The 130416-nt window shown below is 39.5% G+C and overlaps 2 protein-coding genes across 9 annotated transcripts; both read right to left on the bottom strand.

Annotated features, from left to right (window-relative positions):
• Nucleotides 1-597: 597 nt before the first annotated feature.
• On the bottom strand, nt 598-80711 carry LRRC28 (leucine rich repeat containing 28). 8 transcript variants are annotated; one of them, XM_074880037.1, is made up of 11 exons: nt 67376-80711; nt 64830-65140; nt 52513-52741; nt 47943-47983; nt 45280-45317; nt 44395-44532; nt 21675-21881; nt 15169-15271; nt 11391-11566; nt 7984-8143; nt 598-5090 (listed from the first exon to the last, which is right to left on the bottom strand). In XM_074880037.1, exons 2-11 carry the CDS (start codon nt 64919-64921, stop codon nt 5018-5020), a joined length of 1257 nt encoding a protein of 418 aa, XP_074736138.1. In that variant the 5' UTR covers nt 64922-65140; nt 67376-80711; the 3' UTR covers nt 598-5017. The 8 variants fall into 8 exon arrangements, with proteins under 8 accessions (XP_074736138.1, XP_074736140.1, XP_074736142.1 ...); XM_074880039.1 differs by lacking the exons at nt 64830-65140; nt 67376-80711 and adding exons at nt 54109-54169; nt 55505-55606; XM_074880041.1 differs by lacking the exons at nt 64830-65140; nt 67376-80711 and adding exons at nt 54494-54590; nt 55505-55606.
• A 132-nt stretch (nt 80712-80843) lies between these two features.
• SYNM (synemin) lies at nt 80844-103593 on the bottom strand. Its single transcript, XM_074880036.1, has 4 exons — nt 102688-103593; nt 96453-96577; nt 89785-89858; nt 80844-88306 (listed from the first exon to the last, which is right to left on the bottom strand). Exons 1-4 carry the CDS (start codon nt 103471-103473, stop codon nt 84492-84494), a joined length of 4800 nt encoding a protein of 1599 aa, XP_074736137.1. The 5' UTR covers nt 103474-103593; the 3' UTR covers nt 80844-84491.
• Nucleotides 103594-130416: the final 26823 nt, after the last annotated feature.

Raw genomic sequence — 130416 nt, forward strand, 5'->3', positions numbered from 1 at the left:
ACCTAGGTCTCAATTAAGAATGGATATGCTAGTATTCACCCAATACATATACAGTCATTCAGACAGCATCCAACTCAAAGAACTCAGATACAGAGCAGCAGCTCTGACTGAAGCAAAACGCTGCACAGCAAGGAGTGAAATAACTGGAAAAACAGATGCTTAATTTCTACTTATTTTTGGCAACCTTGTTCCTGTGGTATCTGTTAGATGAGGGGAAAAAAGCTGCTGAATGCTGCTGAGTAAATAATACAGACACATCTATGGACTAGCAGGGTGGCACTTAATACAGCCCTATTGAAAGTTATTTTTCTCTTGGTCAATCCATAGAATGGTCTAAAGTAATGTTTCCATATGGATTTTGTTTCTGTTATGCAAGATCAGGTGAACTACATTGTCTGAGACAAAGGGATTAAGTGAATTGGTGTTTTGGACTTGGTAGTGGTTTAAGAGGTGTCTTCACCCCATCTATGCAGCCTTGGGACAAGAGACCTATTAGTTAATTACTATGAAAATGAACTGAAATGTAAATTGAATGCTACATCCTAAACATACCTTAATAGGCCTAGGAACAAAAAGGTTAACTTTAATGGACTGTAATTCTATCCAAAAATATAGTTTATTAACAAGCACATACAATAAATTGCACCACTAACTTTAAATAAAACATCTAGCAAGCTCACCTTCACACTAAGTGACATTTGGTTAATACAGAGCAAAAAAGCAATACACATATGCTTTCAACAGACATAGAACGAACTCAGTTGCAATCCAAGTTCAAGTTGTAATCCAAAGAAGGGCACATAAAAGCAAAAGCAATGAAGACTTGACATGAATCTTGCCGTTTCTTTCCACCAGACCTTTGGTCTCTTACAAAATAGGTCTGTAATACAAAAAGTAATAAAAATTCTGGATTCAATTTACTCAGCCTCTTCCATCACAAGTTAACTACAACATTCTGCAACAATGTGAGTAGTATTAAGAGGGAGATAAGAGGCAAAGATAGTTACGTCTTGGAATTATGTAAGTTCAGCTGCAGATAGGCTGTCTAGCAGCAGGCATGGACTTCAGTGTCATTGTCCCAGTTTTTACAAGAAATACAAAGACGATAAAACACATTCTTCTCTCTCATCAATTAAAACTTGATCCATCCTCCACTGCCATCAAGGTAAAAGCTCTTCAGTTATCAGTGATACTCTGATGGGGTCGGAGTGGCCTTCAAAAAAAGTCATCCTCTCTAGTGAAAGGTTTGTCACTCTCCAGTCTTCAGCTTGGCTGTGATGTCAGTAAAACCTGACACGCTGTCACCACATGGGTGTTAGAACAGTCTCATCCTCCCTTCATGCCAGAAAAAGGGATTCAGCAGAATTCGATATATAAGAATTGAAGCCAGCTTGGCAATAAACAGCTCTACTCTCCTCAGTGTAAGATCTTAACCTCACCGCAATGAAGTAAATAGAAGGTTTGTAACAAACTTCAATAAGAGCCCAAGAGAAGCATCAGGCCAAAACAGAAAAATACACACTTCTTGATATTAGACCTTGTTCTTCACACAGGAAAGGACATTTGTATTTCTGATCCTCTGGGGGAGTAACAGGAAGGTTCCCAAGAACAGTGCTCCAAATGTAACAGTGTCCACAGTAAAACTGCTCAAGTAGTATTTTTAAACAAAGACAGATTCCTCTGTTTCCATTGTTGCACAACAAAAAGTTATCTCTATAAGCAGTAGGGTCCCATTTTTATTAACATGGTGCCTGTTACCACAACATAAATAAAAATTATGCTTGTGGTCCATCATCACATTAGGAGTTAATCTTTACTCAGAAAAGTTCTATAGCAGTATCAATGGGCTGAAGACTTAATTTTCTCTCACTCCTCTCCTGCACCCTTCTCTTTATAATGCTTAGAAAACCCCCCTCCCGAAACTTCTCCTGCTCCCACCATAAGCAAAGAGTTAAGATCTACTTTTATAACAAAAACCCCTTTAAAAATAGTAATTTTTTTCAACTGCTAGAACCAGATTTTTTGCAGTACAAGGAAAAATTTATCTCAGTGTGAACTAACCTGATGAACAAGAGCAAGCAATCAAACATTACCTAGACATAAACGCATTAAAGACAAGTGCAAGTACTGTGACACCTCGTATTGAAAAACAAGCGATGCACAGTTGCATCAGCAACAAGCTCCCTCTCCCCCTCTGCAACTTGCATAGCTGGCTCTCATGTTAGCTAGTTATGAAATACTCTTACAGTAGAACAACTTTAGAAAAATTTGGACAAGTGAGAATGGAGTTATTTTAATCTAGAACAGTATCGCCCAAAGATACAGATGAATACAAACGCCGTTCATATAAAAAAAGTTTAAAAATCAACGAAACATGAATTTAAGCCGCATTTTCAGTCTATATATTGGCTTTCCTCTTCTTTGTTTTATAAAAATAGGGTATGACATTTTAGCTTCAATTGTGTGTTTAAGTCATCGATTCACTGAACATTCCATTCTTGAAATACCATCTATTAAAATGTTAAGATTCATCCTGCTTATAGAACAAACTAGAATTTCTTCTGAACTGCACTTGTAGACAATAATAAGACTGATATGAACTCAATAAAAAATAATTAGATTATGGGAAGAAGAAAATAAAAAATAATTTAAAAAAAATCAGGCTCCACTCCTACTATCTGATTCCTAATAAAACAAACACCAATGCCTTTTAGCTGATCAAGACATTTAACTCCAAAATATATTTACAGACTGAATTCAGAAATAAACTGTGTTTTAAACTCTGTAAGTTGCTATAAAAGGAGAATAAACTTCCAACAAAACACCTTCAAAGACAGAGGAAGCCACAGTAAAAATAATACTGAAAATTCCTGATCATTGTACCAAAAAGTAATATTTCTAACACTACCATAGTTCTCTTATCATCCATTTAAAGAAGTGGATTCTGTACTACACAGGCACATTCTGATATAGATATAACTGAACATGGGCAATTTACATCTCCACTGTGTAGTACTGAAGGAAAAGAAAAAAAGCTGAAGATTCATTTTGCTGCTTCAGCAGTAAACCCCGCTGGGTGGGAAGGCCTGTTGGGGATACCAACATTGAAACAAATTAGTGAAATGACAGAGTCAGAAATCCAATAGTACAAAGGCTGCTTGGACATGGCTCTTTCCCCTACTGCAAAGCAGATTTAATAAATGGGATTTATTTTAGAAAGTTTCACAATTCTTAAACAGTAGATGATACTTGCATTCCTGAAGGATTAAGTTCTACATTTCTTAATGCTAATTCAACTCTCTAAAACCAACCCAATAAAACCAGCAAAGCTTTTACAAGTAACATGCACAACCTAAAAATTCCACCCTCAAAACTGCCTTTTTGGTACTCTTTTAAGCTCTTAAGATACTCCATTTATTGAAGAGATGCCAGGAAGCCTGCAGCGGGAACAAATGCTTCTTTGGCAAAAGGAAAACATTTTAATGCCTCCTCCCTTCAAAGTATGCACACCTCACCACAACATATGCTAATATACTACCAAATAACTCTCTTTATCTTGCAGTTTTTATAACAAACTGTTTCATTCATATCTATTTCAGCTTGTAACTACCTACTGCACAGAGTAGCACACTGTGCTGAATCAACAAGTATTTATACCTAAGAAATAGAAAGTAAAAAAAAGAACACATATTAAAAAAATGATATATTCAAAAAAAAGTCAAGAGGGGCTAATTTTGTATAAACTGTTTCAGTTTAAAATTAAAATTTTAAGTCATGCAGGCATTTGGGGCCTTTTTTCCATCCTTTGTCCTTTATTGAAAATGAACAAGATCTAACAAAAAAAGGATTCCCACAAATACGATAATGAGGGGAAATTCACACTAAATCTGCCATTAATATACAAAAACAAATGTTACACCCCTTCTGCGAAGATACCTATGTATGCATGTGTACCTGCACATGGAGATACACATATCTCCCCCTGGATTTCCAGCCTTCTCTGAGGCACACACTCCAATGACACACTTTCACAAATCAGCCAAATGCTGAATCTAGAAAAAGATGAAGACCAACCCTTTGCAGATCTACAAATCCGCAACTGTAAAAATATAATAAATATAAACATTTACTATCACATTACTAGTTTTTTTTTAAAGTGAAATTGATACTTAAAGTCATCTTTCTTCCTGAAGAACTCAAAGAAGCAAAAGGGGAAGTGTTTTTAAAAATAAAAAACTCAAGTGATGAAAATAAAGCAAACACACCCTCAAACATGCTGGAGCAAGACCACTTAGTGTAGGCATCAGTACCAGCCTTCTTTACTGAAACAGGATCTTTTAGTCTCCAGACGTATCCTAGTTACTCCAATTAAATCAATGTGGCTTCTAATGATACCAGAAAGAAAAAGATCTGCTTTTAATATGTGGATTTAAATACCACAGTTAACTGTCAAAGCCTCAATATACAACCGGGATAACTATGCTGTGGAAAATATTAAGATGAGAGGGAGAAAATAAAGCTAAATTCTAAGGGAAAGTCACTGGGATCTATCAAAGGTTTCTGTAGGCTTAGACCTATACACCTGAATCCAGAAATAGGGGTGAAGAGGATGGGGGGAGTAAGTGAAAACTCATTTGTCATAACTGAACCTTTCTTTTTTTTCCTGTTAGAGGAATGAAAACTGCCTCAAATGATGCAATGTGTCAACCTGAAGACAGCCACATTTGAAATATATTGGAAATCCTGAAGTCAGAGCTTGTGAATTTGTTTGGTTTGTATGCTGTCTTGGAGGAGAGAGAAGTTAATACTTTTAAAAGCTTGGTATTTACACTTCCGAAAAGTTTCTGCAGTTCATCCAAATTTGATAGGGCAGGATTTAAGTGCCTCTTAGCATTCCCGACTGGGCACTTCTGCTGCTTTGGCACACGCGCACACACACAGTATTCCAGTACCAATGGGATACGACGTCTAATGCAGCTTTAAACTGGCAGCACTCCTGAGTAGTTTTAAATGTTTATCAACTCAGTAGGTCAAAAGTCTGCAGACACTGGGTGGAGCAGCAGTATGCCACAAAACTAACAGTTGTCCTCCTAGGAAAAAAAAAAAAAGGGGGGGGGGGGGAGGAGGGGGAACAGTTGTCAGTAAAGATTGAAGCTCCTGGCCCCATTCCACAGCAGACAATATGCTGGTTTGTAAAATACAGGATTAGTCAATCTCAACACTTCAGAAAAAGAAGGTTCATTTGCTCTATATGAATGCCTGATACTAAGGCAGGGAAACACTGCAGGGGTTCTCAAAAACCTTCCTCGTTTCTTAGTCTTCGGTTTAAAGCAGCAGCATGTGGTTTTTCTTTCTGTGGAGGGTGTGGCTGAGTGTTATAGCCAGTAGGTTTAACAGCTGAAAGGAAAATAGCTGGGTAATTCTTTGCTTCAGCTTTGCTCATGTTTCTTAAATTACTGCTTGTAGGCATGAAATAACTGAAGTCCAGTGTCCTCCTTTGGTTCAGCCCAGTGAACAAACTGGGCCCAGACCTTCAGAAGGGACAACTGACAGGTAGTGCTGTCACACTGTGCCAGGTACTACAGCAGGGGTGGCAACATGAAAGCGTGATACTAGCCTCACTGTGACCCTCCTCCTGCCCCCACCCTGGCAGGGACCTAGATATCTGCTTTAAAAACGTTAAGATCGGTTTTCTACTAACCCAGAAATCACACTTTACCCAGTGCTCATGTCATCTGTGCTTTTTCAGATGCAGAACTCCAGTTCAACACTTAACTATCCTTTCCTATAAGAGGATACCGATTGCAGTACGGAAATCCAGACAGAAGTTACTGGCATGGATGTGGCATGTGCTAATCAGTGCTGTTCAAACATTCAGGATCCCTACCCTGTGTGTTTTCATGGTCACTATAAGCTGTTTAGAACAGAAACCCTGTCCTTCATGTCTTTCTAAACCAGCTATCACACCTCTACAATTCCACATAATCTTACCATGTCAAGTGCACAAGCTACAGAGATAAGGATGTCTGGCTACCCTCTTTAGATCTCATTTTCTGTGGATTTGCATCAAATGTCAGCTACTTAAGATTGTATTCACTGAGGCATTTTGCAGAACACTGTACATTTTTGTCTAAGGTAAGGAATGATAGCGATTTTTTAAACAAGTGAAAACCATGCAGAAATGTGTATTTTCAATTAATACATTTTAGAATGTTAATACAATGGTCTTCCAAAAGAGCCCTGAAGTATGTTTTTGTTGAGTTGCAACTTTAATAATTCCTAAAGGTGTCTACTGATATGTCTATCACCTTGTGACTAAGTTATAACACTTAGCAATTAATTAGAAAGTAGAGCACTCCACTCTAGTCCGAACTCTCTCATTGTTGGGATTATTTTGGAAAATTTAAGGATTTAGTAACCTGCAAATAGTTTTCCATCACTTTCTCAGAAAATTACACTGTTCAATGCATGAAAGATATTCTCTATAGCATGATTATAACATCTTATGCCACTCTGAATATTAAGACTGTAATGTGGAAGCAATTTATTTTATTCAACATGAAACCCATTGAATTTCAACGTACGATTGAAGCGTAACAGAATGGCAAGTTGAAGTATGCAATCTCTACAATCAAATCCTTCTAAGAAAGATGACTTTGCCAAAATAACATTTATGCAGCCTTCTGGCTGCTGTCCAGATTTGGCATACCTAAGTTGTTTTCATTTCATAAAATTGAATTGCTTACAAATCAGATACCTCTTATTCCACAAACTCACAGCAAAATAACCTGTGATACAGGTGTGGAAAATAAGTACTATCAACCGGAATCACCAATTAGTCTCTTCTTTTTTCTTCAAGGTCTTCCTATTCAGAAGCAGTTTCTTATTTTTACGGAAGATAACTACTGCAGGACAAGAACTGAGTGGCATTCTTGTGCATTATATATACCAACAAGTAATTTCAGAAACATTCCTTTTTAAAGCACCTTTCTTTTCTGCTCCCCACCTTTAGGCATATGCTTTCTAACTATCGGAATTCTCTAAAAAAAGAACCTGAACATCACATTGGCTTATTTAACTCCAAGTGACTTTTTGTTAAACCTTCTTTAGTAGGTTTCAAACAGTACCATACTTTTGTCCAAGTAGAATCAGTTGAAATTTCTCTAATGAGCCTTTTCCTTCGCCAAAAGTGGATTCGTTGATATTATGGTTCATGGTAGGCTACAGTATCTACTCACACTAATAGGGGTTAGGGAAAGAATCACTGCAGCGCCATCAGTGCTCACCTTAAAGATATTTTAAATCTTTATCTACATGAGGGCAATATTCCCTGAACCACATAACAGTTTTGAGTCCCTTCTATGACTGTACTGACCAGCAAGTCAGGAAGTCTGTGTAGACTTGTCTACTTGACTTGGGAATCCTGCAGAGTCACAACTGCTACAATAAAAATGGAAATATTTTTAAGATGTATTGCTACAAAATGTATGTTACAGTGCAGAACGCTTCCACAGCATATCTCAAGTTAATTAGTGTGGAAAGAAAAGCAAGAGTATTTTACCACAGAACTTTTTTCCATCTTTAATCCTACAGCACTTTTATTTGGTGATGGCAGTCTCCTGAAGTCAGGGTTGAGACCATCAGGGGAAGTAGTGGTGTTAGGTAGTCCTTCCCAAGGCACAGAAGTGCCATGCACGTGCTACGCTACCACAAACAAGTCAATCCCATCATATCGAAACCCTTCACTATCTTACAGCGGTCTGAAAGAGGCAAGTGTGGTAGCCCTTGTTAAACAGGCTAACAGCAGTATTCTGGTTGTCTTGTAAATAAAAGATTTGTCAGCTTTTACATGCAATTATAGGACAGGGGCTTTAGATCTGAAAGGCTGCTAAGTTTTAAAAAAAATTCCTTAAGAATATGCTTTGTTCCACAAGGTGTTTTTCTTCCCAAATGAAACCCCAGTGTAATTTCCTGTATAATTACCCTTGATGCAATCCTGCCATTGGAGTTTCCCTCAAGGGAAAGAGCTTTGGGTAGACAATGGTAAACATCGGCTGGCTGCAGCGGTGGCAGTGTCCCAAGGGACAGTGCAGCAATTCCAAGAGGCTTTTGGGTAGTGAGATTGGAGTCAGAAAGTTCAAATCTAAAGAAAAGAAACAAAAAAGGCTTGTAACAAAACAATTGCGTGATAAAGTCAAACACAAAAAGCATGATCCATAAACAATTCAGAAAACAAGCTGTCTCATATTAAGAGTTTGTCAAAAGAACAGCAAGGTAACATGAATTACCACAATTAGGGTGAAGCACATGGTGTTTTCCATAAGTAAGTTCAAAAAGTTCAAGTTAAATGTATAGGTTTAGCATCTGGGGGTATAAGATTAACTGAGCCCAAATACCCAGGTGAAAATATTATAGCTCAAGCAAATAATAAAACCCAGCAATATATCATAAAGCACTTTTAGACACAAAGGCGATCTAGACAGGCATTTACCAATTAATAACAATACAAAATTCTGAAAAGGATATTTTACTAAAATAGTTCATCAACCAATCCAGCAGGATAGCTAAGCTCACTAAAAAGCCCAAACTCCACCATCAGCAAAAAGGGATCTGAAATATTTAGAATTACTTGAAATACAATCCAGCCCAGCATAATTCTCAAAGGTCCAACCAAAGAGACCACTCTAAAAAGATCAATACATTCATAATCTCTTAAGTGTGCCCCCACAGTTTACAAGATGCCATCATTTTGACCAAAAAGACTCCAGGGTCATTTCATGGGAAAGAGCAATCATTTTCTCAGGCTTGGCCCAAGCAACATAGTGTTTTATAAATTAAAACCAACATGCTAATCTCCATCTAGAAACTGAGAGACAGCCAAGACAGGTGAATGACTTTAGGTGCTGAGTAATCAAGACAAGATGCACTACCTAATAAATCAGTTTTGCGATATCACACTAGTTTCGGCTTTCAAACACTGTAAGGTTTAACCCAATACACAATGTACCACAACAGCCTCAAATGAGGTGACAAGCATGACAAATAGCACATTTGCGTCAGAAAGAAAAGGTCACATTCTGTAGCCAAGCAAAGATTGAGGAAAAAGTAGTCCAGTTGCTTCTGTCTTACTTACCTAGCAGCCACCAAGTATTTAACAGCACCATTGAAACTGCACATTTCAGCAGTGATAGATCAAATCTGCTGCTTTAATCAGATGTGCCACCTGCTTCCCCAGCACACCATTATCTTCCACCTGTCTGAATTATGCATTACTCCTGCTTCACTGAAATGTGGGTGTCACCAGTGGTAATGCACATAGTCTTTAATAAGGTCACTCAGAATAAGATGCGTGTGTGTGTGTCTATGTATATATTAATATATAAAATATATATATATAAGCCAGCAATGTGTGCTCGCAGCCCAGAAAGCGTGGCCAGCAGGTTGAGGGAGGGGATTCTCCCCCTCTTCTCCGCTCTCGTGAGACCCCCCTGCAGTGCTGGGTCCAGCTCTGGAGGCCCCAACATCAGAAGGACACGGACCTGCTCAAGCAGGGCCAGAGGAGGCCACGAAGATGCTCAGGGGGCTGGAGCACCTCCCCGGTGAGGACAGGCTGAGAGAGTTGGGGGGGTTCAGCTGGAGAAGAGAAGGCTCCGGGGAGACCTTAGAGCAGCCTCCAAGGACTTAAAGAGGCTACAGGAAAGGTGGGGAGGGACTTGTCATCAGGGGGTTTAGTGATAGGAGAAAGGGTAACGGGTTTAAACTCAAAGAGGGTAGATTTAGATTAGATGTAAGGAAGAAATTCTTTACTGTGAGGGTGGTGAAGCACTAACACAGGTTGCCCAGAGAAGCTGTGGCTGCCCCCTCCCTGGAAGGCTTCAAGGCCAGGTTGGACGGGGCTTGGGGCAACCTGGGCTAGTGGAAGGTGTCCCTGCCTCTGGCAGGGGGGCTGGAACGAGACTTTCTAAAGAAAATCTCGTTCCAGCTAAACTAGACTAAACTAATCTTTAAGGTCCCTTCCCACCCAAACCATTCTATGATGATAAAAAGACTACGTAGTACAGTGTAGCAAACAAGTAGGCAAGATAGCTAAAAAAAGTTTCACCATCTTTTTCAGGTTCTGCACCTTGGCTGCAACTAGATATAATCCTCACAGCCTTGTATAAACTGTCTACAAATAATTTCTTAAACTGATTTTGCAATGCTATCTTGCTATTCCCAAACCAAACTTCACCAGCATCTTCAGGAACCACAGTCACACAGTTGTATTCCAGAAACTGTCTGGAAGTCACAACTGGGTGTGAAAAGTAGTGACTGATGATTTAAAAGATCTTGTACCTGATGTTCTCAAAGTCCTTTTCAAAGACTAGAATTTTGCAAACCAAAATGAAACAGCATTCATCATTGTGTAATTTTGGTGCAGCTGATAATCTGATACTAAACAAGTGAAGACCTCCCCTCTCCCCACCATATGCAGAAATATAAAAAAAAATACACAACTGCAAACTGGTCAATTAATATGTTCTCTATGTCAGTAAATACATTCTCCACAAAGCAGCGCTGTTTCTTATGAACACAGGTTATCCCACCTCCCAACACAAAGCTTCTTCCTTACAGCATGTTTGCTGCAGACCTCCTTGTACGCTTTTCCTGGCAAAGCAATAGTTCAGCAGTTATGATTTATTCCAGTGGCCACGGTACAAGTGACCCCTTATCATAAACTCTCTAATCTTTCCATTGTAACTCTCCACCCTTGTGCTTTCTACTTTCATCTCTAAAGCTGACAGATTCCCAGGACACCACGAATAGGGGGGAGTCAACATATCTAAATCTGACAAAATCTGAATCTGCAGGTTATCATCAGATATTGCTAACTCATGTGACTGCATGATGCATAACCAGATGAGCCAAGGGCCACTTTACAGCAAAGAGTCTGAATTGGGGCAGAACTAAACCAGCTCAGCTGTCACGCTGTACTGAAATGGCCAAGGGCTGCTAGCATTTCTTTTGCCTTATGTATAACAAGTCTGCCAGTTTAGGAGTGTGCTGCCTGGCAAGAAGCTGCATTGTTGGCTGATGCATCTAATCTTGCCTCAGGAACTGTATTTCTCATCTCCTATTTCCATTAAAGAGTTTCTCCTGCAAAAAGCATCCTTCTTTATATAGTCCTCAAGAAAGAAACTATTTGTAAACACCACTCAACCTTAGAAATAGTCTTTGGATCTCTGTTTTTTGATATCGGATGGTTTTGTTCTAATACAGCATTTTAAACATAATTTGATTAAATAAGTCTTAAAATATTAATCCTTGCCCAGCTCTTTGAAATGTTCCCATCACTGCCAGAAAAACACTTCCACTCTTTCTGTAATCCAAAGAACGCAGAAATTTCATACCTTTTAAAAACCTGTAGTAGGTGTTATAAAGGGTCCTCATGGCCAGTTCTTGCAAAGGCAGCACACGATCTGTTTCTGTCCCTATAGATTTCACCTCTGCTGGCAGGAACACAGTTAACTGGCCCGATGAAAAAGAAAGCAGTTTGACCTCTGAAACTTGAATCGGAGAACCACAACTAGAAGGACATAAGACATTTAAAAAGTGGTTAGAAAAAAGTAATAATAGTAACCTTATGCAAACCCCAGATGACCAACCCAAAGTATGCCCGATACTGCTCTTCAGTGCAGCACCATTCAAGGATTCCTTGCAGAGTGCAGTACATGTTGGGGTTGGATTAGGTGACCTTTAAAGGTCCTTTCCAACCCAAACTATTCTATGAATCTGTGTTGACACATATTTTCTATAGATTCTCACCTAGTCATGAGACATTGGGAGGTCTTTACTTATAAAATAATATTCAACAGCTGGAAAAATGAGAACACAATCCTAAGGAGGTTAACCAAGTGTACTACATGTCCCTTACTTTGCCAAAGTGTTAATCTCTTCTAGCCTCTGAATGCCATTATTACTAAATATTTTACATACCTAATAGTTGGCTTCCTCTGTCTTGGATGAACCAGTTGAGAATGGTAATGGATTTCTCAACTGTAATATGCAAGGTAAACAACCACCACCGAAAAATATCATTTAAGTGTCACTGGGTGATTCTGTACTATACCTTTCCCCATCCACAGAGTCCCCTTGGATGGTGCAGGGTGGGGAAAGGGAAAAATAAAAACAACAGCCTAAGCTGTAGTGGGAAGATACCCTAGTGAGCCTACTAGTCTTGGCCTTCCCAAATCACAATAAGGAAGGTTATTTGGATCCAATGAGAGAAACTTAGCTTGTAGTAAAAATAATAACTCTTTACATGAACCCTATTGCAATCTATCATACCGGAAACACACAGAGGAATATTCTACTAAGAGATTGGGGAAGTCAACAGGGTAATTGGAATTATGACAACTTAAATTTGAAGCCAAGAGCCACTTGTTAGGGCCAGTCCTAACAAATGGAACAGAAACACAAATTTGTCAGCCTTCCCAGATATTGGACCTAAAACTGAGGTAACTACACTCGACCTTATCAGATGTAAAAGAAATCTCATAGTACTTCTCTGATAACAAACAATCTCATCTTTTCTGATTAAAGGAAAAACAGCCCAGAGAAACAAGCAAAAAAGAGCAGCATCAAACAGCAAGTCAATAAGCTTCTTGTTAAATATTTAATACTTTCCTACAAACCATTAACGGGGTTAAAATATAATTGGGAATTCAGAGGTCCAGTATTCCAACAATCCATTCCTCAGCAATCCATGCCCAATGAGTTAGCTATCACAACAAATAAATCTATAATGTTGTATTTTCAAACTGATTAACCCCTTACCAACCTAGCCAGAAGACACACCCATAAACTCACTACAGTTTCTGCAGTGCAGAGCTGGGCCATTTGGTCTACTTTATACAAAGGGTGAGCCTATCAATGCCAGACCACAACACTGAAAAACAAAGTAGACAAGCAAAACAGAGCATCAAGAGGAATAATCTAAGAGATAGACACCCTTAAATCAGGATGGATTAGGGAATGAATCTCAGCCTACAAGTAATACGGGGCGCAAGAACAAAAAATTAAAAAAAAAAAAACACAAAATCCACTGAGGTTAAAAAGTGGAACAGAGGGATGGTCTAACTATCTGGAAAAAATGGAGTTGCAGAAGAACTCTGGCAAATAAATAACTGGGGGAAAAAAAGCTGTGACCACCTATTGGCTGCCTTAAGCAAGACTGACAGATACCTAGCTGCAGACTATGAAATCCAATCTGCAAAAAATAAGATCAAAATTTATTTTGAGTGCTGAGATCATCACCTCTTACATAAAAGACTTTTTCAGTCAGTCTGACTGCAGGATTCCCAGACAGAGATTCATTACTTACACAATGCAATTTATATTCTATTTTCAGAAATCTAGCTTTATGTTAGTAATAGCAGCGCATCAGATTTTATTCTCCAGTGGATGACCAGACAGAGTACTAAAGCCTGGATCTTCAACTCTTGCCTGACCCATGAAAGCCTTGCATTCGTTACTAATGCTTTCTTGGAAAGAACAGAGAAATTCTTCACATGACCATTATTACATGATTTTAACATCACTCAGCACTTTATCAAATAAAACCTTTGGTTTCTTAATAATATATGTAAGTGCTCTTCCCATGTTGAAACATTTCCTTAAAAATAATCTATGCTGTTTCGAGATGGTTTCACAACTACGACAAATATCTGTTTGGTACACAAGTACAAATATTTTTTTTATTAAAAATAATTTTTAAATTCTTTATTATTAAGGAAAAAAATTATCTTTTTTTTATTCCACAGAAGCATTACAAGAATTTCAGTACAATAGTTTCAACTTCTTTGGTCTCTTTTATACTAGATTTATATTAATCTCCATCAGAGATACTAGCAGTTAGTGTCACCAGTAGTGTGCATGTAACAGCAAAAAGAACTGGTAATATCTTCACAAAAGGTCAGTGCAAAGATAAACTGATTTTGACTGAGTCTAAAATAAGGACTTAAAACATTAGAAAATATAAAGACACAGTTGTTTAAAATCACCTGAAATAGACAGGACAGTTGGACCACACTTGCTGGAACATTTCCTGCACTATCACTAGTGTTTTGGGTCACAATCAATACAGTTTATTACCTTTAGGGTCAATTTAATGTCTGTCTTAGAATTTACAATCAGTTCTGAAAGAACAAAGGCTAAAAATTATTTCTCCTGAAAAAAAAATTAGTAGAAGCTTGAGACTGCACACAGTTCAGCAGAATTATAATCCAACTGCAAGTATTTAAATATCACACAACCAGCTGACATGGGAATATTAGAAAAACCTTAAAATGCCAAGACTCAGCATCTCACATACTGCTGTAGAGTGCAGGCTGTAAAGAGGAAATTTATATTTAATGCAAGATTTGCTGAGAGTGAGCATACCAGAAATTTATAATTAGATGGTAATGGGGACAATCCTCTTCTGATCAGTTTTACACCAGTAAGGCTCCATTCATCAGTGGTGCTGATCCTAATTTATGCTAGTGTCAGTGCAGAAAGAATTAAGCTAGTGTCCTAGACAGACCACTTTTTTCTCACATCCTAGCCACAAACATGAGACAGCCTAGGATATTTTTAAAATCCACATGTAAAAATATACCTGTCAATCCATAATTCCTAAAAAAAGTTACTTATTTTAGTTAGTAGGTACTGAGACCTACAAGAAGCTGATACATGTAAAATGAGTGAACGATCTGCACGTGACATTCCAAGATATGGCCCGTAACATACAGAAATGCGAGAACTTATGAACTACACAGATGCTGCCACACATTAAAAAATATCTTCTTCATTCTTTAATTCTGGAAATTCTGTGAAGCCTACATTTTTGCACAACCTTTAAATGCAGCTAGGATTCAGCTTCGGGCCTTACATTATCGTTATAAATTCCTTCAGAATAACTGCACTGTCTGTTATGGCTTAATACTAAAATATTGAAAGTCAGTAATTATCACAGAAGACTTATTACAAAAATAAAACAGAACTGGGAGCTGCAGTAACCCCTTCAAATTAACATCAGTTCTGAGTCCATCACACAAAAAAATAATCAGTTGTATCATACAGGAAGATATTTATGAGAATTTTTACAGGGAACGGGTGTGTAAGACATCTGAATTAATTCATACCTACCCACTGCAACCAATGACTTTATTATACAGATAAGATGGGAGGCCTTTCAGATGAATATTGTTATCCACATAAACATACTGTAGCTCCCGAGAACGACCTAAATCTGGGTTTAGAAAATAAGAAAAGTCAGGGGGAGAAGGGATGACATACTGACAATTATAAGAAAAAGCAATTCTCTTCAATTATAAATAAGCTAATCAGACTCAATGTAAGCAAACAAATTTGTACTTCTCAACTGTAAAATTTCAGCCAATGGTTTTATTATGGATGAACTGAAAAGCTGTTTAGAAAACAGCATTTAAAATTACTAAACCAAAACAACCCCTCCTTTCAGTAACCCTGAAAATCCCATTATAAATAATTAAATTTTAACATTGACAAACTCCAAAGTCAGTTTAAAGAAGCAAAGGGACAACTGATTTCAAGTTTTCAGTCCATACAAGTTCACAAGGTCAAACCTACTTTCAGTATCTGGCCTCATGTCACTGAAATCACAGCTTCACTATCTTTGGTAAAGCAGTAAAGACAAAGAAGAATGTGGTCTTTCCCACTCTTTCCCCAAGAAGAGATACTTGTGTGATTACATTAGCTATAACCAAATACAACCAGTAATCATTCAGAAACAAGTCTGTGCGATGTGGTAAATTACAGAACACAAGAAAATATACAAGCATTAAACTGCAGAATATTATACAACAAAAATTGTATTGATCATTTACTTGTAGCCACATCTGAAGGTGTGCTTCTTGCATTATTTCTGTTAAAATATTCATGGCTGGCAGTCAAAAGAAGCAAGTACAGCATGTTTAAGCGATACCTTTACAGACTAGAAATATATTAGCATATCTCCAGATAGGAGCACACAGGTATGGAATAACTTCATTCTGTTTAGAAAATTAAAGTGGGAAAATGGAGCAGAATTAAAAGGGAGAATTTAGGTTTCTAGGATGAATTCTTGAAAACAAGGATGTTGCTTATCAGCAAGATCTAGTCAGTGGTAAAACTGCTATCAAAAGAAGTTAAAAACATGCTAATGTGAGACATTTAAAAAGACAAATCAAAAGTGAACTAAAAGGAATAGTCTAAAAAAGTTTGAAACTGGCTAGGAAGCTGACATGCAGGATCATCTGGGCAGCCCATTTCATCTGTAGCTCCTATGCTGCTCAAGATACTGGGTTAGGAAAAGACATATGCATTTAATACAAAGCACAAACCAAGCAACCAATGTTTGAAAGCCTCTCTGCCTGCGAAGGGATAGATGTAACCCAGACAAATTGCATTCTGAAAAAATAAATTTAAAGAAATAATCTGTATGCCTCTCAACTTCTTAAACTTTTATGAGTATGTTATAAAACTAAGCAAGATAAACAGGCATTTGGCTGAATCAGCCACATTGCAAGATGATACTAATATCGACCGATTCTGACTTCCCATTTTTACCAACTGTCAATTACCTTGGTTGGCATAAAGATAAAGATAACCAGAGAAATTAGCACAGCTTCTGTCCCTTTTGTAATTGTGGCCAAGAACAGAATAAAAATTAAAGTTATTTCTATGATATTTCTATTCAGAAATTCTATTTGGAATAATGATCTCTTACCATTCCCTACTATGACAAGAGGTAATACAAGCCTTTTTTTATTATAGAATAGTTTTATTGTACACAAGAGCTCTGGACACCACTTAGTGCAGATAAAGCAAACGATATTTTGAGTGATCCCCCCCCAAACATTTGGCCATCTTAAAATATACTGAATGTCTTCAGCTGTCACCCACTTGAATGGCAGCTGTAAGCACCAGAAACCTTAAAAGCTCACACTAAGGAGGAGCTTCACAGAGTGTCAGATTATCAAATCTTTGATATAAAGAACAAATGATGATACCAACAGAAAAATGAATAGATTCCTTCTCTAAAATAAAAACGTTAACATAGAAAAACTGAGTTTTGTTTTTTTCCTTTTAACACAGGCTCTTGCCCTGCAACTGCCTATGGAGGTTTCAGGGACCATAATCTGGCCTTTGTTCAAACCTGACTCACTGGATATCAGGGGACACGTTCAACCATCACATGCTGCTTTGACCCTGTCCCAAAGCATTCTAGTTTACCGAGCTATCTGCTGCACCCATCAACTGTCCTGCCCCAAGAAGCAAGTACAAATATCTCTGCTGACTGATGGGCACTGCTGTGAGATGCTGCTGTGCATCGTTATGAGCTAACACCTCAAAAAGATGATTTATTTTGGCTCACTATTGCAGGGCTGAAAATAGTTTAGTAAAGTTCTGGGATATTTTTAGATGAAACAAAAACATTGTTATCCTACAATGAATAGAAGTATTGAGATACTGAGGCACTATAACACCATAAAATACTGTAAGACTGGAAAAGAATCATCCAATAAAGTTTAAAGCAGATAGCATGTGCATGGCACACCTAATGCTTCGAGAATATCGCCTCATGTTGCAGAAGCCAGTTATACTAAGAGCAGAAAACTATGGGTTGCTGGGGTAGCTTGAATGTGCTACTGTTTAACTTATTAATTTAGAGAATGGAAGAAAATTTTTAAAAGAGGCTCATCTCGCTCATTTCTACACAGATGTATGCAAATGGGCTGAAAATCAGGCAAGTCAAAAAAAGCCCTAAAGCTGTTCTTTTCATATGCATTGAGGGGGGAGTTAGGCTGCATCTCATCTCTTCCTTCCCTCTGTCTTTATCTTATGCTATGTTTAGATTCTAAGTTCTGAGTTGACTGCATTTCCTAGGTAATTAAAGCAAATTTTTGGATGTTAGACAAAATATCTCAGTAGGAAAATTTCAATTCCCAAAGCCAAATAGCCTGGAACTATAAATGTTCCTTTGATACAGTTTCTTTGCATTAAACAACCAAGCATCTTCCAGTCCCCAAAAGATTTTTTTTTTCCAATTTCAAATGCTATCCATAAAGTTTAAATTTAAATAAATCATCACTTTAAAAAGCTCTTTGTATCCCATCCACATTAATTTTTATGTCTTATATCAGTCAACAAATATTGTTAAAAGTTCTCTAAAAACATGCTTCTGAAGAACTTTGTAAAATAAGGAAGCTGTCCATCTATGAAAAGGCTAAAGCTACAAAGAAGGTTTTCATGTGGCTTTTGCAAGCACTGTACTGTGTCTAAAACATTTCCACTTTCCTCCTTCCAGGCTCCCAGATCAAAGACCTTTCTCCCAGAAATGACCAAATGCCATGAGTCCTGAACAAACCCCAATTCTACTTTTTTTCTTTTTCTCTCTTTTTCTTTTTTTTTTTCTTTTTTTTTTTTTTTTAACCTCAGGGCCCTGGCATATGCATTCCACATGGCTGAAGATGGAACAAAAGCTCTTGTGTGTCTGCACCGATGCTCTTTTAACCATACTGTGAGGGCAAGGACACAAAAGCATATACTGAGGTAGAATAAGACTTTTGTTTACTGTGAACTGATAATTACTAGACCCATTTTCTAAACAAAATGTGCACATAAACCCTCAATAAAGTGATATAACGCTGAATATTTGCTGTCATAACATCCCCTGTACTGCCAGTACACTTGAGAATTTATGCCCTATTTTAATTATATTTGTACTTTATTACATAAATCATTTTTGCAATGTCATCAGATTCAAATTTCTGCTTGCAATGGAATTTGTTTTCAGGCATTGGAGCATTTGCTAATGGTAAAATTTTAAAGATAGATTTCTGACAACGGATAATTTATATTGCAAGTAGATTGATATGAAATGATCAGTAGTTCCATCTGCCATTCACGAACAGAATTCATAAGACCATTTATTAGGGCAGCATGGAAGTTACCCTAACTATAATAGGATTGTCCAGGATGCAGTTTTCTGTTCAACTTAAACATACAATTTGGTTGGTTTTTGGTTTTGGTTTGTTTGTTGTTTTTTGGTTTTTTTTTTTTTAAATATATTTATTAGGAAGGCCCAAAGGGTCAGATCCACACAGTCTTGCTTCTTTGAATATAAACTGGAATATTCAACAGCTGAAAAATAATAACTTTTAAAAAATACTGGCATATCCAAGAATTAACTATGTTCTGCAGAACAAATGACATTATTGTTACCCATCTGCTTATGTACTAATTCTGAAAGTCAGAGAGTAGAATCAGGTATTTTATTGTATTTTGTAAAATTGATTAATAGTGTTACACATACTTCTAAGATGCATGTGCCCACAAACTTAAAAGAACGTACAAGACAGAAAACTATAGTATGTATCCAGCAGTGCTGTGCTACTGCTGGAACAAATCTGACACCTATCAATCTAGGAACAGGAAAATGCAGATTTCCATTACACTTAACAAGAGGGTCTACTGGCAGCTACAAGGGATGTACTTAGACGAGGAAGAATGGGTTCCTCACATAGTAGATGTCAACCACCATATGAAATAAAGTAAATCACACTTTAAAAAGCATTAGGTTCCAAATATGTTTCTTCTAAGATGGACATGTCTAATAAAAAAGAGAAAAAAACCCCACATTCTGTCAGGAGATGAATAAAAAGTCTGCTTTTCAACTCAACTCCCTAATTGAAAAATATTGTTTGACAATTCTTGCTTGAATATCACTTGTAGATATTTCTACAGTATCTTTCACTGTTATTTAACATCCTTAGAGTCATTAACTAGTAAAATGAAGTTGAATGTAAGAATACACACACAAAACATTAGCAAATGTGTGCAACTAGCAGAAATAATGCTACAATTATGCCTTAACTACAGTAATACTCAAGAAAAACATTTTCCCATACAATAGAAGATAGATTTAACCTTTTTGCTTTTCAATGCACTAACTCTCTCCTACTTTATTTTATCACATCTTGACCAATCTGAAGTCTTCTGATTCTTCAGAGGAAGGATTAAACATTTACATTTATACTGTGCTGCTTCTCCTCTGAACTCAAGGATTTATGATTCAGTTTCATATCCACAGATAGCAAATTATCTCCAAATGTTCACCAGTGAGTCACTATTAAGAACTACTGAACAAGGTCAATTGACAGTCTTTGATGTTTCCCGTTATTTTAAAAGTTCCTTTTGAATGTTTTGAATCTGAGTCTAAAAATAAAGAAAAAAGAAGGTGTGTCATTATATTAGAGATTTATTTCCTCCTTTTGAACTTAAAACATTTCAGGAGATCTATGGCTCATCCAGGTCATAGCTCACTCATAGATAAGCTACTAACATAAGAGTAGCAAAAATTTTTACCCTTTAATTTCACATCTCATCTCACTGAACAGCATCTTATTTTTGCAAAACTAAAAAGATTCAACTTCCTGTCTCATGAAATGGAGTTACAAATATTTGCCAAAGTAGGGGAAGTTACTTTGCTTGTTTTAGGTAGCACTGTGGAATCTGGATGATGTGTCCAGGAACTCGTTTTCTCATTTATATAATGACATATATTGGGATGTAACTAAACCCCTATGTCTAGAGACATTATTTGAATTTACTTTGCAGTAATATAAACTAAGGTGCTAAGAAAAATCAGAAAGATCATAAACTTCTTTAAAGACTAAATTGCTAGTACTGAAAAAATTAAGTTAAACCTATACAATGTAATTACTTTAGAAATTATCTCATTTTTAGCCACCTCAGTTTTCAGCTTCTTTTCAAAGTGATTATTATACCTTCATCTGTACCTAATTAACACCAAAATCTGATTGTATTCTAGAAAACCTATTAATGGCTATTCAAATGATATGACAGATCTGCATGTGTGTCTATATTTCAGTGGAGATTAGCCCGTGGCAGGACTAAAAAGTAACAAATGCAGGGAAGAGGACTTGCTTTTCACAGAATATACAGTCCACACTTACTGACAACACAGCTACTCCCCACAACAAACCAGCACACGCTGACTGCACCTCCTACTCTTGAAGACCTGCTTCAACACTTCCAAACTTCAAAAGGGTTGTGAGAAAGGCAGCTGAATTTCTTCTTGTGCTACTACCGTGGAAGTTTTGATGGATGCCTATACACAGCACAAACTAAACCTTCGCTAGATTATGCACTACTGACATTCCTAATGATGAAAAATAATTTATGTGGAGTTACTGGGATTCCATAGAAAGTTTTAAACCCTAGCTGAAAAATCTTAGTTAAATCATCAGATCCAGCAAACAGAAACAGATCACTACCCAGAGTGGTGGAACTCAGATTACATAGTACTATATTTAAACACAACATCATTTAAACTTTTTTCCCTCCTCAGTTAGCTAAAAATAAAGCAAATTTGATAGCTGACCTATTGCTTTAAAACAGACATGAAACTTCAAACCTGCCTTTTTTATTTTGTTTAGTAACGTATTTTCAAGAATATGATCACTGTGACAACTCCATTAACAGAGTTCGTAGGGACCACCAAAGAAAATCACTTGTTGCCTTTTTCTTTTTTTCTTTTCAAGACAGAAAGTTTGTTTTCCTGTCTCTTCTCTCACCCACCCCCCAGCCCAATGACAGTGGTGACTCACCAAGTGGCAAAAATGCGAGGCGGTTTCCAGCCATGGAGAGCTCATTGAGGCTTGGTAGCTGGCACAGGTGGCGGGGAACATACCACAGGTGGTTTCGGTCTGCAGTCAAGTACTGCAGCGAAAGGCACATATGCAGCCTTTCAGGTAACGTTATCAAACGATTGGTTGAAATGTCCAGCGTTTGCAGCTCCCTCAGGTCTCCAACCTCTACAATCCAAAGAGGGGGCATTGAGATTTATTAATATAACTGTATTCACAAACAAGACTACAAAAAAAAATCTCAAATCAAAACCAAAGGTCATCAGTTAGCTGTGCTGTTTTTCTCTTAAGATACTATTCTATCAATCAGTGTTCAGAACTGATACTAATAATCTCCATCATCTTCCTATTTCAAATCTTTTTGATGAGGAACAGTTATCAGTTAGGCAGCATGTTTAAATAGGAGATCTCTCAAGATAAAGCATTCCTGAATTGTGACAATTACTACCGTCAAAAATATCAAGCAGTTTCCTGGTCCTAAATCAGAACTAGAAAAAAGATACAAAACCAAAACACATTACAGAGCTTGCTGTTATTGAGGGTGTTCTGCATGACCCCACACTCATGCAAATTAAAATTCATATTTTTTTTGTTAAACATTTGAGGATGCAATGCTTATATCCACCTTAAGATTCTCTTGCAGTGAGACTTACAAATACATGCAAAGCACTTCTTGCTTAGTGACAGTCTTTCACCAAGCATGCTTAGGAACAACAGCTCTGTCTTCATAATACAATTCAGAAAACCTAGTTTAAATTAGAAAAGAAGTCTCTTAACCTGTAAATTATATTGTTATGTTACATTGTAGGAAGATATTACAGTAAGTTCTAACCTATATTTGCAATAATTACAGCTTCTAGAGATTTTCTTTTTTAACATTTTAAGAATTTTAAAAGTACATTTTGTGTTTTAAATAGTATTGTGTAATTTTTTTATGTAGGTAACAAATGAAGTTCATGAAAGTCTCCAGGACATAATCACACAAGGAGCCTTACTTGTGCAACAGAGTAATTTTCCTTGTGTCTGGCCTATGGGACCAGGATGCACTTCTCTAAGGACTGACTGACAAACATATTAAGCAGCTCTACAGGTTATCTCATTGTTTAGTTATTCTTTTATAGATACTCTAAAAATTGGATTAATCTAAAAATTGGATAATTCTATAAATTATTTTCTCCAAACATGGGGAAACTGTAAACAGTTTTGCTTTGTTTTTAAATAATTTGCAGCAGTAAAACCAACTCAAAGTGCTTGGTGCCCCTAATTCTTACTGCAGTTCTCAGCATCTTGCAGAACCAAATGTACTTTGCTCTTGGCTGAATGAAACCAGCTCTTGCATCTGATAGCTGCTAAAACAAGATTCACTAGAATTTTCTACACTGAAAACACCAGACAATCTACACAATCCACAATCTGCACGCTATCACCCAGATTTTTAAAAAAGATATAAATAGGGTAACACTGTTTAAGTTAAAGCTGAACAGAACCTGTTGTGCCCTTAAGCTCTCTCTGTAGCAGAAGCTAGAAAATTCACTATTCTCTGAGCTCTGAGGTAGCCCCTTGTATAGTACACCCAAAGAAGAAAACGAAATATTAAGTTAATTTCAAGGTGCTTTCTTCATAATCGGAAAAAGAAATGGCAAATCTGAAGTTGACCTTGGGAAAAACCTGCTATAAATGTTACTTTCAAGACTGAAAACATGAAAAGGAAAAAGGGAAGTTATAATTCAGTAATAGAGATTTTCACAAAAGTACTAATTAAAGTGTGTGTGCACATTTAAAAGGAGTTTCTGCCCACTGCAAACAATCCCAGCATTAACTACAATAAAGAATCAATAACATAGTATATGAATCCAAGATAGTGCTGACAGAAGCAGCTGCTATACACAGATGACCACATTCTTCAAACCTCTTAGTTTTGATGTCAACAGGAATCACAAGCTTTATTTAAGAAGTGGGTTTTTTTTTTTTTACTACAAGATTGAAAATGAATGGCAACAGCAAAGTAATCACTACTAAATAGCAAAAGACTATTGTGCAAAAGAACTGCAGTAGAACTCATTTTTAAAGCGTTTTATATTCATGACAAACAAAGCCATATGCTTGAAAACAGTGACAGGAAAAGAGCCACCTACATTCAGCCAAACCACTGACCACATGCAGTCAATAATAGGCCTAGCTATTTTCATGCACTAACCTTTTCTCTGCCACTAAAAACAGTTTTCTAATTCAGTTTAGGTCCAAAATCCCATAAATGTTACGGTTGGCAAAGCTGGCAGAGTTTCAAAGGCATTGCTAGAATGATATGTTTCAAATCTAAGAGGAAATAAAAGTATTCTCACTTTATCCTTCATCCAAAAAACACATACTTGCCCAAAACTTCATCCCCTCTACCTTAAATCTTGCAATGCATACCAGATGTAAACACCCACTTTCAACATACAGTGCCATATGTTACAGAAACACCCACCGACCCATGAAGTTAAAAAGTAAACCAAACAACGTAAAGTGCCATCAGATTAAAGATATAACCCCCAGACTCCCCACCATAGCACTGAAAGCTCATTTTGAAGAACATGCTCAGACATTTACTAATGACACTAAATTGGTTTCAATCTCATTAAAGCAAAGGAAAACAATAAAGAGGAATAACACAAAATATAAACAGTCCATTAATATGTTTTTCAAGCTTTTAGTTACTATTATCTGTGCTTTAAAAATCTTGCAGCATAAATCCTGAAGGATGCCTTGGCTAACACACACAGTGAAAGACTTACAAATCTCTCTTTTGCTAGCACCTCATCAAGCACTGAGACACATAGGAGAGGTGGACTTTAGAAATTTCAGGCAGACCCAGGAAAAAAAAAATCTATTCCCAAATAAAAAGAACTGACAGAGAAGGGACTTTTATTCAGAGATTCCCCCCCACCCCCAAGGGCAAGAAAAAGACAAGCATTATACATCACCGTTAAACCATACTGAGGAATTCCAATTACTTTTAAATGAAATTCATAAATACATAATTTAAAATTTATATTGGCTCTAGGATTAGCACTATCAAAATCAACATGGCAGAGCACTGAGCCCAATTTTGATATCAGAACCCAGAAAAAAGTCCTCAGTAGCTTTGCTAAACCTCTAACTCAGAAAGACCCGAGTCCAAACATGAAGTTCCCATCTGATTCTTTGGACCCCAGTGTTTCAGCCGTGTCCATCTGCACAGATTACTGCCTTCACATATAGCTGGGCAATTCTGTGGCTTGGCCATATGGTACAAATGTGTTCACAACGTAGTACACACAAAGTGGCCGACAGACTGTAAATCCACATACTACCTTACCTCACAGAAACTTAAACTCAGGCTTATACCCAGAGACCTGCCTACAGCCTTCTGAAGGTGGTTTCAGTGACACAGATGTACACATAAATACTTCAGACTGTATTCTAAAATAGCCAGTGCTTGAGTAATTAATTCATCTTTTTTATCCTTGATAATACGAAGATTCAGAAGTGATTACTGTGGCTCCAAAAAGCAGCCTTATCATTCATGGTAATAGCTTTCCCAACCACTTGGAGAAAGGGACAGCGAACTGTCATCATACACTTTTGTGTTCTCAAAGGAACAATTGTCAAATATGTTTGTCTCTCAACACAAGGAGAAAAGAAACATCAGCATACATTTTTTAAAAAAAGAAAGTGAAACCTTGAAAGAATTTCAGGAAATTTCCAAAATTATTGTCTTTTTAACAAAACTGATTGTATTTGTAGAAACATACCTAGCACGAGGAAAAAAGAAAAAAAATCTATTTCTGATCCAGGTGGTTTAAATGCCAGTTTTTAAAATTAAGTCCCACAGTTTTACATAAAGAAAAAAACACATCTGGAAGTAAGCAGCCTATACAACATACAATAATTGCCAAAGGCAGTTCAAACATCCTTAACCTTCTGGGGATACAGGCCTCACCAGCTGCATAACTCAAAAATAACTAAGAGTTTTCTTTACATTTCAAGAGCAATCCCACCTTTCTCTGTTGGGCCGTAACCCAAAATTTCATCCAAAGAGATATGAAACACATACAAAATTGGATTTGAGTGTATGGAAGGCATAGATTTACTTTAAATCAAACACTCTTTCTATTCAAGTAAAGGAAAAAAGGGGACAGGAAAGGGCTATAGACCTACCTGCATGAGAATGCACCTCAAAGCAGGATATTAAGAGAAAGCAGAGAACCTACAAGGAACGGAAAAAGGGACTGATGAGCAAGGAGAGCTGGCACTTAGAGGTCAGGCCACAGAAGTCAAATGAAAACTGCCAGGAGGCCAGGAAAATGGGAACTCACAGACAAATGAAAGGTTTCTCAACAAGAAATAAAGAGCAAGAAATTAAGAACTGGTATCAACAAGGGGTAGAAGTTAGGAGGACAGACCAAACACTAAATTAGCTTTCTGCATCATTTTTTCCTGTAAGAATAATGCTGTGTATGAGGACAGAGACAGAATACCTCATGGGAACAAGGACAAAGCACTGAAAATTACCACATCCATTACTAAAATGAAATGAGGCTGCTTAAAAAATTTCCATCCCAGAATACTGAAAAAATGAGTTATATATCAAAATTGCAAGCTCAGGCACGAGGATCCTCAATGAATAAGACATTTTCTGGGATAGCAGCCTAGGGTTGGAGAAGAAACGTAGAACCTGTGTTCAGAAAAGCCCTGTTACTGTGAACTCAGCACTCTTCAGTACCTTAGAACAACTGTTCCAAGGGACAAGAGCAACCAATAGTAACCAATGACTAGAATATAAATAGAAAGCAGAATAAAAACACAACCTGGATCTTTCCTAATGTAAATCATGTTATACTGGCTTATCTTTCTTTGATGAAATTTCCTGGTTAATGGTAGCACATGAGTATCACATCCCATGGCAAATTATTGGGAGGGAGAAAACATTACTAGCAGTGGTGTTCCTCAAGGGTCTACTTTATTTAGAATTTCCATTTTCTGCCTTGGTAAAAAAAAAAATACCAGGCTTTGGTTTGCTGTTGACACAGCATTTAAAGTACTGCTGATATGATAGAGAATGAAGTTACCACACAGGAAGAAGAGCAAGAACTTTTACAATTAAGTGATTGAAATGAAATACAACAGAAAATAAGCATGATAAGAAGGTGCTGCAAGTCAGGGCTCTGCTTGAAACAGGGAAGGAAGAGAAGGACTGGCTATACTGGTTCACCAGCTAAGGATAATGAGCCACCAGTGAAAATAACTAATGCAACTTCTATATATAGGCAGCACTGTATTAGGTGCAAAAAAGTATGTTAATATACCTTTGTATTGTAGGCAATAATTATGATCTTGCTATTATCATACAAACATCTACATTACCACCCTGCTACCAAAGAGATCTAACATGGAGGCAATCCTCTCTCTTGCAATGCCAGCAGCATGTCCCCATTTCAAGGCTGCAGCACTCCATCCTATAAATCTTTGCTATATACCACGGAGTAATGTTTTCCAACTTGTGGTACCCGGAGGGACATACTCTTACAAAGCCATACAGAATTAAGTGCTGCGATGGCTGGCTGTGATCGTGAAGCACTGGACTTCATGCACCCCAGCGATCCCCCTCTATCCTGGCCTCTAAAAAGAAAGTTGGTTGCTTCAGGAAAGGAACAGAAGGTGCTAAAAGTGGCTACCATACTTCATCCTTGAAATAGTGTTTTAATCAACTTCCATGAACCTGAGTACAAAATGTATTTTCCTATTAGACCTGTAAAACCATGCAATGGGTGAATAAAAGGTGTCTGAGGTCTTTCATACTTACAAAGCTTATTGCCCGTCCCATTAGAAGAAAAATGCAAGTCTCTATACATGCCTGTGAGTTTGAATTGTGATACTATTATCAGTTTAAAACTGTAATGGACAGGAAATATAAGTTTAAATCACTAAGAGCTTGATGGAAAAGATCTCCTTTAGATCTGCTCTGGGATGTCTCAGGAGGACTTAAATAGATTTTAAGATGGTTAAACCAAATTAAATAGCCTATTATATATTACATTACATTTACTGTCCTACCATGCAGCTCACATTTCATCGCCGATAAAAATTAAATTTTCTAGCACAAATTGGCACTTATGATAGACCTGTGCCATCTTCAAACAAGGAAGTTTGACCATAACTGAAAATTGGCATCATTAGATTTAAGGACAAAGAAAGGGGGAGGCAAATTGAATCACATTTACATTTTGACACTGCTGTATGCAGATCTGTACTGTATTGTTAGTGAGAGAGCTTGAAAAATGTTCTGTTTCTCAAGCCTAACAGACCTGAAAATTATTTTTTCCTTGTATTTTTCCCATGTAGGCCAATATTTGCTCGATATTTTAAGAAAAAAAAAGAAGAGGGACTGGAAGAGACATGACACTGCAGCAACTGTTTTATGAATAACCTGTTTTTCAGTAAGGTGCTGAATATGAGTTCAAACCCATAGAAATTGTATGGAAAAAAGCCTCTATCTTACCTGATCAAACTTGAATCTATTACTTTTAACCATACTTATGGTTGCATTTCACACACATATCCTGTCTGTAAAGAACAAAGAGAAAAGACATTTCTGGGGCAGGACTGTCTTTGTGAATGAACATAGTAATGTAAGTAACACCTCAAAGATGTTCCCAATTCTCAGTTTCACCTGCTTCAGCCATAAACTATATTGTCTTCTCCAAAACATTTAAGCAGCAGACAAAACCCAAAACCAAGTGGAAAATACATACTTCTACTAAACATACCCAAATAAAATCTTTCCTCAACCTTGCTAAATGTCACACACAAATTTAGTACCAAACCTTATTTATTTTGTACCATCATTCACAAGCAAAAGTAAGAAAAGTGGTTTTCTAAAGTCCAATCTTGCTAAACAGTAATTTTATCCAGCTAAAAGCAGCTGAAAACAGACATCAGGCATGAGGGTCTCATTAAGTCAAACTCTTCTAAAGGTCAGTGGTTCCCCATCTTTTACCACAATTAAGCTTAAATTAACTGGCAGCCTTCTGTATTCATGGGTCCAGCACTGTCTGCTTTCCTCAGCATCAGCACTGAAGCACCAGACAGAGCACAGATCCAGAGTGGTTATTAGGTCGTGCTCCGTATTTCCCCTCAATGCAGATTCGGAATTCCATTTTCTTCCATAATTTGATGGTCTCAATGAGAACAGTTAGAACAAATCAGATTATAAAAATACCAGAAATTAACATACATGAGAAAAATGGAAAAGATGGGTGAAAGGGCAAGAAAAAAATTGTTTATGCACAAAGGTAACTCAAGGCCATGAAGCATCAGGTTTGCTTCGGTTTTTCTGTTTGGGGGGTTTTTTTTGTTTGTTTTTTTTTGTTTGGTTTTTTTTCAGAAGACAACCTATCCTTTCATTTTGTTCTAGTGTAATCTGCCTACTACTTTGCTGCCCCACAGCAAGGTACTATTGCTACACAAATAAGTAATAGACATGAAATTAATATACTAGTATTAGTCTGTGGTTTTATTAGATGATATCCGAAATTTTGGATAGAGGAGCCAAAATGAAGTGTGAAGAGACAAAATAGTACTTTGTCAAGAATATGGCATGAAAAATTCTGCTAGCACCTTACAGAAGTCTCTTATTTAGGAAGTGATGTATTTTTGCTGTTGTCTTCCCTTTGAGGAACAGGTGTTTTCTGGGTGTTCCTGGGTGGTATGAACATAAACAAATGTGAATGAATAAAGCATGAGACCTGTTATGTTTCTCTTGTTTTGTTTATGTCTTACCATCTTTACTGCTACACATCATCTACAATTCACTGTGCACTAATATCACTACATGGAAAGTGTGGGGGAAAGCCTTCCAAAACAACTTTGTGCATAAAATAAAGAGCTAACAATTTGAACTCAAGATGCCAGCCAGCTAGAGATGGCTACTTAAGTACCCTGCTTTGATTAAGGACAAACAACCAGTAATTGCTTAAAATTAAGGCAAACAAAATGAGCATCCTAAGGAGAGATTAAGGACAGCTCAGGAAGCCACAGAGACAGGGCCAGTCCTGGCTATAAATTCTAGGACAGCTTTTTCCTTTCTTTTTCAAAGGTAAAGCCTCAGATCAACACAATGGACTGGTCTCTCTGATAAACATAGATTAGTAGCTCCTAACCTGTTACTCCACTAGTGTCTAAATAATCTAAGCAAAGACCTATCTGTTGTGACTGTTGCTATCAACTGTTTCCAACCAGCTGGAAACAGACACATCTTTCTTCCTTTTCTCGAGGTTAGTGGGTTGGTTTTATTTCTTCCTCGCCAAGAAGTAACTAAAGGCGTAACAAAAGCAATAGGTTCTGGTTAGATTTTTCATCTTTCAGTGGAAAAGTATTATGCTATATTAAGCCAAGCTATGCTCACTTATCTTACTATTGGGAGATACCAAAGAACCCTCTTCTCTGAAGGCAAACCATCTCCATATTAAAAAAATGCAACTACAAATTTGAGTGGGGTAAGGGAAATGAAAAGAATAAAAGGATGATCTTTAGTTTGGAACCAGGCTTACAGCAGTAGAGTCACCATATTTGTTTTTCAAAGGAATGCTAATGGATGGGATTGCCTTAACTGAAGCCCTATGAAAATAAGCTTTCTTCCAGGCCTCTGGAAGTTACTACAAATAGCAACAGTAAGTACAGGCGAGGACTAGCTAAACGTTCACAGGAATTACTCCCACTGTAATGAGGTGCATCTTTCTTAAATGTAAGCTATGGATTCAGATGCCCTTTACTAGCAGCAGTAACAGGAGCTTCTCTTGCTCCTCTTCACTTGCCCAGCTCATTTGTGCTGATCAGTGTCTGTGTGGCCACCCAGCAGACTGGCTAATTCACCGGTTGAGAAGGGCAGGCAGGAGCTACTATAATGATGTGGTTACTACTGAGGAAGTGGCATGGACCATCTACTAACAGTTTCTAAGATTATCATCAAAAAGAAGACATCTGACTTCCAACAACAGTAGCAATGTCCTGATTTTCAAAATGCTGAGAGCAACTGCAAACCTTATCTTAATCAGTGGAAGATACTGCTGTTTAGCATTTCAAATCAGCACAAAGCAGACAAGTAAGGCTTGCAATTAAATCCCAAACCCCCCACTCAGTAATTCCAAACTGCATTCCTTTAGCAACACAAATAAGTAGTCTCAGTTCATAAAGCTCTCAAACATTAAATAATTACCAACTGGAGTATACATGCAGTTGCTTGGTAGCAAAGCCTTCCATAAAGAATGACAATTTAATGCAGATTTGGACAATGCTAAGTTAAACACGGTCTTTATTTTAAATACCACTGCAATAAAATTAAGATAACTGAAATACAGGTATCAAACCCTGTGTGACATGAACCACAGGAAAGTTATTCTCAGATAAAACCTCCAGTTCTACACATTCTCTTTAAAAGCTTTTTCCATTTAGATTTAGTGTCAGTAAATGATGCATTTTATTTTGCCTCAATTTATTTAATAGACTAGCTGAGTAAAAACAAGGATGTCGATAACAAGTAGTATTTAAACTCTCTCACAATGGTATGTATAAAAGAAAATGATATTTGGCCAGCAAGGTCAAAATGAAAATCGATGCATTCTAAAATTCTTCTATTGCACAGCAGTAACAATTTGTATTTGTTGACTTTCAAAGCGACTGAATGACTTTGTTCTCCAGGCTTCCCTGAGCACTGGAGTCCTACTAGGAAATTGCATTTGCTTAATGCACAAGTAAAATCAACTACCCGTTAATATAGCTAATCACTGTACGTAAGTTAGAGAGCTTAGGGAAAGAAAAAAACAAGGGAACCAGACAGACAAAAGTACATTCATCGATAAACTCTTAAGTCTTTATCAAGTTAAGGGGAAAACTTTTAACACCCAGCCGTTAAAATTAGAAAAATTAAGCTTCAAGAGTTTATTTTTTCCTGTCACAATTGTTCATTTGGTGCAACAAAGAAGAAACTCAAAATTTCAAATTAGTAAGAGATTTTACATGAAAAAGGAGTAGCAAATTATTTTAGTTTAGTTAGCAGGTAATTTTCTTCTGAAAACTAAATACCTGAATAGGCTCTATGAACTAATAACTACTGAATTTCATTAACAAGTTTGCAGCCATGTGCTGTAGTAGCACATATACAGTGTTTAACTATTACCAACCTTGTTATGGTGGTGAAACAAACAGTGAACTGCAGTTTTCAGTATTTAATTTTACTTATTTTAAAACAATGTTGGTAAAGGCAGTAAGCATGGACATAATCCTCCTGAAAAGCTGATTTTGCTTGTATGCCTTACTTAGTCTTTGCTTAGGACCCTCCCGAAGTAAGTCAGTGCAGCAAAACAAAGCTAGAGCCCTTTGGCAGTACAGCATACCGAAATCAGTAAGGCATTTCTAATGTAAACCTGGACTTTGCAAAGCAGTTACTGCTACCATTTCCTTTTTCACACATCTACAAACTGATGAAAAGTTTCAGAGAAAAAACCCCACAGTTTAATATCTGTTCAAAGCTGAGGTTCTTTGAAACCCTGACTAAACGGTATTGAACAGATTGCCTGTATTAAAGAAGTTTTCATACTACAGAAGCACAAACACCATTTGTATATGAAACACATCTTTCTCAGCATATATCCAACTCTCCATCTCAGAGGTTTAGTCTCAGCCTTGTCAATACACATCTGTCTTCACCCATATGAACAGCTATTGGCAAATGTTTATGAGAGGGGCCCTTGGGGGCATCTTAAAACCCCCTTTTAAGTTCAGTTTTGCAAGAAAGACTTTTACAAGTATTTTAAAGAGCATCTGTTGTGAAGTTGGAGAAGTGAACTTCACATATATCACATGTGCTGTGAACCAGGCAATCAGTGAAGTTAGATCTTTACTATCAGAATCATCAGCAGAAGAATTCAGCTCTGACAGATGAGTTACAAACCACCTTCTTCTGAAATTCCTTTACTTAGGAAGCTACTCTGATATTAAACTCTGTATGATCACTCGAGTTTAGTTTAATTTCTCAGAATATGTTAACTTTCAGTAGTAAGTGATGATTTTTATAAGAACAGTCAAAGGGAAGAGACTTACTAGAAATTCCATATTCTTCCTCTCATAAAAACAGGCTAATACATGCATTGCGCAAGAAGGAGAATCCGCCTCATGACAGCCCCAAGCTATGTTGCTCTGAACGTGACTGTTGCCAGCCATAACATGGAAAAACCCTTGTATCAAATTCCAAAGAAGAGGCTTTGCTGTGCTCTCAGTAGAGGATTCAGCATGTTAAGGGAAGAAGTGCCAAAAGGAGGGGAATGACATCTTAAAAACAGTTACAGTAACTTACTACATTAAAATAAATTCATGGTTTTTTCGTATGTAAGAATAAAGTTGAAAAATCCTAAAGATTTCTTTTTGGGTTAGTTTTTTCTAAAAAAAAAAAAAACAAACAACACAAGAGCAAACAAAACACCCCCCATGATATCTTAACATAGATCCATGCATTCTATTGTAATAAACACAACAGTGGTTACCATTCATTTTCAACAGTACTGAAGACAGTTGTACAGTAAATCAGCCAGAGAAGCCATGAAGCATCATACCTTCTGAGTTATGAAGATTATCAGAGATGCTACCAACAATTTGGGGGGTGGGAGGGGATTTGCCAGAGCTATGCATGGAGTAATGATCTGTAGAGCTTTAGAGCCCATGCAGGTGATACATAAAATTAGAGCAACCAGGAATGTTAGTTTTTATTGTCTTTATGGACTTTCAGATACATTTATATAACTAACACCTTCAAGCACTCAGAGCAAGACTACAACACAGAATTACATACCTACAAAATTAAATTCCTGATAGCCTACTTTTCTATATCTTCGATTCAACTCCACAGGAATAAGACTGACCAAAAGCAACCAAAGACCCTTCACTTTGCCTTCCTCTCAGTCAATATACAGTCAATAAACTCACATAAAACAAACACCACAAATGGAGTCATTACTGAATTCAAACACAACTGTGGCCACTTCCAGAGTTATTTTTTTCTGTGGTATATAACTGTCACAATGAGTCCTCTCTATAAATCTCAAACCTAAGTTTTCAAACAATCAAAACATAAAACCCAAATAATTCTATTTGACCTTCATTATTTAGATCTGTGTGCCAGGTCTAATCAGTTCTCACAAGCACATTTCATTTCTTAAAACCAGACTGTAGAAATACATATTTCAAACTAAAAGGAACATAATGCATTGTTTTGATGCTACAGCCTGAAGCCCTTTATCTGAGTTTTATCAAAGTATACTCTATCACGGATCAAAACAGCAATGACAACCTAATGTTCTTTAAAGTTGTATATTGCTGCATAAACTTCCCACTTTTGTCTTGTGGCCTCCGGCTCAGCATGTCATTGGGAGTATATTCAAAGGTCAAGAGACTTTCTTTCAGAAGCCCCCTGTTCCCAAGTGGCAGCTCTAACGATTGCAGGAGTGGAGAGTACAGCAGGGTAGATTAATTCCATCAGGGCTCTGTTCTCACGTACCCTAGAAAATTCAGATTGCCATTTCTTCTGTCAGATGTTTGAAAGACTACTTTGTCTGTTACTGTATGAACTATTTTCATGTGGTAGCAGCATTTCTCCTGTTATTGATTTTATTATCATCGAAAGACTTCTTCTCACTCTAGTATTGAAATCAATATTTGATTTTCAATTTCTTTCGATTTAATATTTTGCATGCGCCATATGACTGGCTGACTTTTTAAAGCAAAGTTTGGAAGTCACTTGAACATGCAAGGCTTTTTTTAAAAATCTGTAATTTAACAATTTACTGAGAAATCTCAAATTGAGTTTACTAGAAAAATATGCAATTTTATGTTTAATGAACTGTGTTGAAATGAGTTGTACTTAAGACTTTCTTTAATAAAAAGGCATACGAACATGCAACATAACTATGATGCTTCTACAGTTATATTAAGATCTCCAACATCTCCAAAAAGTTTTAAAGCTTCAGATGAATGCTTGTCACGATTACTTAAAGCACTCTCAACATCTTTAAAATTCCTGTCCACCCCCACAGACAAGAGGAAAACCCCTGGAGAAACAACGCTTACAGTGACTTGAGAAATCAAGGACTGCCGAACAGAAGAATGAGGATTCAAGATGCAGTACCAAATCTCTTAACAATAGAGAATCCAGTTAAATCAGCTCCCATACTCTCAGGAATGTGCAAATCGTCCAAGTACCTCAACATTAGAAGCAGCACTCAAACTCCTTTATCTCCTGTCTAAAAGCCCTTGAGGGGGACAGCTACCAGGGGGAAAGCCCATGGCCCAGAGCTTAGAAAACATACGTGTTCCTGCAAAGATTTTGATTTTTCACAAGTGGAGTACTGCAAAGCCAGAAGCACAACAGGCTTGAGAGCACCACTGGTAATAATTAGGTTGGCTCCTCTCTGCTCCGTCCTGATTTCACCTACATCTTACCAGGTTTCTTTTCAGAGAAGGGATAGTGTGTGGGGGGGAAAGTAGGGCCAGATTCTGCAAGTCTGACGCATGGTAACTTTCACAAGGATCTCACGTGGAATAGTAGGGAACAAATGTGAACACTGGCCCATTCTCAGAAACTTATTTCAAAGCACTAAAACCATAGTTATCTGGGATTTTGGCAAAGAAAACCGAAATTGAAAAGAAAAAATTGGGCAACAGCAGGTCACAGGCAGCCTTGCATTGACATCTTACCCTCTAAAATCAGGTTCGTTCTATAATATAATAAAAAAGTATTTCAGTGATTATAACTCACATGGTGTCATTTGGAGAAATGTCTCTTTCCAGACATGTGATGCCACCATGTCTTTCACTAAGATTCTGCAGCCAGTAAGAACTGTCACATAAAAAGGGAACCTTTACAGGCCAATCTCTGCCCACATCATACAAAGAATCCAAATTAAATTAACATGGACTGAAATGCTGATGGACAGCACTCTACTCTCAGACATTCTCAGATCCATTCATAAACTCAGTAATTACATGAGCACACTATTCATGTTTTAACTACAGTCAAAACTCAACCAGGCAGAGATTTTTCAAATCAAAGCATCACCAAAAGCAAAGTAGGGAACTAAGAAAAAGTGTAATTGATACAAAAATCATTATCATCTTGCTAAAATACTTAAAAAAGGAGAAAAAAATTGAAATCAGTAAAGTTATGTTACGATTTTGAGTGACTTTTAAATATTGTAAACCTAACAGAAAGCTCAACATTTGGTTATTAGGCTTCTGTTTCAACAGGATTGTAGCCTTCAATTTATTGACATGAAACCTCAATGTCAGTTTCAGTTTGTCCCCGATAGGTAATGACCACAGAAGTTGCTTTAAGATTTATATTTTATAAAATTGCAGGTACTTGGGAATATGATGCACTAAGCCGTATCATAATTTCTTTTTTTTAACTAAAAACATGCTCATTAAAATAGCTTAATTTCCAAATACTTTTTCCACTGATTGTGCTAAATTAGAATAGCAAATTTTAAGATGGAATTTTCTAGTCCAATAAACCTAGTACACAAAGCAATATTTGAATATGTAATTTAAATGTTACAATGACAGACATTGATGGCTTCTTCCAACTGTTTTCTATTAGTTTTCAGATTAATGAATTACAACACATACATACTTAGCACATGCATTTTTGAGAACCTGCTGTGCAACACCATAATGAGGAATACCACAGGCCATTGTTGAAAGAGATAGTTTTGTTGGGTTTTTTTTGTTTTGTTTCTTAACGTCATTTCTGCTACAGTTACGGGAAATATTTCAGTTCCAGTATGCCCAACAGAAGCCTATCTGGAAGAAGTGTTGGAACAAAAGCATACATTAGAACAACATCTTAAGCTTAAAATATAGCTCTAGAATTTGTCTGACTATATGTTTATATTACTATTTTTGCAACCAGCATCCAGTAACATTAGGAACCTTCCATAGTATACTAAAAGATGTTGTATGATACTTACAAAGAGTTTTTTAAAAGCCCCTCAATGGGGGAGGGGAAGTGGAGAAAAAATAACTGTAAGAAGGGGCAAGCAGACAAAAAGAGAAGAGTGAGCAGCTCTGTATACACAGATGACTCATTCTGATCCACTATACAGGTGAGTGTATACAGGAGAAACTTCAGTTAATGAAAATTTCCAGGAATTTAATGGATTTTTTTTATTCTCTGTCTTCCCTTCCCATAAATTTAAAGCACTCAGAAGCACTAGCAGTCCTCCTGAGAATTTAACCCAAACCAAATGTTTGAGCAAGACAGACTGTTATAAAATCTCACTCAACCAACATCCTTTAATTAAATAGATACCACTGTGTTTGGACACGCATAAAAGCTAATCTATAAGGAATATCACTTGTACAATATACTACCCTGTGCTTTGGTCATCTCTATTTGGGTCACAAAGTCCAATGACAATCAGTGACCATCCACATTGCCATTTTGCTCCTAACTCTTCTGAGATCACTCCGCTATAATATATAAATATTTTATTTAAATATATAAAAAATTTCAGTCCTTACAGGCTGTCAGGACAGGACTGTATTAGAGTTTATACAACATGAAAACATGTAAAAATCTCTTCCTCCTAGAAATCCAAAGAATGTCTTAAAGATACTATCAGATATTTTTATTGTGCTTCTACATCAATACAGCATAAATCACTGAAGCATTACAAATCCTGATGTAAAAAAATGATACAGTAAAGCAAGCGTGGGTAAGTTTTGCATCGATAAAAAAAAAATTTGTTCTTGTTGAACTAAGAGCTAATGTAAAACTTAGGACACTGACTCTTAGTTTTATACAGTAAATTGAATCTAGAAATGAATTATTAAACAGAGCATATATTTTACAGATCTGTGCAAAGAAAAACCTGTTTTTAATGATTAGGCATCAACCTACTTCAAGGAAAGCAATGTATTACGATAATAATTAAAAGAGATTTTTATTTAAGACACCATGTTCCTTTAAATAGTCACATACTTACAGAGTGCAAAGCTCATGTAACCTAATCTATGTTTTCCTCAAATCCCCACAAGTGCATTTACTTAAAAACACCACACTCCTGGATGGGTGCCTGGCGTACCAAACCTGTCCCGTCGTGCATATTTTTATACATGTTACTAAATTAGGAAAGCAGAGTGGACTAAGGTTATGCCAACTCTAGAAAAAGCACAGGGTCTGCATCAGTTTGTGCCTTTGCTTTTAAACTCACAATCATTATAAAAAAAATTGAACTTTATTAAGTATCAAAGCAAGCTACGGTAATCAGAGACAGTAATAAAAGCAGAAGGGAAATATAAGAGGGAAATAAAGAAGCCAGACAAATTTAGTCCCTCCCATTTTGTAGGCTCTAAATCAAAATATGGAAAACAAGTTTAAAAAATGAGTTAGGCCTACATATTTTAATGCCAGGGCCTAAAATAAGAATAGAATTATTGGTATGCTGTACCCACGATCAGTGGAAATCTACTGTGAAAAGGAGGTAGGGAAGAAGTTGTGTTTATATGCCTTTAATTAAGATTTACTGAAATACCATATATTGAGCTCTATTCCAGATTACTAAATTGGGTATTCAACAAGTCTTTACCAGTGAAATACTGGTATGAATAGTAAATACAGATATTGTACTTTATAGCAACTTAAAAAAAGTGAGAAATGAATATGCAGTTTTTGTGTCTGTAAGTTTCTCTTGCCCCCAATTAGCAAAGCAAATTGCTAAGCAAAACAGACTTAGCAGTAATCAATTAACATTCCAAGGGTTACTTTATAAATAGGCAAAGCAGTAATCCACAGTTATCCTTTGATTTATGATTTTAATAACAATTGAACCTTTTTTGTCATTACCACTGAAGTTACCTACTCAGGAGAAAATAATCTACTATTTATCTGTAAGTTATATTTTTCAAATTTCATCTTCATGAACTCTTCCAGCCTTCTGGATGTGCAAGTTCTTTCAGTTTCAAAAACTCACTGATCTTACCGCTATTAATTTCCTATTAACTTAGAGGTTTATTCATTATGGAGAGATAATTATTAATTTCCTAATAACGGGTGGAAAGACTCAATCCTCCCCAATATTAAATATGATCAGCTTCAAAAAGGTGTGGTCTTAAATGGAATGGGAACACCCAAGTTCTATTTCTGGCTAACACTGACTCCTGCTGTGGCCTGGAGCAAATCAATTCTGTTAAAAACACTTTTTTCCATTCTGTAAAATGAGGATAACACTCCCTTATCAGCTTCACAGGATCTTTCTCAAACGCTTTGAAGAGCAAGTTTTGTAAGCCCACAAATGTATTTTAATGAGGCTTAAACTGACTATATTTCTAAAACATTTTGCCTTAAAAAGGAAAAGGATTTGAACAGAAATGAAATGAAGAGTCTATGTGCTATTAACTTCCCCTAAATATTGTTGCAGTTTGCACTTTAAAAACACCAAAGACAGATGAATACATTTTCCTTTGGATTCTAGCTAAATGAAGCAAAATGGCAACAAGTAGATGCAATACGCATCAGTCTCAAAGGCAACATGGAAATGTCAATTTGAAACGGAAGCCACACATTCCCTCATGTGGGGAAGAAAGGGCATTTGCTAAACCTGCCTTTGACTCTTGTAGAGAGATCTGTACTGCTTCAGAGAGATCTGCTTCAAGCAACAGCAACTGCTGGTGCTCCCTAGTCACCTGCACTTTCACTTTACAGATTAAAGAAATAGCATTGCACAGTTTACATGAAGTTTGGTATTATCTGACTGCATTTTATTTCCCCCCCGCCCCGATCAATGTGCTCAACTCTTGTTTTTTAAAGTTCCCTGACAACAAATACAAAGGGAAACTTGGTCTAGTCCATGTAAAGACAACCCCTGATTATTTTTTTTCCCTTCTTAAAGGGAACTTTGCCAAAAGATGGGCTGGGAACATAAACCATACCCTATTCTTTGTTTAATTACTTAGCTTTTGCTCTTGACTTGGCAAAACATTAAGCTTTTCATTTTAGTAAATCTATAATTAACTCCAGCATGTGCTGAATAAACATAACCTCATTTTTAATTAAATCTTAGAACAAGATGCTACAACTTGCCATTTCTAAGGAGAAATATCTCTCAAGTAATGCACAATAAAATCTAATCCTTGTCAAATACAAAACTTAAGTCCAACTTTGAGTATAACCCACCCTCTTTTAAGTCATCTGTTGTCCAAACGTGCATTCACTAACTACAAGACTAAAATGTAAACCTGAAAAGCCATCATGTCACATCAAAGGTTTCCAAGACTAAAGTGAAATCCAATCTAAATTGTAAGACAGCAAAACAGAGATAACCTTGGCTTTGGGACTCTGGAAGAATAATTTTTCTGGTATATCTCACTGGATTTTTTTTTTTTCCCCAAATGATGCAGTAATTCTTACACAAAGAGGAAATATATTTTCTCAAAAATGAAAGTTGAAATATGCATTATAAACATCAGAAACAAAGGGGAACTTTCTAATTAGTCATTCATAAGTGAGAAGATTCAGAAAACTTACTTCTGACAAGCCATTCATATAGGACTAACTCTAAAATTCTAATTTAAAATGAAACATCAATTCTCTGAATAAAGAGAAACCTCTAAAAAAACCCCCATGAAGTTAAGCTACTACGAAATGTAATGTCAACTTTAAGTCAAGCTTATACATGAACTAATGGAATAATATGAAATAATAACAATCTTATGTTTATGCTGCAACTCTAAGATTTTTTTCAATTAAGATCTCTGTCATTATGTATTTCCAAATGGCCCTCAAAAGAATTTAGATTATTTAAGTGCTACAGTTAAATAGTAGAAAGCTTCACAAAACTTTACCTCATGTTCAAGAATTACATATAACACAGCCAAATAAAAGAACCACGAAATTGTTAAAAGACAGAAGCTACAAGATTTACAGTTTGCCAAACAAAAAATGCTGTGCATTTCAATGAAAAAAGTGCTCAAGAGAACTTTATAATATTAAATCTCATCATCTTACTTATCTGCAACTCTTTTAATCAGCTCTCCTCTTGAAGACAGAGCCTCTTGGTTAGTGATTCTGATTACCATGGACTCTAGACACTGATGACTCTGCATTAGGCAGAAGCTGTTCCACTTATTAACCTTATCCAAAGTATATTCAAAACATGACTTCAAGAGAATTTCACGAAGCGTTTTCATCCAGCCATTTTGTATTATATTTCAGTTTCAACAAGCTTATTCTGGACAAATTTTTCCCTTCTCATCAAGTTCAGCTTAGTCATCTTTCAACAATTCTCAACAATTTAATGATGCGTGATAGAAGTCCCATTGTTTCAGTGGTAGTGTACAATTAAACAAAGTGCCTTGACAAAGTACATGATCCTACCCATGAGTGACACAGATTTGGTAGTGGTCCCTAAACACAAAGGTAGGATTATCATTTACACTACTACAAGAGTGCCACAGCATTGAAAGTGTTTTCTATTCTCCAAGGAACACAATTTCCATGCTTCACCTAATGCCCTTTTTCCCCTCATCAGTCCTGTATTGCCTGATTTCTTCAGGAAACTAAGGCTTATGTATTCATGCTGTCTGTATGTATTTTCATCATTCTCCCCCACCTCCTCCTTTAAAGTAACTTTTTAAAACTAGTAGGACAATCATGGCCAAACCTAAGAAGAGATGTCTTCATTATTAAATTCTCACAAGTTTTATGAAAACAGGTACTTAGAGACTAAAATCTTGTCCATCACATTGAAGATAAACCACAGCACAGCCTTAACCTTTATTAGAGTCTGAAGAATGTCTACAATCAGACTGAAGACAAATGTTTACAGGGCTTCATTAGACTACTTGTTTTAAAATCAGAGTTATGCTAGATTTCCATAAGGCAAATCTTAAATACTAAAGATGAACGTAAAGAGCACAACTGTGGAACAAAAACATTAAAAATGGATAATGAAGCAACATATGCTATTAACTGCATTGTTTCTTAATCACCATTAAAGAAGACACAACAGAGAATCATTCTCAAAATATAAAATGCAATGGAAAAGTGTGGGTGTTCAGACGCTTAATGGCAAACATTTACTATCCAACTGTTCTGCAGTTGTAATGAAAGAGATTTTTTAGCAATTGATTAAGGATATTACTAAGAGTATCCTCCTAGATATCCATGTAGTTTCAACAAAGCCTGAGGGTACTCAGGCACTCCCAGACACTGGGAAGGGAGAGACAGGAGGAATGACGGGGCAACAACTCTGAAGTAAGCTTTTTATGTGATGACATCATGCTGCAAGTTGGCCTATCTGGTTACACAAGGTGAGTATTGATCAGCTTTCTTAACTGAATCCTCTGTTGTGATACACTGTTCACTGCCATTTGTGTGATATGAGCAAGACTAAGTCTGGAAAAAATGATGGTCATGAGTTTTAAAAATGTTACTTCCATAAATGACCATCACCTGTACCAGAAAGCTGTTTTTTAATGCAGATCTTTAAAGTCTGCACAAGGTACACTAGTAACAAGCTAAATGATGTCTTAAATGGTTACTTATTATAAATTAAGAGCAATTAAGAGCTGTCTTTCCCTAACAATGCATTGCAATGCAGCATCTGCTGTAGAGAAAGCAGTTAACGCACAGTAAAAAGATGTACTGCTGTGAAATCCCATCTCATCCTAGTTCATTTTATTGACTCTGCTAGCTTTCTGACAGAAACGCTAACAGTATCATGAAGATTCATGCTACCAATATAATTAGGGATAAAACAGTTCATCAAAACTTACTATTTTGCTCTGTATTTCAATTGTTGAACATAAATGTTATTTTCAAACTCAAAGACTTTATAACAAAGTCATCTTTGACATCTTTGCAATTTTACAAAGAAAAACTATAAAAATATGCTTGGAAGCCCTCTTCGGGAAGTGTTATGTTTAGGAAACACTCAATGCAGTAGATAAACTCTCCAGTGGGCAAACCCTCCAGTTTAAGTGAAAGACTAATCTTGCTCAGACTGATAACACTCAAACTAGATGACATCCAGTCATGCCGACACTGACAGCATCTGAACAGACAGGATTAGTAATGACAGCAGTAATGGCATACCTATAAACTGATGGTACACTACCAGTAAAAGCAGAAAGACCAGACATCACTGGATTCTCTGATTCAGAAGTAGGCAACAGTAGCATTATTTCTAAGCATGCAAAATTTTCATGCACACAAAACTAAACACACTTAGGACAATGCTCAGTACCAAATTTTGTAAACTTCAGGAGAAATTAAATGCAGTGTGCCTATGCAGCTGATACCAGTTCCTAATCAAATGTGGTAGACTTGAAATCAACTCTTCAGTAATGTAAATTATCCTTTTGAAAGTCTTTTTTGGAACCTTTTTAAGTTAATGTGTGAAGTTTTGCAGAAAATGTGTCACTTTTGCTTTGAACAAGTCTTTCTTTCATGGTACAGCACCATAAGGTAAATTATCTTTGAGGAACATAAAGCACACTCAAGTCACTCCTTCCTTTTGAATGTAGGACATCTGAAAATTGATGGAAATTTTATTGGCCTTGGGTCATAATGTTTAACAGGTTTATCTAATTTCATTCCAGAGCATTTACACAGTCATATAATTTTTTTCTAATCATAATCATCCTTTGACTTGTTCTTATTAAGCTTATTATGCCTAAAAAGTACAAGGAAAGGACAGCTACATTTCTGCACCCAAAGCTTCAAGAAGCAATTGCAATATATTTATTGAGAACAAACCATGTGAACTTACAAACACATGAAGGTCACACTGAGAAGTTAGTTAAAATTAGAGCCAAAAACTAATCCTGTTAGATTAAACTTAGACCAGTTTTTTGAAATACTGGCCTTAGATTTTTATCTTCTCTGCAAATCAGAAAATGCAAATACGTCAAAGAAAGATTAAAAAATAAAATGAAAAAAATAATTTGAAAATCACCAGCATGTTATGTGTAAGGGTAATGGAAGAAGAATAATCAGTTATGTCTGCTTATCAAAGTATTTTGAAGGCAAAAAAAAAAATCATTCAAAATCTGCCTATGGCCAACTTTTTCTGACTTTGTGTCACATTTACTCTGAATAAATTTTGCTTTTTTATTATAAACTAGCAAGACATTTGTTATTTACTGTCATAGTGAGGTAGAACTGCCATAGGCAAACTTACTAGACATGTGTCTTAGAAAATATAAGAATGGGGCTGTTGGGCAAAAAGTAAGTAAGGAAGGACTGGAATCCTTTATATTCTGAAAAATTGGAAGAAACATCACTTTATCATGACAGTTGTCACTGGCATTTTATGTCTTCTCAAGGAAGTTCAATATTTTCTTGATACAATGGCAAAGACTATTAAATAGATACATTTTCTTCCCACTTCAGAAACATTTTTCAGGACTTTACCTCAAGTACATGGCTTTTTTTCTAACTACAGAGTATATTTAGTACAATATGTAAGGTGGCAATCCCTGCCTAGTCTTTAAATGCAAGTTGTGCCATGCTTCAACTGTAAGATACAAATAAACCTAGAGCAGATCGCTATGCAAATTAAGTTCAAATGGAATTTGTCATTGCTGTAATCCCTCATGCATTTGTACTTACCTGCAGGTAGATATTTCAGCTGGTTGTTAGCCAAGCGAAGATGACGTAAAGATCTCAGGCGGCCAATCTCTGGACACACAATTTCGAGGGCATTATCACTTAGGTCCAGAAACTGCAGTTTAACGAGGGAGCCAATGGCTTGTGAGAGAACAGATTAGAACATGAATGTGACCCAACAGTAATGTTAAAATCTTAATAGGACTATGAGGGGATAAAAAGCCACAGTACCTAACACCTATGTCTGAGCAGATTTTGACGTATTAAAGCCGGTCTCACAACTGAATGACATAATTTGTGGAAATGCTTATCTATCTAACAAACAGTACTGCTGGCAGTGAGACAGGGATGGAAAAAAGAGTCATGTACAGAATACTCCCATTTCTAGACTCTCCTCAGACGATTCCACTCTGAAATCACTTTTTCCATGTCTATCCGATTTATATATTAAAAAAGAGTTTAAAGTACTTTCCTGAAGTTGGGCACATAACTGTACAACTAAGACAAGGAAGACAAACTACTACAAGTTCTTGATGCTTTTAGGTTTCAAATCTGTCATGATCTAAACCAGCAGAATATTCTGCGTGGTAGCCGTCTGAAAGCAGAAGACACTCTGGATTTTTTGTTTCTGTAGATGAGTGCCATTTAGCTTTTTCACTTTCTGCAATTAGAACTGAAGCAAACAGCATTTAGGTGCATTTGAGAATTCATTAAAAGAATTTAACATAGAATAAACAAGAATATTACCGACTAAGAGCTACACTGGTATATTTTGTATGAAAATCTTTAATGTTTTATGGGAAAATAAAGGAAAATAGGCCTCTTCAAAGAAGAAAAATGAATATTTTATGATTCCTGCCACTTATTGTGAGCTGGTAGATTACTTACCTTCAGGTACAACAACTATGTTATTTGAATGAAGGTACCTGGGGGGATGAGAAAAAAAGCAGAGGACACCACCTGTTACCCTCAAGGACTTCTGCTACATAATCAGTTTGCAAAATATCCAGTTTCAGATTGAAAGAGCACCCTCAAAGCCATTCCTCTCTATGACCACAAAAGCTGTGGAAACTGTATAAACTGGCAATGGATAGGTACTTAGGTTTCACTTAGACTATTAAATGATTAACAAAAATAAAAGAGAATGATATACAATTATTTAAAACAAAACATTTACAGTTACAATAATAATGCCCTTTAGTTTTGAGAGTCAGGAAAAAAAAAAGGAAAAAGAATAAAGCACACAGAATAACCAGAATGAACCATATTTGATCACCAGGTTATTCCACACTAAATGCTGGGCAAGGAAAAAAAAGTCCAAACCCACACAAGTTATACAGTTATGAACATCTTGCCCTGCTCATAAACTCTTACACCTTTACTGACTGGAGAAACAAGCACATGATCTACTCACTGCAAGTGGGTTTTTCAAACCTAGAACATATTTTTCAAAAGAAAAACCCAGTCTTACACATGGTCATTTCGGTAGTTAATGAGGATGGCTACATCTCTCACAAAGAATATTCAGCACCCTCTTCTGGAGCACTTCCAGTACTACTAGTAACATTAAAAACCAGAGTTTACACATTTTAGTTTTTAATCAACATTGCTGCAAAAACACCAAGAGGTCTTGTAGAAAATAACAGTAACAATAGTTTCAAATATTGATAGCTAACTGTAAAGGAACACTGAGTACTCAGTGTCCAATTGCTTCAGCACACATGGAAATTATTTGCACAGCATATTTTTTCCCATTCTATTCAAATACCATTTCCTGAAGTAGGAGCCCATCTTTTCAGGGAAATAGAGACAGAACAAGGAAAAAGACATCTGAGCATTTCAATTGCATGAAGCATCTGAGCCTTCTCTTTTTCTTTAAAAATTGCATACATTTAAAGTTTACTAAAAATGTAACAAACATAAGGATAGCAGATATGTTTGTAGAAATCCTTATATATATATATATAAAACCTCAGGATGAGAATTCTCCTACTCATTTCAGCTGCAGCTCCTGAAAATACTTGTGAACTATTTAACTAGAGCTAAAAAAAGTGTATATTATGACCCCAGCATGAGGGACACGATATACAAAGAAACACAGACAATAGTGAAGTTTTTTAAAATACGTAGTGAAATTGCTAAGGATGTAACTTTCAGGAAAATCAGTTAAGTTTGTCTTTCAAAATTTAAAGCTACTGTAACAAGTTATTCTTTAAATAAATCTTTATTTTGTGGTCCTTCTCTGTCAACAAAAGATCTCTTATTGTCTGATCAAAAATTGACTTGTACGATTAGTTACAGAAATCACAGGCCCACTGCAGGCTCACTGCAGTTCTCTCTAGAATGTGTGGAATAATGGTGGTACAACTAAGCTTGCTGAACCCCAATTAGGTTTGGCTTCTATAATTCAGTAGAAGAGATTATTTTAAGCTGTAATTTATATAGGTTTTCCTAAAGGCATCATCAGATAACAAAGATTTCCTGATGTCCCATAGCAAATCATTAAATACTAAGCATATCAAATACAAAAATATTTATTTTACTGCTTCAGAGCATAAACATACTCTCAAGACTCAGGCATGATAAGACAAGACTGTCTCTTAAGCAAGTTGGAGACTGCAGTGACCTACAAACCAGTTCAATTATACTGTGGTCGCGTGTACCAGAAAGGTGTGCTTTCAAGGGCCAAATTAAGATGACAAGATCAGACAGCTGAATACATTGGACTACTCAGATATACACCTCCTCCTATCTGGAGGTTTTCATTAAATAAACAGAATCAGTTACTCAACTGGAAGTGAGTCAAATGAGTTATATGGGGAAAAGAGGATGTCCCTTTTAACGCCTCCACCATCAATCTTACCACACAAGGAAATCATAACCTTACAAGAAAAGGGGAGAGAAGAAAATATTGACTCAGGGGCTTACAGCTTAAAATTAATGGCCAAAATAATACAATTCATGTGATGTCCCTTCTTTGGGCAAGACTGGATAAACTACTCAGCCTACAACAATCATGAAATAGTTGCTACAGTACCTGCTCATTCCTGCTTCTATTTGACAATCTGTGACTTAGTTCCAAAAAACCTTATTACTACAATCAGCAAGACTGAGATCATAATACCCCTGGTAGCTGGGGTGGAAATGAGCAACTAGGGATGGGCTGGAGGCTGTAACATGTTACTCTAGCTCTGTCATAACCATCTGACCATTGTATTTGGAGGTTCCAGTGCTTTATCAGGGTGACAACAGTCTACAGAGGAGTTGGGGGTAAGTATTTTTTCCCTTAGCAGTGCAGACATTTGTATAACAGTTCTTGTTATACAAAAACCAAGAAATTATAAAAAAATATTAACATGGGACTGAATACATCTGGATAGACGTCATTTAAACAAAAAAAAAAAACCCAGAAAAATGATCCTTTCTTGCCCTCCAAGAAAACCCTTCACACTTCAGAGGTAGGTTATGTGCAAGCAATACATTCTAGAATTATTTTAAGATAAGATGGATCAGCATAGTAAAAATATATTAGAACTCCTACACAAACTCACAATTCCACGAGGTTTGGAAGCTTCTGTGCAAGGTTTTCTGGCTGAAAAAGAGTTAGAGATTTTTTAGGTTTCAAAACAAAAACCAGACACACACATATTGTGTACCCAACTCATTTTAATAACCATACTAAAACACATCAGCACCTAGTCACAGAAAAAATGGCAACAAGGAGCTTGTATACAATACCCTATTTCCACATCCCCGCACATTCTCCATCAGTGCAATCTGGGATATGTGAAAGGTGAGCAACTCACTACCGAAACAGAACTACAGCCTAGAAGTGACATCAACATGTCCTCAATCAAATGGTAGTCAGATTTCTGAGGCTGAAAAAATGGATTACCAAAACCTCAAGTTTTGAAAATATATTAAAATAATTGAGTTAGTTGAAACCAAGAGACTGCTAAGAAGCTGCGACCTTTACAGACTTAAAGTAGAACAAGAACTATACAAGACATCTAACCATAATGTATTTTATTTTGTAATGCTAAATTGGAAAATGACCTACAAACTTAGTGTGACTTAGTCAATTACCACCAAGCCAGAAGTGCTGAATTCATCAAACTAAATTTACATATTTACATATTAACATGCATATCATTTTCTAACTGCTAACTGATCCCTAGCTGCAATTCTGTTTCTTGATGGCATTTATAACCATGAACATATATCACAAAACTAGCTTCACAAGTTTCAGATGTCATGTTGGTAACTGTTCAAAGTTATTCAAGGTTAAGACAGTTTTATTGCTCAAGAAATCTACTTTAAACAGATATGTTTTATTGAAAAATGTTTGTACAATATACATATATGCAGAAATAAATGAATTTTTAAGTCAACTCGATCACATGGTCAACTTCCTGTTAAAAAACACCTAGCAATTTTCTGACATGTAACTTTAAGTTAAGTGTTTTAGATAATAATATACCTTAGTGTTTATAAATTTATTATGAAGGAATATGCTAACCTGAAAAAGTAGTCATAATATTCTTATGTAGCAAACATGCCACATCCTAGATCCAAGTACAAAAAATAGCTTGTTTCTAACTATGGAGCAGCAAATGATGGCTCAATAAAATCAATCTGTTGACATTAAGACCCAAGAAACAGGCTATACCTAATCAGTTGTTGCCACCTACTGGAACGTTTGCCACAGTGCAGTTATCTTCTCGGCGTAGAATTTTATTTGGTCAAAGAGAAAAGCTTAAACTGAGAAAATACACAAAGGCTGCAACATGCTCAAGCACAAAAAATGCAAGCTTTAATTTAAAAAAAAGAAGAGGGAAAATGAAAAAACAAATTCACTGTCATCCTACACCCTTTATTAGTATAAGGATACTAGCCTGAATCACGAACTATTTTCACATTATACATGAAGATTATACTCTTATTCTTGCTTTAACTGCTTCATATTGTAAGAGAGCTAAAGTCAGGAGAGACACAACTTTAAGTTTAGCAAGTCTTTAATAGAAATTCCACTTATCTTCTTGAGTACCACAAAAACAATGTGTCTGAGTCAAAATTGCTCAATATAACATCCTACAATGAAATTGAGATTAAAAAACATCTATTCATGAACCAGCAGTTGAGAGGTAAAACTAACTCTTTTCTCTATTGGCAACGACAACAAAAAATGATTATAAAGGAATCATCGACTCTGCCACTGGTTTAGGGAAGCTTGCCTTGCCCTCAAACCCACTGGACATTTTTCAAAGAGTGAACCTGCTGATCTGTCTGAACAGGACAGCATCGCACATTGAGTTGTTAAATCAAGAACAATTGTTTGATATGGCTAGATCATGCTTCTGACAGTGCCATCAAGGAAAACTCACATTTCCTTTTAATAGATGGGAAAACAGGATTGCCAAAAGGCTAATGTTATCAGTCAAACATTAAATGAGAAGTTGGAAGACTTGATGCTGCTATATAGGTGTGCTATATAGCTTCTTGATCCATTCATTACGTCATAGCCCTCTATAATTTCCATTTTGCCAATGAAGACAAAAATGAAATTGTTCTTAGGCAAGGTATGTGTAAATTCTGTCAGTGTAACTGTTCCACGTGTTTTCACAGCAGCTGTCTGTCAAGGACTAGAGTCATTTTAGAAGAACAAAGAAGAAAAGCTGATTTAGTCAACATTTTTGCAGAACTCTGAAGGAATGAACCGGACAAAGTACTACCTTACTTTGAAGAAAATGCTGTAGATTTAGTTTTGATGATTGCTAATAATTTATATGCAATTTAAAGCGTTTATTGATGAGCTAATGCTCATCATCATGCACAGAATCAAAGGACCACAAGACTCAAAGAGACATTAAAGCTACTCAGACAGGATTACCCCTCAACGAAATTGGTACATTTTCTCTTTCAAAAAGTCTCAGTGAAATGAATACAGCTTCCTTCAATAACCTATTTGTTTTCAACTATTCTCAGATGAGATATCCTGCCCTGCTCTCCATGTAACTAACTTACTACTTCTTTACTCAAAGTGAGCATATTACTTGTCCTACCAGCCAAAAAAATTCATTATGAAAATACTGCTTTGTAAAAGTACTGATGACTTCTGCTCTCCCCCATTCCTTTTCTATTTTTTTTTTTCTTCTGTCTTCTCTTTTTGCAAGCAGAATTAACCTAAATCTCTCAACCTTCTCTCACAAGGCATGTTCTCTAGAAATCCCTTGTTGCTGCTTCCTATGTTCTTTCCAGTTTACCTACGTTGTTCGTAAGTATGAAACTCCAGACTTAATCTTTGCTCCAGCTTATGCTTTAACAGTATCCAATAATTATTCCCTTCTGCTTTTAATGGAGGCTGCAAAACTTTCTATGTTCCAAAAAGACATCTGCCTTTTTTGTAACATGCTGCTGACTTGATCTATTTTTGTCCACTAAAACTTCCAACATCTATTCTGCTGAACAGATACTCAGTGAATTAGACCCAATTTTGTTTAGACCCAATTTTGTTTGCCTAGGTCCTAGCAATAGTGCTATACACCTGAATGAGATTCCCCTAAGTCATAATATGAGCAAGTCATCCTGATCGTTTTGAATCCTAATGCTTTATTTCACACTGTTTGCAAGTAATTTTGCCTAGGTGTGATGTACATTTTAAGTATTGTTTCCGTTCTTTTATCCCAGGCCTCAATTATAATACCAAACAGTACTGGGCGAGAGCTGCCTCCCTCATTTGATACATCTTCTGTTGACAGTAACCATGGGTTATTACTCTTATGCCATCTTCCACATCTATTGGTGTGTAGCATTAACAGATATTGAAAGGAAAATGGAACTAAGCTGTTACTTGCAAGACTTTGTTTTGGTTTCTATTTTATAATTGCTTTGAGAAAAAAAAAGCCTAGGCTCTAACACATACACATGCAGAGAAGTGACATGCAAAATTCTCCTTATTATTGTTTCATCTTCTGAGCAGTACAAACTTCACGAACCTTACACCACTCAATAATCACTGAATTTCACAAAGTGTCAAAACAGAACTGTTTACAGTCTTTGATTAATTTTTAAAGCAGCTTTAATTTGTAACCATGACTCCTATACTCCCATTAAATTATTAAGCAAAGGGCTTGCCCAAAACCAAAAAGTGCCAAAATAATTCTCTACAGTACATGCAAATTTAAGTGACTCATTCAAGATGAAGAAAAGGCATAAAATCTCCAAAAATCTTTTGGCTCAAGAAGTGAAACATTTATTGAGGAATTCTAATGTATCATTGTTAAAGCTTTAGACATTATCCCTTAAACTGGAATACTGGACTTGTTCTAGGAAGCACTGAAAAATTTTGGTGAATTTTAAGTAGCCAGGCCTTCCAGCTACTCTGCCCTGGCTATTATTTTACCTACCATATCATAGAAGATGCCAAGGAAAAAAAAAAAAAAACCAAACCTGAATTACTTGGAGACTTGAGTCTATTGACAGTGGCAAGTTTTGACTCTCTCTAGAGTCTTACCAGCTCAGAGTATCTCACAGTTATTTAAGTAGACCACACTGAATTCTGGGGTCACAACATTCACTCAGGGTGAGAATTTCTTCAGGGAAAAACAACAAAACAGGAAATCCCACAACCCTAAAATTAACTATTTGTTCTTCTATCAACAGCAGCTCATAGACACAAGTTTTGCTGGAACCTTAACAGCACGCTTTGTATTACACCCTGGGATTGACCATGCCTTTCAGATAAGACACACACCAAGGTAAAAGTTGTTTAGCCTAATGAAGGAACGTAGACTAGACTTGCATAGTATCACCTAACAGTAGGAAAGGCCTGACCATAGCAGTTAACTCAAACAAGAAAAACCTCACAAGAAAACCCCCAGATCTTGACAGAGCTTCAAGAGGGTAACCATAAAATGTCATAAACTTTCATTTATTATACTCTACATTACCTATGCAAGTACAACCAAATATGAGTATTTCACAATGGATGACATCATTCAGGATCAGGTTTGCTATAAGATTACTATCTTTTTAAAAAAATTATCTTTTTTTTTCCTGTTCCAAAAATCAGGATTCCTAAACATACAGACAGTAAACATCACAATAAAGAGGTTGTCGTACCAATGTGGTCAGGGAATTTCTTTTCATATAAAGTCTCTCCAAGTACTGCAGCCCCTCATCTTTCAGTAACTCCAAAGGAAAGTGATGGAGATTTCGGTAATTTAAGAACAAGTTCTTGTGCCTTTCCAGCTTTGCCTCAGAGATTGTTTTACATAGTTCTGATGCCATGACTAATCCGGTTCCAAGCACCACCTCTACTGCATTGCATCTTCTGAAAGCAGACCCATTTCTAGGAGACAAAGAGAGATTAAAAAAACCCCAACATTACCAAGGTGTATGCCATGCATTCTTTTGCAGATTTAGTTATTATGTACTAATAATTTATCTAAATGCTCTCGTTCTGGTTAATACATAAAGTACCCAGAACATCCACACCATAACATATGTTAGAAGCAAGTCTTCGATTATTTTCTGGATGAAGTTTTAGCGTGTTTTTGGACCTGAAATAACAAGATCTTAAGGTATACATGCTTTTTTTCAGCCACTTTCCATGGACCTTTCAGATAAGTTTGTCAAAGTTGCCACCACAAGAAAAAAAAAAAATATCTCTCTCCTAACTATTATTGATGTTCTATTGATGATCCATCTATTCCCTGAAGTGTGCTAAAAGAAGAATCCACAGATCATAAGAAAAATGCACAATTTATTAGGGGAGTTTTTAACTTCAGATGACTAAAATGCCTTCATGTAGCTTTAATCAGAATGACAAAAGGCAGTTAAAGGTTGTTAAGCTTTCCCATATAAAAGTATTGGAAGAATTTATCAGTTGGAAGAGATATTGTGGATGGACAGCCAGGTAGGGCATTTTGAAATAATAAACTAATATATGAGAAATCTGAAACAGCAAGAAAATTTATGAAGCACTAAATGTAAGAGCAGATTTTCAGCTCTCTTTCCTAAAAATAAAGCCAGGAAGAACTAAATGTCAAGTTTTAACTGACAATTTCAAACCCAGAAAACAAAAACATGAAGACAAATTAAAAATTAACTTGTATCTGCAACCAGACTTTATTTAGCTTGCTTTTCAGGTATAACCGAAATTCTACTCATTATTATGTTGTCTGGATTCGATAAAAGCAATGCTACATCTTTTCAATTGTCTCAGAAGTGAGGAGAACATAATAAATCCAGACTATTTATTAATTTAAAATTATCAGTTTGCTAGTCATGTGTATAAATTAACTTCACTTAATGAAAGGCAAGGAATCATAACTGCATTTCACCAATACCATTTTCTATTTTAGTTCATTCCTTCACCAAAGAAGAGATTTCTAATCATAACAGACATCGGAAGGGAAGGAATCCTGTCAGATTATATGGTAGTCTTTGTAAACAAAACTCCTTACCCAGCCTAAGACTGTCACAACCGGACCACACATATAAATCCAACTACTTTATCAGTTTCAGTAATTCCCTTGATTTGCAGATAAGCAGTTTTTAACAGTGACCTAAGTCCTTCTAGATGAACACAGCAATTATTTTCTTACAGCCCCATAAACACTACTAATCACAACTTAGGTATAATATCCTGCATACCTTTTCTAGTCTTGAGTTATTTAAGCCATGCTAAGATCAGTTTTGCAAAAAAATTATTACCTTGTTGAGAATCCTTCAGAAGATTAGAAAGTATTTGTTCAACCTTGGTTAAACAGTATTCCTGTGAGAAGAACCATCACTCTAACAGTTGCCTTCATTAGCCATCTTAAGGAAAAAGGGTACACACACCACTGGCCCTTAGCACTAGCAACATTAAAGCTCCCTTGGTGCAGCAGATAAAGGAAATAAAGTCACTACAATACCAAACTCCCCAGCTGTGATCAACATTAAAATAATTCAAGAAAAAGCATTAGAAATTTTAATGTACATAGTCTGACAGTATTTGAGCATTAACTGCTACAATATAAGTAATGGTAAAGGTAAGCTCACCTTCCCCTGAAATATTTTTTTTAAATGAAAAGACATGAAGTCACAAAACACATACATAAATATCCAGTTGTCCAGAGATGCTTTTTAGGTGTTCTGCACTTGCCGCCTTTTCTTCAGAGTTGTGATTCCACATACCAACTGACCACATTTAGCTGTGGCACACAGGAACACACAGACATACAAGGCCACAAATGCAAAGTCCAGTCATAACCTACTCTATTCTGGCTGTTACTTCAAAGGAAAACCCTCCTACTCCCTTCCACCACCAGCCAAACTTTTTCACTCTAAATACTTTTTTTGCAAAGATGAGACACAGCACTACCAAAAAGGAACAGACACAATCACGGTCTTTAAGGAAAGGAAAAAGGGAGGATGAAGACTGATAACACCCAGTGATGGCCCTGTGTGGAGTCAGGTCATTCGGGGGAGAGAACCCCCATTTCACAGATGATGGAGAAGACAGAAATAAACCCTCACTGAGCACACGGCAGGGAGCAGAGGCTCTGTGAAGGCGTGCGAAGGGGTGACACCGGGAAGCTCAGGAGACCCCCCAAGACTTGCGGGCCGCCTCCAGCCGAGCGGGACTGCCCGAGGGGAAGGAGCGCACAGGGGCGGATGAAAATTCGGAGGAGCCGCAGGGCACAAGAGAACGAGGCTGTGAGGTGGGGCTGCATAGAGACGCCCTGCTCGGTGCTCCTCGGGCCCTGGGAACTCGGGGAGGCCAGTCTGTCACGGGGGAGCGCGGGGGAACCGGCCTGTCCCGGCTGTGCGGGGGTGTTGGGGGGGGGGGGGCTGCCACAGGCGGAGGCCTGTGAGGACTGAGGAGACGGCGGGAGGCCGCCCACATGGCTGAAGCCAGAGAGGGGCAAGGAGGAAAGGGCCTCGGCCCGGGGGGCCGGCGATGGCTGACACCCCTTCAGGGAGAAGGCGCCGTACCCGCGCGGTCCGGCAGACAGACAGCAGGGGACAGAGCAGCGGAGGCAGCCCCGCACACCCCCAGAACCCGATCCGCCCTGTCCCGCCCCCTGCCCACCCCCCAGCCCGGGGGGGGAGATAAGTCACTCACCAGCACCGGTGTCGCCAGAGCGGCGATCGGCCCCGCTCCGCGCCGGCCCAACCACCCGGGGGCGGAGCGGGCCGCAGCCGCGCGAGACCGCTACCGCCACACGACTCTCGCGAGATGCCGCCCTTCCCCGCGTCCCGCCACAACACCGCCCCCTCACCGCCCACGCCCGCCCCCCACCCAATCACAAGGCACACCACCGCCCGACACCCAATCAGAAGTTCTCGTCTCTCCTAGCCTCCTGCCCCTTTCCCTGTCAGCCAATGGGAGGGCGCTCCACCTCAGCGCCTCGCCCGCCTCCTGCTGCGGCCGCGGGAAGGCGGGACGGTCTGGCAGGCGGTGGGGACAGGGAGTGCCCTTCCCTCCCAGTGGGTCTCCTTCGGGCTCAACTTGCCCTCCCAGGTGCTTACACAGTTCCCAGTGTTAACAACACTTATCCCTGCTTAACAGCTTTTGAAGGAGAACATCATTTGCAGGTAAAAGTTGTGGTGACCAAAGATCGTCTTCCCTGCCAAATTCTGGTGCAACTAACACTACCTTTTAATTCTTTGTTAACAGCAGACTGGGGACCCTTAGGCACTCCTGCCTACACCCACAACCTGCCTATCACGATCATTTCTACCCATGATAGTTGGCCTGTTGAAACAGGTAAGGGAATTACGGAACCTCAATTTACCTACATGCTGTTCACCTGATTGTGATTTTATATGTATTCACACACACTGAGATGACCCAATACATAAATCCTATCCTAGGGAAGGTCTTGTTTGTGTTATGTCAGTACTCTAATGACAGCAAGTTCCCTCATACTCGGAATATTTAACATTGCCGGGTATTAAAAGTTCTTCTTTGTGGAAGATCAGCCCTACCAGCTGCCTAAAAAAGGAATCTCAGCTGCAGAAATCCTCTTTGTAGTTCCCACAGGCTAATTAACATAAACTTGTCTTAACAAGGTTCACATAGCAGGTCTGCAGGGAAACCAAAAAGCTGAATGTAGGAGATGAATACCTTGCAGAAGGCATTTCTTCTCTATTATATATTCACAGAACTTTAATTTGAAGCAAACTAACATGCAGAAAAAGCTTAAGATTTTTTCTTGCAGACTCATTTCTCTCTTTTTCAGTTCTAAATAAAGAATAGCAATCCTTAATTGCTCATTTGTCATTTTCCTACACTTGAGAGGCAATAATTGATTTTGACAAGTGTAGTTGCTCAGTCTTACTTGCCACTTGCAGTCTTTTTTGGAGTTGTTTTTTCAGATGAATAGATTAGATTTTCTTGAAATAATTTGAGATGAAATAATTTACCCTTCAAAATTCAACATCTTCCACATTTATCATATCATACTGCACACATTATTTCTTACTGTGGTTGATAGTACTTGTCTGTTTTTCTCAGCTAGATGTTAAATTCCAGGAAGTGGCCTGCTTATATACCACCATGGTTTTAAAAACAGCAATTATATCACACTTCTTAATGTCACTTTGGTCCCACATTATAAATATCTGAGAAATTAAAAGTTAAGCATGCTTCAGACCAAAGTAGAAGCTGAACATGAGCACAGTTAGCAACACATTCATCAGAGGGAATTCAATGATGTGTCAAACCAAATGTTCTTCTCCAGGATATTAAGTCATTGATCAGGACAGAAATCATGTTTCTGCCTTCTTCCACTAAAGTACAGACAGGAAGGATGAAGGTTTTTCCTTGGGAGGCCTGCTCTTAACAGAGCCGGGATACTTAATGCATTTGTTTACACTATGTTGTAGTGTTTTTGGGTTCTTTTGGTTAGGGGTTTTTTTGCGACAGAGGGAGGAGATAAGATTACTGCACTCTCTTTGCAAAGAGCAAACTTTCGTCTGTTTCTTCTTTTCTGCTCACACCAACAAAGTGACTAAACAGATCAGAGCAATGCTGAAATGTCTTTGGTTCTGCTCTGTCACAGAAACAAATACAGCTCTCAGGGTGTGCCTTCAGTGATTATAAAACATAATATACACATGGATCCAACATAAACTGCAGAAGCAGTTTAAGATCACTGAAACTATTAAAGATGTTAATTATATATAAAGTACTGGAACTGTCAGTATTTCAGTGGGGAGTTTTAAAACAGGATTTGAAAGAGTATTTCTAAAATCTCTCTCTTGTTTTCTGAGTGAGAGGGTTCCTACTAGCAGTATTTAAAATTTATTCTACCTACTGATAATTGAGTAGTGTATATGATTCCCTCCAGACTGCTTTTCAGAAGTGTCTGTAGAGTGAGAGGAGCTGTTCTTTGCCAAGACAAACAGACATCCTCACCCACCTCAACTATATTAAATTTTATTTTCTTGTTCTAGAGCTGTATCAGGTTCATATCAGCTATATAGAGGTAAGTGCCAGTTACCTTGGAGCTTTATGATATCCACAAGAATTTCTGATGTGATTTGAGTGTTTACACACCACTTTATCTTGTATCTGGCTTCCTGAAGTAGTCACTCAGGATTCTCTCTTTATTGTCCTGCGTAGCCTGCAATCGTCACGCTCATTCATTCTCAGTCCGATTTTTTTTCCCCTTGACCAATGCCATCACAATCTCCCAGGCTTGTGTCATCAAATTCTGTGGAGTGCTTCTAAAAAATGCTGCTCTCTCAGATCCGAAAGCTGATCTCTGAAGCTCTGATCTTGCACAGCACAGGTGTACAGTTTTGCCTGTGGAGTCACAAGGCTAAAAATGATGAGCAGAGCAGGGGCGTTGGAATCTGATCTTCCGTTAAGGATAGTGCTTGCCTCATGGTTGCCAAGTCATTCCCATCTAACAAGTGAGACTAGTGGGATACCCTTTGCTAAGTAGATTTTTACTGTTTCTTTACCCTAGTTTAATTCTTAAATTTTGTGCTTGTGAGAGCAAGGAAAGAGGGGCTTGAAATTTACATCTTGCTCAGAAGGATGACTGATCTTCTCTGTGTCTACATAAAGACACTAATAAAACTTGTTCTGAAGTGCAGCTTTGAAGGCATTGATCTATTTAAGTAGTTTGCAGGTGCCATTGCCTTGAAGACCCACCTTCATCAGTTGGTTTACTGGAACAAATCCAGTAACTGGAGCAAATGGGCACAGCTTCACCGGTGATCCTTTATTTGTGCCAAACCTATACAAGCCAGATGATGTAGTATGAATGAAAAGAGATGATGATACATTGTCAAATTTATTACACAAGGAAGTATTTGAGACTAACAACTTTGGGAAGATGCACTTGGAACTATCTTGGTAAAGCTTTATGCAACCATTTTCTTTTGTTTTGTCAAGTGAAACATGAAGAAATTATTTTCATTGAGGTTTTTGTGACAAGATTCCTAGCTCTCAATTTCACAGAACTAGGAAATCCAGAATGTCTTACTGAGCTTTTGAATTTGAGTTCTGAACACTGAGTTTCAGCCTCCCTAATAATCCTGGCTGAGTCTTTTCCACCAGTACTATGGATACCACTTACATTGAATCATCTGCATTAAATTAGACTTTGTAAGTTTGGATTATGATCAAAATATTCACTGAGCAATTGATGGTCAGTTTTTAGCAGAAGGAAACTTTATTGTGACTGATGCATGACAGAAGAGTGTTTCCCCTTTAAGGTTGGATAATTAGCAAATATTTTTAACCTTTGCTCTTTGGTATGTTAACTAGCAGTACAAGATGGGCCTTCTTGGACATCACTGTATTCAGAGATTTGTAGTGAAGCAAAAATCCATCGCTACACACTAAGCTCATGCAGTTATACCTGGTACAGAGAGGTCCTGTGGGTTGGAGGAATCTTCTAGGCACAAGGAATCACCAGATCAATCCAGTGATCAACAAATGCAGTTTCAGCTTTCTTTAGGTTCTGCTCGCTTGAAGTGTTGGTGTGTACTAGAGCGTTAGCCTATGACATGCACAAGCGTGGAAAGCAGTAGGAACCTGGTGGACTGTCTGCTACATCTGCTGGGTCTCACAGCCAGTGAACTTCTTTTCCATGGTCAGACAGGAGAAGAACCTGCTTAACACACGCTTGGATGTTTGAAATGGCCTAGGAAAATGGCAAAGCTCTCCCTTACATGGCAGGATTCCAGTACGGGGGTCAATGATTTGTGCTATCCTTTTGTCTTCCACTTATCTCTAGAAAATGTACATGGATTGGAATTTTGAAAGTTCTCATGCAGTTGAGCACGCAGTTTCACTTTACGCTGTTGCAGACACTGAGAGCATCTTTCTCCCTCATCTATGAGGACTACAGACTTAGATTTTTCTTCTAACAAGTGCTGAGGGCCTTGTGTCATCACCAGATTCTGCAAACTAAGACTTCAAGAAACATACCTTCTTACTTTACTGGAGAGACGATATATGCTATGATGTGATCGTCACTACTAAGAATTTTTTCAGTTTGCGTTCTTCCTTCCAGAATTTCAAATCTTTTAATTACCCTTGTTTTCACTTTACAATGTCTTATAAAATGCTTTTTCAATATATACAGCTTTCATATAAACAATGATACAAGATCTCAATTGGTATAAATTTTGAGAATTTAGGATCTGTTCTTTCCATAGGAGGGTTTTTTGCATTACACATACATTCATTGATTTGTCTCTCATACTAGGAAGAAATAAACTCACTAAAATGTTCTGGTTTTACTGATGGAGAAAGAATCCGTTCTCCAGAAAGTCACAGCTCTTCTTAGGAGGGGTTTCCTAACTTCCAGTTAGTAATTTTCGTGTAGTGACAAACCTGTCTTATTTGAGTGGAATAAAGTTACAGTGATTCATCACAGTACTAACTTCGATTCCATAAACCTTTTAAACTCTGGCTTCTGCAGCAGTACCAAAAGCTGGAAGGCAGATGGAGCTCCTGCATGCCAAAAGTGCCAGCATGCCAGTATTTAATGTTTAGACATTGTCCACCTTTGGCTTAAGTGTTTTAGTTTCAGTTTATTTGTTATTGTATTTATTAAACGTTAACTGACTCCTTTTTCAATGGCACAGTAATGCTAATGAAAAAGCTAATTAGAAGGAAAGTTACTTGTACGCCTGGTGTGGTTCAAATCAGCATAGCTCAAAATAGAAGCTTTTAAAACAGTCTTATCACTAATTTGGGCTGAATTTGTTTTTTGAAGGAATTTTCTTAGTAATCACATTGATTATGTTGTGAAATAGATTTCCTAAGGAATAAATGGAAAGTACTAGTAGTCTGGACAAACTGCAGTTTGAATGGAACAACCCTAACACAGAGTAAGTGAGCAGTGGATTTTGGCCCTGATCATGCACTTTCTGCTCATTCTAAATTCCCACTGATCTGATTAATCTCAATTGGAAAAAGAACAATGCCTCGCCGACAGCCCCAGAAACCAAATTCCTCTGTTAATGTGCTAAGCAAATATAACAATGGGCAGAATCAGCATTTCTGCCTCTGCTTCATGGGGAAATCTCAATATGGCATCACCACAAAGGTAACAAATCAGCCTGCTCTTCACGGCTTATTCAGTTGTTAGTCCTTCTTTAATGACTGCTAAAGGTGCACGTAGCTGATATGGAGACGTTTTGTGTTACCTCTTGTTGACAAGATAATCAAGGCTTTCAAATTAATTTCAATTAACCAAGTATTTTTCAGTTTATCAACATTGCTGTATGTCACAAATGCATTAATGAATAAAATTTTGTTTATCTTTTGAAATTCACTTATGAAACTCCTTAAACTTGACTGATTTGGTTAAAAAATTTTATTAAAGCCACTTAGAATATTATCTCTAGTTTTGCTTCACTGTAAACCAAAAAAGTAGTAAAACTCAGATAGCAAATTTAGGCAGCACATGAATGTTTATTAGTTTCAGGCAGCAAATAGCATTAAATGTTCTTTGGTCTATTTTTATATGACCTCAATAATATTATTTTTTACTACCGCCCTCTGCTGTCATTGAGGCTGTATGGTGGTTATTTCCCCATCTTTCTGCCTGGCCCAAGATCTGCTTTCTTTTCATCTTCACCGCACTTCAGTTCAATCCACAGATTTGCTGAGTTTGCAATAATTGTCAAAAGATTCCTGAGTGTTTCTAATGATTCATTGAATCTAACCAGACCAAAAATTGTTATTCATTCACCTAAACAGTGGTTTTAAGCTTATTCTGAAGCTGTTCCTACTTCCAGATGCAAAATTTACTCCAGTTTTTTAATCCGATATGACTATTGTTGCCTACTGTCTTGTTCTTTCTCCTCTCTTAACCATTTATTTTTCTGAGAAGTCCCATGCTCTTCTGTATGTCAGAACAAAGTAATGTTTTGTAGAGACACTCTATATGAGCAGTAAAGCTCCATTGTTACTATAAGTTTACTTTAAAACTTTGATAGAATATTAAGTCCTTATACTCTTGTCTACACAGTTCCATAATTTTAGTACATGTAAGCCTAAAATGGAAGTGTGTTTCATTTGTTTTTTAGTGACAATATGCATACTTGAAATAACATGTTTTTGTATATTTATGAGATGTTTGTATTTTTTATGGAAAAGTTCCAGGTGAGGTGCCAGATATCTTGGTTGTGTAAGAGTGACCATTTTTGTAATTTTATTCTGCCATTCATATCAGAAGGGTGTTAATGATGTGGCCTGTTACATTATGATAGAAATGAGGCAGGTGGTGAGCTATTTTTCATTCCAAGTGAATATAAATAGTGAAGGGGGGAAGAGTGGTGTATACACAGCTCTTTGATTTATGCTAGCATATTGTGGAACCTGTTACAGTGAAGTCAGATATAGAAATCTTCTGTTCCTGAGACCAGTGGGAGATTTGCTTTTAGAGAGCTTGCAGCGTTTCTCCTTTTCACATAAACCATCCGTCTGGCTACAGCTGGGGTCTGACCTTTCTTTCTATTGAACACACGAGCAATAGCTTAAATATATGCCTGGATGTTCCACGTGTTGGGGAGACACTCAGTAGACCACTTCCTGTTAAATGCAGAATTTTTAGTTTTCGAGAGCAAATCAGGAAAGTCAAAGATATTTGTTTTTCTTGTTATGCTCTGTGTATCCTCTCAGAAATTTTGCATTTGAATTCCTGAGCACTTCGTTACTAAGAAGTCCAACAGTCAAAATTTGAGCTAGAACAGGTAACAAAAGTCAAGACATAGTTGGGCTTGAGGAGACTCTTAGGTAGTGCTCAATGAACACTCTTGCAGTAGTGGCTGCTTAGCGTATGTACTTTTTTTGAGTCCTTACCTCCTTCTTGGTTTTGTCACATTTGCAGTACAACACTGATAAAGGCCTTTCCAGATTATAAAATTGTGGCATAATACTAGCTACTAGCTCCCATTTTTCCTTGATGTCAGGAGTGTTTTGGACAATATGGCATTGTGTCTGGCACCAGCTCTGCTCCTAGGGAACTATTCCAGACTGTATGTCTGTACCAAGTTAATATGTTCTGACAAAAGGAGCTAATTTAGCCTCTGTTCAAAATCAGAAATGGAGACTCAGAGTAACTTCAACTGACTGTAACTAGACCCTCACACTGAAACTGTTTTTTATTTTTTACCAATGGCATAGGAGAAGATGTGCCTTTTACTCTCTTCCAGGGATTAATACCCCATAATTCTGGGACAGTGAAGTAATTAGGTCTATTAAACCCTTTTAGTGACCTAGTGCTTTTAGCACTGAAGTCATGTTCAATGAGTTCAAGTTTCTTAAATTCACATTGATATACTTAGAACAGCTATCCTTTAGTGAGTGATTGCACCTTTGTAACGGTAATCCATGGATACATAGAGCTACAAATTAGAGATAGCCCTACCAATACAGATTACCAGAGAAGCACTGCTGCAACTTAATTATACTCTTTAAATTAATACTGGTTTCTTTCATAAAATAGAAGCCAGCCAGACAACCACATACAAAACGCAAAATTTGGCTGCTGGAGAATACATCCCTGTCAGTGTAGCAATGCTGCAGTCCTTTTGTGTAACTGAAGAGGCATTTTCATAGATAGACTTTTGTTTCTGTTGCGTTTTACCCTGCCTTGAATTGCTGGATCAGGAAGCCAGTGTGTCCTCAGTGAATTACTGAGGATCTCTTAGAACAATAGGAAAGAAAATTTTTTATAAGTACAGTTTGACCCACCTATTTGTTATTTTGCTGCAAGAATATAATGTTTCTAATTTAATCAGGGCTACAATCTGTAATGTAAAGTCAAAAGCAATTTTTCCTTTTATTTCATTGGAGGAAAAACAGAAACTAAATAAGGATCCGAGTTTACCAATACATTTATGAATATAAATATTTTAGAGCTTATACCGGTTTCTGTGTATGTTTCTATTATCATTATCAAAAGTGTGGTAAAAATCTTGAAAAGATTTTTTTAGTCCTTGCATTAATCAAGTAACCTTTTTTTGTACTCGATACCTTAAACACACAAGCATTCAATAATCTTGTACGTGAGCAGGACTATGGCCTACATTAAAGACTAATCACAGTTGTAAATGTTTCAAAGAATAGAGATGTAAATAGAGACATAATTTTGACTGAATTCTAACTTGAGGAATTTGGTATTGGTAGACAAAGGAAAGACAGCTTCAGGTGGAACATATGCACCACAGCAGAGACTATTTCTACCCAAAACTTGCCACAACACATAAAAATGTTTCTGTTAATCCATCCATAGAAGGTGCAATAAAAGATGTGTATCTCAGAATCTGTTCATGTATTCGTCACTTTCTTGTAGTTCCTTAGACTGATCAGATACCAGTGAACCTTGAAACTGCTACAGCTTCAGTCATTACTTTGGCACTGTTGAAGATCTGTTCATTTCATGTTTCCCCCTCTAGTGTTCTTTTGGGACACAAAACTTCCAAGGTGATGTCATGAGGTTTTTTTTCTTTTTAACTACTGTTACTACTATATGACTTTAACATTCTACTCAATAGACAAAGGGACTGTTCATTTAATCATTTACTCTTGGCAGGTTCCAATTACTTTACAGAAACAAGACTAGAAAATTACTTTTTTTTTCTTTGCCTATGTAAAAAGCAGCTGACCAAGTTCTGCAGGCTAACATAATCTAGGAAAAGAAAGCAAAAATCAGGAGAAGCAGAAATAATGTAGTTAAAGAAACATGGGCTTGCTCTAGATTAATCAGTTCTCTTCCTGTTCTCTTCTAGTTCCTGAACACTTTGATGAGGCTGCTAAATAGCCATCTGACAGGAATTCTATTGCTAAGCTATAGACACAGGACTTTGCAGAGAAGTAGGTCATTAAAACAGACAATCTCCACACATCTGCTTATATTTTAGAGAGAATTTATAGATAAGGGGAATTAGGGTAGTGAGAAACCTGATCTCACCTTGAAGGTAGTTCTGCTCTGAGTAGACGTTGGCCTCCTGAGTTCCCTTGTGGGGATGGTGCTTTTGCTGTTATTATAACTGATGTGGTCATTGCTGTAGCATTAATCAGTCCTTGTTATAGACTGGGCAAAATGGCTTTGCACTGAGTAGATGTGGCGTTTTAAAAAGCCTTTCAGGCTTTTCCTCTCTGGTCTTTCAGCCTGGGCAAGGTCCTTTCCTTGGTTGAAACATCAAACAGTACCCCTGGCAAAATGTTTTCTTCCAGTCCCATGATTGTTTAGGTCTGTGGGTAGACATCCTTAGCACACTGCTATTGGGAAAAAAAAAAAAAAAGAAAAAAGAAAAAAAAGGTTAATATTTTACATTTACTTTTATTTAGGTTTTGAACAACATTGTACATCTAACACCAAAGGAAAAATTTATACCAGAACTCATTTGTGTGTTTTATATTTTTGAAAAATGGGCATTCTCTGTGCGTATCCTGTCCTTAGACAGGATATCCTTAGAGATGACTAATAAGTAATGTCACTCCTGACCTTCCCAGATTTTACTCTGGAATAAAACATGTTAGATGTTTTAACATGTTCATCTTTTATAATGTCATACAGGAAGATACAGGGAAGGATGGAAGAGCTAGAAAATGAAGAATAATAATGTAGTCTCCTGCTGAATGTAGCCATAACTGAGATTGGAAATTAGATAGAGTAAAAGTAATGTTTTCCCCCATGTCATAATTTTGGCCTGAGTAACTACTACTGCCATTGTTCTTGTGAAAGCTCTGTCTGTTGGGGTGTTGCAGTGACTAAGGTAGTAATTGCAGCTATTCCATGTGCTAAAGATAGCAACTCGGGTAGTATATTGGTAATAGCCTGTTTAGTATCAGCTCAGAGAGACAGTGCTACCTACTTCATGTAGGTAATTTGTTTGCTTCATCTTTTCCTGTGTGAACAGTGTAGTTTGACTGAAAGCAATTCTGGATGATCTCCTGCCTCTCTCCAGAAGCGTGCTACCACTAACAATTTAAAGTGACTGCCTTTGCCTGGTGGCGACTTCCTAGCTAAAGCTCAGTACCTTTTTAAAACCAGATTGCTAATGCATTGCTTACACTAACAGAAGTGCAAAGAATGTATATAGCTTAGATAAAACCTGTTTTGTTTTGGATTATCCTATATCCATTATATCTAAACAGCTGTGATTATTTTTTTAAAATAATTTCCTTATTTTAGCTAGACATAGCTAGTGTGATGAGAAATAGATCAGTCTGGATTTGGAAAACAGGTGGATAAATGCACCATGGTTTGGCCTTTCTTTATGTTTTAAAAAATCAGTCTAAATAGTCTTACTATACCCCTCAATAAGTGGAGAAAGAGAGGAAACTGATAACATGTTGTGATATTATGAAATGGAGAGCCATGCTTCCATGGGAGATTTATGTGGTACAGTATGCCAGCATTTAACAGCATATGCCAAGTTTGTATGGGTTGATGACAGGATCAGTTTTATTCTGCTGAAGAGGGGGCTCAGCTCTCAGTGACTTGGCCATCCTTGATGCAGAGAAAACTGTGTCAGTGAAGCAAATGATTTTTTCTTACTTCCATTTACAGGTGTTCCCTCTCTGACCTCTTCACCACACATACATGATTTTCAAGGCAATACAGGGTGAATGGCAAATCCTTTGTGTTTGAAAAATAACCAGTCCTTTTCCTTCAGTTCCTTAGGGGAAGGGCTCTACTGAAACAACATGAAACAACTACTAAAGATACTTTCCCTTGCTGAAAGACCAAGTCAAGGATCAATGCACAACAGCAATACTGAAAGATAAGAGCAAAAAGGGAAAGGAGCAAAGTAAAGTAGATAAAAGCATCACAGCATAAGTGCTTAGATGAATCTCAGTGTTCTGACCTCTTCTGCTGTTGTAAAGTGTTTCAGTTTGTTCAATACCTGATAGAAAAAGAGTCCAAAAGCCATAGAATGTATAGCATGTAAAGGGGGATTTCCTTGTTCAGTAGGGATGGAAGTTATGCCATGATAGACAGCCCTATTCAGACAGAAACAGCATCTTTCAGAGAACTAGCAATGAGCATTTGTTGTAACATGCTCTGCTGAATTCAGGATTGTGGCTCCATGTTAAGATACATAAGTACATTCCTTCCCCTTCTTCAAGGAGATAGTTATATTTAGTTTAATTTTATAAAGTTTTATAGTTTAATTTTCAGTCTTTGTTATGAATTGTTACAGCATTCTTGAGCGCTGTTGAACTGCTTAGTTTCAATATTGAAAAAAGAGTATTTCTATACACTTTGCATACTAGTTTAAAAGTACTTTTGAATCTGGCAGATTTAGGTGTACTGGGCCTGGCTGAGATAGAGTTATTTTTCTCCTGGTATTTCACAGTGTGCTGCATTTTAGAATTGTGACCATGACAATACTGGGAACACACTAATGTTTTAGCTATTGCTGAGCAGTGTTTGTGTAGCATCAAGCTCCATTTCTCACGCTGCCCCCCCAGTTGTTGCTTCCACCATGGTAAGCAAATGAGACTCACCTTGGCAGTTTCAGGGCAGCATGATGTAATCAGTCTGCGAGGCCTCCCCATATGGATATTGCAGCCACTGTCCTTTATAGCAGAGAGGCTTTACTTGGCGTGTTTGTTTATGTGTTTCACATTCATTAATAACCTGTGCAATGGCTTGCTTTCTTCTTCCACTTCTCCTTCATTTATTAAACAATTTTTATCTCAACCCTCAAGTTTTCTTGCTCTTACTCTTCCTTTCCTTTTCCCCCATCCCACTGAGGGTGAGGGGTGTGTGGTGCTTAGCTTCCTACAGGGGTTAACCCACAACAGAAGGTCTGTACTAAGTTAAAAATGATGCCATTCATGTTGCTGATTTAAGTTTTTGAAAATACTGCTGAGTTTGTTTTTCGGTGGTTGTAATATATACACTTTCCTGTGAACAACAGTAACTCAGATGTGTAAGTAAGAAAGAATTTGCTATTTTCCCCTCTGTTAAACATTTCAGTGACTGTTACAAAGTAGGTGGGCTTATTTATGTCTCATAAATGACATAGCTATTTAGTTAATTCGTCAAGTTGCTAACTGTAGGCTAAGACCCTTTACTTCAGAATGGAAGCTGATTTATATGACTAACAAATGTATTTAGTAGCTAAATGTCTGATGCAAAGTCATCTGAAGGCAATGAGATAAACAATGTTAGTATGCATAGAACATTGCATTTATAATGTTTGATTCTCTCAGAAAAGATATTCTTACTACTGACTTATTTTTTTCTTATCCCACAAAAGCAATCATATTTATGTCATTAAGTCAAATATTTGGCCTTTTTGAATTTCTTGTTTCATTTTGCATGGTACTTTTGATGGAATATTGTTTTTTCTCAGGGCAACTTGTCAGTTTTCTGTGCTATGTATTACTTGGTGCCCGCCTTCTATCTAATCCGTGGCTTTTATGAGCAGTATCTAAGTTACCAGATGGAGCTATAGCGAGAGACTTGAAGTAACATGAATAGCTACTTTGTGACAGGTCATAAAATAATGATAAGGCTTAGCTTTGTGTAACATCAAACTAACCATAAGTTTGAGTAAATTGCTGGACAACTTTGCTGGAGCTGAAAAACATTGCTCTCAGAGGCAGCACCATCAATTTTACTCATCTTAACTAATGTCTGTTTAGGATTCTTCCACAACTAGCATGTTGTCCTATTTGATTTTTTTTTTTTTTATATTCTTGGGATTTTTCAGTTTTATCTTTCCACCTTATCTTTCCACCTCTATGCCACCATCTGTGGCATAGAACTCAGCAATATGCAAATATTGCAAGAACAACATTGCAACACTACTCAAAAGCTAGTAGTATTTCTCTATCCTTTTACTTATACAAAGCTAGAATAGGGGAGGATCTTTTTGCAAAAAAAGACATTACTCAGTAAAACTAAAATTCAGCTCAGTGCAGACAACTCTGCAATTTGCTTCATAATATTGCATTCCACATTATAGCTCTAAGTGCAATAATAAGAATTGTCCAGGTGGTTGTACACACTCTCATCTCTGGAAGTTTGGCAAGAGCAAACTCCAGTCAGTGTTAGTGCAAGTAAGAAACTATGTTTATTTACTAGGAGTTGGTATCAAGGATGAACCAAGGTAAAACAGGGATTTTGCAGAACTGAGTAAATTATTTTAAAATATTTCTAATACATTTGCTGCAGACAGAGGTCGTTATAGACATAGATAGACTCAAAGATAGAGATAGGCCCATATCCTTTAACCTTCCTACATGCACTAACTATCCAGTTCGAGCAGATCAGTTAAATGCAATGTGTGGGGAAAAGATAATATTTCCACAGAATGATTTATGCTAATTATTTAATTGGTTTATAAAAGTGCTGCTAGCAAAGTAGTTTCATGTATATTTTAAAAGGGTATTTCAAGTGACCAGAGACAGGAAGACCATGAAAGATTTGTGGTTGGCAAGTTTATAAAAGGAAAATAAACAGAAGGGAAATAAAAACCCTTTCCAGCAGTATTTGACTTTCCCAACCCATGTGATAGACATAAGCAAACTTCTATCATTTTGTTCATGACACTTAACCACCTTCCCCACTGTTTTCAGATTCCCTGGATTTTTCTTCTTTCCAGTCCCACGATGAAGAGGTAAGTTATCTTCAAAAGGCTTGGATATTAAGTCCAGTAAAATTGCAGAAGTAGAAATATGCACTAATCAGAAAAGCAAACTTAATATCATATCTAAGTTTACATTAATTCTACCAGTATTTTAGCCAACACACCATTTTATTTCCCTTATGCTTTTCTGTGTATTTGCCTTCTTATTTTGTTTTAGCAGTTAAATTATTAGGAGTTTTGCTTTCTTGCTTCAAGAGCTTAAGAAGAAACACAGCAACATTTTCCAAGCAAAAAATTCTCATTTTTTGTTGAGCATTGCAGCAGAGAAAAGAGCTTTGATTACAATAGGATACTACAGGCTTGATTCAGCCCCAAGCTCATGGTGAAGGGAAGAGCAATATCTTTGTCTTCATTTTTCATACCTAATCTTCTATTGCAGACTAGAGCTTTCCTGTAGGTTTTGGTTTTTTTGTTTTTTTTGGTTTTTTTTAAGTGGGGCCATCCCCTCATCAGGTAGCACCATACCCCTTCAAATTCTGCTCTGTTCCAGTAAATTTGCAGCTTTGGGCATATCATTGGTTCTCTCTGCGTTATATTCAGAAGAGGGCTCTTGCTGATGGCTCTGTATAGCTCTAGCTGCTGGCATCCACACAATGCTTAGGTATAGGGCTTGGGTACAAGTTCTCCTCCATGTCTAACACTCCCTGGAGAGGTAGGAAGGAACCCATATATAGTCAGTGTGGTGATCAAAGTTTGGGCTCCAGGCTAACGTATCAATATAGATAAACCCTGGGTTAGCACTGTATCACTGCTGGGACTGTACAGGGCACTGAATTTCCAGTGGGGGGACAGTGATAAACATTTGTAAATGGCATACAATCCAAAGTCAAATTCACCAGTGCAACTGATAAGATTAGCAATATTTGATGACTGCAATACCATATAAATTCTAGCTACAGATTACTAGTCAGCTCTTTTCCTAGCAAACTGCGACTACATAATCTCAAGTGGACAATTTACAAGTGCTTTAATTTCCTGGAGCTATTTACAAATCTTAGAGACCACAGAGAGAACTTCCTTAAAAGGGTAAGAAAAGCCACTGCTCTTATTGCAGCCAGAAAAGTTTCTACAGTCAGATCGTCCTTCTTTTGTTAGGTTAATTGAAGAAAGAGGGTGAAAAAATTAAAAATGTTTTGGACTATGTCGTGAAGCACAGAAGTCCCATGAACAATCATTCCCAGAGATGAGAACTTTCTGCAAAGACTTTTATTGTCGATTCCAAAATGCAGTCAGTTGTAGATGACATTAAAAGGAATGTCCTGACTTCCTTAATTAACATTGCTGATGAGAGGGGATCACACAGGTAAACCAACTCTCAAGAAGATTTAGAGTTTATGAAATTGTAATTGAATTGCACTGAAAGCAAATTGATAGTGCACATTTAGGTAGAATATGTTGGCGACTTCACCCATCCTAAATTTCAGTTCATTTCAAAAGAAGTTTTAATGCTTATAAATGCTTGTAGTGACTGGCTGGTCTGCATGCAAGGGCATAGATGTCCATTCTGAGGTCACTTTTCAAGGTTCTAATGTTATCACTATGACTATTTTTATTAGACTTCCTAATACTCTGAAGGCATACAGACCACAAATAATCATCTTCCCTAAGCCTTTAGAATATAAGTACATTTTCTCCCAGTTCCAAGTTTTACAGGTTGTATTGGGTAACTGCTCATACTGGTTTAGATGGCTCCAGAAACAGCTATATCAGACAAATTTTGTTCTTTTTTTCATTACAACTTTTCTGGATGCTTAATCAATTTGGAGAGGGGAAGTCAATGGATTAGTCTTGTACTTATTTTCTACTATGCTGGCCTGCAGAATGATGATAACCTGAGGTAGACTAGCCTTACCAGGGTGGCCAGTGTCAGCTGGTGTCAGACTTATATAATAACACTTCTCCCCAGCACTGAAAAGCATTCAAGACATTTGCCTTTTGTTTATAGCTCTTTCCATAAATGATATTAATCTGAAGTAGCTTGCGAGGCAAAGAGTACTTCAGTGTAAACCTTCAAAGGGTGATACCAGAAACAGAGCTGCACACAGGCAGCCTTGTTTGGAATTGTTTCCCTCTGCTTTTCAATGCTTGAGCCCTTTCCAGACTCTGTTCTTTAAAGAGCATTTGAATACAGTCTGCACAACACAGCAGGCACCAGGCAGAGAGACATTTCTTTAACTCTGCTGTTCTTCCCCAGGTTGCAATTGTCACAGGTCAGTACACTGCTAACTACTGAATTTCAATAGCAGATTTGGGCCGTGTTCACAGTTACTTTGGAATCCATTCTGTTTACTGTAAACTTTCCCAGTTTATCTTTCATGCTTATATATGTCATCCCTTATGCTGTACAAAACACATTAGCACTTTCCTTACAATTTATTATATAAATTATGGTATGACAATTTAATGGCACCTTTGATACGACGATCTAAAAACATTTCATAAACACTGCTGTTATTAAGCCTGTTGATATTTTAAGCTCATTTGAGGGATGATTAAACTGGGATACAGAATACTCATGTCATTTTGCTAAAAATGCTCATAATAAGTAAGCAAAGATTTGGGAATGGAACCCAAATTCTTGTTCACACTTCTGTCCAGAAATATCATTGTATAATACTAGTCTGAGGCAATGATCAGAGGTTCAACACAGATCATGCTCAATACCCTTGGTTTTCGACATTTAATCTCTACCATCAAAAGTCAAACCTGAAAAATACAACTTTTTTCATGAGAACACCAGCTATAATGAATTACTTGCTTGTCACTCAATAAAATACATATATTTAAATCAACAAGAGTGTTTTCATAGGAAGTGCTTATATCCTCTCCAAATCAAAACAGCTCAGTAGTTTTGACACTATGGCAGCTTCACTTTCAGTGTGTGTATCTTGCATGTTCACTTAATAAAATATTATCCCAGTCCTGAAGTTCTATGTTTGCCAATTTGTTGAAAAAAATTAGATGTAGATGTACATTTTTTGCATTACTGAAGAGCTAATAATGTCATTTTAGCACAGACTCACTGTCTATCACTAGGATTTTAATTCAGAGATGTTCAATGTCCAAATCAGTCAAACTGAATTTAATAGACATCTAACTCCTTCAGGCCTGGTTGGAAAATGTCAGCCTAAAATAGCATGTGCTTGAGTACAACAAACTAGAAAGGCACTTCTGATGTATATATTTGTATGTACAAACAAGTGTCACAGAGTATATTGGAATAGCAACTAACCCCTTCTTCACAGAGCTGAATTGCCATTCACAGAATTAAGGTAACTGTAAGGAGTTGCAGGAGTAATACTGCCTTCCACTTGTATAGCACCTGAATAAAATGAAAGAACTCCTTAACTTCACCAGGTAGTGACTAGTGATCATAGGAAAGATTAAAATAGCTACCACTGAGGTACCAGTTACAGACTGGCCCAAATGCCAAGGGTTTAGAAAATGAGCTAATGCTCTAAACAAGACTATATATATTGGGTAACTTACAAGTCAAGAACAGAATTTAATGCTACCTAGTAACATGAACATAGTAACAATTCAATTACTTGCTTTTGAACAGGATCAAGTTACACGCTTCTTACCTTCATTTTCAATTAGAAAAACAGGGTATCAGATGTACATGCACAAATAATTTAGTTTTGTTTGTAACTCAGCAAATGAAGTGTAGAAGTTACACATACCTCTTTCAAAGTGTACAAGATCAGTCATTAGCTATCTGCTGCCCTAAACCTTCCCTGGAAGCAAGTGAAAAGCTTGTCTGAAGTGTGCTGAAAGGTAAATAAAGCATTTAACATGCCAGAGAAAGCATAACATATCCACAATTTTGAGGGCCCAGAGACAGCAGAAAGGAAAAATCCTGAGGCATGTTCTTTAATGGGGCAATTGTTGAGCGAAACCCCAAAGAATTTATATGGGAAATTTCTCTGATTCTTCCACTTAACAAAGAAATCAATAACTGTGGTTTTTCATCCCAAGCTCATTTTAAAGAAGCACGACAAAATCATTCTAGTAGAAATAAAGAATTCTGTATTATCACCTTGAACTGATGAAACGAGTCAGTATTCAGAAATTCTTAGATAAATAATTTTTATCTTGTTCATCTTACTGTTTATTTATAGATTTATTATTAAAAGCTAAACCTGTGGACTTCCTTTTTTTCCATTGAAATAGGTAATTTATACTATTTATATTGAAGAATGGTGAATTGCTTTGTTTTTCACTGTTACAAAGAGCTACAATATATTTCAGTCAGATTCCTAGCAAAGATGGTTGTAAACACATTTGAATTAATAATTCAAGTATAAATTTACAATTCAATTAAAGTTCAAATAAAATTCAAAGAATTCAAAGTAAAATTATAAACTAGATTATTGAAATTGGATTTTTTTTTTTTACTACAAGGTTGAAAAAATTTATTTGGAAAAAACCCTCTTTTAGTATCAAAATCATATTCTGTGATATCTTAGATAATTACTAATGGATGCATTTTTATAGAATTCAAGAAACTGCATTTAGCTTTTGTTCAGGTGGCTGGAAAATACTTCCAGAACTCTTTCAAGGAAGCTGAAAGTAATGTGGAAAATAATGCTTTAAAACTGAGGATTGTTCCTGTCTTGTTTCTTACAGCCTCAAAACAAAACCCACAAAGATCATTACAACAGCATGCCTGTCTTTGCTTGTTAACATTTGCTTATTTTATTTGCAGTGCCTGGATACTAGTTTGCTCATATATTGGTGCTATTAGGATTCCCATGTGCTGATGAAAGTAGAAGTCAGTGGGTTCCTTCAGGCTTACTATGCTATTGCCATGAACAGGAGGAGGCTCTTGAATATCTTGAATATATTGTGCAGATTTTTGGTGCGCTACGAGAACACTTACACAGTGGAGAATTTTCACAATGATACATTTGCTTTGTTAGCCACAGTTTGCTTCTTTATTGTTACTAATAGAGACCTTAGTTGCATTTTTTCACATTCCGTATTTTACAAATATTGGCACAGGGAATCAACAGGCTTTACAGACAAAAACTCTGACAACTGTGGTTGGATTATATTTAAGGATAATAATTACAGTACCAAACTAAAACTCATGGAAGACAAGGGTGAGATCTCCACTCTATTCAGAAGGCTTTGGATGAGGCAGTTTGCAAAAGCAAGTTGGCAGAAACACAGGAAACTATTACCTATCTTATATAAATCCCAGAAAGTAAACTTTTGGTGGATTTTGGGTTTTTTTTTGTTTTGTTTTGTGTTTTTTTTTTAATGGCTCCCCTGTGTTAAAATAAAGAAATTCAGGTGGCAACACCCGATGTTATCTTGCATATATGGTTCTGGTACTTATGTCCTGTCTTGACTAAGAGCATTTTAAGATTAGGCCACATAAAGAGATTTGGATTTTGTACTAAGTAGGATTTATTTTCATTTTCTTTCAGAACAAAAAATTGAAGTTAATTAGCTCATGAAAGAGTTGATATTTTTTCCTCTCTTCTCTGATGACCAGTTCCTGAAATGTTTTGGTCACTGTTTCTCTCACAAAAAGCAACTGTGCTGCTGAAAGAAGGGCCAGGAATTAGAATGGCTACATACAGGGATTTTAGCGCAGAAGTAACCAAGACAGAGGGGCGCCTGGAAGTGACAGAATGGCTAAAAGGGCACACAAATACAGCACACATGAAACCTAAGCAGATACAACCATTAGCTTAGGAGCTGGCAATGTTATAAGGATGCTTTTCAGATAGGCAATTTATACCCTGGCAGATCATCTTCTGGCTGACTCTGTAATGAACCAGGGTTCTTCATCTCAGTAACAGAAACTTGGCTCATCCAAATCATCCACAGAACTGGGGAAGTGCAAAAGCAAGCAGTGAAGATAAATCCCATATTTGTAGTTGCTGCTGACTGTTTCTACTGGAATTCTAATACAGGCATCTGCACTCCATAACTCATGGAAAAAGTTATGCTTTTCAGCTCTGCCATCTAATATTAACCTGCATCTAACTTATTTCTTACTCTGTCAGCACTTCAGAAAAATTTGCTGTGGTAGGAAGCAGGTACTGCTCTCCATAACGGACATAAGACTTTATCATGAACGCCAGTAACTTCCCTACTTACAGTGAATCATGACCTTGTGGCAACAAGCGGGCATCAGTTAGAACATCGGTGTACAGGACAGAGACACCCGGTTCCTGCCGGAGCAGCATCGAAAGCTGTTCATCTGCTCAGATTCAGAACTCGTAGCCAGCTATATGGTTTAAATAGAAATTTAACCATTACCTATTTTGGTCTAAACTAACAATAACACTCATGTCTGTGAACTGTAGAAGCTGAAGAAGTTGCAGTGTCCCCTTCTGTTGTCCATGATACAGTGCTAGCTAATTGTTGGCAGATAACTGGGGACAATTATCTCCTCAGTGACAGAGCCCATCTGCCGGAGGCCTCCTACACTCTTGGGAATTTGGCTGGTGGTTCACAGGCACAGATAATGGGAGGTTCCTCCCCTCTGCTCTTGCTGGCAGGAAGTGTTTTATTTATGATATCACAAAAATCTTTGCTCTGCTTCAAGAGAAAAGAAGAGGGGTTGTCACTTCTTGCTTTCAAAAAATAATCTTTTCAATCTTATTCCTCTGAAAGCAAGTCCTAAAAGGGAGTTACCACGTTACATTGCTATGGGTTTGATCATCTCTTGCATGAAGTTAATGTCTCAACTATTTACTTTAATGATACGGGATCAGGGCCCAAGTATCAGCCATTCTTTGCAAATTATACCATATTCAAATAATTGCTAAGAAGCATGCTTTTTCTTCTCCCCCATGCTGAAAGGTATTTGTGCCAGAATAAGAGTGATCAGTAAGCCATCAGTGTATTGAATGGCCTGCCAGCAACTGGTTTACATGAAACAATTTTACTTTAATTTAGCAACTCAGTGACTTTAATAATGAGAATGTCCTTTGAAAGTTTCCAGGAGAAGGAAAACTAATACATTTATTACAGAACACTATGTTTCTGTTCTGACAGAGAATTACATCCACTTAGGAATGCTGGCACAAGTTTTACTTATCTTTTTGGTTTTTCCCTAGCATTAATGTACACTTAAAGTGAATTCCCATGCTTCAAATGAGGTTAATCTATTTTCAGCTACAAGCAAGCAAAACCATATTTGGTGTCACATAAACAGATCTCCAATTTAGATTTTATAACACTAATTTAACCTTACTGCTATGTTATTTACCCTTAATTGAACTATAGTGCAAAATAAGATGTACAGTTAGTTATTAAAGAAAAATTGGACTATTTAAGGATTTAATATAATGTTTTATATTTTGTTTATTTTCTTTCTTTAAAAGAAAGCAAGAAATTAGCCTGCTAGTCCTCCCTCCTTGGTAAATTCAGTATTCAAAGTAACAATCACTTGTTATCAACATTTCATAGAAAAAGTAGCTTGTTGGATATTATGAAAGTGCAATCTTTTTTTCAAATCATTTATAGCAGTCCAAGAGATATTATGGCTCACTTCAATTTTTACAAAGAATACAGAAAACTGTAATGTGGAAAAAAAAAAGGAAAAATTACTATATTGCTCAGAAGCTGATCTTTTCCTTCTGCAGGAAAATGCTACTAATCTACACAGTAATGTGCTGTTACTCATCTAATTGGAAGAAATTTATTAAACTTGACCAATTTTTAGAGAAAGATTTTTCAGTGAGAATGGTGCAAACTGTTCCTTTGTAATAACTAATCTGATGCTGAGTAGCAACATCTAACAAAAAGACAAAACTTGCAATGCTGAATCCAAGCCACAAAAGTTGCCTGATTTGGGATTCAAAAAGTGAGGCCAGTCGTCTCTGCACATAGGCTGTTTTTGTGGACTATTTTAATTGTCCATTCTGCATTCTAACAGCAGCTGCAGGGGTAGTTTCCAGCATAGCTGTTTGGAAACCGTTTCAATAGAAGTTTTTCCAGATGTAGGTTCAAGTGTGCCAAATAGTCTGGCTCTTCAGTATAAAAAGCAAACTGGAAGTTGAGACTATGGTGCTTTAGCAGTAAGCAGCTTTAATCAGTGCTCAGCTCAAAGAACATGTCTGCTCTGAAAAATTGTAATGGTTCCACAGGGCTTAATTCTTTCGCCTTCTTTCGCCCTCCTCCACCCCAAGTTTTTCTTTTTCCCTCCAAGTAATAAAAATTGTCTAATAATCTACATAAAGTTAAAAGGATTTCAATTGAGGCTTCAGACAATGGATTTTATACCCATAATACATAAAAAATACCCACTAATACTGTATGTTACATATCATTACTCTCTCACACAAGGAAAGGATAGATTACCAGCTGTCCAGCCAATCAAATTATTTACCATGCAATGAGATGGGATCTTATGGAATAAATAAATTCTGCAAAGGTACAACTTACCTATCAGAAAGGCATCTTTATAGTGTTTCTAGTTCTTAGGTTATAGGAATTCTAAACTTTTAATTCCTCCCCCTTCAAAGAAACACTGAAGTTTAGCAAGGACTGATGTCTGTGCCTTATCTGAAGTTTTGTTGAGTACAGTCTACCATTGCAGATTATTCTATTCTATTACTGTATGTCAGCTGTGAAGTACCTGGGCTGTGTTTAGTGTACCACTTCCTACTGCTGAATTAGAGGAGTAACCTAAAATACTGAATTGAAAAAGTTACAGCTCTTCAATTAGCTCACCTAATCTGGGATTCAGACTATTTCATTACAGGAGATTCACAGGGAGGGGTGTATGTGCATTCTCTGGTGTTCTGTAGCATATTTTTACTACCAATTTCCAGACCCTCCTTTTCCTCTTCCTACTTTCTCTCCCTCTCCAAACCACTGCAGGATCCTTAAATGTACATTATACCATGAGCACTCAGTCAGATGATGAAAAACCATCTGATTTTTCAGATGTAGTGCCAGTTATCGCATATTAATGTCTATCTCAGTTACTGCCAGAGTTTGTGGAGGTGCTTGCAAATAATTTAAATATACTGGGTGTTGAAATTAAATCTTGACATTTATAGCTAGTGGGCTGAAAGCATTCAGATTCCCTCCTGCTACAGGAACAAGATCTACCTTTGTATGAAGTATCACTGGCATTTGAAAGATAGATCTCTGAAAACTCCTCAGTTTCTATCTAACTGATAACAGCAAAATTAAAATACTTTATAGTATTGCATTTAAAACCAACCATAAAACTAGTTATTAAAAATCAGTTTCTTGCACTATTTGCTTAAAATTTGGATAAAGCAGGCTCTGCATAAATAGCACCACATTATTTTTGTCTATGGGTATAATACCCAGCACATGCTGCATTCAGCAGGAAAGTATCACATAAGTGTGAATAATCTTATCAGTCTCCCAAGAACAGGAAACAACCATGTACCTGAAAAAATCTACTTTCTTTTCTAACTGCATAAATTCATCTGGAAAGGTGTATTTTTTTTCTACAATATTTGCATTTGGATTTAGTAAATAGAGTCTTGAAACATTGAGCCTCAAAACTCTTTCTCAGCCCACAACTCCCTAAGGACTAATATTGTGACCCCAGATAATTTATTCTCTCTAAACATTCTTTGGCTTGCATAAAATTGCCGTGATAAATGAGGAAAAAGAAAAACATCAGCTTATAGGTTCAAAGGAAAAAAACAAAAACATGGTAATAAGTAATACTGCAACATTACTTTTCAGTAACTTACTTATTTTCATGGTGTTCTTTCGTGGCTTTGGTTGGTAATCTAAGGATTTTAGAGTAATTTCTTTAAAAAATCCTAATGCAAATTTCTAGGGCTTTGCTGTAAGAGCAATTTCCTTTGCCTGGAACAAAACATACAAGTCTTCAGCCAAGCTCTCACCAAAATTCCTTGCTGAACAGAACCTGATCTGCACCATCAAGGACAGCTAAGTAACAACCAGTATTTATATAAATGTTCACCACGGTACAGTCAAAGCCATCTACAATAAATAGACTTTACTTCCCAGTAATATGATAGCAAATATGAAGTTATCTTAATCACACTCCTGCCTCAAGGCACAGTTCCAGAGGCAATGTTTTTATGAAAGTCGACAGATTTAATGAAATTAACTGTATCCTTATTTAGTTTCACTGTTACAGGGCTAACTGCATTACTCAGAGTAACAGTATTTTTCAATACGTCTGTATATACTAGTGGAAAATAGATTTATTTCAGTTTTCTCTTTATCAGTTTACTCCAGTGAGAGTCTAAGAAATGTGTATCATTGAATTACATGTTGTACTACCTTCACTTACAAATCTCATTTGACAACCACAATTAAAAAAAGGGATTGATAGCAATTCAAGAAACTGCTGACATATTCAGAGTGAGTTTTTAATTAGATCTCTTCTTGGCTGAGCATCTTTTTGCATCTTGCTAGAATCTATGTTCCTTTGCACTTCTCAGAGATATTTGGGCACAAGAGTCACACAGATGCCTGATGGAAAAGACAGATGAGTCAAACTGTTGGAAAGTTCCCAGGGCAGCAGTTCAGATCGCTAACTCTTCAGACTTTTTCCTCCGCTAAATGTCAGATGTGTCACCGATTTAACAGCCATTGCCTGAAGAGATTTGATTATGTGCCACCACACCCCCCTTGATTAATCAAAGCAGCAACTGAAAAATAAGAAGCTTCAGATAATGTTTTTCCCTGCTTTGCAAGAAATGAAGAACTCTGTTTTTTCTCAGTGTATTAAATATGGACAATCTCTTTTCAAAGTCTCACTTTCACACAAAAAAACCTCATTATGACCCATTTCTTGAATCAAGAGAAAACTGTGCTAAAGGCATGTTATTTTCATTACAAATAAAGTATGCGGTTAAAGAGAAAAATAAACTTCACAGCACAGAGAGAGGTACCATTTAAAAAAAGACATATATCCTTTTCTATTAAAGCTCTAAACATGCATAACAACATTTTATTTGCTAGAAAAGGGTAAAAGTTAAGACTTACCTTGGTCAAACCCCAGAATCCAAGGAAGACTATGATGCTGGCAACTTCAGCAGTTCCACCTTCTGTGTTGTTTCATACTCTGCCTCTCCTACTACCTGCTGTAGAACGCAAGAACCAGTGGTTGTCCACCCATGTGGTGCATACTTGCAATAAATAATGTTTTGCCATCATTTCTATTATCAACATGAAAGAGCTATGCTTTTGCTGGAATGAAAAATTATGTTCATTCTTTGAACTGAAATTAACTCATAGTCTGAGAGGCCTTAGAGCAAGACATTTACAGACATTATTGACAATGCAGCCTTAAAAACATAAGACAGAAAGAAAGAGAAACATCTGCATTGGTTTTGATTGTTTAATACTCAAGAGTGAAAAAGTGTAAAATCACAAAGCTTATACCACCACAAAAATGCAGTTTCATTACAAATGACCAAAACACAAGCTGCCTGCAAAGTTTCACACAGCTGACATCAAACAACCCAGTTTCAACATTCTTACCGTCTTTTTAAACACCTGCTATTCACAAACATCAGTCAATACAGAGTTCTAGGTCTCTCACACCTCTTTCTTTATATTCTATGCTCTATTTGCTTTCTAGACCAGTGGTTTACACATTTGGAAAACAGTGCCCCACTTCCGATCTATATCAGCATACAAATACATAGTTTTTACCCCCCAAATTACTAATTATATTTTAGAAGTATTTTGTTTAATCCAAACTCAGCAGTAAAGTTCTTATTTAATGAAAAGCACAACTTATATGAGTAAGCTTCAGAAGTGCATGCTGATCGAGGTTATATCACCAATCCTTTCAGCCACAGTTTATAATACTTAAGCAGAAAGTGATCATACAGGGTGAGTTAGTACATCAGACAGTAGGTTATATTTGCTTTTACTAGTAATGCATGTACCCGTGGCCTGAATCTGCAGATGCAACCATTAGGCCTGCAGGATGCGACTGTCACCTTAACTACATTTTTTTGCCTGAAGGTAGTATTATCCAAAAACTATCATTGTATCAAAATGTCTCAGGTTAATGAGAACTAAATGGAAAATGGGCTGCTTAAACAAAGATTTTTAAAACTTAAACCTTTTTTACATGACATATCTTTGTTTTCACAGCCTGAAATTATTCATGCAAAGGAACTGTCCATATGTTTAAACGTTATGCTAATACACATTTCCAGTTCCCTACAATAAACTAACATTCCAATAGTTGATTAAAATCCTGTTCTTAAATAGAACTAAAGAAAATACACAGAACAAATTTTTCCCTCCAGACAAACAAAATATATCTTGGTATAACCTACTACATCTGATAGCGATGTGTAAAGGAATTTTTAAAGAGCTGTTGTTGCCTCAGTGGAAACAATACAGATTTTTTTTCCTCTTTCACTGCTAAGGCCATCTACATTTTATGATTCACTTGCTCCTTACTGGTTTATTCCTTCATCTGACATTATAATCCTCTGAGCAGGTGAAGGTAAGTATTGGTATATTTGTTCCTAAGAAGCGTATCTGTCAAAGATTCCATAAGGTATCAATAAATGTGTTTGACCTTGTAAGTAGCTTTTTGTTGGTTACAGAATACATTTTCTACAGATATTTATGTCTGTTTTACAGAGAATGTTTAAGTTTCAGCTTAGAAAAAAAATTTGAGAAGACTAACACTGATTATTTTTAACTCTGTTGCTTATTACAGACCTGACTTCCTCCCTTATGCAGTTACTTAATACTTGAAGTACAGAATCTGATTGCTTGCAGTTAGGCATCTAGCTGGAAAATTCTGCCTTATACATGATTATTAAAATAAACACAGAGATGTTACCATCTTTAAAATTATAGGGTCAGCTAAGGAAACAAAAGTATAGGATGATATTAGAAGTACTACAATTAATAGCACCCTATTTATAAATGGAAGCACAATATCTTTTTTGAACACATATCAATAATTTCAAAAAAATATTATTATCCATTACACAGTGAACAGTATAAACAGGCTTAGCATACATGCCTTTAGTGCTTCTACCCAACTCAGTTTCCTATTCATTTTCCAGCTGTTAGAAACACTTCCAATTTCAACAAATGATTTCATAGTACATGATTGAAAAATATCCAATCCTGAGTACACTGGTACTCACACTTATACAAAATGAGGAAAAGGTACAGAAAGTTTTGCAGTGCAAACAAACCTTTGAGTTAATCTTTGGAACATTAATAGCTTCGTACAGTTTCAAACTTAGTAACTAAGGCACACAACAATTAAACTGTCCCATATCTGAAACAGCAAGATATGTCAGTCAGCGTGGAGCTTCAGCTTTGCATTTACATTCGTATTATAAAGTAGCAGTCAGTTTTGAAAAATCTAGCTTCTATTAATATTAAGGAATCTGAAAAGTGACTAGCCATGCCAGACTAAGATAGTTTAAGTGGATTCTAATATGGATTAACACACACAAAACTATGCTTACATAACCACAGGAAAAAAAATTCTGAGTCAGCAACCACCGGACTGGCACAATATAGCCATCCGGATACAGGTGTGTCTACTCTGCAGAGAAGGTGTGAGAGAGTGAGCAAATGTGCGTGTGTGTCTATGTAAAAATAGCAGCTTCTCATGTGAGTATTTTATTTCTTATATGCATCCAGTATGGTATCTTCTTACCCCAGTGACAAAAATATGTTGGCTGCTATTTCTGCTTCTGCTAGCACTGCACAGTTTAGTACAGCTGGTGGTGCTGGCTTCTGATCTGGACTTTGAAGTCATTGAATTATAATTGCAAAGTTAAATTATGTCCTTCATTTAACCAATGTGCAATCCAAGTGAAATTAGTTTATTTTCAAATGACTTAAGTAGAAACCAACTTTGGCCTAAGGCAAATCTTACAACAGAAAAAAAAAAAGAAAAAAGGAAAATTCAAATCTCAGGTTGGGTTTGCAGGGCTAGTAATTGAAAAGGGCCTCTTCTCATTTGTAAACAAAGAAAGGATTATCTGGAAATGACTTGACACACAATGATCATAAGTGTCACCAATGCCATTCTTACATGTTTGCTTCAGAACAGAGCACATACTAGCTAATTTCACTGTGTTAAGAAATTAGGCATTATATAATCATGTTTGACACTTCACACTTACCTTTAGCAATACCTACTATCAAGGTAACCCATATACTGCAAAATTAGTTTATGTTATTAATGTACATAGCCACTGAATCTGTAAAGAGTTCTCCTTACCTCAGTGGAAACACTATCCAGCCTATTTTTTAAATTCTTTTTAAAGATATTAAATGTACTACTATCTAACCATAAAAATCACTATTTCTCATTAGGAATACTGTGAGAAATTCAGTGTTACCTCTTTCTTCTTTGCACTGCATTCTAGCTATACAAATAATACCATTTTTGTCAACTCTTGCTATGCTTAGTTTGATCCTACAGAATCGTATTTATTTTTTATAGTTGTGATAACTGTATCTTAAAAGGCTTTCATTAGGTATTGCATATAAGTACACAGAAATAGAACTGAAAATCAGCTACCTACCACTCTCATTAGTCTTATATTCTGTTATATTTGTGGTTAGTAGCTTGAGATTTAAATAGAATTGCTGAATATTTTAGTAACCAAGTACAATACAGTATTAAAAAAAAAAAAGTCCTATTCAAGCACACACTTATTAATTGACCTGCTTCCTCTGAATTCCCCAGTAGCAAATTCCTGTCTCTACAGGTGGAAAAATCTGAAGTTATTGGACACAGGTCTCTGAGGAAAACATATTAATAGCATGATTTCTCCCTAAAATAAAATTTCCAATAAAGGAAGAAGTGTGATGAATAGGTAGAGGCTTAGATTCAATAATTCTCAGTCCAGTATTAATAATCTAAATAGCTTGAGTGTTTCCCCATCCCTTTTTTTCTCTTTTTTTAAAAAAAAGGATAATCAAAAATATGTATAAACAATTTACTAAGTAGACTTCATTAAAGTGTCCTTTCAGAACCACTGTCCATCATTATCATCATCATCTTCCTCCTCATGGTCCAGATAGAGAAGAGCAACTTTCTTTTCATCAGAAATAACTGACCTTTGGTCTACCATTCTTTGCAACTGTACAGTTTTATCAAAAAATGACTTTTCCACTACTTTTTCACCATGATCTTGAGAAAAACTGGAGAGAACGTAGCTTCTTCTTTCATTGTCATTTTCTACAGTCTGGTCACTTTCAACTTCAATCTGTGACTGACTAACAGAAGGGTCTTGCTTATTGGATATGAGCATTGTTGCTTGCTGTTCTCCACTTTTTACTGTAGATATTCCACCCATATTGGAAACATCCATTTGAAAAGTAAAAGATGTTTCCTTCGATCCTACTTTAATATGCTTTACAGGTCTACTGCTCTCAGATGACTCTTTTGTTTGTGAAGGGTCTTCCAGCGTTTCAGGAATAGGTCTTGTAAAGATTATTTGCTCAGTGTGAGTTTCTACAGGACTTATTTTAACGTGCCTGAAAGATCTACTGATATCTGAGCTTCCTTCTTTCTCTGAAAGATGTCCTCCTTTGTTAATGAGTTCTGGAGTTTCAGAAACTGAGCCCTGATATATGATTTGTTCAGTGGTCTCAACTCCCACTTGACCTAGTCTAACACGCTTTATTGAGCCTTCTGAAACAGTCTGGTCTTTCAGTTCACTGATTTCTGTGTGCTCAGAGATGGGCCCTTGGTAGACAATTTCTTCCGCTGTCATAAACTCTTGAGGACCCATCTGAATGTGTCTGACTGAACTTTCTGTCGGTGAGAAGTCTGTAGCGTCACTGACCTCCACTTTACCGGAGATTGGTCCTTCAAAGATAACTTGCTCAGTATGAATCTCTTTTGGACCTAATCTAAAGTGTCTTATTGATCTGCTGAAATCCACAGACTCTTCTGTCTGAGAAAGGTTACCTGAGCTATTGAGCTCCAGAGAGTCTGAAACAGGCCCTTCAAAAGAGACTTCTTCAGTTACTTGCCTTGATCCTACTGTGACATGTCTTGTGGACCTGTTGAAGTCTGTTGAAAACTTCTGGGAAAGATTTCCAGAATCAGTCTCTTCTACAGTTGTAGTAATAGGGCCTGTATAAATTATTTCTTCTGTGGTTTGGATTTCTTTAGGACCCAGTTTAAAATGCTTCACAGATCGGCTAAACTCTGATGATCCTTCTTTCTGAACAAGATCTTCTGTAGCACTGAGCTCCAGCATTTCAGAACCAGGCCCTTCACATACTATCTGCTCAAATCTCTGAACTTGTGCTGGACCAACCTTAATATACCTTATGGATTTGGTCTCATCTGTTGATTGTGGCGAGTGAGAGGCCTCTCCAAAATCTGAAGTTTCCAAAACCGAACCGTCATAAATAACTTTTTCAGTGGTATGATACCCTGCGCTACCACTGCTCCTCATTGTGGATGAGTGATAGACTTCTTGATCAGCCAAAGGAGTGTATTTATCACTGCGGGAAGAAACATCTATCTTGCTTCTATCATCAACAGCTCTCTCTGAGCTCTGTTTTTTCAGGGAGTGCAATGTTGCTTTCTCCTTCTCACTTGCAATTACTTCATCAAGCTGAGCTACATCGAATTCATCAGTATTAAGGGTCTGTGACAGATTGACTTCAGCAACGATTGTCACCAAGCCACCCTCCTCTGTTTGATCAACTTTTTTGATATCAAATTCTAAGCTACTGGAGTCAGCTTGGTTTTCTTTTGTTAATGCAGACAGCTCCTCTTTCACACTTTCTGGAAGACTGCCCTCCAACTGGTCCAAAGCTTCCTTCAACTGATGTTTAGGGTCCTTCGTTTCCTTTGATAAAAGTCCTCTTATTGAAGTCTGAAATTCATGGGGAATTTTAATTTCTTTTTCAATAACAATGGATTCAACATGTGATGTTTCAGCTTCAGGATGCTCTTTTAGAATATGGGCACTTGCTTCCTCCCCTATCACTTGATATGTTTCTTCTGGAGAGCTTACACCTTCATCTCTCTTACTTTGTGTGCCTTGCAAAAATTCATCTTGCCAAGAATACTTAATAGTTGATTCTTCTTCTATATGAATTTGCCCATATACTGAGTCATCATCTTTTTCATTAATAATAGGATGATCATCAGGAACAGATACAAAATATTTTTGTTCAATAGGTGAGTCATCTTCCTCAGTTACTTCTTCCACATGAGTGAAACTCTCATGGCGTTGTTTCTTCTTTTTAACATCTTCATACGTGAACGTTATGTTTTGTTCCTCCTCATCACCATAACGCCTCTCTCTCTCAGGGAATGTATCTTCCACTTCCTCTACTTCAAAAGGTGTTGAAAAATCAGTCCTTTCATTAGTGGCATAATCCAGTGGCTCCTCTACAATCTCAACATTAACAGACATGTTCTTTCTGCTCTCATTTCCTTTCAGGCCATGATGTACTATATTTTCTATCTCCTCTTTGGAAGGAGTTCCTGCAACACCCTCTCGAACCACTTTTCTAACATCCTGGTTTGATAGACCTCTTATGTCAGCTTCATCAGAAATATCTATGTTTTCTTGAAATTGGGATTGCACTGTGATCTCAGTCTTGATTTTCCCATCATCTGGTTGTTCTTGCTTATTGAAATAGGTCACTTTCTTGTCTGTTGATATTTGTGAACTAGAAGACTGTGTAAAGCTTTTAAGAATGTCAGCAACAATATTCTCTGCTATATTTTCAGTTGACAGAGTTGCCATTTTATGACTTCTGTCACTCACTTGCTCTTCATCTTTCAGACTCGATTCTGCTTCTGAAACACTAACTTTGTGAATTTCAGCAGGCTTAGTTCCATGGTCAACTGTTTCTCTTCCATAGGAAGTTTTAAAACCTTGTAACCTTATTTCTTTATTACTCTGAGATTCTTTGTCAGGAGCTGGCATTTCAAGACTGATAGGTATCTCAATGACTCCTTTGCTTCTTGATTCCAGGGTCACATTTGTATCTTTTTTGGTTGATTCACTTTTCAAAGTTCTTGCATTAGAAATATCACTCCCTGTTAACTTCTGGTTAATTACTTCCTCACGGGTATATTTTTTCTGCTCAGTCTTCCTTCCAAAATCAACAGTTCTTTCTTCTATAAAAGGTTTTTCATCTGTTTTCTTTTTCTCCTCCTTTGTTTGTTTCTCTAGCTTATCTTTTTCTTTCAGCAGAGATTTTTTCTCTTCAGTTGGTTTGCTGCCTCCACTTTTTTCGTTTAGCGTAATCTGAGTTTCAGTTATGGTTTCTTCATATTTAGATGGTTTAAAACTGGTATTCAGCTCATAAGTCGGAAATCTAGTGAAGCTTGGTTTTGTTCTTACATTTTCAGAAATCCCTGGCTTTGTGTCAGGCTTGTGGTCCTTGTCTGATTTTTCAGCGTGTTCTGATTGTTTGGAAAAAGATACTGTGGATGAAGTTGTAATTTCTGTTTTCTTCCTTTCTGGAATTGTCTTTTGCTGCCTTTCAGTGTTTTTCCAGCTACTGTAGGCTGGAGTAAACGTTCTTAACTCTTTGTGGTCTGTTAGAATCCTTTCATCCTTTGTAACAGTTGTTGAAGGGCGATATATTGAACCAAGTATCTCTCTTCCAAAAGCTCTTCCACTAGCTGTTGTCTGTGATCCAGCCTGTGTTGACTGAGCTGAGTAACGTGCAGAACTAGTATTTGTCACTGGCATTCTGTGTCTTCTATCAGGCATCCTGATAGCTGGTGAAGCTTTATTTCTATTTCTTTCTTGGTAAGTAGAGTAAATATCCGTGTAGTTATATGAAGTGTTTATAACATCTGCAAAAAGAGCATAGGTAACCAAACATGAAAATAATGGCTTGTATCCAAAAAAATATAGAGGGCATGAACTAAGAAATTTTATACTAAATTTTTGAAAGAAATAATGGCTTCATTTTCAGTGGAGCTTTGTAAAAGCATTCCTGTAGGTTTTGTGTGATAATTAAGTCTATGCATAAATTATATTAAAACTGAAAGCAAAGCTTTTTATTAAGTTGCAAATTCTTGCCATTTTTACCTGTTGTAAGCTACAGGGTATTATGGCATTTACATAAGAATTACATGTATTTATATTATTCATTTACATTCACAACTTATTATTAAATAATGTATGCTAATATCCTAGGCTTGTTTTGCTTCATTAGTCAAAGTGGCCTGAAGTTTCTCAGTTCCTATTGAGAATTAATGGCATACCTGCCATCACATAGTGGAAACTGAAAACACAAATACAGCCCTTCACAGCCACAAGATACAAGAAGGTACAACAAGGGAGAGAAATAAAGAACCTTTACATTGTCTGGCTCTAAGACCAAGCAGCACTACACAACTAAAATCTCCTACTCTGAAAAAGCTAGCCACACCTCCTCTGACTTCTGGAAGTGTTTCCTGGTCTGTGGTAACCACAGAATATGCCTGAGAATTGTCTGCAAAAGCACTGGCTAGTCCAGATCAAAAACATGCCAGGGACAGTACTAACAATTTAACAGCACAGGCAATTCTATGTGAGCGTTTCAGCCTAGGCCCTAGTCTGTTTAATTTACTACTACAGACACAGCCTTCAAATCTCTTCTGGGACTACTGTCTATGATGGTCTGATGATTTTAAGACCACACATTGTTAAACTCAGGAGTATCATCGAGAGTAATTCTGTTATTAATAACAATGACCACAGCAGTCAGATCAAAGGTCTATCTTATCTAGTATCCTGTTTACAGTGACCAACAGTAGATACATGAAAAAGAGTATAATAACAGGGTAAGTAAATAGTGATACTTCCCTGGTATACTCTCACAGCCTCCAGAGATTTGCAGCTCCTAAGATAGAAATGGTATCTTTATGTTTAATAAGTCTTTGATTTTTCTTTCATTACTCTGCTAAAATTTCTCTTTAAACCCATGTAAAATTAGTAACACTCACAGAGCCTCATGATGATGAATTCCATGGTTTTAACTACATGTTTTGTTAAATACCTCTTGCGTTATACTTCAAAACTCTCTTAAGACCTATGGACGTCTAACAGTTCTTGCACTATTAGAGCTATGAAACATCACTCCCTACTTAAAAATCATAACTCAAGTGGAGAAGGTATCTCACATAGAATAGCACCATGTTGATTTAAAATATTAACACTCAAAACCAATTCAATATTAATTTCGCAATACACTCATAAAAGGTGTTCTTCAGGAATACTATAACACAATAGTTTCCAGTTATATTTAATTCCATTCAACATTCATCTTTTAATATTCATTTTTTACCTTGAGGCAATTTCCCTGTGTGCTGATCTCTCCATGTAATAATCCACTGGTTGCTCTCCCCTTCTAACAAAGCTCTGTAAAACACATAAAAAGGCATTCCGTTAAAATATTGGGAAGAATAATCATAATATTTAACATTTGTAAGTCTTACAAACTGAAACAATTACCCTGCAGTTGGGTCAGATCTGAGTGCTTTTCACACCCCATATTTTTATTACTAGGAAAGAGAAATCCTTAGCATCTTCCAGACTCTTAGTTTGCAGAGTCCAGTTCATGAGAACAATGCAATAATCTTACAGTAGGTGACAGCAGCAGACACAGTACAGTTTTAGATCAAATCTTCCCCACTGGCCAATGTACTGCTTCCTGACATGGACAAGGTCCACTGATTTCCACTATGGAATCATACAAGCTAGCAATTTTTTCCAGAACGATGAACTTGTAACAGAGTTAAGAGAAAACAAAGCCACACAAAACTTAACAGATATTCAGTAAAGCTTTCCCAGAGAAAGACATGGAGATGTTTTATAAAGAAAAGGCAAAAATGAAAAAAAAAAAAATTTGCAAGCAAATAGCCAGCAGCGTTCCTGCTGGTCATCTAGTACTAAAGGTGTTGTTGAAGTGTGATATATGAGGGAACTGTTAGAGCCACAATTTGTAAGTTCTATCCTTTTCAAATTAAAATTGAAGGAAAATATTACTTCTACTGTCAAACACTGGCTAGTGCTGGAGGAAACAACTTACAGTATTAAAGTAACTATTCTTAGTTCCTGTTCAATTGGAAATCAACACAATGTATTTTACAACAGTGGACTAGGAAAATTCTTTCTGACAAACTGCTTGGTTTCTTTTAAAAACATCTCTTGTTTGTCCCCTCTGTTTCTCAGCCTTCCATTCATTCTTTTTTTGCAGTGACTCTCTAATAGCATCCACCTTTGCAGGGCCACAAGCTACATTATCCCCCCAAAAAAGTGCTCAACTGCAGCATTCTGGTGCAACAGCCTAGAAATTCTATGGCAGGTTCTTTCAATATGCAACGGAATGCCATAATCAATACGGTAACTTCAGTGTTTTTATATTCACTTCTACTAGCGAGATATCCGTTTCATCATTTTCCAGTTTTGGAAATGCCGGATGTTTTGCACTGATAACATACAGCTGCACCATAAAAGTTGTCAAGAGTAAGTCTGGAGGATTATGATAGCCAAGGCTTTTGACTCCCTAGGGGCGGAGTTGAAAGCAATTTAGGATTGTGGTAAAAACACATTTGCTGGGCATTTCTGTCAAAATTAACAAAGTAGGCATTTTAAATGTCACCTGTAGATTTCACGTGACTGATCACTTCAAACATTATATGCTTCTTTTGATTTCTGACTGCCTCTAGATTCACTAGGGCAATACTACATCAGCAAATTGTCATTAGTAAGGTTTTCTTTGCAATTGTGGATTTGCCTAGATTCAGAAGAAATGCCAGGTTAAAATTACCTAACATATTTACAGGTCACTTTCTCCCTTTAAAACAGGTTCAGATGGACACTTGCCATCTATTTTGTTATTAAAAAAAAACAAAGTAAAAGCAAGTTATCTTCATGTTAAGAGAGGCTTTATAGCAATTATATGACTTCAACACATAATAGAGAATGTTCCCAAGACCAAACATCTGATGAAGCTAGTGAATACAAAACAAATTGCTCTGATAGACATACGCTAGAGAAGCTGGTAGTGACGCTGCAGAAACCTATCAAGGAGATAGCAATGAAAGCGTTAACCATGACGAAGGAAACTAGGAATGTGGGTAGTTTGACTAAGGATTTCTGGCTGCTGTTAAAACAACAGTTGTTCAGTTGCTGCAGCAACATATGAAGTCACTAAAAATAAGTTCCAAGAGGTAACTGTATATGGCGAAGGGCAACAGCACACAGAAAAGCTGGATCTGAAATATTACTACTGAAAATACTTTGTATTTGAAAAACGGAAGGCAAAGCTTCGTGAAACCTCTATGAAGCTGGATGGTGAATCAGGGTTTTACTGTACACAGACTGTAATATGTATGTCCTCAAGCTTATCAGATAAACAAAAAAATGTTAAACTGATTTTGGCTTAATAAACTAGCATGAGAAACTAGTGTAATGTACTGAGCACTGGCTTGGAAGCCAGCAAACTCAGGTTATGTTCCTCAGCTTGACCATAGCTTCAGTTTATGCAAGTCATTTTGCTTCTCCGTTCTCTCGCATCCTTTCCTAATACTAATCTTTTAAACTATAAACTCTTCGTGGTAAGGACTGCTTTCAAACTTAAAACTGCCTGAAGAATAGGGTGTTAGTCTCAACTGTATGAACTCTTAAGTATTCACAGTAATAACAGAAAGCATTCCTCTAAGCAGCACTTATAAAAAATAACCATGTCAGCTACTTCCTGGAAATCCAATCCCAAATGACATGTACACACATTGTGTTAAGTGTTGCCAGAAAATATTCCAACTGCACCTTTAACTCATCTCATTATTAATGTTATTCATTTAAAGTTAGCAGCACCATGCTAGTCAGCCCCAAGCCCTATAGTGTGCTGGATGACAAGAGAAATAACTAGTCCATGAAAGCAAGTGGATGAGAAACTGGCTGGGGTGGGGAGAGAGGAGTTACCAAAAAACAAAAGTATGTGGTGCAAATGTTATGGTCATTCACAACAGCAATGACTTTGTTTCAACTACAGAAACCCAAAATCTCAGATGGGCGCAGTTAGCCAGCAGGCCATAAAATTTCATCCTCTCTATCCTGGGTATTTGGTAAGGAGTCACAAAAATAAACCTTTCCAGGAAGTGGAATGGAAGAAGATTTTTAGGGGTAACCATCACAGGATGGGAGGACTGTGTGAAGAACAGCAGGTAACTGCATGTTAAATTCCCTGGGTGTAGAAAACTCCGAATGTTCTCAAAACAAATACAGGAATAGGACATATTGGATGGTACAAGTTGTAAATAGGAAATAAGGATTCTGACTGAAAAAGCTGTGGTGAGTAGCTGAGGAGGCCTTAATGTTGGTGATGATTTCTTGAGAGGAAGGCATGCAAAGGGTCAGAGGAATTGTTGATGGAAGAAACCAACCGAAGGGGGATTGGAAAGTATGCCTGACAAGTGTATTAAGAGATCCTGACAATGACCGTGACAAACAAAGGAAAAAAAAAAAAGAAAAAAGAAAAAAAAAGCTTTGTAGCCTCCACTGCTTCAAAATGCAGAGTGGTAACCTAGAATAGAACATTTGCATGACACTAGGATTTCAAAGCAAAATCTTTTACTCTTCAACAACAACATATTTTATAGAGGGCAGAAAAACTACTGAAACCTACGGCAGAGGCTCTGGGCAGCTTCTGCTATTTGAAGATAAGCTTCTGATAGCTGAGGAGAAAGGCTTGATAGTAATTCTGATCCTAGGCATATTTTCTACCTCCTAAAATTAAGTGTCGTGAATAATTCACCACTACTCTCTGGAAATAAAACTTAAGCATAGTCTAAGTAGTTGTGGTTTTGCAGGGTTCCAAGAACACAGACCAAAACTGCAAGACACTCAATAAACATTTACTTCAACACTGGTAAAAAAGGATTGGGAGTGAAGATTCCCATGAGGTATAACTTCATAAAGCCACATAAGACATATATTTCACTTCCTAAGTGAGTGTCAGCTCCCAGAGCAGGAAGGGTGAGTAGAATCAGAGAACAAGTACACTTGGTCCCTGGGGAAGGGTGTTCCTTGCAACAGTGATCATTCTTGCCAGTCCAGGAGCAATGTTGCCTAATGGAAAGAATTGGCTTTAAAACAGGAGCTGTAGGAGTTGTAAAACAAAGAGAAAATACAGTGTGGGAGGTACAAAGAAAGCACAAAGAAGTAGACCAGATACCACACCCTTAACCTATAATGCCAGGAGAAGAGGAGGTGCCAAGGCCCTCAATGGAAACTTCTCAATGGAAAAATCAGGACGTTGAACTAAGTGCAAATAGGTGCTTTTTGTTTCCAGTATGCATAAGCAAGGGTATATGCCAGTATCCTTCACAAAAACAAACTGAAGCTGGCTTCACATGCCCTGGTTACCACAGATAAAAAAACCTGGGAGAGGAGCAGAATTTGAAAAAGTACATAGGTGAGCAGTCCAGAATTCTCCTACTAGTGGATCCATATTGAATCCCTCCCACAGCAGTGTTGATAAAGGCATACAGTAGGGAAGGCATTATTTTCCTAAGTGAAGGGAGAGTAAGAAAACAAAAGGAATAGGTAAAACTGCATAAATGTAAAAATACAAATCAAAACAATCACTTTTCAGCTTCTGATATTCTAAAAGAATTTTGTTTGCAGGCATTAGATAGCATGTTTTCTGATGTGTAGCAAGACCCATTCCTCTGCTTCCATCTGTAGATCTGTTTCAGTAGGTGGATGCTCATTTGTCCACTGAAGTCTGCCATGCCAACGCAATCAGTGATACAAGTTGCATTCACTACATTCAGATAAAGAAACCCTACAGGTTAAGGAGCTTCTCAACTGGACAACACCACATGCTGCAGCTGATGCTGACTTGTTCTCCTTTCATTAAGAAGGTCAGGGGATCCTTAGACAAACCAATAGTGCTCAGATGATCAGTGATATGACCTTTGGAGAAGTTCCAGAATTTAATGGGCTTACAGGGTTTTACAGAGCAGAAGCACTGACGGTTCACATATTAACTAAAAGCGTGTCCAAACAACTAAATATCTGGGCATTATCATTTCTACTTCTGGATGAATACTAATCATCAAAACAATTCCGATAATTCTGTTATTGTGAAAGTGCTAATCCCATTTTGCAGATGAGTAAACTGAGGGAGAAAGTTTAAGTGGCAACAGTAAAAGTCAACATCAGAGCTAGGATTAAATTCAGAAGAATCATATGTTTTAGCAAAGTTAACAGAATTAACACTCACAGATAAGGATTGCAACTGGCTACTGTTTCCACAGTTTATTTTCTACTAGTAATGCTCCAGATACTACTGGTTTTCCAAGGATCACAGGGATCCCACTCCACCAATAAACATCCAGGTACTGTTGCTCACCAACTGACTACAAATTACTTGTCCCACATACTGCTTGTGATTTCATCTTGTCCAGAAGCCAGCCTTGGTCTGCACCTCATAGCACACAACGCTCAAGCCATCTTGGACAGATCATTTTTGTTCTTTGATGGACTACAGACATCCTTTGCTCACTAGTCTATTATCATGCTACTCAGAAGTTATTCCTTCAAGCTTCTCATTTTCAGTTTTGAAACTACAATTAAATTTCATATTTATCAGTGGATTGCTCTAGTCTACACATTCCACCCATAATTCAGCTGGTGCCATCTTTATCCAGACTTAGATGCTTATTGATTCACAGCAACGCAGGTTGAATATGAATAAGGCACACAATATAGACAAGCTAATGACTGAGGCATACTCCTTAAAGAGAATACAAAAGTAGGCTGACATTAAATTTTTTCAAATTACTACTTTGCTCAGTAAGAATTACTGTAAGTATTTGAAGATCAATATCTCAATGAAATTTATTGAAAATATTGTGCTAGTTGTAAAAAAAAAAAATACCATGATCTTTACAATAAGGTGGTATCTTCCTCTAGTTTTGGTTTGTTTTGGGGTTTTTTCCTTCCGAATCACTTTTATGCCCTGTGCCAACTGATACATCATGATTTTCCAGACAGAATTACTCTGGCTTTTCAACCCCACAGCTACTACATGGCTAGAGAGATATACAGTACTGAAGATTCATTAGCAGAGATGTTTGCTGATATCTCACACTTCAACCAAACATGTTTCCATAACGAACCAAGGATGGAGAAAGCCAGGATTTAATCAGACTGACTTTTCTGTTATCTTCCCACTATCCTACAACTGAAACAAGAATGGGGAACTCACTCCTTGTATGGATGCTGCAGGTGGACACTAATCAACATATTTAAACAGGGAAATGTGCCATGTAAGTTGACAGATGGCAATTACACTACCTCATGTTTTATTGATTGCAGTTTAGGGATACTGGCTCCTCAGAGCTTGTAATCAAATATTGCATCAACAATTCACATCAATTTGGTATCAACTTGACCAGGACTAAGAAGGTTTCTTACATATCACTATATTTGTACAAAGTTAATAGGATTCCTATGGATTATATTGGCTTCTCTAATACGCTGTTCTGGGGACAGAAGAAAAGAATGAATTACTACCAGAGATAGTTTTGCTCGAGTGATCAAATTCCAGTCACCTCTGCCCACTGGTAATTCTTATCAGTGTTACTAATGAATAACGGTATTTTACTATTCTTACAGTTTTCTCAGAGATCTCAGACAACTCCACATGTATTAGCAGTCTTCTGAAGGGGTGTTATCTTCCTTTCACAGACAGCACAGTTAGTTTAAATGGCATCGTGACCCATGTCACAGAACAAGCCAACAGCAAGCTAAAAACTGATATTAGGGGTCCATTCACTCTATTTAACAAACTGTGATATATACAATGAGTCTTCACTGGAGACCCTAAAAGTTGTTGTTTGTAATTTAAATGCTGGAAAGAGGATGAATGGGGCTCCTGTATCTATAAAAAGTGATTTAAATTATCCTCTGATTAGACAGGAGCATGACCGCAGTTCTTACCTATAGGTTTCAATTTCAAGGATGAGGCCTGCTTTCACCTGCAGTAGTTCTTGATAATCCTTCAGGTAATCTGTGATCGACATGGTCAGGAACTGCTTTTCTTCTTCTAGGGCGTCGATTATCCTCTAAACAGAAATACTGATTTTTAGTTTTGAACCAACATAAAAATCTGTACACTTGAATGCCTAATAATGTAAAACTTTTAATTAAAAAATAATAATCTGAGAGAATAAATCAATATATTCCATCACTTCAAAAATCATAACAAATCAGCTCTACGACCTCCCAACATACAATCTGAAATACATTGTTACTGAAGCAGAGTTTTATGCTAAGATTTCATTTTATGCCTTACTAAGCTAGTTAAATATTTCAGTAAAACCCATTCAGATGCCCTGTACAAAAGTCATCAAGTATACATAGCAGGGGAAAATATACTTTTTTATAAATGTGACTTAAATGTCACATTTTGTCATTTTAAGAGCATAGATGTGCGTGCTTAAATCATACTTGAGTTCAGGAATTTTGGTGATTACTTTGCTATGAGAACCTGGCCTATTTATCCATATCAGTATTTCCAGTTCCATAGACACGTGGGTCCAAATCACATGGATTCTAGCATCTGGAGACACTCATAGTGCCTAGAAGGCAAAGGATGAACCTCCAGAGGTTCCTTCAAGCCATGTTTTCTACAATATTCGGACACCTCTCATAATCCACCCAGCTTTGTTCTAACTGATACTCAGAATATGTACAAGGGATTGCTCATTTTCATCTTGATAGTTAATTATAACTTTGTACCTTCGGGGGGGGGGGGGAGGGGGTGTGCGTGGGAGGAGCGTAATTTATATGACACTCACAAATGACTTGAGAGCAGCAGCACTGATGAGACACTAGGTAAGGCCTGCCCCACCTTTCTTTCACAAGTTTTGGACATGGAGAAAGGGACTGATGAACAGAAAGACCAAAGTCCAAAATGGTCTAGATTTGAACACACTCTGAAATACTAAATGAAAGATTAAGTACTGAATAACTGTACACAACAGAAAAAGCAAGGAAGACTTATGCAACAGAACATTAAGACTTGATTTAGATCAAGACAACCGACCCCATGCTCTTGAAAAGAACATGGCAGAAAGCAAGTGCTTTAATCACTGGTGTTAGCTCTCACATGAAGGGTAAATTGCCATCTTCACAAAATTAAGCCCTCCCCTGATAATTGAGAGGAGCTTCTTCAGTACAGATTCAGAGCTGGAAGGATCGCTATTAGCTATTCAGTGTGGTTCTTAATGTCTTCTGCACGGTGGATAGAATCTACTAACCCAGATCAGTCCTCCTCAGCCATCAGACTGATGCTAACTGAAATAGATTACACTTTGTTCTGGGGACTGGGGAGACAGAAATTAAATCTCAGCAAAGGCCTGGTTCTGTTTTGTTCACATCACTCTGCAAGGACACTGAACTGTCATTTACAGAGCAAAATCTCATACACGTGTACAACACTGAACAGGAATTCATGACAGCTATTTTAGATTGCATCCTAATAAATGCTGTGCAATACAAACTGGAAAATCAAGACACTGATAGTCTAGTTTTAAAAAAAAGAATCAAAACACAGCATTTATATGCAGCTAGTGTTCAAGTATCACAGTATGAGCAATAGCATAAAAATGAAGATACAGCAGGGCACTCCCCAGATTGGTTAATGCCAGTATGATATTCTAGGCAGAAGTAAGGTTTAAGAACTAAGAATATAAAGTGCTGGCATTTCAAACATTAATAGGTGTTTTTTTTTTTCTTTTTTTAAGTAAAAGTAAAAAGAAAGCTTAATGAAGGAAGCTGCCTGTATCTTTATATACACATGGGTATATCTCTATATAACACGTTAGTATTTCTATTTCTTTATTTGCATTTGCAACTGTTGTTAAATGATTACACTGATGTTTTCTTGGACGTGACAAACCTTGTCTACAGTCTTCAATGCACCTACAACTCCCTTTCTGTGGCAGAAGACAGATCATAGTGGCATATCTGAAAAAGCACTATCACCCATCCAACAGCCTCATCTGAACTGCAGTGGAGGTAACGTCCTGCTCGCTGCTGTGCATGGCCATACAGAACTGCTGACCTTTAGTGGCTCTGAGGCAACAATCCTGTTCAAGAACTGACCCACTGGAAACTCCCAAGATGAGAAGGGAAGAAGACTGCCAGGCCCTGCTTTTAAAAGGAAAAGGCTATCAAGCAAGAATGGACAGGATGTTGACAGAACCAGTGGAGTCAGCAAAAGCAGCAAAAGACAAGACAGACTGGATCTCTGTGGGACCAGCCCCTCAGGGTGGTAAAAGCTCTGATACAAAACATAAGGAGATTCTGGTGTTGGTTGCCTCCCCAATTAAATGTAGAGACTAACCTATACATGTGCATGCATATGTTAAAAAGAGCTTCACAATGGGTCTTGCTGCAGTCCCAGAAGAATCTATATAGGGAACCTGTACATCGGACTACAGTGTGTGGAGCTCTGGAAGACTGGGGATATTCACACTTATCTAGACATAGGAACTCCAGTGCCTCACCCCCAAGTTCTGCAGTCTGGCTTTGAAAAGCCACCGAGATTCTACCCACTGGATTTGGAAAGTACTCAGGATCCAAAAGTTTGAGTTAATGATTACCATAAGGGGCTACATAACTCAGCCCACTGTGTAATAATTCTAAAGGAATTCATTCCAACAGGAGCAGACATTGTATAGACTGGATGGCAGACAGCCACTCGTCTAGCCCTCCAGTCACCGATGCTTAAACATAATGCAGAGGACAATTGGTCTTAAGTCCTGTTTCCAAACATGCCAAAAAGCACTTCGGCAAAGTTCAGGAGATTGCAAGCCGACAAACTTCTATTTTGCAAAAGGTAACCTGTATTGTTACAGCTGTGTTTGCTTCACACAGGACTTTTCTGGAAAGATCTGTTTCTCAACCCCATCAATCCCATGGCCCCCCAAATCCCAGTGATGTCCTGCTAGAACTCACTAACTGAGCAGAAGTGATTTTCTCACCCTTCAGATGTTCCTTTCCAGGCAGCAGTGGGAAATTTTAGAAGGGCAGTAGGGGTAAAAGAATTTACTTGGGTTGTCCAAGCTGCACCTACTCAGGGAATAAAGAGAGGATTCCAGGCTCCAGCCCTTTCCATCTGGTACTATTTACTGATCCCAGAGCTCATTCAGCGGCTCAGCAGGGGAGGAACTGACACTGCGCTTAGCTGGCTAGAAATGATACACAAAAAAATGCACATGACATATTGATATTATATGTTCATTTGACAAGATGTCGTCTTCTTCTGTGGAGCTCACAACACTGATGCAGGAACTGATCCTAAACCCACTGTATTAATGAAAAATACCTGCCTCATTTCAAAGCAGCAGGATGAGCCATGGCCATTTTTAGAGGGGCTTTAGACAGGGCTTTCTCAAATCACTGAGAGTTTTTGCCTAAGTGTTGTCACAGCACACAGCTAAAATTATGTAAGAGACCTACTGAGTTCATCCCTTTAGCACTCGGGACCAGTGAAAGTTTTCCAAACAATGTAATGATTTACAGCTTGCCTGGTTCCGCTAAATTATAATTCCAAATGCATATTTCTATTTAACATTGCTGAAAGCTTTAGCAAGGATAAGGACAGTGCAGGAGGCAAAGATGGACATATAAGGCAACTGGAAGATATATGGAAAATATGAGTAAATCTAATTGCCATTGCAGCTGCAATGAACAATAATCACTTGACTTAAAACTGTACATACATATCATTTCTATGTGACACTTTACAATAAATAAGCACGGAATAGATGCTCTTTAAAGAGTAGTTTAAAATCCATGCAGAACATACTTTCACCAGTAAAAGAAATCACGAGGGAAGAAAAAAAGCTTTGAGCACAAGACCAAAACCTGAAACAGCTGCTTCTACACATTCTGTAATTTTATTTCCTGGATGTGAGCAAAAGCTATTTTCTTTCTCATGTATAGTAGACTGGCTGCTGGAAAAGGTCTGTCTCATTAGAAACCAAACATTTTCAGTATGAAACTGTTCAGAAGTTATAAACCTTATGATATCATTTTCACCAGAGTTTAAGTATTATCTAGATATATATTCAAAGATAAGACAGCTCACATGTTTTCAAGCACTTGTTTCTTCTTGTATTACTAAGCTTTGAAGCTATTGTTCCTGTAAAATCCAAAGCATGCCAAATGCTCGTGAGAGTAAACCAGAAGTTTGTTATGTTGGTATCAAAATAACAATCCATTTTTGAGTATTTAATCAGGACAATTCAAGGGCATGCGTTGATTTTGATTATCTGACTTTACAACAGGCTGCTCTATCTCCACTTGCTCTTCTGAATAAAATTCTTTAAAAATACAAACATACAGAGACAACACACTTATATAAAAACACCTTGGTAAGTTGAAAGAAAGAGTTTGGGATCCACACCCGTTCTAACTGGCTTTAGAAGAAAAACTTGTATCATGAATAGTGAACTATACAAAATGCTCTTCTTAAAATAACACCATATTTAAAGGTTTTCAGTTTGAGCAATGATGATGGAATATCAATCAAATTTTCATTATAAATCCCTAACAACAAATATAGACAGCAAGGAGGACATATTTTTGGAAATCAAAGTAACTAGATATTAGTAGGTTTATGTACATTTATATAAACTTATACACCTTTAAAAATAGGGAAAAAAGAGGGTTTTTTTCTTTACATCTTCACCTGGCTTTGACTGATGGATAGATGTAATTAGTGAGAGATTTATATATAACATCTTCTTCTAAAGCTTTGGAAATGTTTACATACATGATTGGAAGAATGAGCTGTCCTGTCAAAAATGAAAAAAAAAATTATTTAAAAGTTAAAAGCCTTTCTGATTACTTCTTACATACCTAATCTGCCTCACTTCACAGCATCTGCAAACTATGCAACTTGCAAACAATCTAGCAACGTACGAAAACCAGACACACAGCAACAAGTCCCAGTCCTCTCCCAGTTGCCAGCATCTCCATAATCTACCACGGCTGCTGGACACAATGTGACCATTAGCACACGGGGTTCAGACAAACACCATGCTCCAGCAGAGTGTTAATAAAAGGTCTAACAATGAACAAAGGAAGTGTTGCCCTCAGGAAATCGATCGATGGTCTGGATGATCTAATACGTCCTCTCCACTCTGAATCTGATGAAGTGATATTTTGCTGTTCCGGCAGCTGCTGATCTGCCCACACGCGCAGGGCGATTATGCGTCGTTACACCAAATGTTATTCTGACCACAAGCAAAATCTCAGCTGCAGCTGCTATAACCCTGTGTTTAACACCACCAACCATCCACCTCAAACAGATACCAGTCACCTACATCGTTAAAGTTTTATTTCAAAAACTTCCCACTCTGCTCACTGCCTGTAGCACAGTAATGAGTCTTCCTGCCCTTAAACAACTGAAAGTTTCCTTCGCTATGCTGGGGCCCACAAGCCCTTCTCTAGGCTCAGGGTGCACAGGAGCGTGTATAAAGCCGGAAGAAAATTCAGATCATTTCTCTGATCGCGATGGGTCACCCTCAAGTCTCACGCTAGAAGGGAAGCGTCATGTCCCACCACATGGGGACTCAGTTCGTCTGCTCCCAGGGACTGCTCGTGTCCCCTGTGCTCCGGCCAACCCGAGCAGGAGCCCTGGCAAGCCTGCGCCCCAGCTCCATGCTCTTGGGCACTTGCCAAGGGCAAGTTGGGGAGCAAGCACCTGTCACCAGGAAGATGTCCTCGGGGTCACCGTCTCCCTTTTAATCCCCACCCTTCGCACCCAGCTCTCCCCGAAGGGAGCAGTGGGTCTCAAAGGGACTCCCTGCTCCACCCAGGGAAGGGCTCAAAAGCAACAAACTCTTGCTGGGCCACCTCCTCTTCCAGGCTGGGGAAATCCTACTGCGGGGAGGCGAAGTGGGCCGAGGGGGCCCTGGCAGAGGGATTCCGGCACTTCCCGCAGCAGCGGGCGCAGGAGGGATGGGAGTTGCTCTCCGGGTGCTGAGAGCCAGGGTCATGGGAAATGGGACTCACGGCCCACGATGGGCCAGAACTGAGTGGGAGGGCGGCAGGAAGCTCAGAGGGGCGCCAGAACAAGCACCGGAGGGCAGGGAGGACGCGGCAGGGCGAAGAGGGCTGAGAGAGGCCCGGGACCGGCCCGGGGGGCACCACCACGCACCTGGTACTCCTCCACCTCAGCGCCGTGGCGGTCCTGCAAGGCGAGCAGCTCCTGCTCCAGCCGCTGCCGCAGCCCGCACAACTCCTGGCCCTGGCGGTGCAGGTCCTCCAGGTGCTGGCGGCACTGCCGGCTCTCCTCCCGCAGCAGCTCCAGGTTCTCCCGGCTCCGCTGCGCCTCCTGCTCCTGTAGCACCTGGATCTGCTCCTGGTAGCGCAGCAGGGTCTCCCGGCAGCTCTGGCTGAGCAGCATCTCGTAGGTCTCCTCCAGCTCCTCCAGGCTCAGCCCGGCCAAGGGCGGCGGCAAGGCGGCCAGGTCCACCCGCAGCTCCCGCATCTCCGCCGCCTCCCGCCGCTGCCGCTCCGCCAGGTGACCGTGCTCGGCTCGCAGCTGCAGCAGCAGCTCTTCCAGGGCCACGCACTCGCCCCTCAGCCGCTCCAGCAGCTCCCGCTGCCCGGCCAGCTCGGGTTCCAGCCGCCGCCGCATCGCCAGCACCTCGGCGCCCAGCACCTGCAGCTGCTCCAGCTCCCGCCGCAGCCCGTCCCGCTCCAGCTCCGCCTCCAGCTTCGCCCGACTCAGCTCCTCCAGCTGCATCCGCAGCCAGGCCAGCTCCTGCTCGGGCACCCGCAGCCCGATCAGCTCCTGCTCCCGCAGCTCCGCCAGCTCCCGCGCCAGAAAGCGGTTCTCCTCCTCCAGCTCCCGCACCCGGGCCACGAAGACCCGCAGCCGGGCGTTGAGCTCCTGCAGCTCCCTCTTCTCGTCCCATCCCGCTTCCCAGCGCCGCCACATCTTGCCCGGGACGGGGGGTCGGAGCCGCGGTGGCCCCCGGGGGTACGGGCGCTGCGCAGCTACCGCGGGGCTCTGCGGGACCCTTGCGCACCGCTCCCGCCGCCTGCCCGGCCCGGCCCCGCCCCCGGCCCCGCCCCCCCGCCGCGCCAGGCCACGCCCCGCCGCCGCGCCGCAGCCCTGCGGCGCCCCCTGCCGGGCTCCTGGCGCCTCCCGCCGAGCGGCGCCGAGGGGGAAGCCAAAGCCCCGCCTAGGGAAGCAAAGCCCCGCTTAGCACCGCTCTCACGAAACCCCTTCCTCGGCATCCTTGTCCTCCCTTCCCGCGGTGTGCGGCCCTACTGGCTAAGGCTCAGCCCGCTTTTCCACCCCTGCACCCTGGGAACTCTGCTCCCCAGGGGGTATTTCTTCGCTCTGTGATCCATCTGCTGCTGTTACTGTACAGTGGCTGGGCTTAAATTAATATAAAGTGTCAAATGCCATTTTAGAACGCCACTTTTAAGTTGAGGAAGCCACTGAAATGCCTCCAATGTTGAGCTTGTGTCACAACTCATAAAGCCTTTGTACAACAGAAAAGCATCCCGCCTTGCGGGCTTAGCGCACGGCAGCAGCGCCCGCAGCCAGCACGTCCCTGTGCCCGATTCTCTGCCTTATTTTGCACCATATATGGGCTGGATCCAGAGAAGTCCTTTCATTGACTGCACTGAAACTGGCTCTCACGAGCTGCTCAGCAAGGAGGCAGTGAAGCATCACACCCTGTATTATCTACCAAATGAGACAAAAAGACGAGGAATGACTCATTTCAACCTTTTTCATCTCCCCAGGCATTCTTTCTCCCTCTCATGCACAAATACATTTCAATTTCACCCAGTGCTGCAGCATGGGGAGTTCTGCAGAGATTTGCTGCTTCGTGTAGGGCAGCACAGCTCACACCTCTGCATTTACTCCTCAGGACCTCTCCCAACTAAAGCTCACACAGGGAAAGGATTGGAAGTTGGCACAAGCCCTGCAAAGCTGGGATCAAGGCACAGATTCACCACACCAATCTGCTCTGGGCACCACACTCCCTTCTCTGCTCTGTCCCATCCTTCCCACAGCCTTACACCTCAGCACCACATCCCCCTGCTGTCAGAAACGCCAGATTTTGGCTGGTTCTTTGCTCTCTGCTGAGTAAATTTCCTTCTAATCTCAATAAAGCCTTCAGGATTTGAGCCCAACCAACACAGATAAATCATTGGCTTTGGCCTAAAATTCAGCCAATTTAGCCTTGGCAGATTTGCTCTGTCCAGAGGTCACTGAGAAGCTGAGATTTACTAAAGACACTTGCTTTTCCCTGGCTTTGTGGTCAAAATCAAGTCCCTTGGTGGACACTCTAACACCTGCTGTTCTTTCATGAGGGAAACTACTATGCTTCTGGGAAGAGGTAAGTTCCTGTGGTTTACAAAGTTTTTTCTAGCTCTGATGTCACTGTTATCCTAAAAACTCCAACTAAAGACCGCAGGGATGACCAGCGTGCTGCACAGAGCAATGCTGCTGCGTTGGCAGGAGCAGGGCGGCTGGTTTAAATGAGCTTTCTGGGGTTCACTGTGGATGTCCTGCCAAATGTCAAGCTAGCAGTCACTTGTCTTTTCATACTGGCAATTTGACTAATTTTTTGCTGCAACTGTATTCATAAATTTTTATGATTTCATTGTTGAAAGCACAGTAGATACTGAAGCTCTGCTTTTATGCTTCTTGAAAAAACACCATAAACCTCTCTCCAGATGTTGGATAGCTTTCCAGGCTGGGGGATCTACTCCATCAAAGCTGTATATGCTGATGTCTGCTAAACAGCCTGTAGCTAATTCCTGGGCCTGGACCTGCAATTGGGCAAGGAATTTGCGGTCTAGGACAGGCAATGCCTGAAATGGGCAAAGTCTGGGCAAGCCATTTCTGAAACAGATCTTGAAGTGTTGTTAACTGGGTTCCAACACTCAGTAGGCCACTGAGAATCCCCTGACCGATGCAGTTATGTAGAAACCTGAAACACAAATGAGTCATGCAACTTCTCCCTGAAGGCTTTAATGAATTAATTTGCGCCTGCACAAAAAGGGAAAGAAACCTGATGTGCTCTACCAATGATGGGCAAATGAAAAACACCCAGAGGCTTTTGCTGCCACACTTATTTCTCTTTCTTTGTGGGAAGAAGGGTGGCAGAGCCACAACTTTGTGCTGTCACTGACATTGAAGACGGCTGCAGGAGCGCCTGACAGAAGAGAAAGTGAAGCAGCAGACCTTGGGCACAATGAAGACAAGCAATGGCATGGAACAACCGTCTTCCCAAGGCAAAGCCCTGCTGCCAGGGGCCACATCCTCTGTAATGCTCAGGCAATAGCAGCAAAGATCCAGGAAGGGAGAGGGCAGGGGGAATTTACAATCTTCATTGCCACTTCAGTGATGACAGAGGCAAATTGGGTCTCTCTGGTCTCTTCAGCTGCAGTGAAGGTCTTGTGCTTTTGAGAGGCATATTGTCAGCACCCTACAAAGTGTCACCCCGGTAGCTCTTGGTCCTGCTTCAGCACAGATTGCTCTGCATGCTCTCGCATCTGCTGAGTTTAAAGGATGAAGCTGTCACTGGGGAAATGTTCTGATTCTGACATTCTTGAGATAGATTGACACAGAGAAAACATAGTTTATTAAAATGGTGTGAGATGTTGTGATTCCTATTTATGTGGGAGTTTCAAAACACATGTTTGTTTACAGACAGTTCCTGCAATTAGATCAATGTAGGAATATTCCCTCATGGTGGGTGGGGAAGGAGTGTGTATTTCCCATCTTCACCTTTTGGCTTTCATGGCTACCCTGCATTTATAATAGAGATAATAAAGCAAACACCAGCCATTTACTATTTTAATGAATATCAGATACTTCGCCAATACTGGGAAAAGCTGGGACTTCAGCTCTCTGCATCCCCTCTGCTGGGCTCTACAAATCTAGGAAACCCACAAAAACTGGCTAAAATATCACCAGGGGAGGGAATCTTTCTCCACAGACTGGAACTGAGGAACCTCCCTCTGCTTCCAGAACAAGGGGGTTGCTTTGCCGCTCCCACAGTCCCTGAAGTATCCCCACTATCCTTGCTGACTTCTGTGGGAGTTTCACAGTTTATGGATTTCTTCTGCAAGAAGTACCTAGGAAGATCAATTTCCTATATGCTGTCCTGTCATATTTGGACCACTTAGGATAAATCTTTGCAGATAAATAACCTGAAAGCAAGAGTCTATCTGCAGAGGCATCAGCCCCCGAGAGTAAACACCTTCCTTCTGTGCCCTTTGGATGTTAGAAGCATGAGCAGTGACCCTGTTTTCTTTGCAAAAGGCCATTGAAAACAGGAGTCTTATTTGACTTGGTACAGAAGTGCCTTTTTTAGAAACTCCATCAGAAATATTTATTTCAAAGAATGCAAAAGCTTTGATTAAAGTATTTTTGTTGCCTTTACCGAAGTGAAGTGGGTTTTTTTTGGGGGTTTGTTTGTTTGTTTGTTTGGGTTTTTTGTTGTTGTTGTTTTGGTTTTTTGTTTTTTTGTTTTCTGTGAGCAGTTTAACCGCTTCCATCTGCAGTTTTTTTGAAGAGCACTTGCAGAGGTGATGTCCACCTCTAGATGGTGTGTTTTACTCAGAAGAACTTTATGCCTGGGCCTTTACATAACTTTTGCTCACTTGTCTGAGGTTGCAAACACTCTCCGACCAAACCACACAGATTTTACTATTTCCTTGTTTTCTTAACATGAGAATCTGGCTGCGGTGTAATGCAAAAATGATAAAGATATATTACTTAGATGCTTCAAAAGGGTGTGTTATATGGCACATTTGGCTGGACATTTGAGGTATCTACTACGTAAATGATAGCATTGCGTGTCTTCTGGGTTCATTTCTATACTAAATTAAAACAGAATCTAATTTTTTCTAGTACAATGCCTCTGCTCTTGTACTTGAAGAAAGAGGGAAGGAACAAAGATGGGTAATACCACAAGGCTAAAACAGTGGTGGTGTTGCAATAACTCTGTCCACAGTATTTATACTTCTTTTCTCTGGACAGCATACAATGGAGCTATGAATCTTTGGATGGAAAAAAAGTATTTTAGCAAGTGTGTAGCATTCCCACAAACTCCTGAAGCTCTTTGAGAGCTGTAGACTGCTTGGACAGATGATTCCTGACTGGTTTAAGACGGTTTCTGTGGGGCATGCTGCCCCAAAAGCTAAAGAACTCTTTCCAAATATTAATTAATTAAGATTAAAACCTTTCTATGAGGCAGATTAAGTGTTCCTGACATGGTCTTCATGTCCCAGGCCCCTTTCAGAATATCACAGCTGCTCTAAATATGTAGCACGACAGTTCAGGACAGACAATAAAGAAGATGACTCTCAGATCTGTGCCATGGAGGATGATCACAACTCCCTGCAGTCTGAATTTGCATCTTGGGAGGCACAACTCTTACCCTGATGGTAAGAGGATAGCAGGTAGAGATTTACTTTGCAGTGGGATGAGTAATAACCAAGGAGTTACACATTACATATGGGTAGGGCTGTGCAGGGCTGTACTGTAGACCTTGTAGAATTGCTCTGTGGAAATGTCTTGGAAGAATCAAAATCTGATCTATCACTAGGCTTGTGATTTTATTTTTTACCTGTTTTTTAATAGTCTGGAGGAAAAATATACAGAAGTATGTCTGAGAAGAACAAGCATCACACCTTATGTTATTCTGTTTTAATTCTCTAACACTTAATTCTCTAATACCCTTCAATACCCGGGAGTGTAAGTGATATATCCTGGTTAACCAAATAGCCAAGAAAGAGTTTGTGACTTACTTGAAATAGCGAGCAGTTTCCCTCTGAATGTCAGCATTTCCCTGCTTGAAGGAACAACACAAGATAATTTAAACCCCCAGTTTTTGTCATTTTAGAACAGCAATGAGGAAGACATAGAGAATTAATATCACTAGTTTGGGGCTAGGGATAAGGGCCACTTGTTTTTGCTGCTTTTGTTTTGGGTTTTTTTTGTTTGGATTTGGGTTTTTTTGTTAAGAAATTGAAAGAACATGTAGTTGTCTTCACTGTTTTTGGGCATAGGAATCGTATAGTTAAATTAACTAGGAGCAGAAAAGACACCAACCCACTTGCACTGTCCAACTGAAACATACAGAAAGTAATCAAATAGAAGAAAAGATAAAAAAGAAATTAGATCAAAAAATCTGCTGGGCTTTCATAAGCTAAAATGTTCTTCATAACACAGGTAAGGAAATTGCTCATGCCGACTTCAATGGGTCCAAGATTTTCTCCATGATTTCTAACCTGAAATTGCTGCTTTTAGAAGTTTAAAAAAAGGCCTTGGATGGAATCAACTTTTCTAGTGCATTATGAGTAATATCTACTGCTTTTATTTTACATCTCAGCTTAGCAATAGAACTTTCTTGTAAATAAGGGTTATTTCCACTAAAAGGCTATTATGAAGTTATCTTTGATGCCGAGGCTACAGTCTCAGTTCCCAAGTGTAAAAGAACACTTTAGGATATAAACAGCTTTGTTACGTCTGCTTAAATACCTTGTTTTCTCCAGGAGCAGCCTAGGGAGGAGTGAGGGCGCAACCTGGGCTGCTTTGCCGCAGCATGAGACATTTCACGCTCCACTGGCAGGTCCCCGACAAAAAGCCATCACACAGGAATTAGGCTTTCATGTGGTTATCGCAGGGTGTTGCTAGAGGGTTTCATTTAGCTTTTTACTAAGAGATTTTTCCTTCCAATTGCTGAGAGGCCCATAAATGCCATCAGAAGTACCTCTCCCACCGAGACCCTCTCTGTTTTTGCTTGCTGTGACCGGGGCTGAGCAGCCATGTGGTTATTGCTGGGTCCTGATTTAATGTGATGTTCTCCTTCATTGGTTTCAGATGCTGGAGGTGGGTGTTGAGATTCACTCTTGTATCATTTGTTTTTTTTTCTTTTTTCCAATTTATATCCCCCAATTTTAGCGTGGATGACAGACATTCCTTGCCGCAAGGCAGGAGCCATCAGGAAAAGACAGCACTTGGAGCCCTCTTGGAGGACTCCTCTGTCCCCTCCCACTTCTCCTTGGCCTTCTAGTCTTCTTCAACCCCCCACCCTGCTGCTCCCACCTTCCAGCCTCCACCACTTTTGGGCCTCCTGTTCACCTCTTCAGGACTCCAACCCCTCCTGGCCTCCAACTCTTTTGCAGCCCTCACCTCCTCCAGGCCTCTGACTATTTTTTAGCCTCCCAGCTTCTGACCCCTTTTCTGCCTCCCAACCCCTCCTAAACTCCCCGTGCCTTTTTTGGCTGGCCACACCTCTCCCAGCCTCCCATCCCTTTTCAAGCCTTCCACCCCTTTTTCAACCTCCCATCCATTTTGGCCTCACTCCCCTTCTGGGCCTGTAATCCTGTTTTCAGTCTGCCACCCTTTTCTTCTGCCTGCAACCCTGTTTTTGACCTGGCACCCCTATTTCAACCTTTTTCATCCTCTCACCCCTTTTCAGTCTTCTACACTTTTTTGGCCTCTAACCTCCCCCTGGCTTCCCACCCATGTTTTGGCTGCCCCTGTTTGGAGTTTCATGAAGGGCAGCGCTGCAGCTGGGCTATTTTAGATTCTGGAAAACACACCTGAGAGGTTGTTGATCACATTTTTTAACAGCAGGTTGTTTGCAAGGAAACTGCTGAGAGCATTTGCGCTCGGAATTTAATCAGGCCCAAAATATTCAGACAAGCCTCAGCAACAGCGCTCTTCTTCTCCTCGTCTGTCAGCCAGGCGTCTGTGCAGGCGAACGTGGTGAGAAGTGGCAGATCTGCTCACACAGATACATCGCCTCTGACATTAGCCTTATCATCTTGCTTTCCTGTGTCCCCACAATCCTTTCGCCATGGCTTAGTAGCAGCTGCAATTGTTATTTAAGATTAAATGCCCTTGTGCTCTTGGGAGAGGGTGGTACCTCCCATGCTGATGGTCCTACCTCACCTGAAGCAGTAGCACAGGGCAAGGATAGCCCGGTAAGGGCAGCTTGCAGAGGCCAGGCTGGTCTCTCATCTCCTGTTAGCCTTGGTAGCTTGGGTTAAACCTTCAAAATGGATGTTTTCAGCCCATGTGTTAATGCAAGATCTTCTCCCCCAAATCCTCCACACCCCATTCAGCCCTTTGTATCGTCCTGGCTGGGAATGCATTGGCTGTTTTCACACAGAGGATGTTTAAATTTTCTTCATGCACAAAGAAATGCTTTTACCAAGCCATGCAATTCTTGTCAACTTTCTAAAAAGCGGTGGTGGGACAGACCGTCTCAGATCTACCCCAGTGTTATCTCAGACTTGTATAAAGTTCAAGCAACTAGATTTGCAGGACAAATCTCAATGCTCCTCCTCCCATGCCACTACCTATTTTGACAGTCAGCTAAAGGAGGCAAATTTAATTTGTTATTCCAGCAATACTGACCGTTAACCTTGGATCCTTATTTAGGACAATATTTAATCACAAGCCTAAAAAGCCTTGAAAGGAGTCCTTTTTATAAATTATAGTCTGAGCCATTTGTCCTGCTCAAGGCTTTGAGAGTTAACAACAGGAACATCTGCAAGACAGTTATTGTGGCAATCAATTCCAAAATACCAATAACTCAATAATTTATAATAGACACTCACCATTAAATTGTACTGTGCTATTTTTATTGATCTCAGTGCTTATTATGTATGTTTCTAATAATCTATCTGGCCTTTTCATTCACTTACTGGTGCTCGTCAGATTTAGCTCTGGTTTGGTACTGGAAAGCCTATGAAGCAGGCTGGATCTACAGTCTTAATTATTATTCCAATTCACTGAATGAAACAAATCTGAATTAGAAACTAACATTTAGCCACATCAGTGATGAATTCTTATTGTTCAGAAGAATTAATACATGCAATTAATTTGTCTTTTCAGGTTTCAGAGTCCCAGTCCAAGTTTTAGTTTTTGCCCTGGAACCATTTTCTCCCATATGAAGTCTGTCACAGAGAGAAAAGTCATCTGGTCCTTACCTCACCTTTGTCAGCACCTCTGAACCAACACTGGAGCACAGTTACATTAAGAACCAAAATTATGACCACCCATTTTCTGCTCTGGGATCTTTTATAACACCAGAGCTCTCAACATACCTGTGCCCTGGAGACCAGCCTCAGCTTTGGAGGTGAAGGCTGCAGTGTTGTGGTTGAAAGGTGCAGAACTGGAAACCCAGAAACCCAGCCCTGCTCACAGCGGACGTGAGGGCAAGCAGAGCACTTGGCTCTGGACAGACCGCTGGAAAGGGAAGAGGCAAAAAGATATTGTGATTTTTGGGTGTAGATGCAGTTGCTTCTGCAGCCTGAGGGCATCTGCATCCTTAGTCATGCAGCAAAGGTGGCTTGTGCAGGGAATTTGGTTCCTGTATTTCCCTATGTTAGGGTTCCTGTCAGGTTTTCCTTGCTAGACAATGTCAAAACGAGACAGGCGTGGGGTGAAAGTCCTCGAAGCAGCGTGTGAGGTGGTGCCAGCGGTTTTGCAGGTGACACTTGTTATTTCTGAGCAAGAGCGGAGGTGGTGTGGGGAAGGGCGTTGTGTTGTGCTGTCTCAGATGAGTTGAGAAAACAAGGTCATTAGGGATGCTGGGTGGCTTGGTGCTAGAGCAGAGCTGTGTTGTGCAGCACAAAGTAGGTTTTAAAGCGAAGCTGCATGCACAACAGCTCCTCAGCCTTGCCTGGACTTTCTTGTTCTTACAAATTAAGAAGCTTCATGCAAACCGTCATTTCTCAGAGGGCTCGAATCAGGTGCTTGCTCAGGAGGATTCAGTGATTTGGTTTTTAGACATCTTTGACCAGAAAGAGAGAGTTATACAAATACGTTCCTCAGCAGGAAGGTCTTTTCCAGTCAGACTTCCTCGCACACTCCCTGGTTTCCATCTCCTACCCTGCAAGCGCTGTGCTCCCGCTCCCTTGGCATTTCGGAGGGGTGGGCTGATCCCCGTTGCTGTTAGCGGAGAGGGCTGCGCTTCAGTCCCCATGGAAACAATTTGGAGAGTTTTTGAGCGTGTGTAGCATTGCTGTGCTGTGTTTCGCCTTCCTTTTCACTTCCATCAGGAGGGCTGCAAAGCTTTAATGCATTAATGTTTGAAAAGCACTTTGAGGTCCTTGAAGAAGGTGCTACAGAGGAGCAAAGTATTATTACCTCAGATTGACTGTTTCTGTTTTGCCCTGGAGTCACAGCTGTGAGTGTTTGCTGTACTTGGGAGAAGTCAGAATAAGGGAGCGAGGTCTTCTTCTAACGATGGCCTCCTGGAGAGCTCTTTTGCCAGCATGTCTGTGCTGCAGAAAGTCACCTCCACACCGATGGGGAGGCTGAGTGAAACTTCTGCAACTCCAGTCAGATAGGGAATACGTTCTGGAAAGCTCAATAGTCTGATTTACATGGGCAAAATGGAGGGAATTCACGAGAGGAAATGGCATTGCACGGTTTGTGTGCTCTGGTGCATATCTAGGCGTTGCAGCCAGCAGGACAGACCGGGTGAGCGCTCACAGCGCTTTGCACAGCAGGGGGAACTGGGGATCCACTGCTGCCTCGGGTGTGAGGGTCACCCCCCAAAAGCTCTGTGAGAAGACACTATTTATGCTATTAAAATATCCAGCCACTTCAGGGGTGTATATCCACTTAATCCAGTTACAATTAAGAGGCCAATTTCTGCTCCTGACTTCAGTGGTGTGAATGCAGAGCTCCCTGGTATAGCTTGGAGCAGATGGCACCCCGATGCTGCGGCGGAGTAATACTGCATACTTGTCTGTAATTCAGGAATGTAACATGTTATGGCCTAAGGGATTTTACATTTCTATTCCCTACCAAGTGTCTCGGCACCTTTCAGATATCTGCTGCTCTCCAGTCCCACCTACACTCCTGCTAAATCCATTTGCACTTGGGAATCATTGCACAGCTCTGGGTACTTCTGCATCTATGGGTTGGGCTCCATTTTCCCCACCCCTCACTCCTCTACCTGCTCCCCTGTGTGAGAGACCCCACAGGGTGGGTCCCCTGCAAAACCCTCACCAGCTTCTGGATGCATTGACCTCCCCAACTCTGGAAGAAGAGTGTGCAGCTGATGACTAGGCTTCCTGAGGAGCTTTGCAAACGGGTGCTTTGTCTGGGCTGGCTTTTTCTTTCCCTCCTTCAATTCTGGTTTGGGTTTTTTTTTTTTTTGGTGGTGGTGTTTTTTTAAAATTACGGTTTTTTCTTTCTTTTCTTTTCTCTTTAATTAATTGTGGTTTTCCAGGAAGTTACAAATAATAAACACAAGCTAAATTTGCACTACCTGCCTTGTTATGAGTACAGTGAGCTGGGACCACATTGCCCCATCTTGCTCTTAGTTCCAGCAATAATTACAGTTTTAAACTGTTTGTTTTAACATTGAAAACAAATCTTTTCCCATACATGCTTTCTCTAGTTCGGTGTGATCACCATACCAAAAAATGAAGGGATTGATTTCCATCTCAGTCAGGCCCTCGCCTGCAAGGCTGCCCAAACCCTGGGCAAGGGAGAGGCAATGGGACACAAGCCGGGTGAGTGCAGCCAGGAGGGGCCCTTTCTCTCACAGCAGTCTTAGGTCAACTTGACCCACCCACGAGCACACCCTCACTTTATCCTCCTCTTCCCTGGAGATACCCCATCCCCTTCCAGCCTCTCCCCTTGCTCCTCTGCAACATGCACCGAGCTGCATCTCCTGCCCGTCCTGTCTCAGATTCCCCTTCCCCCTTCTGTACATCCTCTTGCTGCTGTTGCTGTGATTCATTAATGCTTGAGAGATACCAGTCTGAGTGGAAAAAAACTAACCAAACATCAGGTTGTGCTGCTCTGTACGTTTTCTACAGTGACTCACAAGTCTGACCAGATAACTCCCCTTCCCTCTCACTTAGTCACCCTCGCAGATAGGCTTGTCTGACTCCTCACTTCACTCCCAGCTTATTATTACTCTGTTTTCTTTGCTTCCTTTTCCAGCCCATGCTCTGTGGTGGAGCTTCGAGATGGGAAGTTCTCCCTCGTTGACCCGTTGCACACAATGAAGAGCAAAGGAAAACACTGACTGCAGCAACTTTGCCTATGGAGAGACCATAAAGCAGGACTGCACTCTCACCCCCCTCTTTCTCCGCTTGGGCTACGCACAAATTACTTTGTCATTGCGGCGAAACAAATAAGGCTTCATTATCATTACCATCCTGATGGGAGTAAACAAGTTTATTTACACTTGAGCACTGCTGAAGAATAAAGTCATAGAGAAAAGTTCAGGGTAGGTGGCCTGTCTTTGTCATTAGGGACAGCTTTTACAAAATCACTGCCCGCTCGGCCAGACAGGCTGCTATTCAGGCAGGCCCGGGTTAATGAAAGTACGGTGTGTGCTTGTTAAAAGGAGGACTACAACACTTGTAATCATGGGTGGTCACATTTTTATTTAATGATACGTATCTTTCCTTTCTCCAGCGTTTGCTCGTAACCCTTTGCCTCCCACTTGCCAGTCCTTATGCAATGACTAATTATGACTCGCTAAGTAAAGTCTGATACCAGGTCCACAACGAGCTGAACCCACTTAATAAGTGATTTTTATTTTTAAATAATCTTTTCATTAACAGCTCTGAGATTCTGACAAAGCAAAAAGACCTCAAAGCATGAAGGGCCCCACATGTGTAATCACTGGAGCTAAAATAATAATAAAAGGACAACTGCAAACAAACTTACGGGAAGAAAGGGCTGCAAAACAGAACTGCTTCCTTTCTTTCAAGGCCTTCATGTGGCCCCAGTGATAAATCTGTTCAGACAAGGATACTTCAAAGCCAGAGGTCGAGCTCTGCTCTCACTCGTGCGAGTCTCACAACTCGTGTCCATGGAGTTAGACCCAGGCAGGAGGCTCAGAGCTGCTGTTCTGCTCTCACAAACGCAATGAAAGCCAAAGCCAGCCGTGACGGGGAAAAATATCTATTTATCTATGACATGACCTTGCTGAAGTGCTGGGTACAATCATGCTACACTAAAAAATCTCCCAACGTCTCCCAGCTTTCCTGCTAATTCTTATGACTAACTAGGCTGAAGTGCTCATGCCTGGATCATGGGGAAGTTCAAGCTCAGATACTTTTTTTATGCATCTATGGGGTGTATTAAAGAGCTGCACGGAAGGGTGTGCACACACAAAGGCAGAACTCACCATGGCTCACCCAGATTTTCACCTGCCTGTTGCAGGCTGTTACTTCTTTCTGTGGTCACGCACAGACAGTTTCTCTGTTTGTCTATCAGCACCTCTCTCTCCCCACAGTCATTTCTGAACTTCACAATCACTTTTGACAGAGGAACAGAGATGTGAAGAAAATGTCTCCGAGTTTTAGAAAACCCACAGCTGTGTGAAAAGCTGATCCTCCAGTACATGTGAATTATTACCTGCCACTTAGGTATCTTATTCACAAATATTTTCCAATGGTACTTAGGAATGGAAAAACGAAATTACAAGCAGTTTTGGGAATGGGGAAAATTCCCTCCTCAGTTAGACTTTGCAAATGCTGGTTACCCCCATTGGTTTAGGACAGGGAGAGCAAAATGCTTAAGGCAAAGCTTTGTGCAATGATGTTACTTAGCTGCAACCCATCTCTTTGGTTTCCTTACCAGGTCAGGGAAGACCTCCTCACCATGGCTGCTGTCACCTCTTGATCCCCTCACCCAGGAGGGACCAAAAAAGTCAGTCCCCACATCCCCATCCAAGGCCTGGGGCAGCACTCGAGCAGGAAGAACTGCCGCTGATACGGAGAGAGAAGAAGGAGCAACATGAACATGTCACTGCCTGCCCTGGTGCTCCCAGCGCTCTCTGGCCCTATTTTAACCTCCATTTCAAGGCATATTTATTATTCCGGAGGAAACAGCCCGTTGGCTCTGTGAGTTATGATAAAAGGGTGAATGATGGACTTTCAAACTTGGGGCAGCCTGAGCCTCTGCATATTTCAGGTTCAGCAAGGAAAACTCAGGTAGCTAAAGGTATAATTCAATACTGTTGTCACAAGTCTGTGGGAATTAACTTGAGCAAAGCTCCCATAGCTCCTGGGGAAGGCTGCACAGGAGCCAAGCCGAGAGACTGCTGGAGACTGTCAGGGAGCTTGGCAGTAGCCACAGGGCAAGCTGCCCTCCTAGAGAAGTGACCAAAAACCTCCTTCCCTTATGCTGCACAAAACAACAGATGGAAATGGCTTTTATATTTTTCTTCAAAGCTAAATACATTCTAAAAAACACAGGAACATTGGTGGCAAATAGCATCACCCAGGGGTCTGGTGGGGTGGCAAGATTGTGCCTTTGGCCCCAGAGCTCCTGGCTGAGCACAGCGTGCCAAGGAGGTTCAGGAAACCTACCCAGGGTGCCTGGACAGCACACAGCTGCTTTCCACACACTTCATCCCCAATTTGCATGTACAAACCTGGGGTGTGAAGGCATACATGTTAGTCAGGGGGAAAGTCTGCATAAATAAGGAGAGCAGGTGAAGTACCACAGCAGGAGGGTGAACAAAAGCATTGCTGAGGCTGCAGGTGACAAACAGGGCAGAGTGTTGCCTCTGAAGTAGAGGATACAGATATATTTATTAAATAAATATTCTAAGATGATAGGCAATGCTGAAACAACGTGCATAACTAATACTTATTGCTTGAAAATCATTAACCTCTCCAAGTGCTTTACACATATTAGCAAGCAACCCATGGAGCCTTGCTGCTCTCCCCTGTGGGAGGCAAACCAAGATATCAAAAATGAAGAATCCGATTTCCAGATGATGTCCCTGAATTCAGGAGCCCAATATGAACCCCTCTAAACTAACAGGAATTATCTGAAAAAAGGAGATGAGAATGAGAGGGGTTTTTAATGCAGAGTGATAAGAACTGTGTCTCTGCATACACTGCAGGGATTAACTCAGGTGAAGAAAATTCAAAGTGAATACGTGAACCTCTCACCTTATTTACTGCTCTATGCTCACAGGCAGAAACAAACCCAAGCAGGCAACCAGGAACAGCCAAGGCCTCCCCCGAGCTCTGCAGTTACTAAAGGCATCCCTGGGTGTTTTCCTTCACCTTTTCCTCTTTCTTTTCTGTCCTTTTCCTCATAATTTACAGAAGACAAGGAGGAGTCGCTGGTCATGCAAGGGTTAATGAGTGAAAGCTTGCACCTTGCTACAGCAAGGCAAAAACTTATGAGTCTTCATGTTGTCATGAAGGTGTTGCTGAGCTTACGCTGCATGAAATATCCCAGAACTCCTGCAAACTGTGGGATTTAAATTCACAGGCTATAATTACAGAGTCTCCAGCACCCTCCCACGCTTTGCAATGCCTCCACAAGCGAGAGCAGCAAAAACACCTGTCCTGGGCTCCTGTGGGCTTGTAGGCCCTTGCCCGCAGTCAGGCAGGGCTCATTCCCTGGCAGGCAGCCGGGGCAGGCTGACCGCTCCCAGCAAAGCCTCCTGCCTGACGAGGATTATGGGGTGGGAGTCTGAATTCTCCCCAATGCATTTAGGAAACAACCCCCAAGCAGACTCAGAGCAGTCACGTTCACAAACAGGTGCTCACAGCCAGGTTAATCTGATGCCATTTTATAGTCAACTTGATGACCGGCTGGGAAGAACCTGGGAGAAGAAAGAGCATGAAAACAGCTTTCCTGGGATTGCTCCTGTCTGAGTGAGCCCAGGGAATGTCACAGCTGTGAACCCACAGCAGTGCTCCTGAGGCTTTTTGGGGGGCTCCTGGATTGACATCAGCACAACAGACCTGGTACTATCCTGGTTGCCAGGGTGGGGGCCAGTTCTGGCCTTGGTTGCTGCTGTGTAAACCAGGTGCAAGTAAAAGGGGCAGTGTCACTGTTGGGGGTGAGGGAGTGGTTAAACTGATAGAAAATTCCCAATTATCAGAAGTGCAGTCCCAGGGTGCTTTGAGCTTATATTAGGCCAGTACTGCTTAAGATGAAGCTCACCTCCATAGCCACAGGAGCATCTCCTGTGCCCCTGGCAGGGGCTTGGGTGGCAGGCAAAGTCCCAGAAGCTTTAGGGACAGAGCAGAATCCCTCTGAGCTACACCAGGGCTAGGCTGTCTCTGGTTTGCAGCATGCCTTGACTACAGCCAGGAGTAGGTTCCCTCCACGGCATAAGTACAGCAGGGTCTCCTCTGGCATGTTGTTGTGAAGCCGGTTGCGAGCTGATGTCATGAGAGGCTCTGCCTGGACTGGCACAGGCAGGCCTCTGCACAGAAGTGGTTCTCTCTGCCTCCGAGGCACTTTTTGGAGAGCCCTTCCACAGCATCCTCCCCTCCCTGCCCCCACAGTGGAGCGGTAAGGCGAGGAGGAGACCTTCCTTTCTCCTCCTGCTCTTCAAGTTATGGCAATGCTAATGCCAGAGCCAGCAGAGCCGGCTGGGGGGAGAGAAACTCCCCAGGACCTCGTTGGGCAGCATCCGGATCGCCTGGAGGAAGGGAGAGCCCACGGCCCACACCCAGGGCCACCTTGGGAATGCAGCTACAGCGCTTACCCAACAAATCGCCTGTGCCAAATGGGGTAAATGTAGAGGCTGAAGCTGTCAAGGATATCCACAGCCACTAGCCAAAATGCAGCAGTGCCGGGAAATGGTGGTGCCTTGGGTTGCATGGGGACAGTAACACCTACATTGCATGGGGTAAGTGCATTCATGCTGAGAAGGCTCCTCAGTTCCTTCTCTCTCTGTTCTTACACACTTAATCTTTTTTTTTATCCTGTGCTGGTGTTTACCTCACCCCATGGTGATATGGGAGGGTATTTCTCATCGTAATGAGTTTGAGAGTTAATATTGGGTCCTCTGGTTTGTGGCAGAAAGTGCATTTAGCACTGCCTTGCAACTACACCTGTCCCTGATTGTGTGTGTTTGCCTTCCCTCCCCTGCCCCTTCTGCCCTGCTAATTCCACCAGGGCCCCCATCCCTGGAATTGAGCCTATTTGCTCCTCAACCTGCAGCCCATCTCCCCCCTTCTGCCCACAGCCACCTGCTCTCCTACCTGTTGGCTGCTTTAGCAATGAGTCCTGGAGCTGCAAGGAGGACCCTGCACAACTGCTCCAGCATCGGTCTCCACAAACATCCTCTGCATCCCAGAGGAGCAGAGATAACTTGGAGCCTTCTCAGTGGGAGCAAGGGCCCTCTGTGGCCTCTGCTCCAGGCTCTCCTGGTGGGCCACGTGCTGGGTCATCAGTGTGGCCAACTGCAACCCCTGAGCAGCTCCTGCTCGATCTGTGCTGGTGTGCCTGAGCTTTCTACTGCTTGTTTGTCTGACTTCACTCTGCCCGGATGTGGGCTGACATCAAACACCCCAAACATGACTCTCATTTACTGCTACCAATTATCATTGTAGCTGTTACTTTATTAGCCCTTAACAGTTGGTCCTCTGCTGTTTCACTCCGAGGTGACTAATGCTGAATCTGATAAAGTGCACCTGATATTACTGTGAATAGCTGATGTAAACTTAGCAGACAGTCGTATGACACATCATGTGGGCAAATTAATAGACCCCCCCAGTAAATTCAGCATGTGTCCTATAATCCCCCTTCAAGGGCATCTCTTATGTCAACATCACTAAGTTAGCTACTGTGATCCCCTGGGAACACATCACTGGAAATTTTTGGGTCAGAGGGATTCCCCTCTTGCCACTGCGACCATGGAGAGGCAGCTCTGACCACTGTGAAACACTTGTGCTGAGCTGGAACATCTTTCCTATGGACACAGGCTGAGAGAGTTGGGGGTGTTCAGCCTGGAGAAGAGAAGGCTGCGGGGAGACCTTAGAGCGTCCTCCCAGGACTTAAAGGGGCTACAGGAAAAGTGGGGAGGGACTCGTCATCAGGGGGTAGGGATAGGACAAGGGGTAATGACTTTAAACTGACAGAGGGTAGATCTAGATGAGATATAAGGAAGAAGTTCTTTCCTGTGAGGGTGGTGAGACACTGGCACAGGCTGCCCAGAGAAGCTGTGGCTGCCCCCTCCCTGGAAGGGTTCAAGGCCAGGTTGGACGGGGCTTTGGGCAACCTGGGCTAGTGGAAGGTGTCCCTGCCCAGGGGGACTGGAACTAGATGATCTTTAAGGTTCCTCTCAACCCAAACTATTCTATGATTCTATAAGAAGTGTGTTTAGCTCTTAGGGGGAACTTTCCACTCAGCAACTACTAGAATAGCACAAATTGTTCCTTAGGCATTTCTCATGCCTTAACTCACTCGTTTCTGTCTTTGTGCCATCCAAATTGAAACTGAGTTTTGGGACTTAAAGCAAAGCACATTCCCTGAGGGGAATGCAGAAAACAGACTCCCCTGAGAGGAGGCAGCTGGTGCCTTGTAGCTGCTCTTGGACTGTCCATGGCACTGCAGGAGTCAGGTTTGCATGGGAAGATTTGGCAGCTCAGAGGCAGACTGATTCCCAGCCCAGAGGTCTGGTTCTTGCAGGGTAAGCATGCTGCATTGTTGGGCTGGGACCCCAGCAGTGTGAGGGACACCCCACCTGCCAACAGGGTGCTCAGGGGGAATGGCACCATCAGCACCAGCATTTCTCATCCTCGCTGCTGAGAGGCTTCCATCTGCACAGCTCCTGTGCTGCGATCGGGGCGTCGTGAAGCCCCCAGTGCTCTGGGAGGTGTTTTCAGCAGGAGCCCCGCATGGCCTGTGCTCTGCACAGGAGGGCTGTAGGGCTTCTGCGAGGGGGTGGCCCCGAGCCCAGCTGCACTGCTCAGGGTCTTGCCTGAGCACCCTATCTTTCAGCTGTGCTTTTCTGTGGAAATAGCATCTGATGCAGTGTGTGCTGGTGTGATGGGCACCAACCCTCCCATGCTGGAGGTTGGACACACTCCCCCTTCAAAAAAGGCTCATTTTGCCCCCAGATTCCCATTGGGATCAACATATTGTGGCTCCTCATATGCACTATTTCAGTGACTGTTTTGACCTTGCCCAAACAAAAAAGGAAACAGAGGGATGTGAAAAAGGCAGAAATAGAGAGCATTTCAGTCCAGAATCCCCAAGCGTTTAAACCAAAGCATTTAAAGCAGGGTCCAAACCTGTTTGTTTTGCTCATGGGACCGAGACAGAATTTCTCAAACCTCTCCAAATGGCTGTCACATCAACCAACGGCTTTCCCGGAGAGCAGCATGACGCGGCGTTGGGGCAGCTGGAGCCCTGCGTGAGCTGAGGGCCACCCAGGGAGCCTCCGCCTGCGTCATGCTTGCTCCGGAGGGCTGAGTCCAGCCACGGGTATCTCAGCTGAGCTCCTTCAGGGGCAGCTCTGAGGTTCAAGGCTCTTTGCAAAGCACCGCCGCAGTCCCCTGCTCAGCCCTTGCATCCTCCCCTGCGCTCTGCAGGATCACCCCTCGTTTCTGTTTGCTCTCTGGGACTTCCTTCTGTAATCACACAAAACCCTCGTAATCCTTCAGTGCACACTCCGTTTGCTCCTCAGCATTGTTTCCCCAGCGGATATTTATTTAAAGGGTTTCATTAAATTATCGCACCAACATCAGTTGGTACACAACTACAAATTAATTTAGTCAGTTTGCATTTTGGCTGACCTAATATTCATTATATTCCAGTCAAGTGGATGTGTTTTCTATTTGACGGTTTGTTTCATGATAAGATACGTGGTCCAAAGTACTATACTTAGAAATAGAGGTAATATTTACAGACACTCCATGCAAATACTGCAATTACCTGATTAATTACAGCCCTTACATTTGGTTCTGCAGATTACACTCTTATCCGTCCTTTCTCCCCCCTTTCCCTATTCCCATATTTGTATATAGTAGATGGAATAGTCTTTAGATCTATATAAACAAAGCAAACCTGGCTGGTTTTAAAGCCTAAACACTACGTGGTCACTCAGAGCCGCCCCCCTTCCCAGTGCTGTGCTTGCCTGCAGTGGTTTGTTATGGCTGGGATGCACGGAGCATTACCAGTGCTGCATTTTAATAACAATCTCAGTCCAGGAGATTGGAAATCAGAGTCTAAACATAGCCCTGAAGAAGGATGAAAAGGGAAGTCAAGAGGGACTTTGAAATAGTGTTAAACATGCAGGAGTGCTGTAGCTGCGGTTCCCCTTAACCGCAGAAAATAAGCAAGCTGCAGACCGTGCTCTGGGGATTGACAGACAGACAACTGTACAAGGGAGTGTTACATTTATACAGCACTTTTCATCCTGGGATCAAAAAGCACTTTAAAAACTCTGTGCAACTGAGTAAAATGCAGCCACCGAAGTCAACTGCCCCTGAGGCGAGATGCAGACGCTGGTTGCACCAGCCCAGCGTTATGTTATCAGACGACGGTTCCTCTGCCCATTTTTTAAATCCCTTTTAAAATTTAAGTTTAGTTAGAGGGAAGAATTTAGGCATGAACATTTAGCTTCATTCTTGTCTGCCACTGTATTTGGCCCTTCTAACATGGATGAAGTCATTCCTGATTCACAGCAGTTTAGGAGGGCCTGTAGGTGGTTTTTGCTGCAACCCAAGCAATGGCTGAGATGTGCCCACTGGCTCAGGGTGGAGGATGGCATTGCCCCACCGTTGTCCTTCATGGGACAGCTGGGCAGCCTGGGGCAGAGGTGACCCTCATGGAAGCATGAGTTTGACCCCAGTGGAAGAAACAAAAGCAGAGCGGTAGGATGGAGGCCTGCTCTGAGCACATGGCCATTGCTGCAGCATTTGACCCATCACCACTCCAGCAAAACCACGTGTAGCTCAAGAGCCATAACTGCTGCGCTGTGGCAGCGCTCCCCACCCACTTCTCCCTGGTGCAAAGTACGACACCGGGGCAGGGCAGAGGAGAACCATGCCCCCAGTTTGGCCATGTTTCAAAAACTGCACATGGTAGATCCATGGCTCTGTGCTTTATGTGAAGGATGTGTGTGATGGGAAGCAAAGCTGGAGGACTGGAAACTGCTCCCAGCTTGATGGCAATGGTGCGTGAGTGGAATTTTCTTAGGAGACCTCAACATGAAAAAGGAAGCAACAGAAAGGAGCATGTGAGCTGGAACTGGCTCCATCGCCCAGCTCATCTTTTTTGTATTACTTGTGTAGGATTGCTTCACCCTCCTCCTGCCATTTCACCCTCCCCTTGCCCAGCTGGGGACTGCGCATCAACAGCCTCTGCTGTTTCTCACCTGCTTGCAGGTACAACTCTTTCCTGCTACCTCTTCCCATAACCCCTGCCAAGTGCCACCCTTCCTGCCCCCTGTCAGGAGGTTTCCTAGGGGCTTCCTTTTGTGCTTAAGCACCTTGCAGTCAGGAACCCTACAGCAATGCAGTTTCATTATCTGCATGCCAAATCCATCAATGAGCGGATCTGCAAGGTGAAATAAAAACATGCATTACAAATGAAGTGCTCTATTGCTCTCCTTTGCCTCCTGCCATCACCGGAGATCTTTGTGGTTAGTGTGCAAGACAGCTCTTCCCTACTAATTAACATTTAAAAGTCTTCTTCTCTCACCCCACCACCATGACACAGGGGCTGCTATAGCCCAGGTTGTTCCTTGAAATAATTCATCACTTGAGAAACATCAGAGGGCTCACTGTAATCCCACAGACCTGTCCAAAAACTAAATCTGGCCTCCTGCATCCAATGCAATAGTCTCTGCAAAGACTGGCTTAGGACTTTAACCAGATTTATTTCTTAGAAAACACCTTTCCAAACAGTGTGCATCTGATTTTACAAGCAGGATTTTGTTTTTCACATCAGTAAATAGTCTGAGCAAAGAAAACACCTGGCGTGTGTGTCACCTGTGAAAAATCACTGAATATATCCATGTTTCCAATTTCCTGTTGAAATCCCACCCTTTCTTTGTACAGATCATAAGTAGCTGGAGAGAGAGATTGCCCTTTACTTTACACATTTGCCTATTCCTCGTAGCTTTTCTCTTGTCCTGCAAAACTCATAAAATATAATCGACCTACATCTGCAGTTTCCCTTACAGGAGCAGAGTAACTTGGGGGACAAAGTGACTTGCAGAGTTCCCGTTTGCATGCTCTTGTGCTGCAGCTGTCATCTCATGGTGTGGGTTGCAAAAGGGGGGCATCAACATCAGGGTTATGTTCACTCTGTCCCTATCGTGGCATCAAACCTGCAAAATCAAGGAAATCCCATTTGCTCCAACTCACCTTCCGTATCCTCAGGGTCTCAAAATATGATGATAGAGATGCTCCCATTCTCTCTGTTTGTGGACCCTGGCAGCAGCAATGAACCCTGGAGGTCTTAACAGTTTTGGTCCTGCCTCCTTCTTTTCTTTCAAATGATATTTCCAGTGCCAGATGGAGAAGAGATCAGTTTTCAGTGTAACCCAACCGTTACCCACCAAGCTCTCCTGCCACAGAGCCTGGTTGTGCTCAGGCTTTCTGTAAATGCTTCTTAGGCTTTTGTTAGCAGTCACCAGTGGATTTTGTACTCAGACCTGTGGTTCATATAGTCAGGGGAAAAAGCAAAAATGTGCATCTACTCAGCAGTGGCTCAACCTTGGAAGGTGCAGAAAAAGTATTAAATCAATGACTGTTAAGCTCTCTGGACTAAACCAGCAGTTCCTAAACTCTTTTTACCCAGGGACTATTGACATGACAGCAGGAGCGTTCTGGGGCTCGCTACAGCCATGCAGCTCAGGTGATTTGCCACAGGATATGGCATGGGGCTTTGCAGGCAGGGCCACGTACCACTCTGGAGCACTGTCTGACACAGCATGTGCCAAAGGTAGGGAACCAAAACCTCAACACCATCATCTCAGAAACAGGGCTGGAAAGCAAATGTCTCTTACACTTGTTTTGACATTTTTCAGACTGGTTATCAGTCTTGCAGCGCTGGCCTACAGCAAGATCCCCCTTGAAGACTATTGGAAATAGCCTCATAAACAGAGCACAACCCTTTGGGAACGTGCGTCTGGCTCTGCTCAGGCATAGCAAGTCTCACAGCCACTTTCATAGGATGTGTTTCTTGGACCAGCAGCCCTTTCTGAGGAGCAGGATGACTTACCCATGGCAAAGCATTGCACAGGCCTGCTTATAGCTAGTTCTAATATCTCAGCAGAAGACCAAACTGTGCTATGGAGATGGTCAGGCTTTTTTGTCATTCCACATACACCTGACAGAAGCAGGTTGCCACCCTGCAAGCTGGGCACCTACCAAATCCGTGTGAAATCCCACTGGCATTATTGCGACCCCCTTTCATCCCGCTCCCTTTGACCACTCCCTCCATCTTTCACACACCGGTTTGAGTTTGCGAATCATGGGTGCCAGCTCTGGGGAACTGTTTGCAGTTGTTTGGTACCCATAGATGGGGGCAATGGTGAGGATGAAGCTGCCCAGGCCCAAGGATGCAGAGCAGCATCATGCTTGTTCTGCCAAGTGGATCTCTCCTGACAAGGACCAGGAAGCCACCGGGTGAGTCACTACTGGGGCTGTTGTAAAAACTCTTCTGCTCTTCAATGTTGCTGGGTGTCTGTTTGGCAGTAGAGAAGTGGGAAGCACAGTGTCCTGCTTTTTTGCTAACAAGACCAGGTTCCCACATCCTCACAAGCAGCAAATACCAGGTTGCTTTGCAGCACAAACTACCAGGAGACACCAGGGGTGAGCACCAGCACTGTCTGCTCTGTTAGACTGAGGACTAGGAGATGTGTGACCCAAGAGCTCCCTTAGTAAGAGGGTGTCTTTGCAGGGTTATAATTCAAAACTGCTATATAAGTGAGGGTTTTTTCAATATAGCCCATGTTCTCAAGCATTAAAATGATGTGGTTTTGGTTCAGAGGAGCACAGAGGTATTTCAAAATGGTTCTGGCTTCTCCAGGATGTCTTTGTTAATGTGTAACACTGGTGAGTTTTCCTCTCAGTTTCATTAGTTGTCACTGGTATTTGTTAGAGGACAGTCATGGCTTGTCTCTAGACCCTGAACATTTCATCTAATAAATGTAACGCTTAAGTGTTCTTTAATGTTTTGTTAATTCAAGCAGGTCTGCAAATTATCTGCCAGCCCAATATTTTTACGTGTAATGTAACATTTTCTATCTCTGCAGGATATGTCCTTTTTAACTGAGGTACGTCTTTCACCTAAAATACTTTTCTTGTTTTACCTGCTGTACAAAGCCCTCAGGAGACACCCACTGATAAGAAAGAAGCCCTGATACAGTCCAAGCTGCAATGTCTAGCTTGCCCATCTATTCCTTTCTTGAGTGCCCATCCATCACTTTTGCATCTACACGTGCTGTACAAGAGCAAAAATCTGGAATGTCCCACCAGGAGCTACCTCTGGCTGCTGCTTAGTGCACTGGGTAGTCGGGTTTAATCCAAACTAGCCCCATCTGTAAAGATGATCTGTAAAGTTCATGATCTAAGATGTGAAGAGCCAAGAGTCTTGATCATTACTTGCATCTCTGGGAATGTAAGCCATGGAGAAAGAATCACGGTTTTGGGAGTGGACGATGACAGAACGGTAAATTACATAATCTCCCATAAATGGAGCCCATTCGTAGCCCAATTACCCGTCCCAGCAGCCCCATGCAGTTGATTGCAGGATTATATAAAGGGCTTTTCATTAGTCAGAGAGTCACAAAGGGAGCTGTTTCCAAGTCCTCTTTAGGATTACTTAACCATCACTCCAGACAAGATCAGCAGAGCATTATTTGGATGTGTCAGAACAATACGCACCATCCTTCCCTCAAGCACGGCCCCTCCACTCAAGCGTCTTCCCACAGAACCATACAGGGACATGGGTGGTGTGTTTCTTGCATGAGACAGGGCTGCCCACATGCCGTGCCCCAGGATGGAGGGAGGCCCACTGTGCCTCTGCCAGGGCAAGACATCTCTAGGTTGGAGCACCTGCCCTGAAATGTTGCCGTGGGCTGAGCAAGGTCAGTGGAAACCCACTCTGCACCCAAAAAAATTCCCGCAGGCATTAGTGAGCTGGTGGAGCACCTGTACTGTCACAGCTAAAAAACTGAAGCTGAGCACATAGCAGATATCCTTCTCTTTCTCCTGCAAACTAGGGATGGACAGGCTTTTCCAGTCTCCTCTCACCTGATGTATATAATAAAGACACAGAGCACTTGTGACAGTGACACTGTAATTGCAACATAGCCACCACGCCAGAGAATGTGGCCAAGGAAGCAGGACCTAATCGCGTCCTTATCACTGCCTGGTGATCTGACCTTAGAGAAGTTGCCTGATATAGCTCGTTCACATTTCCCTTTCTCCATGGCAGAGATAATAACAGTTCATGGGTGTTGCAGAACTTCATTCATTCACGTTTGTTTCTGGTATCTCAGATTATCAAAGAGCAGTCGGGAAAGACTGGCAAAGAACAAGCTCCTATTCGCTTGTCAGTTAGAAACAGTAACCTATTTTAGATTAAAAAAGAAAAAAATAATAATCCTGAGAGTGGTTGTTCCTTGGTTTTTACTGCTGCTCGTTTTAAAATCTCCCCCAGCCTCCACCCAGTGATCGCCTGGATGCAATGTTGACCATTTCACAGCACACCAAATTGGTGTCTTCCCTCCCCTGGCAGGAATGACAATGCAAACAAAAATAGATAATGCATTTAAAAAATCTACAGTGGATCGTCATGGCGATAAATAATTGTAGCATGTTGCCATAGTAACTCTAGCTGTAATAAAGAGAGGCCTATCTGCAGCTTAGCTAAATTTAGTTGTTCCAAACTATTAAAAATATTTTCAAATACTCTGGTAACTCTTTTTAACATTTTCTAGGGTTGGAAAAAAGAGTTAATCTTCATTCATGCTTTTGTGTTGTCTCCGTATTCCAAATACACTTCATCACTAAAATAATCAATGCCATTCAATTTAAAAGTCATTAAACTGAGGAAATTGCTGAGGATTTTTCCGTTTCCCACTTCATTGAGCCTTTTCACCTGGAAGTGTAAAATCTGCCCATAGGAGAGTGCATTCTGCCAGGCCTCATGGAAACCCCACTGGAGCCCAGGATCAGGCCCCCAGCATGCACTGATGGATGCTGGGGAGGTAACATGGGCTGGATATGAGAAAGGACTTGTCTATGGGTTTTTTTTTTTTTTGAGGGGAGGGATTTTGGGGGCTGAGCTAGCCCTCAGCGAGCATGGTTAGCGTGAGGGTACTCTGCAAACATACGGGGTATCTCCGGCCCCAAACTGGGCTGTGTGTAACTTTCCCAGTTACCTGACTGCTTTAAAACAAAGCCACATCTAGTGAGATTTAAACACTACTCTTCCCAAATCCCTCCCTGCCTCCCTCAGCTTGCTGCCTGTTTGAATGGGCGGCTACGTCCTGCCTGGAAACCTTCCCTCTGTCAGACGGGCTTTACTTTTCTGGAAGGAAGCCTTAACTCCTGTAATTCCTGATTTTTTTCAGGTATTGACATAAGATGGCCTCTTTTAGATGAATCTCACTGGAAGGAGGAATGAAAACACACCGCGGGGAATATTAATTTTATTCATTTTCCTAGTAGTGCTACCTACAGGCTGAAAAATCCCAAGTTACCCCCTTAGCTCGTGCACCACGTACCCTTAGCTAAGCATGAGCACGTTGCTTCTGATCCTCCTCAGCAGAAAGGAGCTTCGCCGTTTGTCTCTAGAGACAGGGCTTTCAGATTGCAAACTCTCAAAAAGCACTTACTGGCTGTCTGATTTTGAAACCTTGGCTTCACGTTTCCGAGCTTATCTGGCTCTACGACAACAAAACTTCCGGAATTGGAGATTTTCATGTGAACATTTGATAAACGGCTCTGCGGTTTTCCGAAAGGCAATCGGCAGAAACACACTTGTCTGAGAGCGACGGCTTGAGGGATGGTGCCTCCTCCCCACCTTCCCCTCCGAGACCCTTCGCTGGAGTTTTTTGCAGGGTCAGGTTGCTGGAGTTATCTGAGATTTCTTCATTCCCATGATGGAAAGGTGGTTTCCATCTGCACTAATGTAGGTTTTTCCTGTAGAGCACAAATTTAATCCTCATGCCTGAGCTGTCTGCAGAGTAGCACTGCAGTCTGTGCCATGGCCCGCGCTCCATCCCGTGGGTGAGCCGGCAGCAGCAGATCTCCCTCATCATGGTGTGGGACCTGCCGGGTTGCCCATGACATCTCTCAGTCCACCCCAGAAAGAGTAGGATCAGCCCCTGTTGTCTTGTCTAAGTTTTCTAAGGCAGGCTAAAAGACACACTCTTAATAAACTCAAGTTGCAAAATAATTTATTGAACATTTTCTCATAGCAATTTATTTTGCTATCAGCCCGTGACACTGTCTTAATGGCACAGTGAATTATAGTTGCTGGAGGATGGGGTAACATGTTAATAGCCCTCTTCCACAAGCAAAGCTATGTTTCTAAAAGGCACTTTTTAGCTAGTATAATGTTCTGTGTCTGAAAAGAAACAAAAGCAAGTCATTTTATTGTTTTCTCATTGGAAAGAGACTGCAGCCTATGGCTCACAAACAACATGGCATAAAAACAGAACATACAGCTTTGTAGGCAGAAATACCTAAACTCCAAATAACCGCGTGATTTATGGAAAAAGAAACTATGCCTTCTTGCTCCCATGCAAAACCAGAGAAAAGCATTTGGATTGCTCTTTAACACATCAGTGCCTGTAATTATGGAAGTTTTACGCTCTGCGCGCCCTAAAAATCTATTGAAGTCAAGGAGAGGGCAAGAAACACAGCCGCAAGCTCGACATAGGGAGAAGAGCCAGGTGATTACAGTGCTGAACACAGCCTCAGAGATCTGCTCAACCTTTATCTTGGACTTTTAGTAGGACCTTGGGGAAAATCACCTGCAAATGTTCTGCTGCTGCTGTTTCCAAACTGCAAAACAAGACTAATGCATTTACCTCTCACCCTTTGATCTCACTGGGAAGCCCTTCACAGCAAGGGATCATGTTTTGCTGGTGCATTTGCTCAGCACTCAGTGCATCGCAGCTCAAACTTC

This window comes from Strix uralensis, chromosome 11, assembly GCF_047716275.1.
Source record: "Strix uralensis isolate ZFMK-TIS-50842 chromosome 11, bStrUra1, whole genome shotgun sequence".
NCBI lineage: Eukaryota > Metazoa > Chordata > Aves > Strigiformes > Strigidae > Strix > Strix uralensis.

Bases quoted from the DNA above. Each gene is read 5' to 3' on its own strand.
- LRRC28 (XM_074880037.1), bottom strand. From the start codon at position 64,921: ATGACCACATCAGTTATAATAACAGCAAAAGCACCATCCCCACAAGGG. The intron at 21,882-44,394 runs GTAAGTACAAAT...TTTGGATTGTAG, and splicing joins GCTGAAATATCTACCTGCAG to AGGTTGGAGACCTGAGGGAG. The intron at 15,272-21,674 runs GTGAGTCACCAC...TTCTAAACCCAG, and splicing joins CCTCGCATTTTTGCCACTTG to ATTTAGGTCGTTCTCGGGAG.
- SYNM (XM_074880036.1), bottom strand. From the start codon at position 103,473: ATGTGGCGGCGCTGGGAAGCGGGATGGGACGAGAAGAGGGAGCTGCAG. The intron at 96,578-102,687 runs GTGCGTGGTGGT...ATTTCTGTTTAG, and splicing joins CTGAGGTGGAGGAGTACCAG to AGGATAATCGACGCCCTAGA. The intron at 88,307-89,784 runs GTAAAAAATGAA...CTCTTTTTGCAG, and splicing joins CACAGGGAAATTGCCTCAAG to ATGTTATAAACACTTCATAT.